Genomic DNA, 144,179 nt, shown 5'->3' with positions numbered 1-144,179 from the left:
TGAATGATGTCATTGGTTGGACCCCTCAGAAGCTTACTGTTTCTGAAGAGCTTTACTGGGATGTATATGTACACTAATGAATACGTAGCTGTGCATTTTTCATGTGTTCTCTGAAATAAGAATAACATCAATTGTCAGAATAATAGAATAGTAAATATAACACATGATGAATTAATATAATGCTATAGGATTAAGTTATTTCATGGGTCATACTTTCAACTCTCAGACATGTTAATGACCAATTACAGGGTATACCATAAAGTGTCTGCATGAGTGTGACAGCTAGTACTGTATGTCTTGCAACCTGTCCTCAGTAGTTAATATCACTGCATTTCCTGTAGATGTGTACGGCTAGAAGAGGGGTCCACACAGTAAACTTAAATAGAGGAAATCATTTATTAAAGATAACTTAAGCAAACTAGAAGGTGTAAAGTAAAAACAAAAACATGAACCAAGGCTACACCAAACATAATCAAAAAGAAAATATAACAAATAGTTTTGTTTATATTAGTAATGAAATAACAGAAAGAGATCTGGGAATCAGAGGCCAGGTGTGGCGTGAGAGTGTGTGAACTGCTTGAAATGCGTGAGACTGCTTTGAATGGAGACAATCCATTAACACATCTAGGCTCACCAAAATCAATAGCCCTCTTAGGTGAAGGCTAAATAGACTTATAACAGTTATTATAAAATGCTATTTGTAACTATTGCAGCAGCCTACTCATTTTAAAACATGCTTAGCAGTTATTATTGATGATATTGATAATAATTTAAAAATCTAGTTTATGGCATAAATAACCTAGCACATAATACAGCAAATGTCCATTACCCATTAGCAAATCTAAATCTTAGCTTTTCAATCAAAAGTCCCTTTCAGAAACAGTGGCAGGAGGCTTATGTATGGGGGCCCAGAATTTGGTGCTACACCCCTGGCTGTGGATAAAGAGACAAAGGGCCCCAGTTTGAGAGGGTGATCTGGGGGACACACTGCAGGGACTTGATCACCCCCGTAGGACCTTCCCCAGTCGAGTATGTCTAGTTGTAATGGCCGAAACATCCAATGAGATCTGGGGTTAACTACTGATGATGTCTACCCTGGATCACCCTCCAAAGGAGAGTTCCTACCTGAAAACTCCTCTGTGTCAGTTATACACCGTCAATTCAAAATGTATTCTCTATGTGTTATAAATATAAAATGTTATAAATGTTGTTTAAAACTTATTTTATGTTGCTGTTGTAACATAACATGTAGTCACACGATTGCTTTAAAGGGTATAACCTATGTAAAAGAACATAATACAGGGTTTTGAATGTTGTATACAATATGTTGTTACCACGCAGGATAAATAATTGAAACTTAGTTATGGTTTATTAATAGGCAAAGGCTTTTTGCAGCCGTCCTGGTGCAAATATCAATGTATGCTAATTGCACTCCAGTACAATTAATAATAATAATAATAATAAATCAAACTTATATAGCGCTTTATGCGGTGCTCAAAGACGCTTTACAATTTCCCTATTTCCCTATTTAAAGCTATGATACAAATGTTTATAAGTTATAAAAGGTTAAAAAACAAACAAACAAAAGAAGACAAAAACAAAGGTTAAAAACATGACGAGTCCAGTGGGAGCTAGGAGTTGAAGGCTAGTATGAAAAGGTGTGTTTTTAGTGCAGATTTGAAAGAGGAGAGGGTTGGGGAGATTTTGATGTGAGGGAGGAGTGAATTCCATAGGGTGGGGGCAGCAACAGAGAAGACCCGATCACCCCAGGTCCGGCACTTAGTCCGGGGGACTTGTAGCAGGTTGGCAGAGACGGACCTGAGGGATCGGGAGGGGGCATGGTGATGAAGGAGGTCAGCAAGGTAGGGGGGTGCTAAGTTGTTGAGGGCCTTGTAGGTGGTGAGGAGGATTTTAAAGTTGATTCTGTGTTTGATTGGAAGCCAGTGAAGTTCACGGAGGACAGGTGTGATGTGTTCTCTGGAGCGGGTACCGGTGAGGAGGCGTGCAGCAGAGTTCTGGACGTATTGGAGTTTATTGAGGACTTTGGTGGTGGTGCCGTAGAGAAGACTGTTGCAGTAATCGAGCCTTGATGTAATGAAAGCATGAATGAGTGTCTCAGCAGCGGTAGTAGACAGGTTGGGGCGGAGGCGGGCGATGTTTCGGAGGTGGAAAAGGCGGTTTTGGTGATATGGTTGACATGGGGGAGGAAGGAGAGAGTGGGATCCAGGATAACTCCAAGGTTACGGATTTTGGTGGAGGGGGTGATGGTGGAGCCGTCAATGTTGAGGGAGAAGTTCTGAGTGGAGTGGGTGAGGGAGTCAGGACCAATGATGAGGACTTCGGATTTGTTTGGAGTTGAGTTTGAGGAAGTTATTTTGCATCCAGGTCTTAATGGCAGTCAGACAGTTGGAGAGGGTTGAGAGGGTGGAGGCAGTGATGGTTTTGGAGGGGAGGTAAAGCTGTGTGTCATCGGCGTAGCAATGGAACTGGAGACCATGGTGACGGAGGATCTTACCAAGTGGAAGCATGTATAGAATGAAGAGGAGTGGACCAAGCACAGAGCCCTGGGGGACACCGTGGATGAGAGGAGCAGTGGCTGATTGGCAGTTGTTGATGGCAATAAATTGGTGTCTGTCAGAGAGATAGGATCTGAGCCAGGAGAGGACGGTGCCAGTGATGCCGAGGGTGGATTGAAGACGGGAGATGAGAATGGAGTGGTTGATCGTGTCAAAGGCAGCACTGAGGTCAAGGAGGATGAGGATGTTGAGGGAGCCAGTGTCAGAGGATAGCAGAAGGTCATTTGTCACTTTGAGGAGGGCAGTTTCTGTACTGTGTTTAGAGCGGAAACCAGATTGGAAGAGTTCGAAGAGGTCGTTTGAGTCTAGGTAGGTGATGAGTTGTTTGGCAACAACACGTTCGAGGATTTTTGATAGAAAAGGCAGATTGGAAATGGGGCGGTAGTTGTTAGGGGAATCAGGATCAAGGCCGGGTTTCTTTAGTACGGGGGTGACTGATGCAAGCTTTAGGGAGGAGGGGACATGGCCAGAGGAAAGAGAGGAGTTTACAGTGGTTGTGATGAGGGTGGTGAGAGCAGGGAGACAGGCCTTTAGAAGTGCGGTGGGAAGCGGGTCAAGGTTGCAGGTTGATGGTTTCATGGTTGAGACTGTGGAGGAGAGATCAGAGGAGGTGATGGTAGCAAAGGTGGAGAAGGATTTACCAGTGGTTAGGAGGGGCCCAGGTTCGGGACATGGAACGGGGTAGGTGGTCAACTGGCTGTGGATTGTGCTGATTTTGTCACTGAAGAAGGATAGGAAGTTATTGCATTTCTCAACTGAGAAGGAGTGTGAGATGGTGTCCATTGGTTTGAGGAGTGTGTTAATGGTGGTGAAGAGGGTCCTTGGATTGCTGCTGCCAGACTGGATGATTTCAGAGTAGTAGGAGGAGCGGGTAGAGTTCAGGGTGTCTTTGTAGAGCTGTAGATGTTGTTTATACATTTCCTGGTGAACAGTAAGACCCGTTTTTGAGGCAAGCCGTTCCAGTTGGCGTCGTTTGGATTTGAGATGGTGGAGTTCATCAGTGTACCATGGGGCAGAGTGGGTGAATGAGACCAGTTTAGACTGAACGGGTGCAAGCTGGTCAAGGCAGGATGAAAGTGATGAGTTGTAGCAGTTGACCAGGTTGTCGGGGGAGTTGTTGTGGGTGATGGTGAGTTTTGAGATGGACTCAGAAAGACATGTGGAGAGAGAGGATGGGTTGATGGACTTAAGGTTGCGGAAGGTGATAGTGCGTTTTTGCTTCTCGTGGGGGGAGGGAGTGTGAGTTTGGAAAGTGATGGCCAGATGATCGGAGATGTGAAGGTTGTTACTGGCCAGGTGACTGATGGTGACTCCAGTGGAACAGACCAGATCCAGGGTGTGGCCTTTGTGATGGGTTGGAAAATCAACGTGCTGGGTGATGTTGAAGAATGAGAGGATTTCCAGAAGTTCGGTTGCTGGTTTGCAGTCAGAGGAGTCAACATGAGTGTTGAAGTCGCCCAGGAGGAGAACAGATGGAGATATAGCACAGAGCTGGGTAAGGAATGCAGATAAATCAGAGGGAAAGGCAGGGTCGGGCTTGGGGGGACGGTAAATGACTGCAATGACCAGGGGCTTGGGACCAGATAGTTTAAAAGAAAGGGATTCGAATGATGAAGGGGTTGGGATGGATGTTGCACTGGTTTTGATGTCATGGCGATGAATGATGGCAATTCCACCTCCAGTTCGACCATCCAGACGAGGTTTGTCAATGTAGGAGTATCCAGGGGGTGTGGCTTGATTGAGTGAAAAATAGTCCATGGGTTTTTGCCAGGTTTCGGTCTGACAGAGAAAATCCAGTGCTGAGTCAGAAATAAATTCACTGAGGAGAAGTCCTTTTTTATTAAGTGAACGGGTGTTGAGAAGAGCAAATTTCAGATGAGATGGGTTTCTATTGGTGATGGGTTGAGGAGCTCTGGGTAGAGGAGTGAGGTAAACAGTGCGCACGTTGTGATTGTTATGGTGATGACGTTGTGTCTTTGGAGGGTGCCGATTGGCCCACAGAGAAGGAATTGAATTCCCTGAGCCGGAGTAAACAAACTTTCTCCGGCTGCCTCTATGGACATATCGTGGCCGACAAGGAAGTCCAAGTTCATTGATGCTGTTGGATGCAACGTGCCCGGGAGGAGTGGTTGGTGAAGAGTGTAGTTGGAGAAGTTCGGAGATGGGAGTTTTTGTTTCCCGGAGGGCAATGTTGACAGCAGGAGATCCAAGCAGGTAGGATGCCTACTTCACGGGTAGAGGGGGAGATTGTAGTCAGATCCAAGGTCCAGAAAGGTGTCGAACAGAAGGGGTTGAAAGTAGGAGGAAAGTAGACACAAGGAGAACTAGTAGAAGAGTTTAAAAGACTAATAAATTTAAGAAAATCGCGGGTGGAGAAGCGGCGAACAGAGCAGCGCCAGCGTCCTCTCCATAGGTTGCCAGGCAAGTGGATGCTATTTGTACCATGCTGTAGACAGCCGTGTGTGTGTGTGTGTGTGTGTGTGTGTGTGTGTGTGTGTGTGTGTGTGTGTTTGTGTGTGTGTGTGTGTCCCGTATCCCAGCGGAAAAATATACGTCGCCGTTCTCTTCTTGGAACTGCAGGAGTGGTTAAACAAGTTATAAACAAAATAAAAGATATGGACTACAAAATACTGTTTTTGAAAGAAACCCATCTTTTAGCTGAAGACTGTAAAGTTATCAAGAGGCGATGGCAGGGTAGTGTATACACAGCATCTTTTACACCTAGAGCAGGGGTGTCCAAACTTTTTTCACTGAGGGCCATATACGGCAAAATATACGAGGGGCTGGGCCACTTACTAGAGGTGAGGTATATAGCCTCACATCTATTGTATTAAAGTAAGAAAAATCCTTTAAAAGTTGGTCAAATTTGCTATATTGTTGAATATATTTACAGAAAAAAATCAGCCATCATCACAGCTTTCCATAAATGGATTTTTATTGATTTATTCAGAAAAAGGGTTGGTAGCTAATTCTCAGAACAGCAGCCTCAGATTTCTTCTTAGTCAGGATGGTGATCCCATTCACAGTACAGAGAAAGAACAATAAAGGGGAAAATGGGATGGGTACCAGGGTTTCCCACAGAAAACGTGTTAGTTAAGGTGGTGGGGAGCAGTGAGACGGAGGTTTTTGTTGACATTGTCAAAAATGTGATAATTCCACTTAGTTTATTACTGAGGTCGTACTAAGAGGTGGTGGTGTACTTGGGTGCATTATATTGAAAGGTGTTCCTAATATTTTGCCCTCCTCATGTATGTTGATGGAATGGACAAAATATTAAGAACACCATTCAATATAATGCATCCTAATACACCACAATCACTCAATAATGAACATAAAGCAGAATTTTCACCTTCTTGTTAAAAAATGTAGTATAAGCTTCATAAATGTAGAATTTATAGCAGAGCTGCTGTATTGGATTAAATTAGATTGCACAGGTTAGGCCAGTGAGTCTATCTTATATAGTTAACTTATTCTCTGAACTATATTTTATAGTAATTACAAGTTATATAGTATTATACAGTTAAGTAGTGATATTCAGCTTCAGTAGCATCACGTTTTTGTTGAATCTGCCTCACTCTCTTCAGGACTGCTGAATGAGAAAGCCTGAAACGTGTTGCTATAGTAACGTCACAGTTACCTGTCTGAGGATTAACGTTGTTAATGATGACATCACATGGCGCTGTTTGCATTAGTTTTTCTGAGCAGGTTCTGCCTCAGATGATGTAGATTTATGTTTTAACCAGCGGTCTGTGTTTGTTTCCTTAAACTTAATATCACTGTTAGCTTGTCTGTGTTATGCTAGCGGGAGGTACAGCGAGAGCTACAGGTGTGTTCAGGGTCGAAGTCAGACAGTCGGACATAGCGGTTCCGGCCAGTCGTCCTGCAGTAAACACCGCTGCAGACGTTGGTTGAACATTAATATACATCGCTGTAAATGTGTGCGGGAATATAAGTGTTGGATTTGCGGGAATCAATTAAATTGTGCGCAATACCTGCAATTCCGCGCTGAAATTCAGGCCCTGATCATATATATATATTTATTTTTGTTTTTTATTTTTTTAAGACGTTAGTTAAGGCGGCAGGCGTGTGTTGCTAAGGCGGCCGCCTTAACTGTAAAGTGCTGTGGGAAACCCTGGGTACATTTCAAGCTTGTGATTTAAGTTATTATGCTTAATAACACACGGATACTGTGTAATATATTTTTAACTCGCCTAAAACGGGAACGGCATTGCACTCAGTGGGAGCATTGATGCTGCGTTTTGGACTCAAGGATGGCTGGAAGGTCAGGAGTAAACTTGGTGGTTGAGATGAAAAGCAGTGCGGGCCATATTCTATTCTAATTATAAAATTTCTGTGGGCCAATTAAAAATGGACTGCGGGCCGCAGTTGGCCCGCGTGCCGTAGTTTGGACACCCCTGACCTAGAGCAAGAGGAGAAATGACTCTCATTCATAAAACTGTTCCATTTCAAGTTAAAAATATCATTAAAGATTTTTAAAAAAAAAGGAAGATATTTAATTGTCCAAGGGTCTTTGCTATCAGAAAATTAAAATTTGGTAAACCTGTATGGTCCCAACAAAGATGATTCTGACTTTTTTAAAGATCTTTTCCTCACTCTTGCAACATTTACAGGAAAGTATATAATAGGTGACTGCACACTGAACCCTAGTGTGGATAGATCCACCGGACTAGATCAATCACATAGCAAATGTAGAAAAGTTATTCAATGTTTCATTGAAGGATTAAAACTTGTGAATGTATGGAGGGAACTGAAACCTCACAATAAAGCTTTTTCTTACTACTCTAGCACATTTAAGTCATATTCTAGAATAAACTATTTTCTCATTTCTACAGACTTATGGCCCAAAATTTGTGACTGTTTCTATGATAATATTTTTATCTCTGACCATGCGCCATGTTGTTTAGTGTAGATGAATGATCATTTGGCAAAAGATCCGCCCTGGTGGCACTTTCAGCACAAATGGTTAAAAGATGAAGAATTTGTAAAACTACTGCAGTACCCGTGCAAAATCTGCTTTTGCGTGTGTTTTTACTATATTGTTGGTTTGATGTGTTTGAATTTTACAATTGCACAACAAAAGTTCAGTTAGATTTTTATTTGTGCATGGTAGAAAGCAAATACTGACACTGACAAAATGACATACAATAAAGATGGAAAATGGAACTACATGTGAAACCATAAAAGGTTGTAAAAACACTGATTAATCGACTTCCGGGAACATAGCGGAGAGTGTACATGCCTAGTTAACGAGCTCTCCCAAGGCAGTTTAAAAAAATCCACAAATAAATGTAACTCGACAGATGAAAGCAAGGCATGAGTGGAGTAAGGAAACGAAGAAGCTGGAAAAACATTGAAAAGCCAAACAAAGCTGAAAAACAACTGGTAATGGAAGAAATCTCCAAGTGCGATGCTAGCACTGCTATAGCTAGCGAACACGATGAAGGTGCAGCGGAGAAAAATGACTGTCAAGACCAGGCAGAGACGCTCCGAGCTGGACTCGCCACAATCAGTAAGGACATAAAAGAGCTTAAAAAAGAGTTACGACAAGAGCTAACTAAACTTAAAGTCGAACTGAAACAAGAGGTGAAGGCAGAAATAAGTAGCATCCAACAGGAAATTGACCGCAAGCTAAACGAGACCAGCAGCGAACTACAGGCACATAAGACTGACATCGCCAAAGCCCAGACACGCATAGCGGAGCTGGAAGAGTGGAAGGCAGACGCGAAGGATGTACTGGCGGAGATGTGGGAGCAGACGGACCGGTTGAGAGGGAGATCAAGGAGAAACAATATCCAAGTTTTCGGCATACCGGAGGACACGGAAGGGAGCTCCACTGCCAAATACCTGGAACAACTGCAACAACAGCAGCTGCCTGACGGGATTAATCTTTAGATTAAAAGAGCACACAGCCCTCGCCCCAAAACGGGGACCTGGTGCCGCTCCCAGGTCAATCGTGGTCAACTTTCTACAGTTTGAGATGAAAGAAAGCGTGGCAGAGGAAGATACAGGTGGGCGGAAAACAAGTTTTCTTCGACCATGATTACCCCACTGAAATATTCCAGAAACGAAAGACATATGTGGGCATCAAGAAAGTGTTAAAGGAAAAAGGAATAAAAAATCCGGATTCACTGGAACCATGGTGTGAGGACGTATGGAAGCGCCAGAGATGCCGCACGAGACATGGAGGAAAGAGGATACACCGTGGATATGCCAGGCAAGGACACGGAACCTGCGGCGGGCGCGAGGAGTGCTGGAGTGGCAGCAAGCGATGGGGCAAAGACGAGGCCGGGAGAAAACGCACCGAGCGAGACAAAAACTATAAGATTTTCAATGGAGATCTTAAAGAGGCTTTGCTGGGGAAAATAGAGGCAACACTGAAGACTTGAGTCAAAACAAGTATGGACAATGACAAACAACACGATTAGACAGAGGAAAAAAGATGATGAAAGGGCTAAAATGCAGCGAACATTATCTGCAGATTATTGAATGGGACTTTGTCCACAGCTTGGATTAAAATGACTGATTCAGAAAATTGGATCCACCGTGGGAATATCTGATTAGGCTTCTTTATTTATTTTTATTTAAAGCTATTAAGAACCAACTGGGAGAGGTCAGGTTATTTGAGTTGGACTTATCTAGACACTATAGAACACCGTGAGCCGGTTTCAGTTCTAGGTCTAGGATGGAGCCCTTTCTTAGAGATGAGGACTTCCCCTTCACCCACCAACAGGGCTTTGGGGAGGAAGGAACGACCACCCCCCCACTTTTTGAAGTTGTTTTTTCGGATTTCTACTATGTTACTAATTGTTCATGGGTGTGTAGTTCATAACTGTTTGGGAGTGCATTTTCTGAGAGTAGCAAAACATAATGTCGTCTAACAACGTCAAAATAATGTCGCTGAATGTAAATGGTCTGAACATACCAAAGAAAAAAGAGAGGGTTATGACAAAACTGAAGAAGGAAAAAGGATAAATAATATTTTTTACAAGAGACCCATTTAACACAGACAGAACACGATAAATTAAAAAGGTACGTCTACAGGAATCTCTATTACAGTTCATACAAAGGGGGATGCAGAAGAGGGGTTGTAACTTTAATATCAAACATGATTCAATTTGATTGTGAGAAGGAGCTCAAAGATAGGGAGGGAAGATACATTATAGTAAAGGGTAGATTAGAAAACAAACCAATAACATTGATAATTGAAGCCGCAAGCGGCGATGGCGGGCCCTCGCTCACCCATGCCACCGCGGGGCCTGAGGCATGGCGGGGCTGTGGCGTGAAGCAGAAAGTGAGAAAAAACCTGGAAGGAGGCCAAAAATGCAATGTTTCGTTCATCCAGTAGGGGGCAGTCACAGGTAGTTACACATATGGTCTGGTGTGGTCTGGTGTGTTCAGGGCGGCCACTCATCAGTCATGTGACATTTGGAGTGAATTGGACAAAGCATGAAGGAGTTATGAGAGGTTGATGGTTCATCCACCAGGGGGCAGTAGAGTGTAACAAAACACAAGCGGTTGCGTTCAGGGTGGGACAGTGATTACACATGTGAAGTTTTGTGGAAATCGCACAATGATGATGTAAAATATGGCACTTCCTGTTTCCACTAGGTGGCGACACGAGTGAGATCGCCTATGAGCGAATGGAGACGTTGAGGTCGGCACCCTGGACCTGTGTACCAATTTTCATGATGATACGAGTTCAATAAAGCCATCAAAAAGCCAAACGTATTTTCATGGTGAGGAATTGATGGTCGCCGCGTCGCCACACGGACGCCATTACTCGTAGCTTCACAGTGTTCATAATGTAGCTTCACCAACTGGTTCTGAATGAAGTTGATGGGGCAAAGTATGCAATTTTAATGAATCTTAGTTAACTTCCTGTTACCACCGGGGGGCGCTATGAGTTACGTGGGAAGTTAATATATCGGGACGTTCAGGGCGGAGCCATCATCATGTCCAGCAAGTTTGAAGCTGATTGGATGAAGTATGTGGGCGTGAGAGCCACTCGTATGTACATGGCGAGCACGCCAAAGTTAGTTGAGCCCTGGCAGACACGCCCTTTGACCTACGGATGCGCAGAGCACAACTTAAGCTCAGCTAGGTCTGGAGATGTTGCGTACCTAATTTGAACTTGATCGGGCGAACGCTGTCGGAGGAGTTAATTTTAGGCGGGAAAAATCAAAACCAAAATGGCCGACTTCCTGTTGGGTTGAGGTCATGAGGTCAAGAGGCTTTTTTGCATAATTATGTGGGTATAATACATATGTGTACCGAATTTTGTGAGCATAGGACAAAGTTAGCAAAATTCCCTATGGGCATTTTTGGACTTTGTAGGGGGCGCTATTCCGCCATTCTGCGTCGACCATGTGCGACCACCCAAAAATATCGAATTTCGGATGAGGCCGGACGTCCGTGCAAAAGTATAAGCACTTTCGCATTTGGGAAAGGGGCGAAATTGGGGCACGAAATGTCGGAAGAATAATAATAATAATAATAATAATAAACATTCCAATTTCAATATAGCATTTTTCCCCGGGGGTCTTCCATACCACATGATTACTTGATTACTTTGGGGTCACTTGCACTTTGGGGTCACTTGCACGTTGGGGCATGAACGAATTTCAATAGGGCTTTCGCCAGGCGACTTGCAGTCGCCGCTCGGGCCCTAAAAATAATTTCAAAACAAATTTTACTGGATCCTAAACTTTTTCTTTTGGCTTTATATCCAGAGAAACACAATTACAGTAAAAAGGAACAAGCTTTCATAGATCTCAGCTTACTTCACGCAGAAAAAAAACTATTGCACTGGTTTTGAAAAACATTCACAAACCAACTATAACACAGTGGACAAGACAGTTGGTAGCAGGCATGCCATTAGAGAAGATAACGTATACATTAAAGTCTAAACAGCATGTTTTTGTGAGTAAATGGAGACCCTTCATTAAGTATGTTAAAGATTTAGATTTAACAGAGCAGGTTGATGGAACAACTGGGATAAATGTAGATCCCAAATAAGGAAAGATCTTTTTATTTGTCTACTTTTTAGTTAACTTGAATACTTCTTATACTCTCTCAGCACTCTGAGACCTCAGCACTCTTGTTCTGAGGTCTTTTTGTTTCGTGTGCATAGGTAAATTGATACAAAATGGATATGTATAAGTATGCAATTGTTGTTTCTCTTTTCTCTATGTTCGTACAGCAACTAATTTTCTACATGATGGTGTACCAAAGTTTATCTAAAAAGCTGTATTTTTCATGTGAAAAGTTAAATAAAAATGATGCCAGCAGTTATAGGATTTTGAAAATCAAATTTGACACATGTGTAAGCACATGGCTTTGGTCTCAATATTTGACATTTTTTAAATACATTTTCAGTTTTAATGATTTCTTATGAATCATCGATGTTTTTCTAAGGTCATGCCATTTGACATGTAAACCACTGTAAAACCACTTCCTGTTATATGGCCTTCACAATTTTAACAAAATGGCATTTTCAAATGGTGGTTACACTACAAGACACTTGTGTCATGTGACTTGACATGATTCCCCAAATCAAATTTAATATTTGGAACAACTGTATTCCATTAACCTTTACATTACACATTCCATAGACATGTTTGCCATAATCCCCTAATATATTGTCTCAAAATGGATTAAAAGCTGAAATTTTATACTTAAATAATGTGTGCAAGGTATCAATGCGTTTATTTTCACTTTTTTACCCTTTTAAATTTGACTTAAGCACATGGAAACAAAACATGGAAAGTAGCATCACGTCATTGACCCATATATATATATATATATATATATATATATATATATATATATATATACATATATATATATATATATATATATATATACATACATATATATATATATATATATATATATATATATATATATATATATATATATATATATATATACATATATATATATATATACATATATATATATATATATATATACATATATATATATATATATATATATATATATATGTATATGTTTGGTGGCTCCAGATGAATTTTATTTATTGGGACAGGGAGCAAAAACAGCTCTTTTGATGCTTTCATACTCCAATCCTGGGACATCCGTCTTCTGTATTCTGACTGGTGGGAGAAATTTGAGTCTTCAATAATATTACGGTACAAGATGGACTACATATCTCAAAACAATATGTCCACCGTTTTAATACTGCAACAGTAGTGAAAAACACAACTTTTGATCATCTATCTATCTATCAATCCTCTTTTTGTAACATTTAGCTCAGGTGCTGCCATGGTACTGCATGCGCTTTGAGAGCTGCCCTGAGCTGTAAATAGAAAAGAAGGATGTGACTGGAAAGTTAAAGCTGCTCTTAATGTCCTCTAAGGAGCATAATCACTGCCCGATAAATCTCTCTGTATTTCACTGTATCCTGGAGTTGTTTATATGGTGGCAGGTTTGAAATACCTGGGCCAGATGAATGCACATATATGGGTGAAGCATACACACTAAAGACTTTGAGCTGGCTAACTTCCAGTTAACTCTCTGTTAACTTAAATGCAGATAACATAACTTAATAGTGGGGTTCTTCTAGCCTCAAATTCCAGATCAAATGGATCAAATACTAAAATCAGTCATTTTGTGGGGGTTGTGTGACATCATTTTCCCACCGTTTTAGGGTGAAGGTAGGAATGGTAGTGAAGAACTCAACTTTATTAATAGTAATTCAATACATTTGGAAAAGTATATGTACGAAATATAATTTTAGAAAATACAGATGAGTAGACTTTTTCCACATGGGGAGGAATGAGGCTATAGATGTTTTAACACATGGTAAAGAGACAGGGCCACTGCATTATCCACTGATCTATTTTTTTGTCAAATTGAATACAAGAAAAAGATTTATGATTGGAACATGTTCATTTGTCAGATGTGTAACATCATTTTGACTAAGCTAATACATCAGTTTATTAAACTGTAGGGGTTCAAAATCTTAAAGATCAAGACTTCATCCATCACTTTAATGCTGCACAGTCAGCATAAAAAAGTCTGTGTAAGTATGTGGATCATTTAGCATGCCATCACAGACATTTATGTCAAAATATCATGTCCTCCCAAAATGTCTCCACTATATTACTAAAAACATCTGTGGTACAAATTTGGCTGACTGAACAATATCAGTTACCCCAAGCACTGCGTTTCCACTGTGATGTGCATTGTGGCTATGAATGCAAGTTATGGTGCTTAATACTTAAGATACAGTTGAGATGTTTTGTCCATTGGTTTCCAAGCTAGGAGCCACTTCCATCCAAAGGGTATCCAGGTAAATACAAAGGTCTACTACACTACAATGTGTGTTAATCTTAAGTAGTAGGAGTTACGTTAATTTGGTGAGGTGTGGTCTCCCACACAAGATGTCACAATAACTGTAGGCAGCTAATAAGTACACAAACATGCAAAGAGGTAGGGGCATTTTATGGTTATGCGCTGCAGCACTGACATTATTCCTTGAGCTGATGTCTCAGCAACAGCATGCTGCATTCAGAGCTCACTTGTTATACACGCACACATATTTATACATATATACATCAAAGCCCGACCAATATGGGATTTTTGAAACCGATAACGATTTTAGAGTGGAAAAAGTAACTGATAACATATATGGTGGCCAGTATTAATAATTTTTGAACTGGAATGAAAATAGACCTTCTCTATGTGGATTGTTCCCTGATTTTGCACTGATATGAGACTGCTTTATTAAATAAATAACTAATGAAGTATATTTAACACTGTTAAGCATTTCTAGAAATGAACACTAACAAAATTTCAAATGATTGAACTCCAATCAGGAATGCTTTTTTTATTGTTTATCAATAAATGATGAATCAATATTTCACCATTTGTGTAGAACTATAACTGACAAACAGTAGAGTGAAGAGATGAAGAGCGGCAGTAACGTTATTCTGTTACACATGTTCAGGGGAAACTTTCAACATTTGAAAAACAGATGTTGAAATTTTAACTTCTGTAAATGTAACGACTGTAATTATTCAGTTGGAGAAAAACTGAACTGTGAGTCCTGAACAAACTCGTTTGGTGTGAATACATGTTCACACATTAGTTTCCACTTAGCTGACAAGGTATGAAAGTAGCTACATGGTTTGCTGGCTAGCTAATGGGGCTAACAGCTGATTAACTCTTGTCAGTGAGAGATGGGGCATTGCGCCTCACAACATAGCGTGAAATCAACAGTGAACAGACGGGGTCATTGTTTATTAACTTCTCAGCATGTATTTCCCAAACTCACTGGCAACTTACTGTGTGTGTGTATTGCTTTGAGTGTAACTTGGATTGTGAGGTACATAACTTATTGTAAAACATTTTTAAAATATTATTTTTTTATTTTTTTATTAGAGTGCCCTTTGAATCTCAAACGTAAAATACATTCTGGGTAAAGGTCCTTTTGACTAAGATTAGTCAAATAGTGATTGGGTTTGTTCATGCTTGTTCATTTCAGGGTCACTTTAATTTGTCATCCATCCTGCAGTTTTCTGATTGTATTTGTTTTTTATTGCACTTACATGTGTCCCTTTTGGCTCTTTTAATTGTTTTTTATCTGTATTGTAAGGCGACCTTGAGTGCCCTGAAAGGCGCCTTAAAAATAAAATGTATTATTATTATTATTATTATTATTTTGCCCTACAAAAAACATGGATTGTTGATATTCAACTGTTCCTTTTAAGCTCTGTTGTATATGACATAATTAGACCACAGTTGTAAGCTTCCATGGTATCTTATAACAGACCAGGGTGAATACCAGGGGTCTTATTTTCCTGAAAGAAATAATATGTTCTCTTTTCAAAATTAAGGTCAGGATTCAAGAAAGAGCTGCAACTCCAAGGTCTGTTACGAAGGGCAATATCTAGGTGCTTTAGCCTATAAAAGGTGGGAGTGTGATCTGATATGATAATATCATCAATACCACAGCACTTTATTTTGCACAATGAAATATTAGGAGTCAGAACAGTCTACACTCAAGTCTACACTGTTAGAAATGTTCCTGTAAAAAAACAGTAAACAACTGGCAGCAGGGTTGCCATTATGTTACTGTAAAATTAACATGTTTTTACTGTCGCCACAGTTGACAGTTTAGTACTGTTAATGAAAAATACAGCATGGACTGTTTTTAAAATTACTTTCACAATATTTTACAGTTAACCTACATGTTTAAAAATACATTGTCAGTCTTCACAAAATCTACAGTATAATCACAACAAAATGTGCTTTGTGAATCAAGAACAGAGCTAATTCACTGATTTTTCATCATGTAATTACTTAATTAATGTAAAAAATCCACAGCTTCTTATTGCACTTTACTTTTTATTTTCATAAACTGTACATGCAGGACAATTGCATGTTGAAACAAGTGCAAACAAAACCAAAAAATACAGAGCCTTCTCTCTCAAAACCTTTGGCTTTTTGCTGAAAATAGTGCAATACATGGCTCAGAAATATTGACATGCTATATCACCTTTTTTGACTTTTTTGACATAATATATTGAAAAATATAAACCAGATGACCAGAACATAACAGTTTAGTGGAGTACCCAAAGTTACAGACAGTTCAGCTACATCATACATTACAACAAAACTCTCAGACATGTGTGCCCCTCATATCCACTTTTCGTATGTGGACTATGAACATAAACATCCAAAGAAAAATAATCCTAAGCCCTGAACTAACCCCTCAGCCAGCCAAAACATCATAGTCTGGAACATTCAAACAGTGGTATGTGTAGGTTCAGAAACAGAATACAAATAACACGGAGAGAATGACAGAAATAATACAAGGTGTGAGTAAAAGAATGATTGAGAGAATAAAAAATAATATAGTGAGAGAATGGAAGATGGATTCAGACTTTCTACTCTATCAGAGTTAAAGGGATGACACAAGTTAGTTTTCGATAAATATATGTGAGTAATGGGATTGAGTAATCTCACCATTTTAAATGAAGTCCCACTGAAAGTCCATGAGTCTCCTCAGCAGAGTGGATACATGTGGATGGACTGGTGTAGTCTTTTTGCTGGTGACTTTGCCAGTTTTCTTTGATAAGACTTTGCCCCGTCCAGCCTTGGTGCCTCTCTGAGGGTTTATTCCAATGAAGCGCCTGAAAAATTATAGTATTTCTTCAGACACTGTGTAAAAATCAAGTTGTGTAACTCACTCAGATTAACAGAAATTATGGTACTCAAATGCTGTAACAAGTCTTAATGACTTCCATAGACTATTTAGCAACACTATTAAGGCATCATCATTATTATAACTTTTTATTTATATAGCGTTATTAATGAATTCACTGGCAAAATACTTGTGGTTAGTTAATTAGGGCCCGGCGAAAGCCCTATTGAAATTCGTTCATGCCCCAACGTGCAAGTGACCCCAAAGTGCAAGTGACCCCAAAGTAATCAAGTAATCAAGTAATCATGTGGTATGGAAGACCCCGGGGAAAAATGCTATATTGAAATTGTAATGTTTATTATTAGGGCCCGAGCGGCGACTTCAAGTCGCCTGGCAAAAGCCCTATTGAAATTCGTTCATGCCCCAACGTGCAAGTGACCCCAAAGTGCAAGTGACCCCAAAGTAATCAAGTAATCAAGTAATCATGTGGTATGGAAGACCCCCGGGGAAAAATGCTATATTGAAATTGTAATGTTTATTAGGGCCCGAGAGGCGACTGCAAGTCGCCTGGCGAAAGCCCTATTGAAATTCGTTCATGCCCCAACGTGGAAGTGACCCCAAAGTGCAAGTGACCCCAAAGTAATCAAGTAATCATGTGGTATGGAAGACCCCCAGGGAAAAATGCTATATTGAAATTGTAATGTTTATTAGGGCCCGATTTCTATATAACCCAACACCCAACCTACCCTTCCCGGAGACCTATACATCCGGGCCAAAAAAAAATAATATAATAATAAACAATAGATTATTAATAATAATAATAATAATAATAATAGTAAGATTAGAATAAAAAATAAATAAATAAATAGAAGAATAAATAAATTAAGAATATAAAATAAGTTAATACATTGAAAAAAAGAGAAGAAAAAAAAAAAAACATTCATTCAACATACATTGTTGTTTGCTGCCTGCGTCTCTGCATGTCAGGTTAGCCAGTTAGCCGGTCGGCCAATCTATGTGTGAGGGGTCATCTCTAAGGGGAGGGGGAGGGTCGATGTATCAGTAAGGTGTGAGTGTAGTCAGGGGTCAAGTCAAGTCAGGGGGACGTTTCAGTGGCAGGGAGTTTGTCGACATACTCAAGTAGAGGTTTCCAGTGTGAATAAAACTTCTCAGGACGGCCTCTAAGACTGAATTTGATTTTCTCCAGTTTCAGTAAAAATAATAAATCTTGTATCCAGGATTTAAAGGAAGGTGGCTGGGAGGATTTCCATAAGATATGAATCTTTCTGCGCGCAATCAAAGACGCAAAGGCTATAACATTATCCTGCAAGGATGTGGTTACAAGTTCATCAGGAGACACTCCAAAAATGGCTATCTGTGGCGATGGACTAACAGATATTCCAAGGACGTCAGAAATAGTTTTAAAGAACAATTTCCAATAGTTAGATAATTTGGAGCATGTCCAGAACATGTGTGTTAAATTGCAGGGCGTCTGAGAACATTTGTCACAAGCTTCAGGAGTCTTGTCTGGGTAAAGTTTGAAGAGTTTGTCTCTGCTATAGTGCAGCCTAAAGAGTACTTTAAATTGGATGACAGAGATTCTCGCACAACTAGAAGAGGAGTTCACAGCTTCCAACGCTTGTTTCCATAGAGCATCAGAGATACTTATCTGGAGTTCAGTTTCCCAGTCTGCCCTGCACTTATTTACAGATGTATCATTTATTGGTGATAAGAGATTATAGAGAAATGAGACATGGCCCTTAGGCAAAGATTTAGCCTGGAGTACTAAGTCTATACCGCTGCGGGGTGGGGCTTGGGGGAACTGAGGAGAATGAGTTTGTGCGAAGTCGCGGAGTTGGAAGAAGCGAAAAAAGTCTGTGCTACCTAGTCCGAAGGTTGAGCGTAGTTGGTTGAAACTGGCAAACAGTCCATCTATGTACAAGTCTCCCAGACATTTCAGGCTTTTGTTTTCCAGAGCTGCAAAGCGCGTGTCAAGCTTGGCTGGTACAAATAAATAATTATTACAAAGAGGTGTAGTTTGGGGGAGGGAGAGCCATCCAAACCGCTTCCTGATTTGAATCCAAATTTTTAATGTATGAGTTACAATGGGGTTGGATGTGAAATTTGCAGGAGAGATGGGGAGGGTGCTACATGCTAGAGCCTGGAGGGACGTGGAACAAGAGTTTGCTTCTAACTGGCACCAACTATATTGAGGTGCGGTGAACCAGAGCAAAATGTTTTGTGCGTTAGCTGCCCAATAATACCCTAGGAAGTTGGGCAATCCTAGACCACCCAGTGATCTGCCCCTCTGAAGTAAGGATTTATTCGCTCTGTCCCGTTTACCTGCCCAAATGAAAGTGGATATGATGCTGTTGATAAGATTGAAATATGATCGAGGGAGGTAGATTGGTAAGCATTGGAAGAGATAAAGGTACCTTGGTAAGATGTTCATTTTTACAGTTTGCACTCTACCCGCTAAAGACAGTGGTAAACGGTTCCATTTCTGAAGATCTTGTTTGACTGCTGCCGTCAGTGCTGAGAAGTTCCGTTCTTTCAGTGTGCGCATAGATCGTGTTACCATTATGCCTAGGTATTTTATGCCCACCACTGTGGTCTTGAATGGTATAAGGTGAGTTGGGATTTCAGTAGCCAATTGATTTATCGCGAAACACTCACTTTTGGAGATGTTCAATTTATACCCGGAGAATATGCTAAACGAGTCCAGAATTGAGAGAATCGGTGGAAGGCTAGACAGGGGATCGCTTACATACAGGAGTAGGTCATCAGCGTACAGCGAGACCCGATGTTCCTCTCCATGTCTCCTCATTCCTTTGAATCTTCCTTCTGATTTCAATGCTATGGACAACGACTCAATGGCAAGCGCGAACAACAGTGGAGAAAGGGGGCACCCTTGGCGTGTGCCACGGAAAAGGGGGAAAGGATCAGAGCGCTGTGCGTTCGTACATACTGACGCCTGCGGAGAGGAGTACAACAATTTAATCCAGGAAATAAAACAGGAGCTGAACCCAAATCGCCGCAAGGAAGAAAAGAGGTAAGGCCATTCCACCCTATCGAAGGCCTTCTCGGCGTCAAGAGATATAACCACTTCCGGATCTATAGGGGAGGATGGAGGATGGAGTATGGATGACGCCGAGAAGCCTTCTGACATTGGAAAAGGAGTGTCTCCCACCAATAAACCCTGTTTGATCCTCCGAGATGATTAAAGGGATAATGGGTCCCAAGCGACTAGCTAAAATTTTCGCAAGTATTTTCACGTCGACAGGTAGAAGGGAAATCGGCCTGTACGATGCACAGTTTAAAGGGTCCTTATCTTTTTTATGGATGAGGGAAATACAGGCTTGCAATAAAGTGGCTGGTAGAGAGCCATGGCTGTGTGAATAGTTTAACATCTCTAGAAGTAAAGGGGCCAACTGATTAGAGAATCGTTTATAAAACTCAACGGGGTACCCGTCAGGGCCCGGTGATTTGCCACTATTCATTGAGCTTATTGCTTCTTTTATCTCAGCAAGTGTTAAAGGAGCACCCACAGTAAAGATGGGGAGGTCTCTTTATTTTTGTTGGTGTCGCAAAAGACAGTGATGGAATCAGAAATATAATTACAAAACTTTTCTTCTCTAAGTAAGAGAGGGTCAAGACGCCAAAACCTAAAATGTTTGGGTTTTAGGTCAAAACGGAGATCTAGTACTACCGCTGAGTGGTCCGAAACTGTTATGGGTAGATATTGTACAGAGATAAGTGATGAGATAAGATTTGTATCCACCAGGAAGTAATCAATACGGGAAAAAGAACGATGGGCGTGCGAGAAAAAGGAATATTGACGGGTAGATGGGTACATGAATCTCCAGGGATCAATATAGCCAAATTGGTCCATGAGGGTGGACAAAGTTTGTGACATCTTTGAGGGCGGGATAATTCGGGAGCTCGATCTATCGAGAACTGGGTCAATGACACAATTCAAATCCCCGCCAAGAATCAAAGTATGGGAGTCCGGGTTGGGGATTAGAGATAATACTGAATTATAGAAACTATGATCATCCCAATTCGGGGCGTAGATTGATGCCAAGACCACAGGCTTCTGGCATAAAATACCAGAGACAATTGTATAACGTCCCTCTGGGTCTGTGATAATATTACAGGAGGTGAATTGAATGTTTTTTTTTATTAATATGGCAGTACCCCTTGTTTTACAATTAAATTGGGAGTGAAAAATGTGTCCTATCCATGGTCGGCTCAACTTTCCATGTTCAGACTTTAACAGGTGTGTCTCCTGAAGAAGTATCACATCGGCGTTCAGATTTTTGATATGAGTCATAATCTTTGTTCGTTTTAATGCAGCATTCAAGCCCCCCGTGTTCAAAGAGATGAACCTTACCATTTGCCCACCGGCGGTCCCTCCGTCTAATGAACCAGTCATGTTACAGCGAATGGAAGAAAAGGTGTCAGGCCGATTCTAAGACGCAGGCAGCAGAAAAGGAGTGAAATCACAACAAATGATATCAAAAACTTAACAAAACATAAAGCAATGCTACTTGTCCGTACAAAACCAACGAAAAAGTTCTCTTTACCAGCTCCAAATCCCCCACCCCATCTGTGAGGAGACCTGGATCCCTGGCCTTGTCCCTTCCCACCCCCTTCCCAATACCTAGAAATGTCATCGACATCTGAACTAGGTTTCTCATACTTCCCTTTCTGAAGCATCTTACCTCAAAGAGTCATCTCAGAACCCTTAATGTACCCTTCCAACATTACATGAAGAATATATAAAGAATAAGATATTCTGTATATGGAATATTACATAGTAAACTATGACCCAAGTAAAGTATTAATTATTTACCATTACTGTAATAGGTAAATTTTCAGAGCAGAACAAAACAAACCAAGTCCTATGCTTGGTTAAGCTCAGCACCAGTAAAAAAGATTTCAGTCACATGTTGTTATTTACAACGGTTACGATTAAATAACAGACATATACCATAGACCTGTTGTACCTTCGTGGTCGAGATTATACCTAATGGTGACCTTACGTCTTACCGGAGCTGCCATGGTGTTGTGTAACAGTATACTTAGCCTAGCCGGCTAAGCTAGTTGGGCCTCGGGCTCTGTTTGTAGCTTGAGGCGAACGCCGCGGCCTCATCTGGGGAGGAGAACCTCTTCTTTGTCCTGCCGTTGAGTGTTACCTGGAGGCGAGCCGGGAAGAGTAGCGAGGGCCTGAGGGAGAGGTTATACAGTTCTGCCATCACCGACCGGTATTTTGCGCGTTCTTCAGCCACCTCTGGAGCGTAATCCTCGAAGATCTGGACGGGGGCGCCTTGATATTGTAGATTCCCTCTTCTTTTGCGGGCCTCTCGTATGATTAAGTCCTTAATCTGGTAGCGGTGCAGGCGGATAATCACAGGCCGTGGCCTTGAACCTGGTTGTGGCTTGGCAGGTAGCGCCCTGTGCGCTCGGTCGAGTTCGGGAGGGGATTCTAGGATCTCCTCTCCGAATAGTTCAACAAGCAGCTTCGAGAAAAACATGGTGGGTGTTGGCCCCTTGATTGATTCTGGAAGGCCGATGATTCGGATATTATTCCGGCGGCTCCGGCTCTCGGGGTCCGACGTCTTCGCTAGTAGCTTGCTGTTGCTATCAGCTAAAGCGACCACCCTCGCCTCCAGGGCCAGAATACGCCGGTCATCTGACTCGGCACTAGTTTCCAGTGAAACGATACGCTGTCCATGATCTGACAAAGTGGTCTGCATTTTCTCCAGTCTTGACTCCAGGGCAGCGAAGGAGTTTTTAAGATCATCCGCCATGCTAGCTCTGTGTTTTTCCAGCAGACCTTGGATGCTAGCAAAGCACGAGCTCGTGTTAGCGCAGGGACTTGGAGGAGCATCATTGACGTTTTTCTTTGTCGGTTTCGTTGCTTTTGACATTATTCTTGGTTACACAATGTTAAACTGAGTTTATAAAATATAAAATCTTACTTGAGCTGTTGAGGGTATAAGACTACGCCGCTCTCACATGCTCACCAAACCGGAAGTCCAAATGCTTATACTTTTGCACGGACGTCCGGCCTCATCCGAAATTCGATATTTTTGGGTGGTCGCACATGGTCGAAGCAGATTGGCGGAATAGCGCCCCCTACAAAGTCCAAAAATGCCCATAGGGAATTTTGCTAACTTTATCCTATGCTCACAAAATTCGGTACACATATGTATTATACCCACATATGCAAAAAAGCCTCTTGACCTCATGACCTCAACCCAACAGGAAGTCGGCCATTTTGTTTTTGATTTTTCCCGCCTAAAATTAACTCCTCCCACAGCGTTCGCCCGATCAAGTTCAAATTAGGTACGCAACATCTCCATGTACATACGAGTGGCTCTCACGCCCACATACTTCATCCAATCAGCTTCAAACTTGCTGGACATGATGATGGCTCCGCCCTGAACGTCCCGATATATTAACTTCCCACGTAACTCATAGCGCCCCCCGGTGGTAACAGGAAGTGAACTTAAATTCATGAAAAATACATAGTTGACCCCATCAACTTCATTCCACTTCTTAAACATGCAGAACCAGTTGGTGAAGCTACATTATGAACACTGTGAAGCTACGAGTAATGGCGTCCCTGTGGGGGCGTGGCTACCATCAATTCCTCGCCATGAAAATACGTTTGGCTTTTTGATGGCTTTATTGAACACGTATCATCATGAAAATTGATACACAGGTCCAGGGTGGAGAACTCTTCCATCTGATAGGGGTGTCGCTCATGTCGCTCCCTAGTGGAAACAGGAAGTGCCATTTTTTGCATCAACATTGTCCGATTTCCACGAAACTTCACATGTGTGATGAGGGACTGACCCTGAACACACCTGCACGCATCCCATTACTGCCCCCTGGTGGATGAACCATCAACCTCTCATAACTCCTTGATGCTTTGTCCAATTCACTCCAAACTTCACATGACTGATGAGTGGCCGCCCTGAACACACCAGACCACACCAGACCATATGTGTAACTACCTGTGACTGCCCCCTACTGGATGAACGAAACATTGCATTTTTGGCCTCCTTCCAGGTTTTTTCTCACTTTCTGCTTCACGCCACAGCCCCGCCATGCCTCAGGCCCCGCGGTGGCATGGGTGAGCGAGGGCCCGCCATCGCCGCTTGCGGCTTTAATTATTATTAGGGCCTGAGCGGCGACTGCAAGTCGCCTGGCGAAAGCCCTATTGAAATTGTAATGTTTATGTTTATTATTATTATTATTATTATTATTATTATTATTATTCCGACATTTCGTGCCCCAATTTCGCCCCTTTCCCAAATGCGAAAATGCTTATACTTTTGCACGGACGTCCGGCCTCATCCGAAATTCGATATTTTTGGGTGGTCGCACATGGTCGACGCAGAATGGCGGAATAGCGCCCCCTACAAAGTCCAAAAATGCCCATAGGGAATTTTGCTAACTTTATCCTATGCTCACAAAATTCGGTACACATATGTATTATACCCACATATGCAAAAAAGCCTCTTGACCTCATGACCTCAACCCAACAGGAAGTCGGCCATTTTGTTTTTGATTTTTCCCGCCTAAAATGAACTCCTCCCACAGTGTTCGCCCGATCAAGTTCAAATTAGGTACGCAACATCTCCAGACCGAGCTGAGCTTAAGTTGTGCTCTGCGCATCCGTAGGTCAAATGGCGTGTCTGCCAGGGCTCAACTAACTTTGGCGTGCTCGCCATGTACATACGAGTGGCTCTCACGCCCACATACTTCATCCAATCAGCTTCAAACTTGCTGGACATGATGATGGCTCCGCCCTGAACGTCCCGATATATTAACTTCCCACGTAACTCATAGCGCCCCACGGTGGTAACAGGAAGTGAACTTAAATTCATGAAAAATACATAGTTGACCCCATCAACTTCATTCCACTTCTAAAACATGCAGAACCAGTTGGTGAAGCTACATTATGAACACTGTGAAGCTACGAGTAATGGCGTCCCTGTGGGGGCGTGGCTACCATCAATTCCTCGCCATGAAAATACGTTTGGCTTTTTGATGGCTTTATTGAACACGTATCATCATGAAAATTGATACACAGGTCCAGGGTGGAGACCTCTTCCATCTGATAGGGGTGTCGCTCATGTCGCCCTAGTGGAAACAGGAAGTGCCATTTTTTGCATCAACATTGTCCGATTTCCACGAAACTTCACATGTGTGATGAGGGACTGACCCTGAACACACCTGCATGCATCCCATTACTGCCCCCTGGTGGATGAACCATCAACCTCTCATAACTCCTTGATGCTTTGTCCAATTCACTCCAAACGTCACATGACTGATGAGTGGCCGCCCTGAACACACCAGACCACACCAGACCATATGTGTAACTACCTGTGACTGCCCCCTACTGGATGAACGAAACATTGCATTTTTGGCCTCCTTCCAGGTTTTTTCTCACTTTCTGCTTCACGCCACAGCCCCGCCATGCCTCAGGCCCCGCGGTGGCATGGGTGAGCGAGGGCCCGCCATCGCCGCTTGCGGCTTTAATTTAGATTGAGTTCCTTGTGTTGTCTGATTATTTGGCAATCATCTATGAAATTCTAGCTAGCTGCTGAATCCTTCTATCATGACGTGCACATATTCAATAGGCTAATGCAAACAAACTTTAAACATCACTGATATACTTTGCACCAATTTATAGATTAAATAAAGCTGCTACTCACCAAATATATAGCAAGATGGGGATGGATGAAGAAAATAACAGACCCAGCTTCACATGTGCTGTTCAGGTGAATTGCCCTTCCCAGAATTCAAAAAATACTGCATCATACTGTAATTTAGATAGTTTGGATGATTTATTAGCAGTAAAGTGCTGTATTTTAGGAATACATTATAGTTCTGTAAAAAAAACGGTAAATTGAAAGATTTATGTTTTTATTAACAGTAAAGTGCTGTATTTTAAAATAACAGGTTAATACTGTTGGAACCCTGCTGTAAATTTACAGCAATCATTTACAGTGTATTGTACTGAATGTTTTTTGCACAGTTGAGTAGAATATAAATTCCTTGTCTTGCCGCGTGTTACAGCCAAGTAACACACGACAACTAAACAGAGACATAAGATATAAACAAGAAATAATAAATATTGCTTTGCTAACTTTTAAGTCAGAACTATGTACAAAAACCAACAGGCGGAGGCAACAGGTAAACACGTGTTTCAGACTTTGGCCGATTACACCCAGTAGTAGCATATATATAATACACTTCTCTGTTCAGACAACCGTGTGTTTATCTACCCACAGGGTCATACACCAAAGGTAGATTATCTGGAATCGGAAGAGATCCATCATCTGAAGAAGCAGAACAGCATCTTGCGGGGCGTGGTTTCCCAGATGAGGAAAGAAATGGAGGGTGTCTGTCATCTCCTGCCCCATGCCCAAGCCAAGTCACAGGCCTCCTCTCCTCAGCCAGTCCAGCATCCTGTCACCATCTCAAATACAGCTGATACAGAAATTGCCCCTGGACGAGCCCAGTCCACTGAAATTTCCTCCAAATCTAACCCAGCAGGTGGGCAGAGTACTCTTACAGAAGCGTGGTTGATTCTGTCATCTAACAGATTACAGTGAAAAAAACATACTGTGGAAAGGTACACTGACCTTTTAAATGTTTAGCTCCAGACTACACTCAGGCTCTGGAGCAGGAGGTGTCTCTTCTAAAGACTCGATGCAGGCTCCTCGAGGGGCAGCTAGAAGGTGCTACTGGACTGTCCAGCCTGGCTCAAGCAGAAGACAAACCTGCAGAGGATCTGGCACCCATAATTCAAGACAGCACACACCCACAGAACCATGGGCTTAAGCATGGTATATATATGTTCATGTACAGCTATCATGTTCATGGTTATGTCAAAAAAGTAATGTGCACACAATATATATTTTTAAAACATTGATACAATTTTTGAAAGTTTCTTGTACTCAAAATATAAATGGGAGCAAAGTGAATATGACTGCTGTGTGATAAAACCAAATATAGCTGAAACACAGAAAAGCTTGTTCCATGAGTATAGTTTTAAAATAACCAAAATTCAATCTCAGGGGCAATTAGTTGTACTGAAAAGCTATATGGACTTTTACTAAGATAGGTTGACACTGACTAAGGCCAGTTTTATCAAGTAACACTGACCAAACATTGTCGCACCAAGTGGAGACATACCTGTTCAATCAGCAAACACAGTATTATCAAGTATTGATGAAAGACTGGTGTGTTCACACTAATGGTGAAGAACATTTTTTGCATGGTCGAGAATACACACAAAGTCAATGTAAATGATGCAAATCATGCAACACAAATGTGTGGCATTTGTGGAATGCTGAGGAAGGGCAGCTGCCTGAAAAATCTGTAAAATGCACAAATAAACAATAGGGTTGTGAATGTTTGGGAATCTCATGTTTTGATTCCGCGTTTTGGTGTCTGATTTGATTTGATTCTCACTTGTTAATGTGGTTAAAGCACCTGTATTGCTCTATAATGAATGTGGATTATTCCAATAGTGCCTGTTATCCACAGCTGTTTATACTGTATGAACGTGTATCCTTCAGTTCGTTAAATCCCGGCAGCAGCACTGATATGTTGATAAATGTGCAGCCTCTGAGATGGTGTACCAGAGTGCAGTGCCATTACACACAGCAGTTTACTGTGTGAACCTTCATTAAATCAGCTGATGACACCAGGCTGCAACAGTATAACCACACACACTCATCAGTTCGCTTATAACTCCATATTCTGCTTTTTATGAATGACAACTCATCATAACCTTGTTTCCTCTGCAGAGAAGCTCCTTCTTACTACTTGACAAATGTGCCATTATAATAGAAATAGATAATAGAGGAGATGATTAATGATTAATTAAGAGATTAATTACAACTCCTTTGTACCATGCATCTGGTGCAGCAACCATTTTTTCCACTGTTAAACTAGCAAAAGTTAATTTGGACATGCCCTAAATGCACTTGCCCCATGCACTTCAGACCATGCATTCAACATTAATATAGGGCCCTAAATGCCCCTTAAATCCTGCAGTCTTCATCTGAAGGTTATTTGTATTACTTGTATTTTAACAAAGACCGCTTGTTTTTAACTTTGTCTTCGTTCATCTTTTTTCTGTTGTTCTGGATCCTCAGGTTGTCTGTGTCTGGAGAAACATGCCAACATCACTGCTTTGAAGAGGCAGGAGTTCAGAGTGGCACATATGGAGTCTGCTCCCACCAACATCATGGAACAGGTACTGGAGCAAAGCAGTTAACTTATGCAAACCAGTGGTGTGTAGTTTAAGGTACTGGTCTTTTTAGTGACAACATGCAAATGTCAAAAGTAGGCTAAGATAATTCCCCTTTACTGTATCTCAGTACTGTATAATGTCATGTGAGAGATAATAGGAATGTGGGTATGTGTATTGTGTAAGCTGCAGTGACCCAGTTTCTTTTCTTCCTTCCAGAACATGCTGGTGCAGCAGCTCCAAGACACAAACCTTTATCTGTGGCAGCAGCAGCAGCTGGCCTCAGGTCTGATGTCTGGTGGTTTGTTAAAAAAATGTCAGGGTACAAGAAGCTATCCTCCTCTCCTGCACACTAGGTTGAAGCAGGCAGCGTCCCATATTGCCCGCTTGAGCAGGGAGAAGCAACAGCTCATAGAAATGGGTAACTGCCTCCGTGCCCAGATCACCACTGCTGGACTACAGGGTACAATGACAAACACACTGACCACTGCACGCATACACTACATTAAAGAGCAGGTAATATAATTGATACCATGTGTTACTGGTTGCTAATAAAAGTCACAGTATCAGTAGGTACAGTAAGTTATATATATATATATATGTGTGTATATATATATATATATATATATATATATATATATATATATATATGTGTGTATATATATATATATATATATATGTGTGTATATATATATATATATATATATATATATATATATATATATATATATATATATATATATATATATATATATATATATATGTGTATGTATGTATATATAACATGACACCACTGAGGTCAGGGGCAGTTCTAGGATCAGACCTTTAGGGGGGCTCAGCTCCAAATGAGAATTTTACATAAAATACCCAAGTGTTCAAACCCCCTGCTAAATTACTCATTTCACTGGATAACGTAAATTACAACAAGAAATGTATAAGTGGTCTACTATAGTAGTATGAGTGGTCTACTATATTGTATAATATTATTGGTTCAGAGTAAAAAATCACAGATTTCTACAGAGAGGACCTAAGATAGTTAATTAACCCTGAGGGAAAGACAATATTAATGACAGAACTATTCAAAGTACATTAAAGCTGTTCAAATAAAAAACATTTGAAGCTGTAGCATAAGTGTGTGTCCCATCTCTGACAAAATAATTAAAGTTGAATAAAATAATTTTTAGAGAAAAAAAATAGGCCTACTATTATTATTTATTTATTTTTAAGGGGTGCTGAGATCAAATTTAGGGGTTCTTGAGCACCCATAAAAAGGGTCTAAAATCACCACTGACTGAGGTCCTGAACTACCATGAATATGCAGATTTAACTGAAATGTGAGCCACATGCATACAAGAATAACAACAGTAATGCAACTTCAACAACCTTGGCCCAAGTTTTAATATAGAAGAGACCTCACTGTAGGATTGTTTACTTAAGTGCCGGTCCCCATGACAATGATCATGATGATAGATCAGCTTGACTGGGGAGAGGACAGTCTCTTTGTCTGCTTGGTTTAATGAGTATTTCAAATATATATGAAAATTCCTTCACACATAATAATCACAGTTTAAAATGGGCTGTGGGTATTATGTACTCATAACTGCCTGAGCCCGCGTACTTGAGTAAAATAAAGTACACAAATAAATTTGATGCCTAGCTGTAGGTAGCTGTAGTTTGATCATTTGCTCTTCTTTTAAAGGCAATTCTTTGACTACATTATTTACAGTCAGGGTTGGGAGGGTTACTCTGATACAGTTACTAGTTAAAAAATGTAGTCAGTAACGTAATCCAAGTACCACAATAAAGTAATGTAACTTGATTACTTTCCGTTACTTTAGGATTACTGCATTACTAAATATGCAATAATAAAGACAGAGGGCATATTCGGTGCAAATTGGCCACTTTTTATGCAAATAAGACCATCAAATTGACAAAGAGCAGCGCAAATTGCCACAAGCAGTTAGGGTGGAGATATTAGTGTGTTTTGATGTTAACTGTACTCTCTCTCTTGAATGATATCGAATTTATATTTATATATAATTTATATAAAATGGAAATCTTCAGTCAGACTCTGGGCTACTTAAAATAATTTCAGCTACTAAAAAATAAAAATATCCTAGCTCTGATTGTTCATTCATAAGTTCTGCTTTATTAGAAACAATCCCACCTATACACCTGATAGAAGAAAGTTATGCAATTCCTGTGACCAAAAGCACAGAGAGAAGAGGACTTTAACCAGTCTTTAACCACTGTATATTCAACATAGGCCCAGAGTGGGCATGTGTTTAATAGGTACATGAGAACAAAACGAAAAAACATGCAGTAAAGTAAATATAGTAAATATTTTATATGGAGAAAAGGGACCTTTAAGGTGATTAAATATCCATTCATACTTCATTTCATCCAGGACAGTCAATTTTCCTGTAAAAAAAGATGTGAATGTTTAGCATTCCCATCCCAGCACCATACATGAAAATAAATATATATGTATACATTACAGATAAATAAATGTATAAATATTACCTGTCAATACAATAGTTTTAAGGCAGTAGGAACCACATCACTGTTCTTATTGTGCCACTAGATCATTTATTGGCACGGGGCACTCCCAGGATAAGTAGTAGTACTACATGCTCTGTGCATGTCCACGACTGCATCAAGCTAGACCAGGGCCCTGTTCCATAAAGCAGGATTACCAAATAAGCCAGGCTTCATTTTCAAGCAGATTCAGTTCCATAAAGCAAGATCAGCATTGTTCAAGCTCAGTTACCACTGCAACTTATGCTGGCAAACTAACATGGTCCATACCAGGCTAATTGTCAGGCTTAGCCTGAGTTGCTGCTTAGCCTGAAAGAGAAGAGATGATTTAATACTATATTATATGGCCTCATTAATCACTCTCATTTAAAAAGAAAATCAGTTCACATGAAGTCAACTTAATAATAATCATCTATCTATCTATCTATACACATACACATACTTATACATACTGTATATATAGTCGACTTAATAATAAATATGCATTCATACATGTATATAGTCAAGTACATAGTCAGCTTAACATGTGTGTATGTAGGCTATGCAAAAATATTTGGACAAGAGATGTAATATTTAAATCCATATGCTGTTTTCCTGTTAGGAAGCGCTGTTTTAAAGTTATTGGTTATTGATTTGTACATTTAAAATAATGTCTAAAAAGTCAACTAAGACGTGTTTAGTGGATGTAGTAGGCGTTTCCCTTTTTCATGTAATTGATTATGGTCCAGTCTATAACAACCTCAACCTCTGCACTGTTTCCCTGTTCGTCAAGGCATGTCCCTTAATTGAGCTTGTACACGAAGGAGCTGCCATAGTACACAGTGCACTGCAACAAGAGCACACTTTCAGAGACAGATCAGACGCATTCAATCGATCAGCAATTTCCTGCCAGCCTTTCGCTTGGATTTTATTTAATTGTTTTTTGTGATCATATGTTTAAATTCTTTATATGTCTCCAGCAGAAGTATGTGCTGGAGATTCCTGCTTCTGTGTGGCTCTTTTGTGGTGGATTTTGTCATTGTGAATCCGTTTGATCTGTGTTCGACGTGGTGGGCTGCTCATGAATGGCGTGCACATGCAATTAGTCTGAATACTCTAGCCTGTCTTGAATTAGTTTGATTGCGAGAATGTGGATCGGCCTTTATGGAACCGCTTTAGCCTGATCGCATTTGTTAGGCTCATTCAAGTCAGGTGTTCGACAATAAGCGCCGCTTTTCTGAGCATGCTTTATGGAACAGACCCCTGATATGTGCCTTTCTAAAGGATTATTTGTATTATCACATATTTTGTGCTTCTAAACAGGAGCCAAAAATCCTTACTATATAACCACTTTTGTGTTTAACAGAGCCAATGGAGCCAGAGAGAGACTCCACAGAGAAACAAGGAGACCAACATGACCAGCTGTCTGCTCTGGAACAGCTGCAGTACCAGCTCACCACACAGGTACCTACTCTAAATCAGTTTTCCAAGTCTCTTCAAATCAACACACTAACACAACTTCACTCCAGACCGAAATGTTCCTTCTAATATCTGACTTGCGGATCAGGGCATCAGTGTTTTGAAAAGTAACATGGGGCGCAACCGAATGCTGAACATTCGGCTGTTTGTGTCCTACTGAGAATTCCAATGGACTGCTGAGCTTCATCCTGCCAGCTGGTCTACATGACGGACCCCTGTCTGAGCTGCACGGGACCACCATTCCTGCCATCATCCTTTACTGCACCCCAACAAATGTATTGTCCATGATATATATTACATTCCACAGGGGTTCCAAAGTCTTTTTAATCAAAAATAATCTTTTACCTCTTTACGAGCAGCATCTCTTAGACATCACCTTATTGTTCAGTATAGTTTTTGTGTATCTTCCTTATTTGAATCTATATCATATAATCTTATATCCAAAGTTGGTTCAGTCATCGGTCTCTGATCATGCCCTGTGGTCACATTAGTCAATCCCTCCAGGAAATTGGGATTTTGTGATCAATTATTTACTCAAATTCAAGAAATCTCTGCAATAGTTGTGAGATCTTGCGATGTTGGTAAATGACCAAAACTGTGATTTGGATCAATTGTCCCAATTATCATTAAAAAATCTTACATTTAATTTACAGAGGCCTTACATATTTTTCCTGCCTGCCTTAAACAGTGAATTCAAGCACATAAGACTAGATGTTTCAAACTTTTTGGTGTAGCATTACCAGGTTTGTTGGCAACTCAAATGTATATACAGTACAGTGCATCCGGAAAGTATTCACATTTTGTTATGTTACAGCCTTATTCAAAAATGGATTAAATTCCTTTTTTTCTCATAAATCCCCACAGCATGATGCTGCCACCACCATGCTTCACCGTAGGGATGGTATTAGTCAGGTGATGAGAGGTGCCTGGTTTCCTCCAGGCGTGACACTTGGCATTCAGGACATAGTTCAATCTTGGTTTCATCAAACCAGAGAATCTTGTTTCTCATGGTCTGAGAGTTCTTTAGGGGCCTTCTGGCAAACCCCAATCCGGCTGTCATGTGCCTTTTACTGAGTAGAGCAGGGGTGTCCAAACTACGGCCCGCAGTTAAGGCGGCCGCCTTAGCAACACACGCCTGCCGCCTTAACTAACGTCTTAAAAAAATAAAAAACAAAAATAAATATATATATATGATCAGGGACTGAATTTCAGCGCGGAATTGCAGGTATTGCGCACAATTTAATTGATTCCCGCAAATCCAACACTTATATTCCCGCACACATTTACAGCGATGTATATTAATGTTCAACCAACGTCTGCAGCGGTGTTTACTGCAGGACGACTGGCCGGAACCGCTATGTCTGACTTCGACCCTGAACACACCTGTAGCTCTCGCTGTACCTCCCGCTAGCATAACACAGACAGGCTAACAGTGATATTAGGTTTAAGGAAACAAACACAGACAAGCTAACAGTGATATTAAGTTTAAGGAAACAAACACAGACCGCTGGTTAAAACATAAATCTACATCATCTGAGGCAGAACCTGCTCAGAAAAACTAATGAAAACAGCGCCATGTGATGTCATCATTAACAACGTTAATCCTCAGACAGGTAACTGTGACGTTACTATAGCAACACGTTTCAGGCTTTCTCATTCAGCAGTCCTGAAGAGAGAGAGTGAGGCAGATTCAACAAAAACGTGATGCTACTGAAGCTGAATATCACTACTTAACTGTATAATACTATATAACTTGTAATTACTATAAAATATAGTTCAGAGAATAAGTTAACTATATAAGATAGACTCACTGGCCTAACCTGTGCAATCTAATTTAATCCAATACAGCAGCTCTGCTATAAATTCTACATTTATGAAGTTTATACTACATTTTTTAACAAGAAGGTGAAAATTCTGCTTTATGTTCATTATTGAGTGATTGTGGTGTATTAGGATGCATTATATTGAATGGTGTTCTTAATATTTTGTCCATTCCATCAACATACATGAGGAGGGCAAAATATTAGGAACACCTTTCAATATAATGCACCCAAGTACACCACCACCTCTTAGTACGACCTCAGTAATAAACTAAGTGGAATTATCACATTTTTGACAATGTCAACAAAAACCTCCGTCTCACTGCTCCCCACCACCTTAACTAACACGTTTTCTGTGGGAAACCCTGGTACCCATCCCATTTTCCCCTTTATTGTTCTTTCTCTGTACTGTGAATGGGATCACCATCCTGACTAAGAAGAAATCTGAGGCTGCTGTTCTGAGAATTAGCTACCAACCCTTTTTCTGAATAAATCAATAAAAATCCATTTATGGAAAGCTGTGATGATGGCTGATTTTTTTCTGTAAATATATTCAACAATATAGCAAATTTGACCAACTTTTAAAGGATTTTTCTTACTTTAATACAATAGATGTGAGGCTATATACCTCACCTCTAGTAAGTGGCCCAGCCCCTCGTATATTTTGCCGTATATGGCCCTCAGTGAAAAAAGTTTGGACACCCCTGGAGTAGAGGCTTCCGTCTGGCCACTCTACCATAAAGGCCTGATTGGTGGAGTGCTGCAGAGATGGTTGTCCTTCTGGAAGGTTCTCCCATCTCCACAGAGGAACAATGGAGCTCTGTCAGAGTGACCATCGGGTTCTTGGTCACCTCCGTGACCCCGATTGCTCAGTTTGGCTGGGCGGCCAGCTCTAGGAAGAGTCCTGGTGGTTCCAAACTTCTTCCATTTATGAATGATGGAGACCACTGTGCTCTTCGGGACCTTCAATGCTGCCAAATTTTTTTTGTACCCTTTCCCAGTTCTATGCCTCGATACAATCCTGTCTCGGAGGTCTACAGACAATTCCTTTGACTTCATTGCTTGGTTTCTGCTCTGACATGCATTGTGAACCTTATATAGACAGGTGTGTGCCTTTCCCTAATCATGTCCAATCAATTGAATTTACTCCAGGTGGACTCCAGTCAAGTTGTAGAACAATATCTCAAGGATGATCAGTGGAAACAGGATGCACCTGAGCTCAATTTTGAGTGTCATAGCAAAGGGTGTGAATACTTATATACTGCCCTCGCAAGGAGAAGTCCAATTCCACTGCTAGACAGCTAACAGATTATTGTAGTCCTCCAATAACCACAAGGCGTAACTTTTCTTGGTTGGTTTATTAAGGAGCCACAATTATTTCTATCTGTAAAACTGTAAAAACACAAAATACAAACATAAATCAATATTTAAGCAATACTATCACACTATTACACAACACAGTGTACATAACATTAAACATGCTGCATCACAGTGAGCTAGCTACTACTACTACAGCTATGCTAGCAATCAATTAAGCCCTTACTTGAACAAAATATAGACATTCAAGAATCTCTTCTCGTTACGAGCAGAAATTCCAAAACCTCTCGAGCTAACTGTCTCTCCGTGACCTAGCTTAACTGCCCATAGACCCGAGCGAAAAATTGCACTTTGTTCGCGGCCAGTTATCCGAGAGTTATCGCTAACTGCGAGAAGTAGCAATACTTTTAGCAGCTAGCCAAACCGAGTGGCAACGCGCAACTTCACGGTAACAATCATACCAAGTAGCAATACTTATCCAAGCTAGCGCTAACCTCACCTGGCTGACGCCCAACAGAGTCGCAACACTCCCGCTGTATAACCTGCCTGGAACACTGGTTGTAACACTTCCAGTCGGTCTCCGCTATTCCCTAACCACACCAGGTTAACGTTAGCAATCATACAGCATAGCTTCACATCTGAAAAATCCCTGCTAATGACCATGGCTGACGCTAATGCCCCCACTACAGAGTAGAAAACACAGGCCCTTAAAGTGCTCCGTCGCCGGCTGGCTCGCCAGACAAACCTCTCCGGCTGCGACCCAATTTTGACCTCCACCGTGGTGGCTCCGGAGCCAATGGATCTTGCTAAAGCGATGGCTCCCGTAGCCAAAGCTGGACTGAGCTGGGGCAGCCAGTATTTTCCCAATGTGAGACACGAAACGAATGCTATGAAAGAGAACTTTAGGTTACTTGCGTAACCCCGGTTCTCTGATTAGCATGAGTGAGTGTCTCACCAGACCACCCTCCTTGCTCATCCGAGAAGAGGTGGGAATTTTTGACTGACGAGCAGCGTAGTGTCAGGCCCCTTTATAGGGGGAGGGTCTCCACCCTCCCTGACACTGACATGCTTAGTTCCAGCCAATCCTGGCTGGCAGAATGCAATAGGAGCTCCTGATGAGGTCACGCCTCGGGCGTTCCCAATATGAGACACTCACTCATGCTACCCAGAGAACCGGGGTTACGCAAGTAACCCGAAGTTTTTTATTTTTAATACATTTGCAAAAAATTCTAAAAAACCTTTTTGGCTTTGTCATTATGGGGATAGCTATACTTAATGATCTTGAACTGTTTTTTGGGACAGTTTCATGAGCTGCCACATGAAAAAGCAGAGTTAGCATTTTTTCCACACTGATACCTAGTGTGACTTGCATTTTTCATTGTTGCTTTTCTAATTTTTTCTGTGCCTGTAAAAAGTTTTACATTAATTCATAGGAAAGTTAATAATGAAGTTCTTAATTTGTGAAGCATATAATGCAATAGTCTGTGGAACTGGGGTAAAAGCATGAACCCATATATTATACCCACCAGGGGAAGCTCATCTTTGGTGAAAAGAAGTGGCTGGTGACATCACAATATGGAATAGGAGGACACATAAATTGCATAAATAAAAAAGATAGCCACAAGGAACACTGTCTGATAAATAATGATCCTGTTGTTGTGTACTTATCTGTGCTACCACCAGAGGGCACATTGGGTCCACTCATTTATTTGTGCCTTCAGGAGCTGCTGTACACTTTGAGGCAGAGGGCTTGCATAGTTGCTGAAGAACTCCTCCCTTCAACCAACAGCCAACGTTTTCTTACACAAGGGGCTAATAATCATTGGTCTCAGGGGCACAAAACCACAGACAGGCCCGAAGTAACAGTAGAGTCTTAAAGACTGAATTCACTGAAAAGTAATAAGAGTCCAGCTGCCTCATATTGCATACAATGAACAGGAGGCGGAATTTGATGCAAAACTGCATCATTATTAGGTATTTATATTTTTAATACATTCTTAGTACATTGCAAAGTAAACTAAATGTAGAAAAAGTATAGAAAATCTGTATGAGTCTTGAAACACAAGTAAAACATCTTAGAATAAACTTACTTTTCCCTCAGTACTTTCCTGCTTTCTTCTTCTTCAGAGCTCCAAGAACAAAGAGAACACTTCTCCAATCAGCCAGTCACAGAGCTCGTTGGACATGAGACCAGAGCCCCACTCACCTCTGTCCAGGTCTCAGTTGCCATCAGAGGAATCACTACAGCCATTAAAGGAGTTGTGGGAAATACTTGACCATGAGCTGTGTTCATCTATTTACTCAGAAGGTAACCACACTAGAATAACTTAAGGTTACTTATCCTGTAACCCCTGTCATAAGATGTCTTACCATAGGAAACACTTTCTCAGCATTATTCACAGTAGCCTCTATATCAGAGGTAGGCAACCTTTTTGACATAGAGTGCCAGTTTTAATTTTCTTGTTAATGAGTGTGCCATAATCAACAATACGTTAAAACCTTAAGTTAAATTATGATACAAAATACAAACACATCCATATACTGTAGGCCACATGGAAGAACATTTTAAATATATTTTTCCATTATTTACAACAAGGGTTTAGGAATTATGTATGGATCCCATTTTCAAAACACTGCTTTCAGTAACTCATTTAAAACATATTGCATTGGGAGGAAATGTCAAAACGGAGACCACAGTGCATCAGTGCATCAAACAAAACATTTATTATATCAGAATGCTGCTATCCACATGAAACATCAACATTTTACATTTTGGAAGCTGACTTATGTATTTATTTATTTGAATATCCTCTCTCACAACGGACTGATGCGCTGTAAACTGGAGCAGGATGACACCCAGAGGAGATTTATTTAGACAGGTCCTTATTATTACAAAGATGCTGGAACTTTGTTCTCTATTATAATTTTTAAAAAAACAACAAAGTTAGTAGATCTTAGTAAGCGGATCTGTGCTCACAACGTGTGTCACTGCTGCAGCGGTGCACTTTTACACACCACGCTTCAACATGTGCTGCGGGTCAGTTTGGTCTGTAAATACTGAAACATCACAGCAACTAGTGTCTGAAATACATCTGTTCAACACACTGAATCACCACCTGCCTGTGAACCCTTTCTGCTTTTCTTTTTCTTTCTCTGTTCATCATACAGCAGTAACAGCTCATCAGTAATTAATTGCAGACAGCTGGAGCGCGCAGCTTGTGCTTGACACAGCTGTTTACAGGACGCTATAGTTCAAGTGCAGATGCTCACATCGTTACAGTCATTGTTACAGACATCCCAACTCTACTGCATATTGATAGCGGCTCCCTGACGCCCGCAAATAAGATCCAATCTCCCAGAATCTGTAGTGAGCGAGCAAGAGCGCGCACTAGAGAGTGACTGCACGTGTGTGTGTGTGTGTTTGTGTGACTATAAAAAAAAAAAAAACTAAACTAAGAGGACCGACACCAAGGGCCCCGGTTCAGACAGGTAGCGGTGTTGCCATCAGCTACCTATCTGAACCGGGGCCCTCTGTGGGAGATGTGTGTAGGACAGCGGCCCGCAGAGAAATCTGGGTGGGAGGGCGCGCTGTCAGTTAAACTAAAGAAGACAGGCCACGCATAGAGCGGGTGCCATGGTTAACAAGTGATTTTAAATGCTGCCGATAGGGTTCTGCTTTTGCCATTGTGCCAATGACTATGCTGTGGCGTGCCAACCGCGTCACGCGCATAGGCGCCGAAACCGTGGGTGCTCCGGGGCCCGGGCACCCACAGGAATTCATGAGCACCCACGGGATCGATCTGACATTTTTTTTTAATCAAACACGTACTTCGGACGAGACTAGCGGTTTCTCTGTTAAAACACTGTAGCTCCTACCGTTATTCCTACTTACACTTATTATAGACGTCCGATTGGGATATATAGCGCTCTATTTAAAATATGTTTGCATAACGGTGCGCAGAGAAGTGTAGTCATTTACTTAATAAAGGAGCACAATCCATACAAACAAGCATTATATTTGTAATGTTGTGTTTTGAGATGAATTCTGAGGATCATTTTACGTATATTTAATTTATGTCCATCAAAGAAATGTTTAAATATTTATAATATTAGTAATAATGCTAAGCTGTAGTGAATGATGGGATGAGACAGCCTAGAAAATGTGAGACTTCTTCCTGCTGCCTTCGTTTCTATGACAACAAGCGCTTACAACTGTTCTGGACAACAAAATCTAGATGCCAAATTGCCAATACACATGTTTTCTATTGACTTTTTATTAAAATTGTTTTGTGCATGAGGTTTGGCAACATTGCATATGAACAGACAAGAACCCGATAGAAGGAATGGTGAAGCAGCATCAAAGACGAAGAACATAGTTTGTAACGATCAACGATCGGCAGGGAGAGAAATTATGCTTGAATATTGCTCGATTTAAATTTAAATAGGTTATTTTATTGTAAAATATTGATGCGATCTGCACAGGGAAAATAAATAGGACTATATGAAACGTTATTATGCAATCTATGGGTCGCGAAACCCCGGTTGGGAACCGCGAGCACCCACGGGCAAAAACAAAAGTCGGCGCCTATGGTCACGCGTGCCTAAGGTTGCCGACCCCTGCTCTATATCATTATTCCAACTGGTATTGGCTAGCACTTTGCAAAGATTAAAGGTGAAGCCCAGCTACAATAGACCAGAGAATGGGCCCATAATGACTTAAAACCCCTTGACCAGATTTACTTCTGATCATGGGTATAGTTAGGAGACCAGTGTCTAATGATTTAAGGGTTCTGGAGAGTTTGTACACGGTGAACAGGTTACAGATGTATTTAGGTGCTAGACCATTAAGTGATTTGTAAACAGTGACCTGTATTTTGAAACCAATTTAGTATTTTATTGGAAGCCACTGAAGTTATCTAAGTACCGGTGTAATATGTTCAGTTTGTCCAGTGAGTACTCTGGCTGCAGCAAATTGGATCAGCTGGAGCCAACCCAAAGTCTTTTTGGGAAGTCTGACAAAAAGGGTTGTGGCTCAGAAAGTAGGGCGGTCCACATGTTGATGTGTCTTTGGGCAAGATACTTACAAAATACTCCCGATGGCTGCACGAACGGTTTATGATTGTGTATGTGAATGTTACCTTTCTCCTGATGAGTAGGTTGGTATCCTGCCTAACCTAGTCACTAGGTCTCAGAGAAAGCAAGATCAGTTTGGAGTTGACCGCTCTCTCTGTGTGTCCCTGATGCAGTCTACAATATGTAGGGCTGAGGATTTCATGGTAAGTCAAATACACAGATGTGGACGGTGAGAAACTCCATTCGACTACAACCAAAGATCAGAATTTAAGCATATTACTAACCAGAGGAAAAGGGACTAAGCAAGTTTCCCTCAGTAGTGGCAAGCAAAGAGGGACAAGCCCAGTGCAGAATCCCCATCCTATGAGTTGACACAGAAATGTGTTGTACAAGACTCTGTTAAGGAGTGTGTAACAACACACCTCCTAAATCAAATGGATGATGCCAGAGCATCTATCATACCCAGCCATTGCTGACAACAGGAACCACAAGAGCTATGCCACAATGGGTAGGAGGGCCGCTGTGGTGAGCATGGGAACCTAGGGTGCATGTCTGAGCGGAGCCGGTGTGGGTGCAGATCTTGGTGGTAGTGGCAAATATGATTTGGCAGCTGTGAGTCAGTAGGTAGAACAGGTTGTCCACTAATCAGAAGATTGTCAGTTCAATCTTTTATCAACAGGGAAAATAAATAAAAAATCAAATAAAATCAGTCAATAAAAACAAGAATATTGCACGTGGAGAAGAAGAGTCAATTTCAGTTATTGTATTGCACGGAAGGAGTAATGCTTTACTTGTGTTATTTGAGTCCGTTCAGGGTGCGTATTGCTGTAGAAAAAAAGCTGTGATTGAATCTGGTAGAAAAATAAGTAAAATATGATATTTTATGTGACTTTTGGTGTGTTTGCTCACCAAACGCCAGACTGCTACTAGAGCGGACATGATTGGATTAAAATTAAGGTTACAGTGTTCATTTGCATGAACTAAATCTTGCATTCTATGACGAGACACTAATTTCTCCTCAATAGGATGCCAGGGAATTTGGATTAGACCCACACCAGGAATGTAAGGGTCGAAGAATAAAAGCCCAAAAGTAGAACTTTCGATTTGGCAGATTCTGGCCATCTGCACATGTTTCTCTTCTGTGAAGCAGAAATTAATACATGGGCATTTACCTTTCTAAATAAATCTAGAGGGTAAGAGTGCAGCTTATCCCAGTACCCCACTGGTGGTGACAGGTGAATCATAGAGCTATAAATATTTACATGAGGAAGAACTTTGATTTGAATTATTGAGAATTGGGATCTGCAGTCCAATTCAGTGGTTCTCAAAATACAATTGAAATTATTTTTAGTGATTTGAATAACTGAATGATATTTCTGGATGCCTAAATAAAAACAAATGTTTTACTATTGGGATTTCTGAAATCCATTCAGAGTTACACATAGCTTCATTAAGGAGTAGTAAAGCATTTTTAGACCTGTTAATTTTATATCCAGATAAACTGCCAAGGTTTATACTCTGAGAGATGAATAGCCTGTGCCAGGGGTTCTAAAGATAAATAAACAAAAAGGGTGACAGAACATAACCCTGTCGACTACCCCTACTGACCTGGAACTGCAATGAGGGTTTGCCAGTTAGAACCATAGCTGTGGGGTTTGAGTAGACAACTTGAATAATTGAAATAATCTGTTACCCGAAGCCCATGTGTTAGGACCACCCATAAATATTGCCACTCCAAACAATCAAATGCTTTCTCAGCATCAAAAGACAGAACAGTAGCTGGAGTGGCTATGCCCCAAAGATATTAAATAATCGACGGATGTTATCAGCAGCCAGATGCATTCTGATAAATCCTGTCTGATCATGGTGCACTAGAGAAGTCATGAGTCTCCAAATGATGAGCAAGTACCTTTGCGTACAACTTAACATCTGAGTTGAACAGCAAGTAATGAAATGACAGAGGGTTGTTTTTTTTAACCTTTATTTATTCAGGAAATTCACTGAGAGCATTGCTTTTCTTTTCCATGAATGCCCTGATCACATTCACCCCTGTAAGCGGCCCAGTACAACCACAGTCTGATCTGTTGGCTACTAAGCAGCTCCACTGGAGTAGGTGGGGTTAAGGGCCTTGCTCGAGGGCACCTCAGTGGTGGTAATGAGGGAGGGGCAAGTGTCATCAACCAACCTGCTCATCAGAGGAGAGAAACTAACCATTCATACACCGTTGGTGCAGCAACGGGAGCAATTTGCGGTTAAGTGTCTTGCCCAAGGACACATCGAGATGTGGACTGGAGGAACCGGGAATCGAACCGCCAATCTTACAATTGGTGGATGACTGCTCTACCTCCTGAGTCACAGCCGCCCACAACTTCTCTAACCTTTAGGCCACAACTGCCCCAATCTCTAGAGAAGGAGCCCTTAAGAATAGAAAATGAGATCATATCCAAAAGTAATTGTCTTGATTGAGGCTAGAATGCTAGAATAAATTTAAGAGGAATTCCGTCAAAACTGGGAGATTTTCTAGTGTTCATACTCTGTTGTGCCTGTAGCAGCCTATAGTCACGGCCAATAACGTAATAAATGTGACTGTTTTTCAATGTAATAAGCCGATGACGTAATAACTTGCCAATAATGTAATAAAAGTCCTAACAAATAACGTAATAACTTTTTGGTTATTACGTTATTGGCCTGTTCAAAATGAATCCTTTACAAGTGTAATAACTGGAGCTGATAACGTTATAATATACTAATATCACTTAATTTAATTAAGTTAAAGTTTTATTAATTAAAGTTTTATTTATTGCATATAAAGTTTCATACTCCCATGGCACTTACTATTGCGTCTTTCAAGTATTTGCTTAAAGACCTGACCAGATACATACAAAAACTCACTCTCTCTCTCTCTCTCTCTCTCTCTCTGTCTCTCTCTCTCTCTCTCTCTCTCTCTCTCTCTCTCTCTCTCTCTCTCTCTCTCTCTCTCTCTCTCTCTCTCTCTCTCTCTCTCTCTCTCTCTCTCTCTCTCTCTCTCTTGTTTAACTTGATGGCAATGGATTGACAAGTTAGCCAATCGTGACTCATATTGGACTTTCTTCAGTTGTCTAAATATCCTTACTTCCTAGCACACATGTTAAGATCAGTGAATCAGTGAAATTATTGCACATACAATCGTATATATATATGCAAGAGGAAATACAAATATTTGAGAGTGTAATTAAAGTTAACTGACTATAGCTAACTGTATTGTAATTATTATCATTATAAACAATGACAGTTTGATAATATTTGGGGGGATCAACCTTTTTTGAAGGAGCATGTGTGTACATGGAGGTGGGGTTCAACCCAGTGTAACACACTTGAATGAAACACTCAGTGCGCTTTAGACTTGTATGTTGACTTTACTGTGTTATCTGAAAATATACACAGACATATAGCAGCACATTGTGAGTAACACGTTTCTGTAGTCGTTTCATCAGTACTGCACAACAATGTACTGGTTTACCCCGACAGATGGTAACCACAAACCATGAATTCCCTCTTGTGGTAAAACTCAGTTATTACTTCCACAATGTACAATGCCTATATAATTTAATTGCAGCCACAATAACTACTTGTAAATAAATAAAACTTATTTTAAAGCCACTATTCTCACACCAGCTATGTTAAATAATGATTTCTAGTGCATTTTGTGGAAACTAATGGACATGTGACAAACCTTCAACGCATTAAAAGTATCTCACTGCCACTGCATTGTGGGGCTGTCACTGGCTAGCACTGAGTTTTCAAAAAATATCCCTCCAAACTGGTTAGTTTAGGGTTTATATTATTTATTAAATTTACAATGACATTTATCATGGAAAAAAGTGTGGTCGTTTTATTTGAGAAAACATCATCCTCAGAGTAGATAGATTTCATATAGCAGATACAACATGAGTTGACATGATTACATGAGTAATTGTCTGTGTTTGCAAACATATGTCTTTAGTAACTTGAATAATTCTAACCATCAAGTTAAACAAACAAATAGTCTTAATTCCCAGGGAGGGAGAGAGAGAGAGATAGAGATAGAGTATGTATTTTCACATAATGTACATAACTTATTACGTTATTGGCAAAAAGTTATTACATTATTGGTTCAGGAATTGTATTACGCTATTGGCAAGTTATTATGTTATCGGAGCAAACCTTTTATTTTAATGTTTTCTATTTAAAAGAGACAATGGAGTCTAGAGTCATCTGCAGTGAGCCTGCAGCACTACCAACAAGATGATCAATTTGGGAAGGACTAAAATCAGAATAAGAGTCCTCTTTTATATTGAGACATGGCATTGAATTCAGTTCTGACTTACACAGACTGCTAACTTCCTTTAGCTACAGCACTATCAGACAGACATCTAGTGAAGACATTTTTATCTGTTGGCATATAGTCCAATAATAAGAATTCAAAAGTAATGGTCTGACGATAAAATAGAAAATAGAATTTCATGGAAAAACTATTAAATGTTCAATTTCGATGTCATATGCCAGAACAATGTCACATGTGTGGTTAAGACAATGAGTGGGTTTATTTAAACTCTGAGACAAACCAACTGAGTTTAATAATTAAATGAATGCAGCGCTAAGGCCATCATTATCAATATCAATAGGAATATTAATGTCACTGACTATAATTAAAACTAAATCAGTGCTAAAGACTAAGTTTGATGAAAATTCAGAAAACAGACATCACCTCGACAGCCAGCAGTTGAATGATGACATGTTGCAATATGGCCCTTATAATGCTCATTAAAAATAATCAACCAAAACATTTCTCCTTTCAGAAGATACAAACATACCTGTTGGTAATGTGGCTGGTGGTGATGGTCAGATATACATGCAATGTGTACACCTCCTTTCCCCTACATCTTGCCCACTACAAAATAGGAATACAATCAACACATTCAAGCAATCGCCATGTGCATTACTTCTCAAAACAATACTACATAAGGCACAGCAGCTAATACAGCTAACAGACTTAGTGCGCTACTGCAGCTTCATTCAACAAAAACAGGAATAACAATAAAATGGCAACTCACTCATAGTCACAAAACGTGACAAGACAACTCACATAACTTAATATACGCTTTGATTTAAGTGAAGACAGTTTCATAGCTTAATATTTTAGAAAATCACTGGGCTGTTTTCAGTACATACCCCATCGGAGATCATCAGCAGTAAAGGGGACGAGCTGATGTTTTCTGGTCACCATATTTACCACCACTGGCCACAGGAGAGCGCACAATTACATAAATCCTACCCTATTACACAAATAATAGGAGCCTAGCATAAGAGTTAAATAAAAAAATGAACCTGTTTACTAAGAAAATAATGAAAATGAAAAACAAGATAGCTTGCTTGCAAAATATACTGGATGAATACGGAAATTCATTTTTACAAACTTTAACAATCTATAAAAGCCCTGTTACTTGTAAATTTCCCCACCGTGAGACTAATAAAGGAATATATTATCTTGCATATGTACACACCGACTCAATATTAGTTTTAGTGATATCTGACTGCCATAATCAGGAGTCATTCTTGCCCACATGAATAACGGTTTTACCATAATGACAGTTGTCCTTAGCCTGCAGTATTACAGTAGATTTGATTTTATGTTGCCTGCTCTGGACCGAGGAATACATTTGACTTTGGCTGGTGTCACTAACTCCATGTTTCTCGCTATGTAGCTGCCAATTGGACAGAGCAAGAGAAAGGAGATCAACAGGGAGAGGGAAGCCACTGCCAAATCGCAAAGCTAAGTTAGCTGTTAAGCTAAGTGGCTAGAGTAAATAGAGAAGTCTAAGAACAAGAAGTCACTAAAAGAAGGCTTCTTGCCAATAGTCAAGAGCTGACTCAGTATCTGGGATTGCAGCAGCATCATGAAAATCATGTTTAAAATGACCATTCAAGAAGGCCTGATCATCACAATGTTTGAAATTTTGTCTAATCACCATACGCTTACTTATTTTTGGTTCTAACACAAGTTATTGGACAATGAAACTGAGACCAATCTCAAATAATCCAAAATGAACTTTTTTAGTTTACCACAGACCTCTTTTAAATAATCATAGGTAGAAGGCAACCAGTTTCAGTTAAAATTACCTACTATAATCAACTCAGAATTTCGATATGGTGCTATAAGAATAGCTATGTATTCAATTGCTGAGGAGGAGGCAGAAGGACGTCTGTAAACACTGACCACAATAACTGAATTATTTTACACACACCCAAAAACCCAAAAACATTTTTCTTCTGTGACTGCAACACTACAGGTAAAACAAGCTCCTGTATAAATAGCCAAACCTGTTTCTCTTGAATTTCTGTACATTCTAAAAAGGTTGTAGTCATACAAAGCTTCCTCAGAATCACTAACAGTGCATCTTAACCAAGTTTCTGATAATACTACGATGTCAGGATTAATTTGTGTTGGATTTTCAGCTAATCCAATCTGTCATCCTGAGTAATGCTCCTAATATTTAATTAATAAAACCTAAACCTTCCTATTTTAAAATCTATAGGAAATATATCAAACAGTTTGAACCTTTTTAATCTGCTCTCAGGTCTTGTCACTCCTCTGAAAATGCTCTTACCAGAACAATGAACAATGTTCTACATGCTATGGATTGGATTCTGTGGTTCTACTACTGGAGCTCAGTGAAACCTTGACACCATTGATCACTATATACTCTTAGACATACTGAAACTTCACTGTCTCTAGCATTGTCCTCTCTTGGAGTCTTACTTATCTGAAATAATACATTGTGTCTTCTATTATAATTCTACATCAACATTTTGCTGGCTCCTATTTTCACTCAGACCTTTAACAGATCACAAAAGCTGTGTGAAGTCCACTCCTGTTTCAAACACTCAACTACTACCCCAGTCCCCAAGAAATCCTCCAACACAGTACTGAATGACTACAGGCCTGTTGCCCTTACATCTGTAGTCATGAAGTCCTTTGAGAGACTGGTGTTGACCTACATAAAAGACATCACAGGCCACATGCTGGACGGCCAGCAATTTTCCTGCCAGGGAGCAGGTCAGTGGATGATGCAGTCAACATGGGACTGCACTAGTCCTTCAACACCTCGACTCCCCAGGAACGTACACTAGGATCCTGTTCCTGGACTTCAGCTTGGCATTCAACACTATCCCAAAAGTCCTCATCTCACAAGTCACTGTGCCTGTCTCCACCTGACAGTGGATCACAAACCTTCCAGCAGACAGGAGGCAGCAGGTGAGCCAGGGAAAAATCATACCAACACCATGACAGTCAGCACTGGTGCCCCTCAGGGAGGTATGCTCTTCCCACTGCTCTTCTCCCTTTACACTCACTACTGCACCTCAGGAGACTTATCTGTGCAGGTCTGTGCAATATCTCTTTTCTGTCTGTCCATCTTTGAAGAGGGATCTGTCCACTGTTGTAATTCTTGAGGTTTCTTCCATTATTAACTATTAAAGTTTTTTTTAAAGGGGAGTTCTTCTTTATTAGAATCAAGGGTCTACAGATAAATGATGTTGTATGCTGGACAAATTGTTAAAGTCCCCTGAGGCAAAGTTGTAATATTGTAATATTTGTGATATTGGGCTATGTAAATAAAAATTGACCTTACTTGACTTGAAATCTACAGAATATCACCTCATCAAAAAATACACAATCTCTTCACCCAACATGAACAGAGTTGCAGTAACTGGATCATTGAAGGACAGATGGACTAAGGGATGTTACCCAATGTGTGGCATTGTTGGTGAAATTTCAGAGGTTATCATCTCTGTTAGCTATTCAGGGAACAGTTGCTCAACCAGACTGGCTGCCAGATCAGACTGAATGACCAGACAAACCTGGTACACTCAAGTTGGTTACAGATATTTCACAGCTGTATGAGTAAAGATTACATAAAGTCCATCGTCTTTCATTGTGAACAAGGAGATACTGTGTGTTCAGTCTTTGTCTGCATCTTTATGTGCATTAAAATATACATAAGGATAGTAAACCACAGGTTACTGTAGGTGTAGAAATTAATGAAAAAACACATTATGTTGTTGCTGGGCAGAGGACAACACTGAACCCATGTGTGTGAGTTGGGAAAATGTAGCTGCTTTTGAATGAAAGCATCTGGAGGATGGAGGATAAGTATATGTAATGATAAGTTGGTTGATTGAAAGATACCAACAAATGAAAATGGCATAGTAATGCATCTTTCTTGTCTCCACCTAAAGGTGAAGGTGAACGGAGCAGTAGACTAGTGGATGATCCATGTGGTGCTGAAGTACAGATGGCAGTGTACAGTATCAGTGCTCCCATTCACAGCCATCTCCAAGCTGAGATCCAGCAGTGGAGAAATCTCTCTAAAACACCATCAGTTTCTACCAAGACCAGCAGACCTGGAGCCCCCAGCAGAATGAGCAAGATCAGAAACTACAATGTTAAAGACTGACACACAGAGGATAATCTGTCAATATGCTATCAAAGGGCGTCAAACAGCCTGTAAAAAAAAGTCTGACAAAATAACTCTTACAATGCCATAGTGATGTCATTATTATCTCAGATATCAAGTTGCACTGTGGGAGTAGGACCCATACTAAAAGTCAGGATAGTTCATCCTCTGCTGCTTTGATTTGGACCATATATTTTTAATCTGGGTTGCCCAATTTATGGAAGCAGGATATTGTTTGAAAGCTAATATCTGTAGAATTTCTATAGGATTATAACTTAATTCAAATTATCCTGATGGCATGACACAACGGTAAAACCACCAATAACAGAAATGCTCTCCAAATCTAGAAATGTTTTGGATACAAAATCACAAAAATCTTAATTACACTTTAGTATGAAGTGTTTAACTATCGTAATAATGTGTTTTTATGTTCAACTCCTTTCCTTCCAACATCTGAGATCCCCCAGTAGTTAATCAGTGACAACCACAATAAAAAAAATGCACCTTAAAGCTTTTTGTGATTTTATTTTTTGTGAGTGATTGTGTGATTTATTCCTCAATGATATTTTTAATGTATTTTTAAGGCTGTTCTGTATCTGCTATTGTATAATTTACTTACCTTTCATATTTTCTTTTTCTCAAAATAAAAACAACCTGTTCCAAAATGTGTCAAATTGTCTGGTTTCATTGAATGAACTAAACTGCAACACATGCAAATCTGATGACTCATCAGGGGGAAAAAGCTAATGTCCGTCCAAAAACGAATGCGGTTCATATATCCCAAATGAACCTTTGCTGTCATCTATTAAAACAAAATACCCCCTAATTATTTAAAAGAAAAAACAATTTAAATTAACAATGTTAAACAACATGGACTATGAAATTAATGTCCATAAAGCTGTTAAAGTTGTTAAACTAATATTTATATTGGCATTCATGTGATGTGATTGTCAAGCCAGCCTATGAATTAGGAAATGCAACTTCATTTCAACTAGAGAAACTCATCTGTCTGTGTCACTGTTTATCACAGCGTCACTGTGTATTTCTAAAGCCTGTTATCACTGTGCTGCCACAGTAGGTCAGTAGGGAAAAAAATGTCCTCAGAACATCATGCTGCCTGAAATACTGAACTCCAGTAAACCCTGAAAGTCAGACCAGCTTTTCTGGCTTCGTCATCACTTGGGCCCCGCCCTTTAATCACGCTATCTCCTAAAAAACCCTCCCTTATATTGTGATTGGATGAAGCCTCACACCCCCGCTACGGCTTTGGCCGACTGACATGTCACTCAGTGTGTGCGTGTGTGTGTGTGTGTGTGTGTGTGTGTGTGTGTGTGTGTGTGTGTGTGTGTGTGTGTGTGTGTGTGTGTGTGTGTGTGTGTGTGTGTGTGTGTGTGTGTTTGTGTGCGTCTGTGAGAAAGAGAGAGAGAGAGAGAGAGAGAGAGAGAGAGTGAGTGCAACGTTAGTGTAGACGTTAGTGTGTACATGCCCGTTCGATGTAAAGTTATGCAATTCTAAATGCTAGTATGCAAATTTACAGGTCTGAACGTGAACATGCTACATGTTTAAAGGCTGCTGTTTGAGGGCAAGAAGAAAGGCAATGTTTAATAGTTTATTTAGGCTGTATCTGTGTTGTTGCCTACATTGGTCAAAGTATAATTGCTGATGGATGTGGGAAAGCACACTATTAACATTTAGATTATAATACACTTTGTAATTATACTGGATGGTCCAGAAAAATGTTTTATTTATTCAAATAAGATATTTGAAATAGGGCAGGACACAAGCTAAATCCTATTTGTGCAAATGTTTTACTGTTTATTTAAACCGAACTCTTACCTCAACTTGTAGGGATAGCAACTTTGGTCTGTTGCTTCGTTGGTCCACCACATTGGTTCAAACTGAAATGTCTCAAGAAATATTGGTGGATTGCCATGAAATGTTCTACTGACATTGATGGTGCCATCGTAATGAATGATGGTGACTTTCATGATTCTCTAACTTTTCCTTTTGCACCACCAACAGGTCAACGTTTTTTAAACATCGACATATCATTGTCAGCATAAGACCATGTTTATGTGAGCATTTCGTAATCTTAAATCACGTATTGTGCAGCTGTTTGCATGGTTGTTGACATACTTAGATTTGCCGACATCTGTGCCCACACAGTTGAAGCACTGCTATAACGGACAGTCAGGGATCGACAAGTACTACCCCCCATCAGCTGCTACCAAAAATTTGAGAAATAATTTTGCTGTTTCCTGCACAGTATTTAGAAAGTTTCGGCTTGAGTAGCCTAATGTTCAGGTACAGTTCTCCATATACCACTTGTGTCACCCAGGAAAGCATGTAACATCAGGCGTTTTCTAATAGAAGCCTCTTTAAGTTTAGAGTACAATAAAAATGACAACAGGCCATCAGCATTTTACACCAAACATTCACTCATGCAGACTCAACACTGTAGCCTAACGCAGCCTTCATGAAAAAGATGAATCGAATTTTAATACGTAATATGGAGAGCTGCCCAATTTCTTAAGTTGCTGTTTTAGATCCAGTGCAACCATGTTATAAAGATATCATTTACCTAGTGTCAAATGTGGCATTCAGGAAATGCGTTTATTCGCATTTTATTTTTAAGGCATATTACTCTGAATATTTTATAGGCTGACTACAGTCTGGCGAGAGTGACGGTGCCGGTCCGGCCTAGCCCAGAATTCGTTTGAACTCTAGTAACCCCGTTTCAACATTTTCTGTTTTTTTCTCTCTGTGACTACAGGGGCGTTTAACGAATTACTTCATCACTGGCTGGATCCGAGAGCTCTGCCTCTTTTCTCATTGGACTATGCGGCCAAGCCAAGCCGTCAGCCCATGTGGCGTGGCCAGGAAGAATGTGAGACATTTAAATTCATCAGAGGAAAAAGATTCAAAGAAGAACGGATTCTAACGTTGTATCGACAGGGAACTGACAGAGACAGCAATTCCTCCGTATTCTTATAACGGAAATAACGAAGAGAATACATGCCAAACAGGTGTTAACATCTCATCAAAGTGGTTACAATTCGTGATTTTTGGGGAGCAAACCGGTGCAGACAAAACAGGTAAGATCGCTGACAGCTATTAGCTGTGGTTTTCGGATAACTTCGTCACTGCCATTATGCGTGACTTCTCTTGTATCGAGACAAAACAATAGCAGACTAAGCTAATTATAAGGATGTACAAATTTGGCTTCATAATATGACATTACTTTTAACAGATAAGGTCAAACAGCTGAAATTATCGCAGAAATGGGACCGTGTCTCTCCTTATTTATTTAAATCAGTTCCTGTATGTGTTTCTCTATCATTCTGATTGTCTCATCTTTCTCACTCAGTTGTTTATCACTGACGTTCAGTTGTTGGCCATATCACATTTCCTAATCTCTTTCCTCGGTTAGTTGGATGCTTGCCTCCTTCCAGTCTTTGCAGACTCTCTGCTCTGCTTTATTTCTTCCTCTTGCCCAGCCAGCATCATGTTTTGCTAAATGAGCTAATAACGCTTCTTTTTTCCTTCCTTGTCAATGAACACTGACACATACACACGCACACACACACACACGCACACACACACACACACACACACACACACACACACACATACACACATAATTTTTACTGGTAGCTGCAGTTTTAAAAGTCCAGTGTGTAATATTTAGGAATGCACCAATCTGATTTTTCAGTCCCAATACTGATACAAGGACTTAATGAACCATATCCCTCACTGTGTGCTAGAGGCTGGGTTCATTCATTTGTGCATAAGGCAACGTCACACTTTACTTTTCTCTTATAACATTGCTTTCCTAAATTTTTAAAACTAAATCTAACAAAAAAGTATATTCAAAATATAATAATATAATCATGAATTCATGAATGAGTTATTCAAGTCATTCATTTGCATGCATGCATTTGAGGCATGGGGTGTGTTCAGCAAAGACAGCAAATACAACTGAATTATGATGCTAACATTTAGCTGCAATGATTCAACAACATCAGTCTTGGATGCGGTGCAACATGGTGGACTCCATTGAAGGGAATCTGTTCCCTATATAGATATAAAGGGCTCCTTCCAAGGTAATAAAAATACCACACTTATTATTTTCAGGTGATTATACACGAAAGAAAATATACTTATGAATGTTATATTCCATTTCTGCCATATCCACTAGATGCCATCACATTTTCCAAGTTGGACCTTTTAAGGCTGACATCCTTACCAGAACTATACCAAATTTTTAAAATTGAAATGAACTGTCAAGCTCCATATTCCCTAAATGATAATGATTCAAACATAATGCAAGACCATTTACTTAATACTGCAGCTCTTGATATTGAGATTCATTAAACTGCACAGAGTGACAAGCAGAGGTTACTAAAAATAAACAATGGATGTCTTGCATCTTTTTACATGCAGTGGCAATGCAGAAATAGATGGAGCAAAGGACAGTCCAGCAGATGGCTGAAATGCAATACTTATGGATGCCAACCACCATACAAACTTAACAGAATAAAGATGGGGCAGGGCTGGATGTATATTATTTACAGGAACATGGTGGACGAAGAGTTGTTTAATGTCAATGTTCTTGTAATGTATTTAATATTCAAGGAGTGTGCAAGATAAATTACCAAAGCATTAGCCAGGCAACGAGAAGGGTCTATGCATTCTTGCAGACCTACACAACATGTCCACTTTACTACACAATCCCCCAGCCCCCATGGATATTGTTACCGTAACCCGCTGACCCCTAACTCTAACCATCTTACTGCTCATGCCTATACCTAACCAAGTAAGTCTGTCATGTAGATGAGGTGGGAAATTGTTGGTGCACATTTTCCTGAGTACTGATCCCTGCTTTCATTCACACAGCATGCAGGAAATTTTCCTCAACATTTCAGGGATTGACTGCATGTGTGAAAGGGGCTTATGAGGCCTAAATGAAATAAAAACTAATTGAATTGTACTGGTAACCAATTAAACATCAAAACATAATAATTAAAATAAGTATTTTGGATTAACACATTCTTGGTAAGTATGGTAATTTGCTTAAATCTTTTTATTCAAATCACAACAGTCAATCACATAGAAGCAACTATTGTGAATCAGTCAATTTTAACTTGTAGATGAGACATTCCTCTCATGTCAGGTGGAGGATATAAAACGTGTTTTGCAACGAGTTTTGTGCCTTTAGGGAGACTTGAGTGTGTGTGAAAGAGAAACTGGTTTGGCATGAATTCTGCAATTTAGGTTTTTTTGTTTGTCTTTTTCAAGGAGGAACATTATATTATATTTTTTGGCTTTTGTCTGTATTGTGTTCTGTCCATCAGATTGTGACAAGTCATATCTTGTTGTGGCATGTTGTTGTACAACTTTGTAAGTTAAATAGTCTAATATCCAGAATGTGGGCTGGTGGGAATTTGGTAAGAGATAACCATAGAAGATAATACAGATGCTTATCTTTGTTGAATATAATTTGTAGTAAACATTACAGGATGAAGCAGAGGTGGGAAAACACACCAGTTTATCGAATAGTGAGTAATTGTATAGGTATGTGTGTTGACCAGCCCAATTTGTAGCTTGCAGTCATGTGCAAGGGATTAATATGTGATCTGGGTCACGTAAGGCTAGATATTGTCCTGAAGGTGCATCATCAGGTCTAATCCCAGGCCCGTGCATCCTCGAGCCCAAATCCCTTCAGCTACTGATCCACAGAAAAGGCCAGGACAGCTGGATGTGCTTAGTAGTCAAATAACAAGAATGTTGATGTTCATACATCATGTTTCAAAATATTTATTTGCTAAAGTAACACATGCATTTGGTGTGTATTGTCTGCATGCATGTTTTGCAGACTGTTGTGGATTTGAAGGTAACATCATGGAGACCCATGCAGCTACCTGGACACAAAGCCTAATTTGATAAATAATTAAGTTTACATTTCTAATTTTTCTTTCACCCCTCTGTATTATGCATTATTTATGCTTGTGGTATAAAATTGTGGGCCTTAGCACAGTGTAAACAAACTATTCTTAAGAGTTCCTAGCACTGTTTGAATATGTAATTCAGAGAGAGAGAACTAACAAAAAGTGAGGCTTCATCTAACACTTCCACTGTAGCTTCAGTAGTTCACTACTGGGAACTGCCCCAAACACTTGCACCAGCTCATTCATAGTTGAGATTAATATTAGGCTTCTGTTTCCCCTGTACTGTTTTGTATCTATTTAAATTATCATGGTATCATAGGATTTTGAAGAAATGTTTGATATAAAAAAGACAATATATGAGGGGAATATCAACAATAGGAGGTTCCAATTTATACATGTGTTTCCCAGACAATGTGGGTTCAAGCAGTGTGCTGAACATCTCTGAAGTGTGTAAAGTGTGCTATGAGGGAAGGAAGATGATGGAAGGACGACTGCTTTGACAATGTGACATGCTTGCTCTGTCCCAAGCTGCTAGCTCATTGGTTGACGGAAGCGTCTGGTTTTGTTGACACAAAAGGGCTTGGCCTAGAAACAAGGAACAAAGACCAAGACAGACACACAACAGCATGAATTTGTGCACTCATGTACATAGACTACATTGTCTGCTGTAATTGCTCTTTCACACATACATATCCAAACCTGGCAGTCAATGCCATCAAAATTACATCCTGAAAATATGTTTAATGTAAATTCATAAATTTGAGAATTACTGCCAGGGGGACCTTTTTTAAAACAAATAAAAAAGTCAAAGCATTACAATAGATATAATAGATCAGTGAGTGTTACACTGTTGAAATGTGAGTGTTGTGCATGCATTTACTGAGCTAGCTATCCTAAATATCTGACTGGGAAAAATACTGATTAGGATCCAGAGGCCGTCTCAGTTATTAAACACCTCGATAGTCTCCATCTGATGAGCAGGTTAGCATCCTGTGTGGTAGCCCCTGTCACATATATATATATATATGTGTGTGTTTGTGTGTGTGTGTGTGTGTGTGTGTGTGTGTATATATGTTTTGCACTTTTTAATCATGTATCTTAGGTGGTCAGTTCATCTACTTATGTATTTATACCTTGTAAAGCACTTTGTGATTATATTATTGTGACAACGCCGTCAGCTTGATGAGGTTGCCCGGTTCAAAAGTACTGTAGTTTAGCAAACTTTGCTAACATTCTACACATTCAGAACATTCTGTTCCCATTACAGTTAGTGCGTGTGCGTGTGCGTGCGTGTGTGTGTGCGCGTGCTTGTGCGTGTGCGTGTGCGTGTGCGCGTGCGTGTGCGCGTGGGAGCCCTCAAGGCACAGTGTACATCGTTACTACAGAAAGGCATACCTGGTTGAATATAGAACATGATTGCATCAGCTAAAAAAGTATTGATCACATTCATCAGTGTGTATAAAAATGTCTACCCTTCTTATTGTTATTTTTTTCTGTTCACAGTAATTCAGCATGGATGAGATAGTCATAGCAGGGATATCAGGCCGTTTGCCTGAGTCCAACAACCTGGATGAATTCTGGGAAAACCTCATCAATGGAGTGGACATGGTGATGGAGGACGACCGGCGGTGGAAACCAGGTGAGTCGTCTTATAAAGCTGAATTTGATTGATTGTTCAGAGTCAGAAATGCATTACTGAGCTGCTTGGAATAGAGAATGTTTGGTTTGTTTCATCCACCAATTGGCTTATTCTTTAAAGCTTTATTTATTCGTGTCAAAATTTAGTTCCTCTGATCTTCATTATTTATTGTGAATGATGATGCATCCTTAAGCATTCACACTTTTCTTCTTCCAATATTTTTATTTCTTTATTATTATTCTGCTGTACATTTTTTCAAGCCTTCTACTCCTCTATACTTTAAGCTACAGTAACCGTTCTATCAAAATGTTGAGCTCTTTAAGGACATTTATGCTTGTAGTCAGCTTTTTTCTACCTTTCATACTTTTTAAAATACTACTGTTTTTACTACAAAATAGCCTGGGCTATTCGAAGTGTTTTCAGTTTCATACATTTTTTTTAGGGTCTGAAGTGTATTTCACATTTTAGCTGCCAAAGCTCTGCTGCCTTATACCCTCTCTAAAGCCCAATTTCCACCGGGTCCGTCAGCAGCGCTGAATGGCTGCGCTGCGGTCACTGGAGCTGATCGCTGCCACTCTAATCAACGAGAGTGTTTCCACCAGGAGCACTGCTGCACATCAGGAGGCTATCTGCGCCACAGTGCTATCAATACGCAGCATTTCTATTTTTGACGGAGCCGTTTCTATATCGCGTCAAGCTCAACAGAGCAGATTGCACCAGACAGGAAGTGAGACACAGAACCGGCATAATAAAACTTCCGTCTTTCAAAATAAAACAACCCGTGCAGCCTCCCGATTGTATTTCAGCAACAAACACGAATAAAACGGACAGATAAAGACACCATCTAGCTACGTAGCCTACTGACACATGGTATAAGCACAAAAATCGAATAAAAATGCCAAATCAAGGGCACGCAGTTGGTTGAGTGGTTAAGAGCGCATGCCATATACGCAGCAGACCCCGGTTCGAGTCCCGGCTGGCGGACCTTTCTGAATGTCACACCCCCCTCTCTCTCCTGTAATTTCCTGTCTCTCTACTGTCGAATAAAGGCGTCTATGCCAAAAAAAACCTTTAAAAAAAATGGGGGGGGGGGGGGGGGTTGACATCATATACTATAAGCAAGATATGATAATCACTTAATGAACACATAACACCTCCACACGGGTACCCTCATCTCCAACTTCTTCTGCCGGCTTGCCCTGCGTTGTCATCCCAGGTGTTAGCAGGTCTGTGCTGACAGCAGTCCGGCAGCAGGTGTAACATCAGCAGTTGAGCTTCAGAGTCAACTGACTTGGATTTTCTTTTTAACATCACTGTATGCTGATTACCACTTAACAGCGAAATTAATAATGTCGATCCGCAGGCTGAGTGTATATTATATTGTCAGTATTTTAGAGACCCCTGAGTAATGGGTGTGAACTACACGGGATGTAGGCAATGAGCAAATATTATGGATTCAGAAGTGCAATTTAATGAACAGGACATATCCCGTTCATTAACCTCTTCATCTCATCATTTTACTGTGTCTACTGCTTTGTTTTTTTTTTACCATCCCTCCCTGCAATATTATCTTTTGCTAAACTGAAAGCACATCGAACTCACCACTGACAATGTAGATAATATAGATATTCTTCATGCATGTAATAAAATTTTGAAAATGACAATGATTTGCTCTTTTCCAGGTCTTTATGGTCTTCCAAAGAGGAATGGTAAACTGAAGGACATAAGCCACTTTGATGCAGCTTTCTTTGGAGTCCATCCCAAACAGGCCAACACCATGGACCCCCAGCTGCGTCTCATGCTGGAGATCGCCTATGAGGCCATCCTCGATGGAGGTGATGAAAAGCCTCAGAAATTCAAAGCTTCAGAGCAATGGAGATACAGTTCAAAATGAATACGATAACGTTTACCGGGGAAAATGTGTGAATGAATTGTTTATTTATATTTTTTATGTCACCATTTTTAACTGTTGTCAAGTTTAAAGGCTGCCTAATGAAACAATGAGTGGTTTACAATTTAATGTTCTTCTGATGCAGGACTGAACCCGGCCACACTGCGTGGCAGTAAGACAGGTGTCTTCATTGGGGTGAGTGGCTCAGAAGCTGGTGAGGCGTTCAGCAGGGATCCTGAGGAGCTGCTAGGCTACAGCATGACTGGCTGCCAGCGGGCCATGTTGGCCAACCGACTCTCCTACTTCTTTGACTTCAACGGTAAGTGCACAGAGCCAGCTCCAGCATACAATAAAAGCCATCTTAAATTACCAGCTGGCTCAGACAGATCCATTCTGTGACTGATCCTAACTGGGTTCTTGCTTTGTACTTAAATAATGATGTGATGAATGCAGCACTGCCTTGTTAACGCCTAAGCACTGTCAAATAAGTGCTGGTCGATACACTTGCCATTTCTCCTGGCTTTTGCACTCGTTGGTAAAAGCATGCTCTCTCGTAATTTGTGGGTTTTTTTTGGTATGAAGTATGCATCAAATTTGGCCAGCACAGTTTCATAGTCATTATCACTCTCCTCGCCGTCAACAGTGAACAATTTGAAAATATTTCGGCTTCATAGCCGATGGAATATATGAGGGTGCTAACCTGAACTTCGCTGTCTTCATTGTTTAATTTAGCAGCCGACCTTGGAAAGTTAAATGGAAAGTATGAGTACCTTAAGCTGCAGGTGTTTCACGGTGCTCAGCTGAAAAGTAAATATTAGGGGTGTCACGATTCTCCAAATCCTCGATTCGATTCGATTTCGATTTTAAGGTCACTATTCGATTCGATTCTCAATCCCTTTTTTTGGGGGTCCTTTTAGCACAGATACCTATGCCATTTTTAGACTAATCATTAGTGATATAATCTCCATCAATTGTTTGCAATGAACCACACTAAGGCCTTACTGTCAAAATGAAATAATTTATTAGCAATATAATGTAACAATAACTTGTTTCAGTAGTCAATTGGAAACTTACTGTAAACAAAAGAATCATGTAGTGACCCTTTAGTAACTGCAGTGTTCACTCTTCATATTAGATGATATTCAAGTTCACAATAAAACAAAACTAAATTAAAACAGCCTAATGTCCATAAACATCCCTGAACAATGACGTGTTAACTGACCTAACAGTGTCCTAACTGTATCCTAACAGTGGCATCTCTGGTGCTACAAATACTCCTAAAGAGCTAGTCATTGCTTTAGTGCACACATCCCAACTACGTCCAACTCCCATAAGTTTCGGGAGTGTCCCGCATATTGATAGCGGCTCCCTGACACCCGCAAATTGTATACAATCTCCCGGAATCTGCAGCGAGTGAGCAAGAGCGCGTGCCAGAGAGTGTACGTGCGCGTGTATTTGTGTGACTATCAATGCAGCACATGTGAGAGCAAAGCGTTAGACCAATCGCACCCCCCCACCGGACCGAACTTCTGAAAAATGTTTGTATAGGCTATGACACACAGACTAAATTGTATAATAGTGTACAAAATGCATGAAAAGGTTAGGCTTTACATGCATAATCACATTGTGAAGTATGATCTAGTAGCTAATGAAAACAGTCAGATTTTTGTTTTAACATATAAGTAGAAATTTCTATATCTTGGTAATGATAGAGGGAAATGTGAATATTCATTACATCAGAAAAATTGAATAGTTTATGCAAGTATTGTCTGAACAAAATATATTTTCACCAATTCTGTGACCGTCAGAAATGGTGACCTGTGTTGCTGGCTCTCTGTTGAAGAAGTTGTTTATAAACCTAAAGTTCACCTTAACCTCAGTGGAGACCTCACGTCCCTCCCTAACCTAATAGACAGTTGAAAAGGTTGATTGTCGATACATATACTTTATAGATATAGTGATTGTTTACTTTGCAGCTTGGCTGTTTAGTGGTAACCAACATGAATGCAGCCTCTCATAAAAAATGAAGATCAACAATAATTGTACTTCCAGCATTATCCAACTACCAAAAAAATCTTTTCAGGTGTCATCCTCTCACATTTATCTGCATAAAAGGCATTTTGGTGTAAAACAGGCAACTGCTAGTAAGGCGCTACTACCGCCAGACGTGAGTCTGAGCGTGAGTGTGTGTGTCCACAGCGCATTTATTTGTGGTAGCAACATGATCCCGGACCCTCATTCATAAATCAAAGTTTTTATTAGGAGAGTTATTATTTAACTCTGGAACAAAAAGGATCTTAACCCTGTGACCTAGACGAACATAATGCGTGAATTCATGTCGCGGAAGGATAATTACATGGTTGGAAGGCTGTATGGGTGAGTAGCTAACAAACTGTAGCATTAGCTACTGTGTGGATTGTGTTTTCTTACCTGACTTCTCTGGAGTTTCGCCACTTTGTGTAAATGTCATGCAGCATATAGCGGCATCATGAATATTTTCCAACAGTGATTTGCTCTTGTTAGGCATGTTGAAAATGTTTGTGACTGTAACAAAATGTCACCTCTCCCTTTGTTGTGGTCTTCTCCTCCAGTCGTTCACACCCCTACATACGGCGTCTCTATGCCTATACATCACAGGCTGAAAAATAGTCCCAGGTGACAGTAGCTCTGGAGTCCCAAATAAAAAGTAGAACTGCAGACTATTTAACATTGAAATACAAATTGAAGTTGACATGAAATGAAATGCGAAAAAAATGCCATATGCAATGGCTGGCTCCCTGAACCATGGAGGGGGTTGGCGAAAGGTGGTCGGGTGGACGGACGGATGGACCCATCCCGCTCTCCAGTTATATAAGTAGGATGACTGTACCATCATCACACAGCCAAGTCTGGCCCGTAATCTGTAAATCTTTACCCTAATAGCAGGAATGACAGACACATTGTCCCATTTACAGCTCTTTATTGTACTAAAGTGGCTTGTCAAACATACGCTCACATACAAGTTATAAACTACATACAGGCTTTTCAAACACATACTGTACCTACATCACTGCAACAGGCTCTTGCATGCTACTATAATGTTCTTGAACTTATTTCCTCCCATAAAATCAGAATAATGTGAATGTTTCCACGACATGAATGCTGTCCCATCCTTCTCGCCAAGCTGCTGTAAACATGCGTAGTGATATAACCGGAGCACGTAGCCAGGTGCCTGCCTGCCAAAAAAGTAGAAACGGTGCAAATTTGTGGCGGAATTTCTTTTCTCGTGGCAAAAGTTACAGGACTGGTTGGTTAAAAAATAACAGATTACCTTTATGAAAATGTAAATTGAGGCCCTAACGCGTTAGATTACTCTACCATAAAAAAGGTAATCCAAGTACTGTTAGATACCCCCAAATCTGGTTTCAAACATTCCTGGGTGTCTTTCACTGTAGATGTCTCTAACCCCAAATCCATGATCTCTCCTCTCCTTTCCTCTCCTCTCCTCCTTTAGGTCCCAGCACTGCTATCGACACAGCCTGTTCTTCCAGTTTGCTGGCTTTAGAAAACGCCTTCCACGCCATTCGCCAGGGCCATTGTGATGCTGCTCTTGTTGGAGGAGTCAACCTCCTGCTCAAGCCAAACACCTCAGTGCAGTTCATGAAACTGGGCATGCTCAGTCCTGAGGGTACCTGCAAGTCATTTGACTCCTCAGGTAAAAGAAAGTTGCAGGGTGTTCCCATGGCTCTGGGGTTAATCTCTCCCTCTTGTTCTCTGTAAGGCTCTCTATTTTTAGTATCTAGTAAATACCCAAAAAATAATTTAAATATATTTATAAAAGCTCTTCTCTCATACTGTTTAGTTTTCAGGATTGTGTTTTCAACTGTTGGGCTCAGAATAGGTGTAAGGATTTTTGCAGTTCAATATAATTACGGTAAAATTATAAATGTTGAATGACTTTGAATACCAGGTCCTGCAGTAGTTGGAGTCCTGGACCTTGCATAGAATCAGTCAAAAGTATGGACTCTCCCATTCACTTGAAAGAAAAAGTTTCCACATGTTTGACCAGGACTGTATAAATTAGCAGACGAACTCGGAAATTATTCTTTAAAAAAAAAAAAAGCTTTACTTTCTGTTTTAAATATTGTACAGTACTTGTATAGTCATACATGGTAAATGGTAAATGGACTGTACTTATATACAATTTCTAGTCGTTATCACTACTCAAAGCGCTTTTGCACTACATGTCACATTCACCCATTCACTCACATTCATACAATGATGACAGGAGCTACCACACAGTGTGCCAACCTGCACATCAGCAGGAAACTTACCAATCATACACATTCATACACCGTTGGCACAGCAACGGGAGCAATTTGGGGTTAAGTATCTTGCCCAACAACACATCAACATGTGGACTGGAGGAGCCGGGAATCGAACCGCCAGGAATCAAACCGCCAAACTTCTAATTGGTGGAGGACCACTCTACTTCCTGAGCCACAGCCGCCCCAGTTTTATCAAATCTGTAACATACATTAATATTTTGTTTTGTTTTTTTGTATTCTCATCTGTGCCTCTATAATATTAAACCTTATTTCTTTATCATCACTATTTTGCTTAGAATCTCACAATCATGTTAACCTAATTTTGTATTACTTATTATTTACACTTTACACACACTGTGTACTGTGCTTACTAATATATAGTCTATATTTCTATCATTCTGTGATACAGGAAATGGATACTGTCGTTCTGAGGCAGCAGTGGCAGTGCTGCTAATGAAGCGGTCAGTGGCTAAAAGGGTCTATGCCACAGTGTTGAATGCTGGCAACAACACGGATGGATACAAAGAGCAGGGTGAGGAGGGACACTAATAGCCTATAAGCTCTAAACACATGCCGTGACACAAGCAGTCCAGTAGAAAGATTTTTATTGAACTTAAAGAAATAGTCAAGTAAGATGGAAATCAATAGTTAAAATGTGAGAAATATCTGGTCCTTGCAGTTTACATGTTTTATAAACTAGATTTTAAATGGTTAAAATGGTTTTCCTATTCATTCTGCTGTCATCAGTTTATTGTTTGGTCTATAAAATGTCAGGAAATGGTGACAAATTGTAATCACAACTTCCTAAAGCCCCAAGGTGTTTGCTTGTTTCATCAGACCAGCAGTTCTAAATCTCAAGGTACAGTTTATAATCAAATAAGACCAAGAGCAGGTTGTTACAATTGGGAAGCTGTAACTGTAACTGTTTTCATACAGCCAATAATATTGCTTTATTTTAAACTGTATAAGTAGCAACACCATTGCTCTATCACATAGCCAAGACAAAAACCAGAGACTTTGAAAAGCAAACCAGAAAGTTTTCTAACTAATCTAGAAGACTTACAATCTAACTTACATTGAACTCATCGTTTGCTGGACCTAAGCTTGTTGAAAGAGCGACCAAACAAATATTCGCTGTGGAAATATGCACTGATTACATAATTTTGCAGGTAAGATCTAAAAAAGTTGTCATATATATAATAATTCAACAGTGTCTGTTTCCTGTTTACGTATTTAGGTGTGTTTGCAGTGTGTGTGTTTGTTTTTTGTATATTTAGTTTTGAATCTGAGCTGCTGGAGGGGGTGTATAAGGTATATGGATGACATTTGCTTTTTGAAAAACTTTCAAATTACATTTTTTGAAAGGTGAAATTATCACCCAAATGTTCTGTCATAAACATCCATCACATTTTACAAATAGATTTGTTCTTGTTCTAATGAAGGACTATAACCAGCATTTCAGGCGCACTCACTTTCAGCTTTAACTGAAGTGGTTTTGAATATAGATAAATGGTTGGTTTATTTACAACCTATTTTAATCCTATTTAATGTAAATATTTTAAGTGATGAACCGAATATGAAACATTTTGTAGTAAACTATAGTTTTTTATTTCAGGTGTAACGTTTCCTTCTGGTGAGATGCAGCAGAGGCTGGTTCATTCTCTCTACCAGGAGGTGAACATCACTCCTGAGCAGGTTGAGTATGTTGAAGCCCACGGCACCGGAACAAAGGTGGGTGCACACATCAGCCTGGTTTTTTAATCACATTGTAAATGTATTTTTACTGCAAGTGTCTGCATCAGAAGACACCAAGTTCACACAGAAAAGAAAAAAAACATGCAGCACATTTCAAATCTAAAAAGAATGATAATGTCAACTTTATACACACATCTAATGTCATGCATCAGGAGTTTCTTACTTCGCTTGCATCTCTGCTCTCTACATGCAGGTCGGTGACCCACAGGAGGTGAATGGTATTGTCGGTGTGTTCTGTCAGGCAAAGCGAGAACCTCTGCTTATTGGCTCCACCAAGTCTAATATGGGCCATCCTGAACCGGCCTCTGGTCTGGCTGCTGTTGCAAAGGTAAGAGGGGCAGAACTGTTACTGGCTGCTCTGAGGATAACATCTTTCTTTCTTTATGCATCATACATATGTAGTTGCATATTAATCACATTTGAGTCTTTACGTAAAGCTCAGATTCTCTATACAGTTCATTTCACTGGTTTGCCTGAAACAATGTTTGATGCTTTTAAAGAGATGTACATCCTGTATGTATGGGTTTTCTTGCACATGTAGAAAGAAAGTATTAGTACAGCTCGGGAGGGTGTTGCTTTTTCATCAAATTAAATATTAGATTAGCCCCAACAATTTTGTGCCAGCATGTGCAGCTGCTGTGCCACTAATGCAAAAATGCCCATTATTAGACACTTGTATCATTCCTGCAGCTGTTTGATGGCCACAGGTAATAAACAGATTATTCAATGACATGTGATGCTCACAGGCTAACATTCACTAAGGTATGTTTTTAATTACGGAGATATAACATTGAAAGCATGAATAAAAGAGAGCACAAATTACTAATTCAAGTTCAAGTTTGACTCCTCCCAGGCTCCATGCTGTATGATCCTAGTTTTAAAAAAATACATTTATCCGATAAAATGTCTTTTAAGTCCAGCTATTTTGAGGGCTCTACATATATCAGGGTCTGGTTAGTTACAACCCTGCATGCAAGTGGCTAATGCAAACAGAGCCTAATCAAATGAATTGAAACTAAAACAATCAAGTCATACTCCAATGAAATAAACTGAAGTAAGATTAAATTAAATAAATCATATAGATACTGTGCATATATGCAAAGCAAACTATTATAAGTCAGCAACATGATATTGAGGGGAGTGACTTTAACAATAATGTAATGGAAACTGTGTATATGTGTAGATACTATCACTAAAATGCTGCAGTCCAAAAGAAGTGTCCAGAACTTTATTCCAGTTTTTGCTGAACATGGGCTGTGGTATGTAGAAAGATTTGAAGGTAGAATTGTGCCATATATTTAACACATATTTTTGAGATGACACTGATCAAGTTTATATACTTTGAACAAGCTGCTAACAGCTGAGATAACCGTCTGGCTTTTCACATGTCCAAAAACGTTGCAGCAGATTTGCAAACAGCCATTATTTTGATAAACTGACCACTTATTGGGAATCTACAAGTGCAAATAATAGTCTGTTCTTCTTTGGATATATGGCACGATTTACCTTCATAGAAAAACACAACAAAAACAATAAATGACTATCACAAGTTAAAGGAATAGTAAAACAGTAAGTTTCTGGTATTTCCTAATCAGGCTGAAGTGGTGAAGTAAGTAGTATTAGCTGGCGCATGCTGCCATCTGTTGGCTAAAGTTGATGCTGGGTAAATGGGAGAAAAATAGTAAATGCTGATTTTTTTTTTTTTCAAATATTTTATAGTCACAATTTAGTGCAAAGGTAACATTGAACAAGTAATACCTTAGGTACAAAAAATAAGTATTGAATATTTACAACCTAAATTGGTCCAGTACTTTAAAGAAAATTTTAGCAACTACTACTACCATACATAGACTGAGAAATGCACTGCATCTTGTGCTTTCTTGTGTTCTGCTACTTGCTTAAAATGTAACTTTGCGTTCTTACATTTAGATAAGTGAGCTTTACATTCATATTCGGGGCAGCTGTGGCTAAGGAGGTAGAGTTGGCGGTTCAATTCCCGGCTCCTCCAGACCGCATGTTGATGTGTCCTTGGGCATGACAATCCCAATGGTTGTGCCACCAGTGTATGAATGTGTGTGAATGGTTAGCTTTCATCTAATGAGGAGGTGCCCTGTGTGGTAGCCCCCATCATCAGTGGGTGAATGTGTCTGAATGGGTGAATGTGGCATGTAGTGTTAAAGTGTTTTGAGTGGTCAAAAATACTAGAAATATACATATAAGTAAGTACAGCCCATTTACCATTTGCCATTTGTTCTGATGGCTTTTCCTTATGACATGACAGGATGACATTTATGTAAAGAGACAAGAGCTTGTGTAATATTTGACATGAGAAGAATCTCTCTAGCAAAAAAAAACATTCACAGTATTTCATAGGTTATTCAACTGTATTTCGTCATAAGAAATGATATTAATGTAAGAAATGTATTATAGCTATCTTTATCAGGTGAACAGGACTTCATTTAATTTCTCCATGTGCTGCAGCTTTAACTGAACTAGAGTTTACAACTGCCTTTTTGAAAGGCAGGGCATCTTTGAAGTCAAATGAACTATTGTTTCTTATTTATCTGGCATGCAGGTGTTGCTTTCTCTGGAGCGAGGAGTCTGGGCTCCCAACCTGCACTTCAACAGTCCTAACCCTGACATTCCCGCCCTCACTGATGGTCGGGTTCAAGTTGTTGACAGGCCTATTCCCGTCCGAGGCGGTATCATAGGTATCAACTCTTTTGGATTTGGAGGTTCCAATGTGCATGTGATCCTCCGTCCAGCTGAGAGGAATGGTCAAAAACCAATTGACATGACTGCGATGCCTAGGGTGCTTCCCAGGGTGCTTCAGGCCTGTGGCCGAACAGAGGCTGCAGTGAACACCATGCTCCAAAAAGGGATGGAACTCAGTGCAGATGACAACTTCCTGTCTTTGCTGAATGAGGTCTCAGGATCTCCCACTGCTAGCATGCCCTACCGAGGCTACACTCTGATTGGTTCTCAGAGTGACATTATGGAGGTGCAGCAGGTGCAGGCCACTCGTAGGCCGCTTTGGTACATCTGCTCAGGTGAGTCTGTGAATGAGCAGATGTTGTCCAGCAGCCATCAAACAAATAATTGCCATTAATTGCCTATTATATTATCTACAGAACAAGTTGTTTGCAGTTTTAATACAGTTTACTGTTGTTTGTGAATTATTCAGGGTAAAGAGATGATTTTTGTAGCACTGAGCAATCCAACATTTGTTTTCCAATATTTGTCAACATTAGAATGTTTGGCATGCCAAATTTGAAAGGTATTCAGTCTAATACTAATTACTGATTATTAATTTGGTGCTTAAAAAAAAAGAAAATGGCTATTAAAAACTTTACATTGGTTGAACACTACATCACCACTTTGGGGCTGAACTGTTGAGAAATTTCCATATCTTTTTACCTATTACGATTTGCAGTGACTGTATATTATCTTAACAGGTATGGGAACACAGTGGGCAGGTATGGGCCGCAGCCTCATGCAGCTACCAGAGTTCAGAGAATCCATTCTGCGGTCGGATACAGCCCTGATGGACACTGGCCTGGTTGTGTCTCACCTACTCATGGAGGCAGACGACGCTACTTTTGAAGACACTGTTCATGCCTTTGTTGGTCTCGCTGCCATACAGGTACAGTGTAGATGTCATATTAGATGCAGTATATGCTGGGGGCAAATTTGCTCAACTGTAACGTGTAGTCGAATATGAAAATTATGAGATAATCTCAATAAACTATCAATAAAATAATAATAATAATAATACAATTCCTCTTATGAAAAGTCTTCTCTGACACAAGCTAGGGGAGGATTTTATATTACTGTATCATACTTATAAACATAAGTGCTCACTAACAACAGATAAAGATCAAATTAAACAACAGAAGTATGTGTGTAGCTGTAATGTGACTGGAGAAATTAGGCTAATGTAAATAATAATAGGAAATTATTAAATCTTAAAATGAATATTAACCAGAATGAATCTTCTGATGATCATTCCTAGATAGAGACCAAATCAGATATATTATAACAGCATAGCCAATGGGCAATTCACATGTCTAGAAGCAGAAGGTCTTTTAGGGCTTTGTTGCATACAATCGCACCAGTATGATGATTCTTGTAGTCCCTGCAAAATAAACGATTACTATATATTCACTAGTAGAACAATTTAAGACTTGCATGCAAAAAAGGGGAAATCACAACCAAGTTAAATTTAATAAAGCTGTATTTAGTCAAACCAGGCAATTACACACATAAGCCTTTAACAGTTGTAAATGAAAATAAATAATGGCATGATATTGATCTATATACTGTGGCCCAAATCTAAAATACCCTTAAGAATGCAGCATGATGTTCATTTAGCAAATTAAGGTCCCATTTAGAGTAAAATAGACTAAATACAGCATGTGCTTTAGGTTGTGTCTTGTTCAACACTTGGTTGTACTAAAAGACCCTCTAAGTAATTGGATATTCATTTCTTCCACTAAGTTTTATTTTTAATGGTTTTAAGCCTATTTTTGGCTAGCATTATCACAGCTGACCATAGACTGTAAATGCAGTGAGCTAACCAAGCTAGCAGTTAGTGTTAGGGTTAGCTCCATCATCCATATAAATATGGTCACTTTTGGCTCCAAAAATGCATGATGGCAACAGTCAAAATGCCATACACCGTGCTTCAAAACAGGAGTCCACACACTATGGTGTTATTTTTGTGCCACATTAGTGAGCATGCAGTGAGACTTATCTGAGTGTGCATAGGGTATTTTGAACAGAAAGTATTAATCTGAGCAAGCAAAAATGTGTCCTATTCATGCTCAACTCTGTCTGCACACTTGCTCAGTCTCTGCTCTGTGCATGACAGACACCCACATGCTCACTCACAGCGTCTCTGCTCACTCAACATCTCTTGTGCGCTCAACTCTGTCTACACGCTCGCTTGAATTGGCATAGTGTATGTAAATGAACCAAAAACCAGCAAATCACAGACTGTGAGGGGAGGAAGCAGCCTGATTGGCTGTTTTGTATACAATCAGGCGGCTTCCTCAAGAGGCAAGTGAGGAACTTGAGCGCAAACAAGAACATAAACCCTTATATTTAGTAGCTGAAGAACATTCAACATTTAGTTTAGTGTATTATAGTGCTGTTTGTATTATTCTTTGTCATTGTCTTCAAAGTTCTCTTTGTTGGAGCTATTTGTTGTTCTTATTAGATTTAATAATTAAAATGTTAATTATTTTTGATTGTTTGTTTTTGATGAATATGGTTGAATTAGTTTGATTATAATAATATAATTTTGGTTAATTTGAGAATTGGTTAATGCTTTTTTTAAAGGTACTGGGCAGCTGGGGCACAGAGGTGAATCTATTTCTATAGGTAGGCAGGGATAGGACCAGCAGGCACTAGGAAGGATTTATGTTTTTTTACCAGCGCAGAGCGGTGGCAGACGATATTGTCCTTGTCTGTTTACTTGCAGGACATGGTAAAATAGACCATTTAAATATCCAGACTTCACTGCACCTGCAGAATTAAGTTGTAAGTAAGCAAAGGTTGTTTTTTGTCCATATACAATGAATGTAAAGGTCAGATGAGTATTAAATATGAATATAATATTAGCAGTGTTTAGCAGATCATGCAAAGAGAAATCTCCCTGAGCATTTTGTTGAGTGTAAAGCAGCAGACCCATATGTATCAAAAACATTAAGAACCATTTAGAAAATCAAAGAGACAGTGTCAAGAATTTCAAATTGATCTCTGTGAAAGTACTTGAGGTCTTTAGTCCTGTCTCAAAGCGCATTTTATCCCCTTGTGGCCCAATGCCCTTGCAGACTTGACGTGATGGTGATGAAAATGTCACAGTACGTACGGCTGAAGTACCAAAGGGCTCTCCCCGAAGGTAGAAATTTGGATTCAGCCCCCTACTTGCACTCTTGAAAAGTTGAATGTGCCTTCACGCATTGCCAGGTGGTAGGAAAGTGTGTCCAACATCTGAAATGTACTAACACTACACTTGACCCCCACTTGATGTTCACTTCTCCTAACACACAATTCACTACGGTATATTGTGCAACACTAGTTCAGTAGTTGGCGGTAGCGTGCTTATTGGCTTGTATCAGGACGGGCTATAATCAATTGACAAGATTAGAAATTTAATTTAGCATGAATATTATTATTCATATCCAAAAACAAAACCTACACAGATGGTTATCATGTAATATTAACAATGAATCTGTTCTTCTTGATGGGACTGACGGGACTAATATTGTTACATATCTGACAGTGTCAAGATAAATACTATCAACCATTCAAAATAATATTGTATTATGCCTCTTTTATGTACAATTAACCGAAGTGCCTCTTGATAACTTGATTTAATTTCTTTTTATTTCTCCTCTCAGCTCCTGAATGTGTTTTTATGGTCATCTGATTGTAACTATAATACTGTTTGGTTGAGCCAACTCAACTTTTCAACAAATCAATAGCAGCTTGATAGTACAGTATGTGTATTTGTGTGAGTGAAGGGCAGTCCTATTAATCAAGACATCCAGTCACTGTAACAGTAACCTCAAATACGTCACACAAGTCAGCCACTTGACTACTTTCAAATATCATAAGGGGAGGTGTTGGGATGGACCCAAGCTATGATAAAGTGGCCCAGACAAAATGATGGCCGTTTTTAAGTTAGTTTTTTTTGTTTTTATTTTAATGAATAAAATAGATTTGTAATCTCAATTAGATTTTTGTAGTTACATTAAAAAAAACAATACACAAAATCAACCTAAAAGAAAAGTCATAATTAAACACAAATGTGATTATAAAACCATCAATAATGCATTTTAAAGAATATAGTCTAGAAACAACCTAAATGGCACATTAAAACAATCCAGTCAACCCAACCCTGTTCAAAATCCATAAAAAACAAAAACAAGTATTCTAACATACCCCAAAACAGTGGCAACTAGAAGAGAGAAGCAATGATTTGAATTCACAGAGCAAGACCAAATTTAGCATTTTTTTTTTAACAATATATTTATTAGTTTTTACATAGAAATACAAAGTACATAGACATACATATTCGAACAATATACAAACAAACACAAGGTACATTCAATAAGAGCACTTGAGTCCATGAGAGTTCTTACAGGTGTTATAAAGTAGTTTTGCAGCACATGATTGTGGTCCTGTACAGGGAATAATTATGCTGTGCCTGTTTCACACAGTAAGTCAGATAAATCTTTGTTCTTAATATACTGGATGTAGCACCCCCATATTTCCTGAAATATTTCTTGTTTATCTTTTAGAGTATATGTCATTTTTCCAGTGGTAAACATAAAGACAACCATTGAAGCATTGCGTAATACTTGGTTTGCCAATCCTTTTCCACGTTAGAGCTATCACTCTCTTTGCTTGTAGTATTCACATATTTCTGAAGATTTTTTCAAAGCGATTTATGTCATGTCTTATAGGATATAAGCCCAGTAGGAAAATGTGGGTTCCAACACTAGTCTAATTGATAAAATCGCCTGTATTATTACTCTAACCTCTTCCCAAAATTCCTTTTATTTTGGGACATGACCATATACAGTGGAACAATGTGCCCTTATATTCTCCACATCTATTACAGAGGTCAGGAATCTGAGTTTTTCTGGTGTAATGTACACTCTCATTAGCCAATTAAATTGCAGCATTTTTAGACGTGCGTTACCCGTCTGGCTAATTTACATGCTTTACTCCATTGTTCCATTGTCAATTCCTCCTGTAAGTCAGATCTCCATGCATTAAGCTTAGCAGCAGAGGAATCAGGAGAAGATGTCACCAGCAATTTATACAATTCAGATATCATACCTCTACCAGAGGGGTTTTTAGTTAGGATTTTCTCTAATGTGGACAACGGGGGAATTCGTGTAAAATCATTTTGATAAGACCTGATAAAACTCCTAAGCTGCAAGTATTTGAAAAAATGTTTTCGGGGATTTTAAATTTTAAGATTAGTTGTTCAAAACTTAAAAGTCTTCCATCCCCCCCGAAGGCATCTTTCACCAGTCCCAACCCCAAGTCTGCCCATATTTTAAAACCACCGTCCACTCTACCTGGAGCAAAATAATTGTTGCCCAAAACTGGGCTAAAAATGGAGGGGGGAAATTCTTCTTTCAAATATCTTTGGGTGACATGCAAGATATAATTCATGTTTTTAACTATAGGGTTAAGCGTAATCTTTTTGAGTTTATTATATTTATCAGAGTAGATATACGTGGGAAGTGGAAGCTTGAGAGAGAGTGACTCAATACTTCTCCATGCGGGGGGCTTTTCTGCAGTATAATAGAACATTATAGTTCTTAATTGGGCTGCCCAATAATACCAAACCATATTAGGGCATTGCAGCCCTCCTGCGTCAAAGGGCAGGTATAAAAGGTATAAGCAAAGTCTGGGACGCTTGTTATTCTATAAAAATTGGTTAAATCTTTTTTTTATTTTAAAGAAAAAGTCTGATGGAGGTGGCAAGGGGATATTCTGAAACAAATACAGAACCTTAGGGAGAACGTTCATTTTTTGTATATAATTTTGCATTTATAATTATAGTTGTAGAAGACTCCAGTGGAAAGACTATATGTTTCAGATAGTTCAGTGCTGACTTTGGGAACTATATATTAAAAAACGAGTCCTGGGAGCAGAATTGAACACAAATTATGGAAATTAAACCACGTGTGTTCTGTGGCTCATCTTGTTACAGATAGCTCAAATTGACCTGTTCACTAAGATGGGTCTGCAGCCTGATGGCATCGTAGGACACTCAGTGGGAGAGCTGGCTTGTGGCTACGCTGATGGCTCCCTCAGTCATAGTGAGGCGATCCTGGCTGCCTACTGGAGGGGGCGCTGCATCAAGGAGGCCAACCTTCCACTTGGAGGCATGGCTGCAGTTGGTAAGCATGAACATATATTAAAATTTCTCAATAAGCACACTGTCTAGGGAGAAATAATTAATTTGTAAAATGTAGTTATTTAGAATAAAAAACTGTCACAGTCCAATAGGGCTGTGATGGTATTGATTTTTTCATACAGCAGTGAAAAAGCAACCATATGATCTGGCGGTTTAACGATCTCCCCCAACAATGAAAGGGAACGGTTAACCATGCTAGATGGATAGCAGATTTGGGTATAAAAAGTAGAGGCCAACCAATATGGGATTTTTGAAACCAGTACCAGTTAAGAGTGGAAAAATTCACAGATAACCATGGTGGCCATAATTAATTTTTGCACTGGAATGAAAATAGACATTCTCTATGTGGATTGTTAACAGCTTTTGCACTGATTTGAGGCTGCTTTATTAAACAAGTGACTAATGAAGTATATTAACATTGTTTAGAGTTTCCAGAAATGAACACTAACAAAATAGAGAATAGAAATAAAATAGCAAAATAAACATCAGTACTGTCATTATTTCAGTTGATTGAGCTCCAATCAGAAATTCTTGTTCATCAATAAATGTCATTACCAATATTTCACTGTTCATGTATAATTATAACTCACAAACAGCAGAGTGAAGAATGGCAGTAATGTTACACGTTTAGAGGAAACTTTCAACACTGGAAAAACAGACGTTGAAATTTTAATTTTTGTAAATGTAACGACTGTAATTATTCAGTTGGAGACAAACTGAACTGTGAGTCCTGAACAAAATCGTTTGGTGTGAATAAGTCGTTTATTTACTTTCTAGCATTGCGTCTCATCAGCTTGGTCACAACATAGCCTGAAATCAACAGTGAACAGACTCAGTCCATCACTGTGCTGAGCTAGAGAAAGCTGTTCTGATGCTAACCTTTGAGTCTGCTACATTACTGACTGTACTGACAAACTACAGCTGCTGACATGTGAAAAGCATCAGTGACGTGTTGTCAGGGATTAGGTAATGTGGTAGTCACAGCCCTAGAGTCAAGTATGTGGGAGGAGAAAGGTCATTGACATTTTTATTAGTTTGATGATCTGGCTAACATTCTCAACCAGGCTGTAGTTTTACTATTGATGGGGCTCATTATTTTCGGTTTTCATAAAACAATTAAAGAGTCTATGTAAATTTTGATAGTTTGAAACTATATTGTGTTTTATTTATTTTCTTATTTTATTTATTTCTTGCTACTGTTTATTTCTATATGATAGGATATGCACACCTCAATATACAGATGTACAAAATAATGACAACTTTGATTTTACTGTTTGTCTTGTAAGTGTTTTTAGTTTTTCTTTTTTACTGTTTATTTTTGGCACGTCTCTTACTTTCTGTGCTTGTTGTCTGTGTTCCAGGGTTAACCTGGAAGGAGTGTATGGCTCAGTGTCCTCAGGGCGTAGTCCCAGCCTGCCACAACGCTGAGGACACAGTCACCATCTCTGGCCCTCAGGTCAATCATTCTATCAGACTTCTTGTTCTGTAGCCCTAGTAACGGACTGAATTTTAGACACTGAAAACTCAAATCTTGCTTTAGCAAAAATGTGTATAATTCTTTTTCTTCACATGGTGTTTATTTCATAACTATTTGCTGAATACTATACTACAATAGATTAATGAAATTAAATAAATGACTCTGATAGGGACAACAGGAAGGTTTGGGGCTAGAACAGTGACAGTTAAATATTTGCTCAAAAATAAAATATAGCATTGAAAACAAACAAAACCTGAAATTAAAAAGGAAACATTGGCATTGAAACACTTGTATTGGCTCTAAAAAAAAAGTGCCAGGGTGACGGTTATTAACAGATGTGGTGTGTGTTTCATCAGGAGGCAATCAGTAAGTTTGTGACTGAGCTGAAAGAGCAGGGAGTCTTTGCAAAAGAGGTGCGTAGCGCTGGCGTCGCTTTCCACTCCTACTACATGGCTTCCATCGCTCCAACCCTCTTGGCTGCTCTAAAAAAGGTATGCAGCTATGCAATGTTTCAACAGTATGCAACCTGCTGTTATAATGAATATATGGAACCTCTATTGCTGTAGCTCCTTTTTGTCCTTCTTTAATGTTCTACCAGGTTACTGGGCATGTCAGATTATTAGAATCATACTGTGTGTATGTATGTATATATGTGTGTGTGTGTGTGTGTATATATACAGTATATAAAAATATACGTATATGTATATATATATACATATATATATACACACTTTGCCCCATGCAGAACAGTAAAGTTCCATGCTATTTGGCATATTTAAATATTAAAAAATCATATTTAACATAATCTTGTGTGTAGGTGATCAAAGAGCCAAGGCAGCGTTCATCCCGCTGGGTGAGCACCAGCATCCCTCAGTCTGAGTGGGACTCTCCTCTCGCTCTCTATAGCTCGGCTGACTACCATGTCAACAACCTGGTGAGCCCAGTGCTGTTCCAGGAGGCTCTCAGCCAGGTGCCTGACAATGCTGTGGTGGTAGAGATAGCGCCTCATGCTCTACTGCAGGTACACCCAACATCCTCCATTTGCAACTTAATATGTGTGTTTATAGGTGGTGCCATGAAAGACAATTTCTGTCAAGAGGTGCCATGGTTTAAAAACATTTTGGCAGCGACTGTTAAACTACAGATTATCCATATATATTTTTTACCTCCTGTCTTCATCCTGCACACACAGGCCATCCTGAAGCGTAGCCTGAAGCAGACGTGTTCCATCCTACCCCTGATGAAGAGAGGCCACACCAACAACCTTGAGTTCTTTCTCTCAAACATTGGCAAAATCTATATGAATGGGTAAAAATGCATTCACAAACTTTTGGTGTGTTTGAATGCTTTGGGGGGAGCTTATAATCTTTGAAGTCGATACTGAATATTTGAATTATTTCTTATGCACCTTCTTAGCATCAACTTGGATGGTAACAGCCTCTATTCAGTGGTGAAGTTCCCTGTACCGGTTGGTACCCCTCTGATTTCCCCTCTGGTACAGTGGGACCATGCCCAGACCTGGGATGTCCCCAAGGTGGAGGATTTTTCTGGCTCTGTAGGATCCAATTCTGCTACCATTTATAACATTGGTATGAAAGGCTCATCTGGATTCAAATTAAGTTCTGCATGGGCGCTTCTGTTATATTTAGAATGTTTAACAGTGGTTCTTCATTTCATTGACCACTTTGTGTACTTGTGTCCAACTCTTCTTTAAACAACAAAAGACATAAATCCAGAGTCTACGGACTACTACCTGATTGGACACTGCATTGATGGGCGTGTCCTCTATCCGGCCACGGGTTATCTGGTGCTAGCCTGGCGTACCTTGGTGAGAAGTCTGGGGGTTGTCATGGAAACCACTCCTGTAACCTTTGAGGACGTCACCATCCACAGGGCCACCATCCTGCCAAAGACTGGTGAGAGCAGCGGGGATGTGAGGACTTGGGGTGGGGGGTTGGAGATAATTTAGGGTGTTTCCCAACTTTCCTAGGGCACCAGGAACCTTCTGAGAAATTAAGGAACTACACCCCAGGACCAACTTTAGTTAATTTATGATCCAGGTATCAGGTGCTAAAAAGTTCCTGCTCCAGGAGTAGTGTGTTTCCAACGGTTCAAGAACTTTAGTGGCAACGTTTGCAGGGCTGACTGTCTCTGATTTGGTAAACACTGTGGCTGCTTCAAAATGTGCACCGGTTTAAGAAAAACAAGAAGGCACTTGTTGTAGGGCTGGATTTTATTTATATTTTTTTCCCAGCCTGAGGTTGATTTATTTGATTTTTTGTTAACATATTTTTTGGATGGTGGTGAAAGAATAAACCACTTGCAAGGCTTTCAACATTTTGCATAAAACACAGGCTGTCCGATAAGATGATTCAACAAGATACAGCATAAGGATCCAGTTTGATAAGTTTCAGTTTCAGCACAGACAGAGTAGAAAAGTCTGTTCACCAGCGGATCTGCTGTGTATGTTTCCTTGCAAGACATCTGGCCAGTATCTGTAGATTGCTTCTACCTAGGATTAGCTAGACAAGCTGAACAAGGTAGAATTGGAAAACTGTTATGATTCTTCAACAACAAACACAAATTGAGAGCACGAATCATTGTCATTTTCAGCCTGTCCCTTATGCAAATGGCTGCGCATGTGGTATAATAATTCATGTTACAATTAGTGTAGCTGGCGAATGTAGTTTCTATGTTAATTTCTGACTAATAGTAATAATAACAACCTATTGTGCGTATTGTAAAGACAAATAACTATCATGGACTGTAGAGAATGTAGTTTAGTTTGTAGAGTGCTGAGTTTTCAGTCTCAGTGTCTGTCTCTGTATTTCTCCTTTTCATTAATTCATTCATCTTTCTCAAACATCATTCAGGCATAAGTAAATACAAAGAATAACAGGCTGACTGTGTAGTTTTTTTCCTTATCTGAAAATTGCTGTTCAAATTCTGCTCTCATTTTTAAAATCTGTCGAGGGTTTGTCTTAATGGTTCTTCAGATGAGGTGAAAATGTGAACAGGAAATCACGGAAGGGATATTTCTATTTAAGTTTCATTACGTTTCTGAACATAGTTCCTTTGGTTTCATAGTTTTTATCTTTTTTCTTTGCTTTTCTGTTCCTTTCAGGCTCTGTCCAGTTGGGGGTGCATCTCATGCCTGCCACCAATAAGTTTGAGGTTTCAGAGAATGGAAACCTGGCTGTCAGTGGTAGGTCATTTTTGTTCATACAGTGATACTTAAACAGTTACAATCAAGTTTATTTGTCCCATGTAATCGTATGAGGTACAATCACAGTGAAATGTAATCCCATCAGTTCCTTCATTTTGTGTTTTAAAAAGCGTACAGTTTACCTTGGGGCCCAGACGTTACTAGCACATGGCAGTTTTCGGCTGCGACCTCATTTAGCAGCCTCATTTGACAGCAGTCTTAGGCAATGATCATGTGCAAATGTGGTCTTGTATGATCCTAGTGAGCTGAGGAGCCTTTTAGTAGTGATCTGGTTTATCTGGTACCTCCTTCCCGACCACAGCTGGAAGAAAAGTATCTTATCTTGGTGGTTGGGATTCTTAATGATTCTCCTAGCCTTATTCTTACAGCACATTTGTGTAAATACCCTTTAGGCAGGGAAGAGCACCACCTATTGTATGTTCAGCTGAATTAACCAGTCTTTGCAGGGCCTTGCAGTGCTGTTCAGTGCAGTTTCTGTACCACACAGTGGTGTGTCCCATCAGGACACTGTTGATAGTGCAGGAGTAGAAATTCCTCACTATTTGAGGGTATAGCCAGAAGTGTCTGAGGTGAAACAGTCTCTGCCTTTCCTTTCTCACCACTGAGTCAATATGCAGCACCCTACACCCTGTGGACACCAAAGCACTTGAAGCTGTCCACCCTCTCCTGCGAGGACTTGTTGATAAAAAGGGGGTTTAGCTCCATCCCTACTTCTTTCACAAATCTACTATGAGCTCCTTAATCTGGCTGATGTTCAGGAGTAGGTTGATGTCCTGATACCATCGGGTCAGGTCCTCCCCTATACTGACCCTGATGAAGGCCACAAGCTGAAATGAATTTGTATAACAATAAAGTTGTTCAATATTGTTCTATATATGTATTTATACTACAGGTGTTGCTGTAGTTCTGACCTCTTCAGGTCATCTATTTCCTTCAGTTCGACTTAAACATTGTTATCTGTGATCAGGCCCTACACAGTTGAAAGTGTAGAGGGACAGCACGGAGCTCACTACACAGCCCTGGGATGCTCCAGTATTAAGGTTGAGGGTAGAAGAGGAGTATCCACCTATCCTCACCCATGGGGGTCTGCCCATCAGTAAGTCATAGGTCCACATGCCAAGTATGGTGTTTAATTCCAAGTCCATGAGCTTTGTGATGAGCCTTACAGTCATTTCACATCAGCCCAGGTGTGCCATCGCTGCAGATGTGGTTCAGGAGGTAGAGCGGTTGTCCACCATTTGGAGGATCGGCAGATCAATTCCGGACTCCTCCAGTCCACATATCGATGCGTCCTTGGGCAAGACACTTAACCCCAAATTGCTCAAGATGGCTGTGCCAACAGGGAATGATTGTGTGTGAATGGTTGGTCTCCATCTGATGAGCAGGTTGGCACCCTGCGTGGCAGCCCCTGTCACCAGCATTTGAATGTGTGTGAAAGGGTGAATGTGACATGTATTGTAAAAGCACTTTTAATGGTTGAAAAGACTAGAAAAGAGCTATATAAGTACAGTCCGTTTACTATTTACCATTACCTAATGGCACTGTTCTCATCTAAGTTCAGACAACATGGTTCTCCTCATCAGTGCCCACCAGCTCATCCTCGCTCTCCTCCGGTAGAATATCTAACTCTGCCCTGACTTGCATCTTCTATGTATGAAGGAAGCATTTTTAAACTGGCTAGCTGACTACATACTATCTGGAGTATATGTCACAGTGCATTGACCACTTATCTTCTAAAAAGAAAAACATTTTAGGCCCTATGATTACTAATGTATACAAAAGTAGACCAACATATAATATGGGTGGGTATTGCAGTTCTGTCTGGTAAAACCATGATTTCCAGTTGTGTCATTTATAGGGAAGATAATACATTACAGTTACAAAATGTCTGAAATTACAAACTATACAGGAAAATGTTATTTTCTTTCCTTTTTTAATGTAATCAAAAGTTGTAAACTTAGTCTCAGAGTAGCCTTGTCCTATATGAGTCAGTTACACTCTAATAGGTTGAATGCACACAAATCACTTCTATATTCGCATATAGTTTCCATATGGAAACAAATTAATTTTACCATTTTACAAAAAACAGTTTGTACATGTTAATATATCATTAACATGTACAAACTGAAATCAATCTGATAAATAGGACTTAAACCAGCTTAATGCAGTTCCTTTAATGCTAATGAAATGTTCCTGTGATAGGATGTTATGGTCAGTGATATCAAAAGCAGCACTAAAATCTAACAGGACAAGTACAGAGAGAAGTCCATTGTCTGATGCAATTAAGAGGACATTTGTAATAACTGTCTCTCACCAGTGCTGTCGTTGTGCTATGATGGGCTCTAAATGTAGACTGAAAATCCTCAAACTATTGTTATGTAGAAAGTCAAATAACTGATAGGCAAATTGTCCCGACCTGTAGTCTGGAAATAAGGATGCAATGCAGCAGTAACGTTTTGGATAACAAGCAGAAATGGATATAGAAAAGAGTCTTATTCAACAAATTCAGCTCAAAAGCCCTGCTAGATGTTCTCTCCACAAGACCAAAGTTATTTACATTACAGAGTACATAGAGTCTCAAATACCAGTCACTGGCCAAGCAGCTGATACAGAGAGACCTCCTCCTGCTCAACAAAGGTGTGTGTGTGTTTCATAATAAACATATTTGCATAAAGCAAGCACATGTGTCCAATCCCATGTTAATACGAGTATTAAAAACTTGAAAAATATCCCTTTTAAAGTTCATTTAGAAAAAAAAAATCAAAATGTGCGATACATTTTTCAAATATTCATATACATATACATATACTACATATCCGTTGGAAAATGATGGGGGCACTGAGGTCCAGTTTATTATCTAACAACTGTTCAATGGCTGACACAGTGTTTCCTCTGATGTTGAGGTGGATGCAGAAATGGGAAGAGATGGTATTGCTTTTTTATGTGATCAGGATCCTAGCTGGGGTTTATCCCCTCCACCTTTTCCTTGATGTTCAATCTGATGTTTACATTTGAAAATCTTGACCAGCCATGTAGCTTTGTCGGTAAGAGAATTTAAAAAGCGGTGAATTGACCATTCCCCTATCCTGATGAATGATTATAGCCATATGTTATCATATTAAACTATTATTCACGAAAAGTACAACTAATATTGTAAAAAATAAACATAAATGAGCATACATTTTGACAACTAATTAAATTAAAGGCAACTAGATAGGTCCACTCGTTTGGATATGTTTTCACAGCTTCATAGCTCTGCGTTAAGAAAATCTACTATAAAAGGTTCTCATAATATTTTGGTCAATGTCCTATAGCATGATCTATAACAGCAATAGGATTGTCTGTTGCAGGAAGATCTGATCAGGATTTAGACACTATCTTCAACCTTAAACACCTCTGTTTTCAACCAGCAGAGGTTGCTTGACTGAAATAGACACATGACTGCTCTGCTTGTTAATTTCTGCTCCCTTAAATGCATAAATGATTAAATATTATTTTATGGTCTTACAGATCAGTTTCTCACAATGCTGTGTTGGTTGTTTAATAGAGGGTAATGAGGCAGTTTTAGTGTAATTCCAGGAGCAAATATGTGACATCTATTTATCATCATATAATATAATAATGTTTGCATGGAAATAGGGCTGTCAAATGATTCATTTTTCTTTAATTGTGATTAAGGGGGTGTGGGGGTGTGACATAGGAGGGAGGAGGGGTTGTTGCTGTTCAAGTTTTTTCAAAGTGCTGTGTGAAATGCAAGAAAGGTAAGAGTCGCTTTAACGTGTTAACGCCGACAGCCCTATGTGGAACTCCAGTAACTGGGTTGTTCAGACATAAACTGTCCTAAACAAACTTAGCAATGAACAGCGGTTAAAAGAATGATATGACAGTGAGTCAGTTCACAACAGTGTCCCATAAAAGAATAGCTCCTTTGTAGGTCCACTTTTCAGTGAATATGTGAAAGTGCAGTCTTCGTAAAAATCTCTGCCTTCTATTCCTCTTGTCATTTTTAGGTAAGATAAGCCTTCTGGAGGATGCAGCTCTCGATTCATTTCATGGTCAGATTCGTCAGCAAGCTGCCAACAATGATGGTGAACCAAAAATGAAACTAACAGCGCATGATGTTTACAAGGAGCTGCGTCTGCGTGGCTATGATTATGGGAAGACCTTCCAAGGCATCTTGGAGTCTAACAATGAAGGTAAAAGTAATGATACAGAGAGACCTCCTCCTGCTCAACAAAGTGTGTGTGTGTGTGTGTGTGTGTGTGTGTGTGTGTGTGTGTGTGTGTGTGTGTGTGTGTGTGTGTGTGTGTGTGTGTGTGTGTGTGTGTGTGTGTGTGTGTGTGTGTGTGTGTGTGTGTGTGTGTGTGTGTGTGTGTGTGTGTGTGTGTGTGTGTGTGTGTGTGTGTGTGTGTGTGTGTGTGTGTGTGTGTGTGTGTGTGTGTGTGGTTAATTTAGTGTAATACAAACATGAAAGCTCCTATATCTATATCATCTCATGTCTCTGGTCTGTACTGTTCTCGTGGACTTGTGAAACATCATTAGTCACAGCTTAAGTACCATTCCAATTCAAAGTTTGCATGTAAGTTCAAATGTATTTGTCAATCAACCATTAATTCACACATATAGTTGAATGTTGTACAAACATGTTTTTGATGGTAAAGCACTTTTGTATTCGGGGGATGGTTGGGCAAATTGAAGTCATACATCTATGTCGTGTACACTTCTCCTTTGTGTAGAAACACTTATACAATACACCAATACAATATATTTACAAAAATGTAAAATTAAAAAATTAAAAATCACTGATACCATGTGTCAGTGATAAGAACACAGTAATTCAAAAGACATCACCTTTTTGAAAATCTTCATGTTTTTATTGAACAGCACTGCATGTGTAGAAAGTCCTTATATGTGAAGATATGACCACATTTGATTAAAAATCAACAAATACAAATAAAGACAGGCAGTCCGGTCTATGTTAGATATAGTAAAGACCACAGGACTTAATGACTCCTCCATATCCCTCACCCTGACCTTTGTGGTAATGATATCCTTTGAGTGCCTTGTGCTGTCCCACATCCAGTCTATCACAGACCCACTCCTGGACCAATTGCTGTTCAGCTACAGAGCCAACAGTTATGTAGATGATGCAGTCAGTGGCCCTCCACTTCATTCTCCAGCACCCACACTTTTCAGCTTTGCCTTCAACACAATCATCACAGTTTTCTTGTAGGACAAGCTCTTCAGATGAATGTACTTGATCCCATCTGCATGTGGATTATAGACTTACTGTCTAACAGGAAGCAGCATGTTAAGCTAAGACCAGAAGGCAGAGTTGCAATCCAACACACTTCTCTGCACTTCCATCAGAACAGTTACCGAACCCAAAACCCCATAGAAACTGTGTCTGCCCCCCAACCACTTAAATGAATTAAATTAAAAGTTCCCACCACTGCAATAGTCGAAAAATAGGGGAGATAAATGTGGATTCTTAAACTTTAAATCTCTGTCATCTAAAACTAGATTTGTAAGCAGTCTTATATCAGATTATCATGTTGATTTTGACTTGAAACCTGGCTGTGTCATGAATAATATGTCGAATCCACTCCCTTCAGTCATATTAATACCCACTTTCCTCTACACACCTGCTGAAAAGATGGAGTTGTAGCCCTTTTTGCCTCAATTCTAATCCACCGTAGACCTAAATTCAGTTATAACTCATCCAGAATCCTAGTCTTTCATACCCAACCTGGGAATCTTTACAATTCTGGTTGTTATTGTCTACCATCCCCCTTTTTTTATCAAAAAAAATGTAATCAAATTTAAGGAAGTCATTCTATCAGCATTTAATTAACTGCTATGTCTCAATACAGTAGATTACTCTTATGCTAACTTTAATCCCTCCCAAATTGATCATTTTGTTGAAAGTGCTACAGGCTGCAAACAACACCTGACTCCATCGCCTCTTTAAAAAAGAAGATGATGAAACAGAAGAGACTGGCTCCATGATACTCCCAAATGACTCCCAAATTTGCAAATAAAAGCAACATTGTGAAAACTTGAAAGGATATGACATTCCACCATGCTGGAAGAATCTTGCTTAGTCTGGTGAGAAAGTCTTAAAGCATACAGAAATAATACCAGACACTATTACTCATTATTAATATGAATTAATTAATTAATAATTCTTTAATGATACAATTCTAACTATTAGAGACAAAATTCATCACCTCCTGCCCTCAATAGGCACAGATTTATCTCCAAACACAGGAACCTTAGAAACAGCTGTGAATTCTGATATATATTTTGAATTTCTTTCTCCAGTCGACCTTCCTAAACCACTTAAATGAGTTCTTCATCTAAACCATCAACCTGTTTCTTAGACCCTATTCTAACTACACTGCTTAAGGAAGTTACCCTTTGTTGGCACTTTACTAGATATGATCAATCTGTCTTAATTAACAGGCTATGCACCTCTTCTTAAAAAGCCTATTCTTCTGATCTGTATTTGATCAATACAACACTTCAAACAGTCATCATTCCAGATGCCTTTAAAACAACTGCTGTTAAACCCTTACTAAATAAAACCAACCTTGACTGAAACTGCACTGAGATACTTTAGCTCATTCAAAACTGAAACTCGGCTATTAAGCAGAACCAAGAGGAGAGAACACATTAGTCCAGTTTTAGCTGCTCTGAACTGGCTTCCTGTAACTCTCAGAATTTTATTTTATTTTTTAACTTAGATTTTTATTAGTTTTAACAACAAAGGGACATCACAAAAACAAAAAGGAACAAACAAATAAAACCAAGAACATTACCATTAGGGGAGTCTCATTCTTTGCATTTTCAGTTCCTCATTTCCTGAGTCATCATGTCCATTTTTCATCTGTGTTTTTAAATTGTGTCCCTTTGTCCCATTTTTGCGCTCCCTGCTCCTCCTGCAGTCTCATGCAAAATGTCATCCTCTCCATCAGGTAGATTTCTTCCACTATTTCCAACCATCGGTCGTTAGGGGGGTCTGGTTTACACCACCTTCTGGTTATAGCCTTTTTACTAGCTATCAGTAAACTTTATATTTATTTTTATATCCTAGTATCTTTTGCAGAGTATTATGCACCATTTCCCAAAACATTGTTGACAACTTATAACATTTCCAAAAGACATGAGCATGGTCCGCATCTAATTCACCACATTCTCGCCAGCACATATGATTAGTATTTGAATATTTATTCTTAATCTTAGGTGTGATAAAGTAGTGTATTAAGTTCTTCCAGGAGAACTCCCTCCATGTCCTAGAATTGGTGGATGCTTTGATGCATCTTCCACATATTTTGCCATTCTATGTCTATGAGATCTATACCAAATTCTGCTTCCCATTTCTATTTCTCCATATAAGTCTGATTGGGTTTTCTTTGTAATACTTGATTATGATTTGAGTCACACCACTCGCTTCTATGGAAGGATCTCTTTTAATTTCTTTCTTATAATAATACCTGTAAATATCTGTACGAGTCATGTTTCCCCAGGTTGTACTTGTCTTTCATATTTTGAAAACTCTCCAGCTCCTTTCTCTTCTAAGGTACACCATGCTGTATTTCCCTTAGCTATCCATAATTTGAATCCCTTATCAAGTTGACTCGGTTTAAAACTGTTATCAAATGCTACCCATTTGAATTGATTTATATCCTCTATTTTGTGTTGTCTGGTTACGCGGAACCACAGCTCTAGAGTGAATGAGGTAATCGGGTCCATACCTTTCTGTATGTTTTTGTAAATTTCTCTATCTCCAATTATACTCTGGATAGGGTAACCATCTAAATGTTTTCCATATCTTTCCACTTTGCCACATAATACAATAGAATATAATAGAATAGAATAGAACTGTCTGAGCTAACAGTTCGATAAAAAGAGTGAATAGTGTCGGTGACAGGCAACATCCTTGTCTAATTGATCTTTGAAGCTTTATCCTATCAGTCAGGCTACAATTGATTTTGATTCTGGCATTGGGTTGATGGTAGAGTGTTTTAATACATCCCACTGATTTGTTATTGAGTCCAAATCGTTCTAATACTTTATATACAAATTTCCAATTCACATTTGACGATTTCTCATAAATCCCGTCTGATCTTCTTTATATATTATGACTTTTTATATTATGTCTGTTACAAATTTGTTCAATCTGTTGGAGATAATTGAAGTGCATATCTTATAATCCACATTCAATAATGAAATTGGCCTATAGCTCCCAAATTGTTCTTTATCTTTTCCAGGTTTTGTCAATACTGTAATTATTGCTTCATCCCATGAGGGTGGTATTTTGTTTTTCTTAAGGGTCCAGTTAAATGATGTCAAAGGTAGTGGTGCTAGCTCCTCCCTGAACACCTTATACCACTCAGCAGGGTAACCATCACTACCTGGGCTCTTTTTATTTGTCTGCTTTTTAATTGCTTCTGTCACCTCCTCCATTGTAATTTCAGCCGTTAACTTTTCATTTTGTGTTGTGCCAATTGAAGGTAAATTCAAAGAATTGGTTTTAAGATCTTCCTCCTTACATACAAAGCCCTTAATGGGCTAGGACCAAGCTATATGGCTTACTCCCTAAATATTTGCCTTCAAAAACAATGCCATCATCTGCTGCAGACTGGAGGTTCCCAGTAATAGCTGAAAGAAAACCCTCTATGCCCCAAAACTATGGAACACACTACTTATAGATATCAGGGAAGCCAGCTTGCTAAATATTTTTTTAGAAGAAAGATAAAGATTTACCTCTTCATTTTAGATCATCTTCACACTGATGCACTACTGAATTTCTTTTAAAATGTTGTATTTGATTTGATTTTATATATTGTATTTAATCTTGGTTTTAGCTAATTTCATTTTACTATTTACTATTTATACTATTTTACTATTATTACTATTTTTATTATTCTTGATCAAGGTGTTTCAGCCTTTCCTCAGGCTGCCCCAACTAATCTCCAATCTTCCATTTTCAGTAGTGTCTTGAAAGTCCACTGCTTTGGCTACTAGTCGTTCCTGTTTACCCTATGCAACTATCACCTGGGTTACTTGTGAAAATCTGAGGTTTAAGAAACCTCTTTAGCATAATTTCAATCATCATGTGATTTGCTGTTACCAGGTGACAGCGGGAAGTTGCAGTGGACAGGAAATTGGGTGACCTTTCTCGACACCATGCTGCAGATGATTGTGGTTGGGCTGTCGGGTCGTAGTCTGCGTTTGCCAACCAGGATCCGCTCTCTATGTGTTGATCCCGCTGTTCACATGGAGATGGTCTGCCAGTACACTGATGGAAAGCAAGGTGTGTGTTATCCTTTTTATATCATTATATCCTTTATATATTATGCTGGGTCTTACTGGAAACATGTTAACCTTCTAAAAAAGTGCATTCTCATGCCGCAGCATGCAATACGGTACATACATAGGATACACAAAACAAGGGTCCAGTTTGGTTCCAAAGACATTCGCATAGGGTTCCTTCCTCCCATGTGGACACGTAAAACATGAATTTTAGTCCTAAATTCAACATCAAACTTTTCTTTCTCACTCCTGTAGCCGTTGATGTCCATGTTAACCGTTGCCTTGACAAAATTGCTGCTGGTGGAGTACAGATCTGTGGTCTGCACGCTACTGTGGCACCCCGTCGGCAGCAGCAGCACAGCCCCCCTACCCTGGAGGAGTTTGTGTTTGTTCCATATTTGGAAACAGAGTGCCTGAATGCCAGCGGGAAACTTGCAGAGCAGCTAAGACTCTGCAAAGGTACAACAGCTAAACTCTCTTTACAAAGTAATAACCAGTATTTTATGAAAATAAAGCATTTGCTTAAAATCCAGTCAACAAATATAAACTCCAACCCCATTCAGGCTTAATCCACAGACTCCAAAGAAAACTGTCCCTTCACGGTGTCCAGCTCTCCATCCCTGGGCTGCAGGGGGTGCCAGATGGCCCACTGCCTAGTCCCGAGCCCTCTGAACCCAGCCTGGTGCGGCTGCTGGCACTCCTCTGTGGCCTGGAGCTGAATGGGAACCTCTGTTCTGAGCTGGAGCAGACTGTGGAGAAGGAGAGAGTGTGCCTGCTGCAGGACAGCCTGCTGCAGGGCCTGCTAGACGATGCAGCCCTCAGACACTGCCTTGACACCGCCATGGAAAACAGTATGCCTGGCAAGATCAAAGTCCTGGAAGTAAGACAATAAAGAAATTGCTAAAAATGAGAAAATTTGATCCAGATGCGGAATGGTTGAGTTATGCTTTTATTCTCAGAATGTGTACAGTTTCTCATTTTCTTCACTTCTATAACTCCTGCCAGGCTCTTTCAAATGATGGCCAGCTTTTCTCTCGCGTGGTAAAACTCCTCAACATCCAGCCCATGCTGCGTGTGGACTACATTGCCACGGCAACCAGCCTGGATTCTCTGACCCCCCACCAGGCCTCTCTGGAGGAGCTGGCTGTTACTTCAGCTCAATGGGATCCCTTGATGGGCCCTGCTTCCGGAGGCATGATTGGAGGGGCAGACCTGGTGCTGTGTAACCACACTTGGGGCCCTTTAAGGACGGATGCTGGAGTTCTGGTGGCAAATCTGGCTTCTGGAGCCAGACAAGGGGGATTTATTCTTCTCCACACCCTCCTGAAGGGAGAGACTCTTGGAGAAACAATTGCCTTCCTCTCCAGCACCTCTCAGAGCAGCAGCAAGCGAGGTCTGCTCACACAGGTGAGCAGAGGCAGTGTTCAATTTACTTACAGCTTATTGCATTTTTCACTGTTGTAAACCCCAGATTCCTTAAAACTTCCGGAAGCTCAAAGAAATCATTTATTACTTTTAGCCAAGTAATATGCTCTTCGAACATTGCATTGACTATGTGACTAGGTGATGTTTTGCTGATATTATCTCCCTCTTCTCCTCAGGCTGAGTGGGAGAAGGTGTTCTCTGATGCCTCTCTCAGCCTTGTGGCTATCAGGAAGTCTTTTTATGGCTCAGCTCTCTTTTTATGTCGCTGTCAGTCTCGGGTCCAACAGCCCATTTTCCTTCCTGTGGACAGCACTGACTACAAGTGGGTTGAAACACTCAAGGTGGGTTCTGTAGCCTTCTGTGTTTTTGTATTTTGAAGTGTCCATCAATGTTGTGAAATACCATTTTTCAAATCAAAGTGACAGGCAAAAGGAATTGGATAATTTTTGCATTGCAACATATACATTGATGCCATCAAAGTATGTCAGTATACAGTTTCTTTGTGACTACAGTCATCATTTTCAAATGTGACATTAGTCAAAACTGTATGCTACTGTGTGGATCTTTGCTACAGGCAATGCTTGCTGAGTCATCAGACTGTCCAGTGTGGTTGACCGCCTCTCAGGCCAACTGTGGCATTGTAGGAATGGTCAACTGTCTACGACAGGAGCCAGGTGGCAACCGAATACGGTAGGACCACTACACATACTCTTGTACAAGTATTTGTAACATAACATTTAAAATTTACACTCAAAACGGCTAATATTGTGCCATAAAGTTCTTAAAACTTGAAATGTGAATCTATTTATTTATATTGATCATAGTGTATATATTCTTTATCCTTTTTTTAACTTTGTAATTTTCTTTAGGAATGTACAGTAAAATATGCAGTGGCTGATATATTATTGACCAAGAGTAAAAAAATAAAATAAAAAGGTCTTTAGGTAAACGTTAATCAGTTCAACAGTATGAAAAGTTATTCTAATCGTTTTTGTAACCTACATTCTACCGAAAGTCAGGGTTGGCGACATCTTGAAAAAAATGTTTCTTTTCCCCAAATCTTTTTATGTATGCAAATTATATAATATCTAAGGTATACATTTCTAGTAATTGTACAGTTAATTCTCATATTGTACTTTCAGAAATGTTTGGAATACTTTCCCAAAATTTGTCACTAACGAAACACACATTTTTATTTTTATTCGTGACTGCTGTTATTTTATTGAAAATGATGAATAGTAACTAATAACTGTTGCAGATATACAGCCTCTAAGTATAAGCAGACAAACATCTGATGGTAAATATCTCAAAAGAACATGTAATTATACTCAGATTTCCAATTACAACTCACTGATGAGCTATTGGATAGTTTGGGTCTTGAGGAGGGTGTAAGTGAGGAGAGGTATACCCACACATTGAATGTTCTACATTAGAAAAAAAGTAGACCATTTCAGAATCCCTTTCAGGTTTATTTTTGGTAGATTGTCCAAATAATAGACAGATTGATAGATAGATTATTTTAGTCATTTTCAGTATAAAAGACAAGCATGATATTTACAGTGTTTGATTCACAGCTCATCTTCTGGAAACATAATGTGGCCGATGTTAAACTTTTCTGATAGTCTGATCCTCTAGTGTGTGCTCAGAAACACTGGCGTTCATACACAGTCCTGGCTCTGTAAAAAAAGGAGCCTGGATAATAAACTGTCCCAGGAGCACAGAATGGAGGGGTGATGATTGGCTGTTGAGCTCAAATCAACAACCTTCCACTAGAATTGCAGACTGCACCTTTAAGTTATATTTTAGCTGGTATTCAAACTGTCATTTTACAGAATTTTAAATACATCGCATTTAGACTAAAATACTTTTGATTTGCATAACTGTACTAACATTTTTATTTCCCACAAATAAAGCATCAAGTGTTCCCTTTTGTCACTACCAAAATAACCATGTCACAACCCAAAATTTCACCATATGTTTCGGTTGTGACTGTTTTGGTTTTGACAATTTTAGATTATTTTGAGTCTATCTCAAAGATGCTAGACAGCACATGGTTAATTAGAACAGTTCTGAACAGTGGTACTATCATGAAAACTATACTTTCTAAAATAATTTATTTATTTACATTTATTTCAAAATGATGGAACCTATCTGCTCAACATGCAGACATGAGAAAGAGGGGGACTGACATACCTCCTGATAGAAAATGTAGGTTTGTGGTTAAAATCAGTCTCAGCCCACAGACTAAAACGTTAGTAAAAATCTTTTTTCCAGAAAAACCCCCCTAAAAATTGGGGAAAATATTTTTTACACAAAATGTCCTGAATTAGTAAGTAATAAAGTAAAATATATGTATTTGTTTGGACCTTACTTTACTTAAAAATATCATACAGATCTTAACGGGAAAAATTGGCAAAAATGATTTCAGTATCATTTTCACTCAACTAAGGGTTAGGGTTGGGGACAGCCACCTCGCAACAGAAATTACCCTAAAAACCTTTGTAAACATCTAAGATTTATATACTTAAATGCTTTTTAAATGTTTTGGTTTTTTTGTTGGGGGATTGCAGTTTGCACTAATTCGGTAGAATGGCCCATACAGGTTTTTCAACAAGGAAATAAGGTCTGCTGTTAATTATTCCACATTTTAAACAACAATACAAACATTAAAATAAATAAATGTAATCTTTATTGTAGGGGTGGGAAGGCTCAATACATCGATAATTTGAAAAATTAACGTGTCAGTCTCAGTTTTTTTGTTGTAATACATTCCATGATAATATACTTTATGTATTGTTATTTTTATCATATGTATATCTGCCACAATATACAGATAATTATTGGTTATTGTTATCAACCCTAAAATTTCAAAATGGTGCATCTTTTTTTTCTTCTACTTTTCCCAATAAACATAATGAGCAGATTGGTCAATTATTAGCTCTGCAGTCACATCCTGCGGTTTGCAGGTTTGAACAATAAACATTAGTGTATAATGGAGTGACAAACATCACATAATTCTTACCACCATTCATTTAGTGAGCTAGTTGTATTTAGGTATTGTCTCACCGCAGATGTTTATTCATGTAAAGTGTGCATTATGTGTCGTTTCTTATGTCTTTTTTCTGGTTTGTCCTTCCTTGTCCCTAGCTGTGCGTTTGTTTCAAATCTAAATGAGTCCTCAGCATCACCAAGCCTGCTGCCAGACCACAAGTCCATGAAGTCGGTGCTGGAGGGGGATCTTGTTATGAATGTGTTCAGAGATGGACACTGGGGCATCTTCAGACACCAGCTCATCACTCTTGGTACCAAAATATCAATACACTTATTCAGATTCCAGTTAGACGGATGTGGTTGTGATACTTTGTCCACCACAACCACTAACATTTTACAGTGTTGTTAATGTGACTCAACAAACTTTTTTTTCTGAGTTGGAAGCCAAGACATGAAAAAAGCTGAAAATAATTCAGTCAAGGGGTTGCAACATGTTTCACCTGTCAAACTATAACAAACAACAGATCAGGATGTCATGCCTGCCAACCCTTTTATTATGTTTGAAATAAAAATATCGATTGGAAGCAGGAGTGTTAGTAGCAGGCTAGCAGCTGCAGCAGGCAGCACACTTTTCTCAATTGTAAGGCTACATGGTCTATCATTGTTTCAACAGTACTGGTCAATTATGTGTAGCCTAATGCAGTGCAAAAAAAAAAAAGAGTTGCACTTGTCAGGACATTGACAACTAAAATGGGCTGCTTGGGTTTAATGCGGTTTTAAAAAAAATTCTTGACAGAGATGCATCAATATACATTGCCTGGCCAAAAAAGAAGTTGCCACCAAAAAAAAGGTCACACACTCTGATATTTTGTTGGACCGCCTTTAGCTTTGATTACGGCACGCATTCGCTGTGGCATTGTTTCGATAAACTTCTGCAATGTCACAAGATTTATTTCTGTCCAGTGTTGCATTAATTTTTCATGATCTTGTATTGTTGATGGGAGAGTTGGACCACTGCGCAAAGTCTTCTCCAGCATATCCCAAAGATTCTCAATGAGGTTAAGGTCTGGACTCTGTGGTGGCCAATCCATGTGTGAAAATGATGTCTCATGTTCCTTGAACCACTCTTTCACAATTTGAGCCCGATGAATCCTGGCATTGTCATCTTGGAATATGCCCGTGCCATCAGGGAAGAAAAAACATAGGCCTGAGTTCTACTGTTGTTTTTCGATGATTTGATTTCACCAAACGTTAAAGTTTGGTGAAACGTTTAGTGAAATCAAATCGTAGAAAAACAACAGTAGAACTCAGGGCTATGTTTAATAAGGGCATGCACGGGCATATTCCAAGATGACAATGCCAGGATTCATCAAATCAAAACATCAAATTGTGAAAGAGCATGAGACATCATTTTCATACATGGATTGGCCACCACAGAGTCCATGCCTTAACCCCATTGAGAATCTTAGGGATGTGCTGGAGAAGACTTTACACAGTGGTCCGACTCTCCCATCAATAATACAAGATCTTGCAGAATCTTATCGAAACAATGCCACAGCGAATGCGTGCCGTAATCAAAGCTAAAGGCGGTCCAACGAAATATTAGAGTGTGTGACCTTTTTTTTTGGCGGCCACTTTTTTTTGGTCAGGCAATGTACTTTGTATTTTGCCTGCTGTGATATATTTTCCCTTAAATGCATGTTAAAATAACACTATGTTATGTAATTATGTAATGTTTTCCACTGAAAATTTTGTGAAGATTTTGGAAATTATGTGTGTTGGCAACTATGTTACTTAAACCATAATTAACCAAGAGAAAACTTTCATTAACAATAAATAATAAGTCAGTACAAAAGCAATAAAAAGAAGAGCAGTAAAAAATATAGCAGAGTAATAGTAACATTATTTACAAGAGTAATACTGGTGTTGAGTGATAATATATCTGAGTTTGTTATGAGTTGTTATTGCACAGATTTAAAATCTGACAAATGAAATGTATCCAGATTATTTAATATTTATAACTTTTCTTTTCAGAATTTATGATGTGCTCATGACTCACACTTTTGTTTTGCGGTCGACAGATCTAAATGAAGAGTTGACAGAACAGGCCTACGTCAATGTGTTGACTCGAGGTGACCTATCTTCTCTGCGCTGGATAGCCTCCCCACTCCGCCACTTTGTTGCCAGCAACCCCAATGTGCAGCTGTGTCGCGTCTATTACAGTTCGCTCAACTTCAGAGATATAATGCTAGCCACTGGCAAACTCCCACCAGATGCTATTCCAGGTAGAGACTGTGTAGAAGACACACAAAAAGGAATCTTGCACCTCATTTGTATAACAAAAATAACCCACAATATACAGTGGTATACTATTGGTACAGCTGATTACACAAAACAAAAACAGATAACAGCAGTCAAAGTGTACACCAAGTACCCACTGGAAATCTAACTTACCCTGTTCATTGTACATGATGTAGGTGACCTAGCTCTACAGCAGTGCATGTTGGGTATGGAGTTTTCTGGTCGTGACCCTGTCGGTCGGCGTGTGATGGGGCTATTGCCCGCTAAAGGCCTGGCAACATGTGTGGATGCTGACAAACGGTTCCTCTGGGATGTGCCCTCCAGCTGGTCAGTCTCTTATTTTTTAATTGTGTGTGTGTGTGTGTGTGTGTGTGTGTGTGTGTGTGTGTGTGTGTGTGTGTGTGTGTGTGTGTGTGTGTGTGTGTGTGTGTGTGTGTGTGTGTGTGTGTGTGTGTGTGTGTGTGTGTGTGTGTGTGTGTGTGTGTGTGTGTGTGTGTGTGTTAAATACGCTATCAGAGTGGCGAACCCAGACTACCCCATGGCAAGACATTTTAGCGAGTGCCATAATAAAAATGATTCTCTGTTAAGGATACAGGGCATTGAGCATGTTGGACCTGTGGCGAGGGGTGGTAATAGGCTACAGAAATTAAATCAAAAGGACTCTTTTTGGATACATTGCCTAAATGCAATGGAGTTTCCAGGTGTAAATGAAGATATTGATTTTACTTGCTTCTTAAAAATGTCTTGGATGGGAATGATGTGTCTTTATATGTTACTTTTATTTATTTCCTTTTGTCACGGGATCTGTTGATTGGGGAGGGCACTGTGGTGTGATATGCACCTTCAGAGTCATGTGATTCGGTCATATAACCTGATGATATTATATAGGTAAGGAAGGTAATGGGTAATTAGGTATTTGGGTAATAGGTAATTTACAACTGGCCTCAGTTGTAAATAATTAGCCCTGATGAAGACCTCTGCTTAGGTCGAAACATGTTGGCTTTTTAATATGTAGTAGCCAGTAACAATAAAGGCCTTAAAATGTATCCGTTCTTTCGATTTCACCGTTTTTTGGAGTGCATTGATATACTGATCCCCCTTATCCAAGAGCACCCGATTACTATGGATATACCACTACAACTAGAGCTACCAGCCATCTTTTCTTTAAACATTTACAGTATAACGGCACTGATGTCAGAGAAAAGTGGTAAGGGTAGATGGTAGGCCTACAAATGTGGGGATGTTGCCACTGGAAACTGGGGTCAGCAGAAACAGTTAGTGAAAGATCATGGTAATTGAACCAGTCACTGCTGACTTCTTTCTGTAGTAAACCAAGATCTTTCTCTAACCTTAACCAAGTTCTGCCAGTGCCTACAATTAAAAGAAAAAAAGTGTAATAATTCTGTGGTGTATAGCAGGATCAGATATTTTGCTGGATAAAACAGGATATATGTTGTCACTTAACTTAATTTTTTTCATACATTCAGTAATGAGTCTAATCAATTTTATTCATATAGTACCAAATTCAACAGATGTTATCTCAGAGACATATTTAACATAATTGGAAAAGGAGGCTGTGTTTCAACAACGGGATTCTAAGTGGAGTGCCAAGATACCAGGATCCATTGAGAATCTTCCAAAAAATGTGAACATTTCCTAGTCAAAGAGGACAAAATACTAACACTTCACTTACATACACATACAATAGGAGACTACTTATAATTATTATACTCAAGTATAGTACATAAACAACCTCAAGATTGTGTTTAAGTACAGTACTTGAGTAAATATAATTAGCTACCATCAACCACATATGCCACCAAGAACTGACCAAAACTGGAATGATCCTGCTTATGTTTGAAATACTTTTCTTCTTCTCCTTCTTTTTTTTTTTTTAAAAGCACTTTACTGGTATTGTTGGTAACTGATCATATTCTATTGTTTGTGACAAGCTGAATCAGTCCACTAAGTAGACTTCTTAGAGAGCTTTTAGCCAATTCTTGTGGGTTTTATCAGTGTACGGAGCTGATTCAGCTGTCACAGAAAAACTCATATTTCAACTTTATTTTAATCTCGGTCAATAATAACCCTTGAACCTTAATTCTAATAATACTTGCAACTGATGCATGTGTGTGTGTGTGCATGTGTGTGCAGGACACTGGAGCAGGCAGCCTCTGTGCCGGTGGTCTACGCTACAGCCTACTACTCTCTGGTGGTGCGTGGCAGGCTCCGCTGTGGAGAGAGTATTCTTATCCACTCAGGGTCCGGTGGGGTTGGCCAGGCTGCCATTGCCATAGCCCTCAGCAAGAAATGCAAAGTCTTCACTACAGTTGGTAAGTATTTAATACTGACATATACACTGTCTATAATAAAAAAATATAATAATAAAATGTTTTGTTTTTTTTAATTCTCTGTGGGGGGTTTTTTTATTTTACACTACAAGCCCATTTCCAAATCCACCTTTTTTGCGTTTTTTTGTTGCAATTATTGTCTTGTAGTAAAAAGAAATGTTAGAGATAGTACTGTCTCGTAAAAGAGAGTGAGATAGTAAGTCATAACTACCAAACACAACATTTTTGTACGAAATTTTAGTTGCACTGGCAACCTGACACAGCCACCACCCAAAGCTTAGCTAATGTTATTCTCCCTTGTAAGTCGCTTTGGATAAAAGCGTCTGCTAAATGACTAAATGTAAATGTAAATGAAAAGCATTCGCCATCACAGGTGTGTCACAGACTGAAAGGCGAAAGCTAGTCAGATCGTACTATAAACTGACAAAAGATGGTGCAACTGGTTTCATGTGTTAATATCCTGTAATGTTAATTGTAAAGCACTTATTAAAAAAAAAAAAAGACTTATGTGTGAAATTGCGTGAAATATTAGAGGTTCACTTAGGTCTTGAATGTGAATATGTGATCCAGTTTTGGTTGAAATTAGTCATTGCATTGAAAAGTCAAAGCTTTCTATTCCTCTAAGCCCGCCCACTCTCCTTTGGTAGCAAGTTGTTGGAAAATGGTAGAGATGATTGAAGAAAAAATGTGACTTGTATTCAAGGTGTCATGTTTAGTGAAGACTGGATAGAATATGGAAAATAGAAAAATCATTTTACAAAAAATGTAAAATGGCGTGGGTGGTCCCAATTGGAAAAAAGTTTTGTACAGATCCAAGGACGTTTTCTTTAAGGCCTAAGGGTTAATGAATTATTAGCCAAAAACCAAAATGTGCACAAAATCATCTTTATACTTAGGGTATCCACACAAAAAGAAAAGCAAACCTGTACCTTAAGTGCAAGCATACCTAATTTGAGACAGTAACTCATAAAAACTGTTTAAATTAAATTGAGTTGAATTTTTACCCTAATCTCTTTGTGTGTTATCACTAGGCTCAGCAGAGAAGCGGACCTACCTGCAGGAGAGGTTCCCTCAGCTCTCAGTCGAGTCCTTCGCTAACTCCAGAGACACTTCTTTTGAACAGCACATCCTGCACCACACAAAGGGCAAAGGTCAGACACCCACTTAATGCAGTAACAAGTTGCTTTTGTCATACTGGGCTTCACACAATTTCAAGATATTCTCTCTATTAGATTTCTAAGATAAGGGCCACATTCAGAAAAACACTATAAAGTTAATCCAGGAAAATGCACTACTCTCAGTGTAGTGTGGTATAATTTTTAGTGAGCCAAAATTAAGGTACTTCGGAAATTTACACTTATTAGAAACCATTGAAATAGCAGGTATGGCTTCCGCTTTATTTGAACCAAATTTCCTATAAATGTGGCCCCTGTGGCTCAATGTGTCATGCTCACTTTGCCCTCACTATATTTGTTACAAAGATTCCGAAGATTCTCCAAAAAGATGTTTATCACACAATACAGTTATAATCATTGAAAAATGCTGAGTATGATATCTTTCCAACAATATTTTGATATGACTCACTTCAAAAGTATGTTTCTGAGTCTGAGCACAAGCAAATGCAGAAACAAGGCCTGCCTACTGCCTGTAGCATGATGGCTAACTGCAAAGGGAACTACATCCAGGTTAGCTTGCCAGTTAACCAAACCACTTACAAATTCATCCACACACCTGCTTGTTAACATTTATGGGTTGACCATGGTAAGACTGTGAGGAAATTGAAAACCCATTTGCAAAAACAGATTACTCCGACAATCGTGAGCCACTTTGACCAGCTGACCATATTTATTTGAATACACAAAATGGAACTGAAGCTCTAGGAAAGTCAATATACAGTAGCCCCTTGATTCCACCGGACGCAGATGTACCATGTTCCGGCTGCGCCACAGCCTCCGGCCCTGATCCCTGCCACTCTAGTCAATGATTGTGATCCCACCAGGTGCGCAGCAGCAAATTTCAGATGCATCCCGGAAGTAGCTCTCCACTCCACTGCGCTATAAACTCATGCCAGGTCTATTTTTGACAGAAGCGTCTTCAAGTTGCATCAAGCTTCACAGAGCAGATCGCACCAGACAGGAAGTCAGACACAGAATTGGCACAAATCTCCCAGTCAATTTTCAAAATAGAACAGCCCATGCAGACTCCACATCATATTTCAGCAACAGATCCGAGACCATTTAACTATGTAGTCTACTGGCCCACAGCAGAAGCACAAAAATCATAAAATGACCATATCAAGTAATTTTGAGCATGTTAATAAAATCTGTCCGTTTAGTTGTGCTGCAACTACAGTAATTACAGTAGCCTAAAGGCACTTGTTCAGATTTGATTGAGCTGCCATAATTACTGTATTAACAGTAGAACTTAATTTAAGAGGCGGATTGCTTGCCCAAAGTACGCTATGCTCTGCTTCTGAAATGCTCACGATGAGTTAGTACGCTGTGCAGAGTTACCTAAGAGAAACTGGTGGTGTTCCTGTGTCCTGTGGGGGTCTTTACTGCCAGAAAATTTTGAAGTGTCTATGGATGCAGTTAACCATAATGCAACAAGCAACTAGTTTCTGTTTTTACTTTCATTTAGACTCAGAAGCAAATCATGTTTATGTTTATTTGAAGTTTCAGCTGTTTGCCCCGATTATTGTCATTTTGTGTGATAAATGTAAAAATGGGTACAGATGTACGTGGTTGGAGTAATCTGAACAATTAGAATAGCCCTTACATGTAAAATAGTTATTGAAACGTTTTCATTAGCTCTTTAGTCTGACCTAAAATCAAATCTGACGATTGTATGATGTGATAACTGTGCGCAGGGCACTTTGAAAGTCTGATGCAAGTTTAGTAATGAAATTTGGACACAAGTGGTCAGCATGAGAGGCATTTGAGACAGGTGTGAACGGCAATTTGTCTCAGCTATTCAAGACAAGCATCAGATCACCGAGACGCATGTTAATAAACAGGGACAAATAACTAGAATGGCCACATTTATGGGAAATACATCAAGCCAATAAACCGGAAATTTTCTTTAAGATCGATATTTACAATGTACAAATTGAGACCTTTGCATGCAAGACAATTATGTTGTGTTTTTGAATATTTTAAGAAACAGTTAGGCTTGTTGAACTTGTTGAATCAACCATTCTATTACACTTTCAAATTACCTCTGCACAAATACAGTTTTTGTGACATCATATTTTGTGTTTGTGTATGTTTGTGTATGTGGGTTTCAGGTGTAGATGTCGTGCTGAACTCCCTGGCTGAGGAGAAGCTGCAGGCTAGTATTCGCTGCCTAGCCAGACATGGACGGTTCCTGGAGATAGGCAAATACGACTTGTCCAACAACTCCCCACTGGGTCAGTAGGAAGCCAAATAGCAAGTTAGGCTTGTTAGCAAGTTAAGTTTGAAGTTTTTATTTTGCACAATAATAAGACAAAAAGAAAAAGATAAAGAAATAACAACAAAAGAAAGGTGCAAGGTAGCTGCAAGAAACCCAAAAGGGCTTATACAGGGCCTCTACCTATATTAAAATTCACAAGTTAAATTAAAAACAAGTAATTATGAAATAGAAAATTATAGTAATATTAAAAATAAAAATTTAAAACAAAAGTGTAGAAATGTGTGTGTGTGTGCATGCGTGCTTATGCACACGCGCCTGTGTATGAGTGTGTGTACTACTTAGTGACCCGAGCAATCAGAGCAGCCCCTAAACTGCTCTTATATGTGTTAAAAGATGAGAACTGTATGGAACTATTAAATTGATCATTCCAGAGTATTGACAGTGACAAACTCTTTCAAGCTTGACAGATTTGGAGGGCTGCCCATTGACTCTTATTCTATTTATAAAGATATATTATATGGATTTTGTTGACTTCTCATTAAATCCAAATTGCTTTAGTGCTCATCCAACTACAGTTGCAATCAGAAATATTCAACCCCCTCACCTCAAAAGACATTTTAGTGATGTGTATGAAGGATAATGACAATGAGCGACCAGAAAACCTCATTAAACAACAAAAAATATGTATTGATACATTGGAGTTATTTTGACAACACAAGTTGACTTAACTTTGAAGTTCAAATGAAAAATGTAACTATAAACAAATCTGCATGTGCAGTATTATTCAACCCCCCAGCTTCAGTACTTTGTGGAGCATCCTTTAGCTTTTATAACTTCTAACAAATGTTTTCAGTAAGTGCTGACTAAGCCTCTAGCTCAGTGATGTTTGATGGCTTCCGTGCTGCAACTTCCTTCTTTAAAATCCCACCAAAGATTTTCAATCGGATTTAAATCTGGTGACTGAGAAGGCCACTCCATGATGTTCCAGGATCTATTTCTCAACATAGCTCTGGTTGACTTGGAGGTGTGCTTGGGATCATTGTCTTGCTGGAAAGTCCAATGATCACCAAGGTTTAATTTGTCAACAGAAGGCATCACGTTCCTCTTTAAAATGGCCTAGTATTTCTGGGAATCCATGATGCCAGGTACAGTACATGGTCAAGATTGCCAGTTCCTGCCGCAGAAAACAGCCATCATCAATGACCCCACCTCTATGCTTGACCGTGGGGATGGTGGTATTGTGGTCATAAGCCTGGCCTTTCGCACGCCAGACGTACCGCTGGTCCATATGTCCAAACAGTTCCAGTTTGGTTTCATCGGTCCATAGAACTGTCTCCCAAAATTCTGTAGTCTTATCCAAATTCCTCCTGGCATATTCTAGTCGACTTTTGATGTTCCCTGTGGTCAAGAGAGGAGTGAGTCTTGGAATCCGGCCATGAAGTCCTTGTTTATTCAGTGCACATCTTATAGTTGCCACTGAAGCACATGTACCAGCCTTCATCAGGTCATCCTGTAGTTGTTTTGCAGTAACATGGGGGGTTTTTTCTTAGTTGTCAAGACTAAGTTGCTATGGGCCCTTGATGAAATTTTGGGCTTTCTTCCACGGCCAGGCAGGTTTGCAGCTGTTCCAGATGTTTTGAACTTCCTTATGATGTTCCCAACGGTGTCTCTCGGAATGTTAAATGTTTTAGAAATCTTCTTATACCGAAGACCCTTCAGGTGTGATGAAATAATCTCCTCTCTCAGCTTCTATGGAAGCTCCTTTGTCTTTCCCATGATTGCAACTCACCTTGAATATCTTCATGGGTGGGGTTTATATACGCATCACAGCTGAAGCAAATGAAGGATCATTATAGAGTTCCCAAAGGCTTCATTATGTTTCAACTCCACTTTAGGCCATAAAAACTGGCAGATGGCTTTAAAAACAACAATATTATATAGGGGTTGAATAATTGTGAAGGCTATCTTAACAAAATATACTGTTACACACAAATACTACATCATTCATTTTCTGTGTTGATTTGATGTATCACTCAACTCATAAAGAAGTCATCCAAAGCAGAATCTTGCTCTTTGAAAAAACTTTAATGGATAAATCCTTAAAATCTTTGGGGGGTTGAATATTTCTAATTGCAACTGTAAATCAAATTACTTTCCTACATATAGTCCATCACATACAGTATTCACTAGGTATTATCCTGTGTTTGTCTCTCTCGCACAAATCCTGTTGGGTCTAATAGTTCTGAAGCTCAATACTTCTGGATCTTATCGTGTCTTAAGATCTTATGCTTTGTTTGCTGTCAGTCAGGAGATGGCAAGAAGAGGTTATTTAACTGATATCATGATTCCAGGGTTGACAGTTTTGGTTGCATGTTTTCTTCTACCTGTATCATTTGTTGGAGCACATCTTTAAATTCAAGGTTGCATTCCCCTTATTTGGCAACACATTGCGCCATTTGCTGAACTCTCTTGTGGTAGTTTTTAAATTCATCCCTAACATCTTCAAGTGCCTGGTTAATCTTGTTTCTAAATTCAATCAACTCTGTCTCTTTGTCCTCTCAGAAAAGAAGTTGTCCCATTCTTTATAGATGGATTAATGTTAATCTGCAGCTTTTCTGAGTTCTCCTTCCAAATTCTTGACAGTATAAGCAATTGAATCCAAGTGTCCATCGGATTCTCTATAAGAAGAAGTCAGTCAAGAAAAATCAGTTCCAAAAGACTTGTGTGTGCTTGAATTTCTGCCATGTTCATTGTGCTCGGCATAATCTTGTTTTTTTTTAAACAAAAACGTTCATACTGTGACACATTTTATGTTGCAAATGACTGCAGGCTGTCCAATGCTGGGTTCAGGGTCAGTGTCAGTGTCATTCTCTTGTTGTGATCTCTCCAGGCATGGCTCTGTTCCTGAAGAATGTGGCATTCCATGGCATCCTGCTGGATGCTCTCTTTGAAGAGGGCAACCAGGAGTGGGAGGAAGTGTCACTGCTGCTGAAGGAGGGCATTGAAGAAAGCGTAGTTCAGCCTCTAAGGACCACAATGTTTGAGAGGGACCAAGTGGAGGAGGCATTCAGATACATGGCTCAGGGCAAACACATTGGCAAAGTCGTCCTGCGGGTCAGTTTCACATGATTATATAACTATGACAGGAAAATACACTAATGCAGTTTGTAGCCTCTTACTGATATGTTTCTTCACGCAGGTCTGTTATGAAGAGAAAGGTGCCACAGTCCAGCCTGCATCCCCTTTGTCTCTTTCAGCTATCTGTCGCACTTTCTGCCTAGCCTCCCACTCCTATATCATCACTGGTGGACTGGGGGGCTTCGGTCTAGAGCTTGCTCAGTGGCTGACAGAAAGAGGAGCCCGCAAGCTGGTGCTGACTTCCAGATCAGGCATCAGGAATGGTAGGTACAATGGCACAAGGCCGCTGCAAAGTTGTTGTTTGTTACATTCAGATTCATTGAGACAGGTTAAGTGATGTTAAGTATAATATAAAACTGACTACAGTCATAAAATCTCAGAAATATAAAAATATGTAGACTGTAGACAGCCAAGTACTACCACTGTGACCTACAAGCCTCCAGTTTCACAGCAGTTAACAGGGTGCAACAGCTCATAACACTGCAGTCCTGTTTGTTGCTAGCTGGGTGTGGGTATTTTACCAATATTACAACTAGTCTCCCTCATTATATCTGGAAACACAATTGACTTGCGATACCATATATTAGGATGTTTTTCTGACATTAGACATTATGCAAAAAAAATTGTATACTATGTTAAGCTCACTGTAAATTCACTAAACCTTAACAAATATGTCCCTGTAGGAATATTATGTAGGGCCCCATTATAGTAAGTGAACTAGGGTTCCAGATGTATTGCTTTTTTATGAGTTGCTACTTTCTAAGTAGGACTGTTGAATAGTTCAGTTTAACATATCTCTGCTTTTCATGACAAAGTATGAAGAGTACATTTAGGTTCATTTTAACTTTGTATGCACACAGAATTGGAACTGGTTAAAAAAGCCATGTAAGATAAAACTTTATATACTTCAGAGTTGAAGTTGGACAGAAAAGACATTACATCCGTTCTATCGTCTCTTAATCTGCCAGTGTTGTCAGAGGACCAGCTTGAACATCTTGTATCACCTATTACTATTGAGGAGATAAGAGACGTTATTAAACACCTTCCTTCAAGTAAAGCGCAAGGTTTAGATGGCTTCACAGAGTTTTATAAAGCTTATACTGAAGAACTAACATCATTACTCCTAGACACCTATAATGAAGCTCTCGAGAAGGGAGAACTCCCTCCCTCATTATCTGAGGCCATTATCACCCTTATCTTGAAGGAAGGAAAATACTCTTTAGACTGTAAAAAATCATTAAAATGATTTGTGCTCCGAAATTCAACTACTTGCTACAGGCCCTCCCAGTCCGAATTCCTTGGACTATTTCAAACAATTTGATCAACATTGTAATAAGTTTTTATGGAATAACAAACGCCCCAGGATGAACTTGCGAAAGCTGCAGAGGCCAGTGGACAGAGGAGGAATAGGTGTGCCCAACTTGCGGTTTTACAATTATGCGTTCAACATCAGGCATATGGCACAGTGGTCTTTTCCCCCGGAGAGAGCCCCCCCGTGGTTCCACCTCGAAAGCGCTGTGTCCTTACCTCTTACACCCATAGCATACATCAGAGCTAATTTCAGTCACATCCCATTTTGTCCCACATTCAGTGGGTCTGGAAGAGAGTAGCTAAGATCTTTAAATTTGATCCGTATCTGCACCAGTCTGCCGGGATCTGGCAAAATCCCAAGCTCTGTATAAATAAATCTCCCTTCCTCTGGAAGTTCTGGTTGCAAAAAGGGATTAGGGTGCTCGGAGAGCTGTACCATGATGGGACATTAAAATCTTTTTAGGCACTTAGACAGGAATTTGACCTACCACGTAATCAACAATGGAAGTATTTTCAGTTAAGACACCTCCTGGTGCAGGTCTTCAGCTCCCCTTCGTTAGTCCCACCGAGCAGTGACATGTTAGAGAAGGTCCTAACAATTTTTGGGCGCGGCCATGAAGCCTTTGCTTACTACGCTATGATCCTTACGGCCTCGGACTCTAATATATTGTCCCTTAAAATGACATGGGAAACTGACCTACATGTGTCATTCACAGATGCAGAATGGGGTAGAATTCTTAGAAATGGGAAAAAAATGTCCAATTCAAAATACTGAATAGATTCTATTGGACACCATCCAGGCTGCACGAGGTTGGTTTGGTTGACAACTCAGAATGCTGGAGGTGTCAGGGCAAAAATGGTACTCTAGTGCACATGCTCTGGAGTTGCTAAAAAAAAATTCAGGCATTTTGGTCTTCCCTACATGCAATCGTAGAGAAAATGATCGACCGGAATATCCCGTTCACCCCTAGTCTGTTTATTTTGGGTGACCACTCTGCATTAAGTGATCTGACCCCTCCACTTTCTAACTGGACCCAGATTGTCCTCATGTTAGGCCGGAAACTTCTGGTCAAAGAATGGAAAGCTTCCTCTGCACCAGCACTATCTTTGTGGCACACCTCTCTTGGTCAGCTGGCTGCCCTAGAACAATTGTCCTATAGATTGCTTGATAAAGTGGAGGAGTACAACTTGAAATGGGGGAAGTATCATTCGTACACTGTGGACATGTAATGGCGTTCCAGCTCATAATCATAGCATATCCTTCAGAAAAAGTGAAGCAAGTACACATACATCAAAATATAATGAAAGGAAGACATAGCGCGACCATAGACAAAAACGAAACTAAAAATACATTTTATAAAATAAAATAAAGAAGACAGTGCTTGAGTTTATAACCTTGCCTGTATTTAGGTACAGTGTTCTATCAAAATGTATCCTCAGTCATGTATTCTAGTTAAATGCTACTATGTGTACATCTTCTGAAAAACCAATAAACTGTTAATCAAACATGTAAGAAACTAAGCCCTAGTTTCACATCTTTCAATGCAGAAAATACATTTATTTTAATGACAGAAAAACTATGATTTCTTTGTGTGGATGCTAATTGATCTTAAGTTGTTTTAAAGAATAGGTTAACACATAGGTTTAGGTAGCTCTGAAAATGTGGGTGGGACAATGTAAGGGGTGGGGGTTGACGGTTGCTCACATAAAACAGGAATACGACATCAGACAAAGTTCTGATGATGGACTCAAACAACAATCTTGCGACTATGAGGCATGCGCACTAACCACTCGCCTACGAGGGTGCCCCGTCTCACAGCTTTTTATAGCACTTAGCTAACCGATAATGGCTAACTAACGTATAGAGACTTTGTAACAACAACGAAAAAGGCTATGAGCGAACAAAATACGAACATCCAGTTAAATGCCACTGGGTTTTTTTCAGTAAATTAACAATTTCCTGAACATGTTCTGACAGAGTATGACTCAACTTAACCCAGCTAGCCGACATCTGAGCATCAATAACAACCAAGCGCCAGCCGCACTTGTGTGTGTGTATATGTGTGCACACTATGTGAGAGTCTGTAAGGTAGCAGAGAAAACATGGAATGGGGTTTCATTGATTTGGGCATTCTGTCAATAACCAAGTGGAATGGATTAGATAATGAAATATTAACACAGTGCTGAGTGGATAAATGAAAAATGTCTTCCCTTTGATGATCACTTGACTATTGTTTTAAGACAGGCTTGAAAAATTGTGAACATATCTTTTAAAGTCTTACTAAACTTATGATATTATGGGGTGAGATATTAGTTTTAATAAGTTCCAGGTTCTCAGTCTTGTTATCATAAGCTTAGCACATACTGCTGCTGGTCTGGTGGTCAGTACATGCCATTGTGCCAGACCATGTTGAAACTACAGAGGCAATGGTGTCTTTCCCCTGCAGCAAAGACCTTAATCTTTAGGGCATAATACATAGAATATTCACGGATCACTTTGCTGTTTTTAATAATCAAAGCTTCTACTATGGCTGTGGGTTTTACTCTGTAACTGTCTCTAGGTTACCAGACAAAGCGAGTGCGTGAATGGCAGAGTCAGGATGTGGAGGTGCTGGTGTCGACCAGTGATGTCAGCACACTGGAGGGAACAGAGCGACTCATCACTGAAGCCTGCAGGCTTGGTCCAGTGGGCGGTGTCTTCCACCTTGCCATGGTAACTATTACATTTTGTGCAAACATTAATTGCAATACCTTTGGTCCTCTGACTTTTCAGACTCTGACTCTGACATTTAAGTGCAATCATCAGGTCAACTACTTTTATTTATTTGTTTTTTGTTTTGTTTTGCTTTTTTTGATTGCAAAATAAGTAATTAACATGGAAACACATATGACATTGGATAGTGCAAGCAGGAGAAGCAATAGAATCAACCCAAACAAAACAGAAAAAAAAAATAACAGAAATAAAAATCAACATTTCTGCTTATTAGGTAGTCTGTGTGTGCATTTTTGTTACCTTGTAGGGAACGTTTCTGGACTCTCAGCCCCCCTACATCTGTATGAATACTTCTTTATTCAGTTAACAATCTCACAATCCCAAAAGAGCACAGTTGATATCCCTTCACTGGCTTCCAGTTGCTGCCTGCATCCAATTGGAAACCCTAGCGAGAAATCCTATCTCGCCTACAGCTACCCCCGCCTATCTGAACGTTCTCATTCAGGTCTATGTTCGCTCACTATGCTCTGCCAATGAAAGTCACCTTTCATTGGTATCACCATCACAACAGGGCCCTCAGTCCCTAGGCAGACTCTTTTGTAGTTCCCAAGTGATGAAACAAGTTACCAAATTCCATACAATTTGAAGAATCCCTATCAATCTTTAAGAAAAGATTAAAGACCACCTCTTTCACAAACAACTTGGCATTTGATGGAGAAAAAAAAAGTATCTGTATGCCCTGCCTGTTGATACCTACATTACTCACAAAAAGTTAGGGATATCAGGCTTTCGGGTGAAATTTATGGAAAATGTAAAAAGTTAACGCTACAGTATCATGAAAGTAGGGCATTTAAGTAGAAGCATGCAATGGTGATTTCCTCATCTCTAACTATTTATTGGAACAAAAGCCAACAACAGTGGTGGGTATACCACAACAACAAATGTCAATGTCTCAATTACTTGTCATGTGCCCTTGAGCATCAATTACAGCTTGACAACGACGTCTCAGGCTGTCCAAAAGTCGACTTATTGTCTGCTGAGACATGGCACCCCTCTCTTCTTGAAGGGTCATTGAGATTCTGGGGTACAGAGTTACGAGCCTCAACACGGCGACTCCGCTGATCCCATAGGTTTTTCTATGGGATTCAGGTCTGGAGAAAGTGCAGGCCACTCCATTTGAGGTACCCCAGTCTCCAACAGCCGTTCCCTAATGATGTGACCTCGATGAGCTGGAGCATTGTCGTCCATGAAGATGAAATTAGGCCTGTGTTCATGCAGGGGCACAATGACTGGATTAATTAATGATGTTATTCAGGTAGTATGGGTATGTCACTGTACCATACACAAAGTGTACAGCAGTTCTGTATTGACTAGACACACCTGCCCTCACTGTAACACCACCACGACCAAAGTCTTGTCTGGTGACAACAGTGGCTGATGCAAAGCGCTCTCCTTGACGTCTCCAACATCGTTGCCGGCCATCATTTCTGCTCAATGTGAATCGACTTTCATCAGAGAACAGCACTGAGGCCAACTGGTCCCTCATCCAGCGTAAATGGTCTGACGTGACACTTGGGTGCTTCTCACCTCCCTTAAATGTGCCTGGAGTTGAGTGGCATTCATTATCCGGTTCCGCAGGGCACTGTTCACAATGAAGCGGTCATCAGTGTGGGATGTGGTCAATGGACGTCCACTTCTATGCCTTTCTGTGACTCTTCCAGTCTCTCTGTATCTCTGTTGCAACCTGCTGATGACACTCTGTGACACTCTAAGCTCAGTGGCCTCTTCCGTCTGAGAACATCCTGTTTGAAGCCTCGCAATGGCGAGGTACTGTTGATCAATTGTTAGGTGTCGTCTTGGTTTCATGATGTCAAAATGTGAACAGCATGATGAGGAGGACTGTTTAAATACCAATTCTAATTGAACCAGGAAATGTATTGGTCGATTCATGGATCAAACACCTGTTTTGAATTTTGCCGTTAAGCTCCTTGTTAGAGAACAGCAAGTTGTGCAGAAAGTACTGAAACATTGAACTGTTGGACATGTGCATTCAAAAGTTTAGAGAAGGTCACATTAAGTTCACCTGTAAAGGTTAGGTTCATCCTGAAATTTCAACCGAAAGCCGATTATCCCTGACTTTTTGTGAGTAGTGTATGTCCTCTTGGACTAAAACTTGGCTTTATGGCACTTAGTTGTGTTGTTCTGTCTTGAGTAGATTCTTGCTTGTATTGTTACTTTGGATAAAAGTGTCTGCTAAATGAAACTGTACTAAATTACAGTCATGGCCAAAAATATTGGTACCCATGCACTTCTGTCAGATAATACACCACTTCTCCCAGAAAATTGTTGCAATTACAAATGTTTTGGTATTCATGTATTTATTATTTCTTTTGTTTGCATTGGAACAACACAAAAAAAACAGAAAAAAGTCAAACCTGATACAATTCCACACAGAACTAAAAAAAAATGTTTCTCTTCCTTCCACGTCCAGGGAGGTTAGCTACAGTGCCATGGGCTGTAAACTTCTTGATGAAATTGCACACAGTTGACACAGGAACATTAAGACCTCTGGAGATGGACTTGTAACCTTGAGATTGTCCATGTTTTTCCACAATTTTGGCTCTCAAATACACAGACAAACTCTTTGCTCTTCTTTCTTTTCCTCTATGCTCAGTGTGGTACACACAGACACACAATACAAAGTTTGAGTCAACTTTTCTCCATTTTAACTGGCTGCAAGTGTGATTGCTATATTGCCCACAAGCTGTTACTTGCCACAGGTGAGTTTAAATACAAATTACAGGAGCATCACATGCTTGAAATGCAATTATTTCTTAAAATTTTGACAGAAGCCAATCATTTTGTCCAATTTTCTGTTTTTGTTTTTTGTGTAGTTCCAATGCAAACAAAAGAAATAAACATGTGCATACTAAAACATTTGTAATTGAAACAATTTTCTGGGAGAAGTGTTGCATTTTCTGACATAAATGCAGGTGCGCAGGTGGTTGAGTGGTTAAGAGCGCATGCCATATACGCAGCAGACCCCGGTTCGCACCCCCCTCTCTCTCCCATGGTTTCCTGTTTCTCTACTGCTAATAAAAGTGTCTATGCCGGAAAAGAATCATAAAAAAGAAAAAAAAGAAATGCAGGGGTGCCGATATTTTTGGCCATGACTAGATAGGCAGATGTAACCTCTCCAAACTTAGAAAAAAGCCTCTTGGAGCCATACATGGGGCCCTATTTTAACGATCTATAGCGCATGGCATGAAGCGCATGGCGCAAGTGCCTTTGGGGCATGTCCAAATCCACTTCTGCTATTTTAATGGCGGAAAAATGGTCACTGCGCCAGGCGCATGGTCTAAAAGGGTTGGACTTAAGTCCCCTCATTAATCATAGGCATGTTTTGGGCGTACCACGCAGTAAACCAATCATCTGTCATCTCCCATTCCCTTTAATATCCATGCGCGCTGTCACCTTGGCGTGTCACCACACCGTGTGTGCGTAACAGACACAGTGTCTGCGTGCTGCGCACCCGCCTATCTACGAGCATGTTGGACTCTTGATGATGCCCTTTAATTACAGTGACATATGCGCCTGTGACTTTAGACCTGGTTTTTTTGGTTAGTAGCGCAATCGCTTTCCTCTGCCTCAAAATAGCAATGCGCCACCAAGTGACCTGACCACACCTAATTTTGAGACCAACATGCCCATAGGCGCACACACTGGTGCAAGTGCATTTGCTATTTAGACAACGTGGGCGCAGGGCAAGAAAATGACAACTGCGCTGGGGGAAACTAACAAAGACACATGCGCCACGCTCGCCATCCTCTGTGCGCCGACCGCAAGATGGGGCCCATGGAGTCATTTGAATGTACTGTGCCTTTTTTTGCACCAACTTGCATCAGAAGGGGTGTATTTTGTTGTCTGATATAGGGCTTAGGGTGTGGCAAGGGGACTTGATAGCATCCCGTAAAGATTTCACAGGAGACCTTGTGGTATGTTTCACATAGATGAACAAAATTTGGAAGGCAGATGTAACATCTCCAGACTTTAAAAAAGCCTCCTGGAGCTATAAGCCTAACAGAGAATCAGCCATTTAGAATTTACTGTGCAATTTTTGCAGTTTTTGACATTTACAGTCATTGTACTTTAACTCCTTGTAGAGAATTAACCACAGCAATTTCAAATTTGGACGGTGACATCTAAAAACCTTTGTAATGCATAATTTGTTTTAATGAAATGCCCTTGACATAGTGTGCCATTAAATTTGTATGTTTCGCTTTGAAACAGGAAGTTTTTGTATCTCAACTGGACTTTGTCAAATCTGCCCAAAATTTCACATGCTAGATTGAGTCCAGGCCTGAACACATCTACACATCAATATTGAGTTATAGTCAAATCTCCAACCACTGACAACAGGAAATCAGCCTTATATGACAAACATTATCGATTTACGTTATATCTACATGATTTTATGTTAAACCGCAACATGACATATAATGAGTGGGTATTCTCTAGTTCCACATAGTGAATATAGGAAGTGATAGTTATATCCTACATGTAATGTCAGTTGCCCAATGGAAAATGTATTGTTGCGTTAATATTTCAATTATTTAATATAATATATAGTATTTACAGTATATAAGTGAAGCCTAAATGGCACATACTGTATTTCATCTGTGCCATGCACTGCACACAGGAAATAATATTTTGCCAATTCATGCAGTGTCTGATAAACAGTCCCTCCCTGAAATTGCAATCTTGTGGTCACAAGAATTAATGCAGTCCGCAAAATTTGCAGGGGTTCACAACTTTGCAAAATTACTGCGATAATCCCGCGATAATGTCCAAATCTAGAGCAGTAATAAATACATTGAACTTAAAAGTAGGCAGATACAGTCGGTACGCACTGTGGCAGGCCCAAAAACTCTTAAGTTAAAAGAAAGTTTAGTATATGACAGGTAGAGCATATAACGGCTCTCCACTAAGACTGTGTGACATAACATGTATAGAGCTGACAGTGTGACGCTGGTCACAAAACATGTTCAATACTGAATGAGTGAGAGAGAAATAGGACTTCAGACTCAGAATTGGCCTTGTTTTGCATCTGGCTTTTTTTTGTAAGTGAAGCAGTTTTCAGGTTTTTCGCAAAATTTCAGCACACAGATTGGTTCTTAATGAAAAGTGCAGGGAGCACAAACGCCTCAAATTGTCTGTCTTCAATGTGCACACACACAGCTTAGTCTCTTTTACTATAATATAACAATGTCAAAATAGAGCTATTAATGTGACTCAGGCAGGTCTGAAACATGTCAGATTAATGTCTGAATCTAAAAATAATGTTATTCAGATGTAGCAAGAATTTTTTATTGCAACAATCACAATAAAACTGAAATCTTGGAAGGACTGGATAAACCTTAAAATTCAGAGCAATGTCAACCAACCTCAAGCAGCTATGTCACTTTAACCCATGCAGCATGCAAGAGCCCATTTATAGCTGTTTGCCATTTTAATGCTATACTATTTCTGCCTGCAGTTTGCTGTTCACATTCTTGATTTTTTTTTTAAATTACATTTACAAAGTTATTTATCATGTTATGTTTTTTTGTTTGTTTGTTTGTGTACCACTAATTTGACCTCATAGTTGTTTACTGGGATTGTTTTCAAGGTTGCACTGCTGTTGTATCTGTACTCACACACTGACCTCTCTGTTGTTACTGGTACAGAGCTGCTTCTCCATTTACAGTCACAGCAATTCCATGTTAATCTTTTTCAGGTGTTGAAAGATGGCATGTTGGAGAATCTGACTCCTCAGCTATTCCTTGACGTTAACAAACCTAAATATGATGGCACCATAAATCTGGACAAGTAAGACACATCAGAAGTCATCCTTCTGTTTAGATTAGGGAACTTTAATTAAGGTATGCTATTTGCTGCTCTCTGGATCTTGATGCATTCACTTTATTACTTTTCCAGAATAACAAGAAAAATGTGTCCGGACCTCAGCTACTTTGTAGCTTTCTCCTCAGTCAGCTGTGGCCGTGGCAATGCCGGCCAAAGTAACTATGGTTTTGCCAACTCAGCCATGGAGCGTGTGTGTGAGAAGCGCCGCTATGATGGTCTACCTGGACTGGCAGTCCAGTGGGGCGCCATTGGCGATGTGGGCGTGGTGTTGGAGACCATGGGTGGCAATGACACAGTGATTGGTGGCACCCTACCACAGCGCATTGCTTCTTGCCTGGAGGTACTCGACTTCTTCCTGTGCCAAAAGCAGCCAGTGATGTCCAGTTTTGTGCTAGCAGAGAGGATGCTGATGAAGAGTGAGGCAGGAAGCAAGAGAGACTTGGTGGATGCTGTAGCTCATATTCTGGGTAAGAGCTGAGCCATGCGAAACCACTCCTACAAATAAAGAAGTTATGAATGTCATCTGTTATCTATTGTGAATGTTGACAAGTCTGAAATAGAAAATGTAAAGCCTAGGGGGAGTTGTATGTTTCATGGAAAAGTGATGGCGAGTTGCAACAACATTATTTTTTTGCCATTAACCAACTGCAAGTGCTGCAAGTACAGTCAGCAAACAGCACCAGTATAATATCATGTGTGTAAAACTTGGCTTGCTCACAAAAAATCTGTAGATGGTGGATGTAATGTCCACTTCAAAATGTTGAGCTCTCAATATGTTCTTGACGTTGTTATAGATGTAAGTAAGTGGTTTAATTTTTAGCCCAGCAGGTATCGGGTTAAAGATCTTTGTACCATTGCATTTCTAATAGTACAAATGATATATACAATATATATTATATTTCTGGGCTCCATAGTAAACCAATTAATTGTATCAAAAACAAACCGCATGATACAGTCTTAAGAAGAACTATGCAATTTGATGCTTGTACTGCAGCTGACCTGACTAAAATATATAAATTCTTTTAATACTTTATTTTAAAATTGCAGACTCAAACAAAGCAGCTTGAGCTGCTTATTATGACCTTCATTGTAAAAAAAAAAAAAAATTTCATAAATGGCCACATTTTCTGAACACTGCCTGATTATAGTTCTAGATAATTTATTCAGTTTACATCATGGTCTGTCATACCAAAGACAGTTTGGACCTAAATTTGGTCCGGCTGTTATAATAGAACTTTCACTTTGCCCTTAATCCTCAGGTGTGCGGGATGTGAACAGCCTGAATGCCAATGCCTCACTGGCCGATCTGGGCCTCGACTCCTTGATGGGTGTGGAGGTTCGCCAGACTTTGGAGCGTGACTATGACATCATCATGACCATGAGGGAGATCCGGCAGCTTACCATCAACAAGCTGCGAGACCTTGCCAATGGCAATCCAGGGGGATCAAATGGTATTATTACGACTTGCTCAAAATCCACAAAAAATTATCGACTTAACATGTTTAAATGTTATAGCTATTGAGAAATTTGATTTATATTACAGTGAACTTAAATCAGCTCTTTAAAACCTTCATATGCAGTCAAAACAGAAATATTGTTTTGTCATTGCTACCTTCAACTACTCAGAATCTCATCATGCCACAGTTAAGAGGGATGTCGTCCGCGCATTGTTGGAGTCTAATCTGACCCAGCTGCTAGTCAACCCCAATGGCCCCACAGTGACACCACTCAACAAGGTGCAGAGCCAAGAGAGGCCACTGTTCCTGGTTCATCCCATTGAGGGCTCCATCGCTGCCTTTAAGACACTTGCCTCCAAGCTTAGTGTGCCTTGCTACGGCTTGCAGTGCACTAAAGGTATTCTGGGTTCACAAATGTACATGCCAGCACACACACAGCCAAAAGTAAAGCCAAAAGTACAGTCAGTATTTCATCAATTGATAGCAAACTAAGCTACCCTTTGCCTTCAGAGCAGCTTCTTCCCTGGATTACTGATGTGAAGTCCTAAGTATTGTAATAGTGTTGTTCTGACTACCAAGTCACACACTTGCTTTGACAAAAAACAGCCAAGGCTTTAATTATCAGAATTGTTGTTTTGTTTGTTAATCAGACCTACAGTTCCATGATTTTTACGTTGATAATGGATCCCTACAATCAAGCTCATATTAGTTTATCCCCTCTCCCTCAGCTGCTCCTCTGGATAGCATCCAGTCCCTGGCCGCCTACTATGTGGATTGTATCAGACAGGTTCAGCCAGATGGGCTGTATCGAATTGCTGGCTACTCCTTTGGTGCTTGTGTGGCATTTGAAATGTGCTCTCAGCTGCAGACCCAGAACCGACCTGTGGAGTACCTGTTTCTGTTTGATGGATCACACTCCTATGTGGCAGCATATACACAGGTTAGAGAAAAGAGTTAATACACTCACACATGCACACTATAGTTAATTATTCCACCAACTGTGTACATTACATGCCACATTAGTGAATCCACTATCTATAGTGTGTCTAACACTATAGTTTATTGGATGCAGTTACCCTTTAAACAGCCTAACAGGAGTTGTATCATGAATAAATTGTATATGAGAAATATGAGTTAATGTTTAAATACAATTTAAAGAAATGAAATATAAAGGTTAAAAGCAAATGTTGGTTGGATGTCAAGTTAACTTAGTGTTTGGTTTCCAGAGCTACAGGGCCAAGCTGACACCAGGCAAAGAATCTGAGGCTGAAACTGAAGCCCTATGTGCCTTCATCCAGCAGTTCACTGGCATCGAATACAACAAGGTAATCCACAGTCACAGCTGGGCTTGGTTAGGAGCTTTGGTTACAAGCTAATTTTGACCCGAAAAAGTAGTTTTTATATAATGGGTATTGTTGGAAAAGTTTCTTGCATTAATGTCATATGCCAACAAAAGTATATGTGATTATGTGTCCAATTCATGTGTAGTTACCCTACAGGTGACTTCAGTCAGGCCATATAGGGGTGTGATATTCAATACTGTATGTGTTGTGTCTTGTTCCTCTTCTTCAAGGAAGATAAGTTATAACAGCAGCGTTGTGTTTAAGTGTACAATAGCACATATCTATGATGGCAATAAAAAGATAATGATATTTGACTTTGACAGCTATGTATTGCTTTATCAAGTAAATTCCTTCAGTGGTCCTCATCCAAATCTCTTTTCTGATTGCTCCTCTGTAACCTCTGTAGCTTCTGGAGACTCTTCTCCCTCTGTCGGATCTGGAGGCCCGTGTCAATGTGGCAGTGGACCTTATTACCTCCAGCCATAAGAACATCAGCCGAGAATCGCTGCACTTTGCAGCAACCACCTTTTACTACAAGCTGAAGGCCGCTGATGGCTATGTCCCTGCAACAAAATACCATGGAAATGTAACGCTTCTGCGTGCCAAAACCAGCAGCGAATACGGACAAAATCTGGGAGCTGACTACAAACTCAGTGAGGTAAAATATATACTTGCACACATAAGTTTCAAGGTTTTTCCAAAAGTGAAGCATTTCTATGGAAATGGTGGTTTGACTTTTTTCAAGTTCCAATCGCAAATTAATCGCACATTTTTCATTTGTTCTAAATGTACTTAAAGGCATATTTTTCAAATTTTTAATACTCTTACCAACATGGCAGTGGACACATATGCTTGCTTTAATGCAAATGTATGTTTATTATTATTGAAAAATCCAGAACAATGAAATACTGCATGCTCAAAAAAAAAAAAACAAGACAAACCACCTGCTGGCCAAGCATACAGCTGATACAGAGAACCCTCCTCCGGCCAGCCAAAGGCAGATCACACAAGATGGTTTGTAACAGAGATGCATGAACAACTCTACAAGCAACAAACTTTCAGCAGCGATAGCTAAATTGATGACTACAGCATGCAGGCTGGTTAACATTCTGGAGGACGAGCCAATGTGCCTTTGGCAAGCGGTAGGAGGGCTCTCTGTATCAGCTGTATACTTGGCCAGCAGGTGGTATTTGAGACTTGACGTACTCCGGTGGTAACTCAGTTCACATTGACAATAAAAACAAATAACTTTGGTCTTCTGGATAGAACATCTGGCAGGGCTTTGAAGCAGAATTTGCCGTTCATAAGCCGTTCTTTATCCATTTCTGCTTGTTATCCAAAACATTGCACACTGCTGTATTGCTTCCTTATTTCCGAACTACAGGCCAGGACAAGGGTCAATGTGCGCGTGTTAATCGTGCCTTGTTAGATATTCCTCTTTCTAAATTGAAGTAACATGATAAACCAAGTTCACTGACCCTTGATGAGTATTTGTTTTTCAGTGTCCATTTCTTCAACAAACAATAGTGGAGAAAGAACATGGTCAGGCAGTGTATCAGATTTTTATGAAAAATAATGGTTACATCCATTGATGCAACCCAGTGTTCAGTTGGTGTAAGCAGTATTTTTTTCATAAAAATCTGATTATGTACAGGAAAATAAATATAATCCACTTTTGCAACACGGAAGCGGAAAGGTTTCTGTTAGGGGCATTTAGATGCCTTCGGACACTGCAATAAGTAGATATACATTACACACACACACTTACACACACACACACACACACACACACTCTCTCTCTCAACTTGGACAAAACGCATTTAACAGAAAGACGAAAAGTGACTTAATCAGAGCTGTCAACTCAAGGTTTCCGTTCGGGGCATTTAGATGCCTTCAGACCCGGGCATTCAATCGTACCGTGCCCAAGAACGTTTGCCCCCTAAAGTCCTGATTATTTGGCTAGTGTGAATGCAAGTGTACGTGCTTGAGTACGGTACCCTTCCCTGGCACGGTCCGCGTGGAAGAGGTGTTTGAGCACGGTACACTTGGTCACTAGGGATTCATATTTTTCCCGAAAATAAGACATTTTAAATCCTGGGAAAAGAAGCCAATTTTCCCAAGAATCCCGAGAAATCAACGATTTTTAAAAGGCAACACTAGCTGAGCCCTGGTCATTTCACAAGCAACACTAAATGCAACGTGGAGACAGTATGCATATATGGGTTCCCAGTCCGACCATTTTTCGTGTATTATTTTATCATTATTAAGGCAAAAGAACTCAATTTATGTCCATCGACATTATAATGAATAAGCTTAATATTAGTTTGCATCCAGCGTGCTGCGTGGACTTCATTACATCTGCTGCACCGCTGCTACCACAATTATGAAATGCTAAGTTTATTATCTGTGACTGTGACCTTCATAAAAGTAATATTTTACAAATCTGCATTATATAAACTAACGAAATTCGTTAAAGTAAGTCATTTGGCGAGTTCCTGGCATCCTGCAAGTGTGAATGATCACTCGAAGTGATCGAACTTTCTTACTTTTACTGGAGTAAAGAGTTGAATCAGTACGTCTGCTTTTACTAGAGTAGAGAACGCGCAACATATGTGTCCTAGGCAACTGTGATTGAGTACACTTGGGTCTGAGGTAATGTGAGTGTGGGCCAGTGGGGGACAGGGGAGGGGGGACATCCGTGCTTCAGCACGGTACGGAACAACTGGCCCTATTGTGAGTGCACCCTTAGACTGAGCAACTGAAGTTGCCAACACGTTGATGAGTCAAACAGGAGAGGAACTTATTTCCAGTGAAACCTGTAGATATGTTTGTAGGTCATTCTCTTGTAATTTGTGTTTGATCTAGACTTTGACAGCAATGTCAGTGAAATAATTGACTGAAAAACTGAGGCACCTTTTCATTATCAGGTATCATGAATCTTTTCTCATGAGTTTTCTCCACTATGTGGCACACTAAGACCACAAATGAATCTGGATGACTGCTTGACTTCATTATATACTGCAATCCTCTGAAACTGTAACTTGTTAGAACAAACTAGTCATCAAGATGACACAGAAATAGGTATAGAAGTAAACATGGTCAAAAAGAATTCAGTGCTTCAATTTGTGCCAGCTGCACACACACACACACACACACACACACACACACAGTCGTTGCCATGGTAGTTAACGACTGGAGAATATCACAACAAACATATTTTGAAAAGCCTGAAAAATCGCAGAAAATCACACATTTATATTGTGCACTTCCTGTTGGATTTAGGTCAGGGGTGTCTGCGTGTGATTTGTAGGTCTTGATAAGACAAACAATTGAGTTTTGGTTTGATCTTTCTACGACATTCCTATCAGGCGTAGTGGCCATTTTAGTGTTTCTAGGTGGCGCTAGAGAGTATGATGTTGTTTGTTTTTCCATGTTATCGAATTTTTCGCCAGACCTGATGTGCGTTCCAAATTTGGTGAGTTTTTGAGCAGGTTTAAGGGGTCAAATTGAGGCTCAGAGAGGCGGTAGAATAATAAAAAACAATACAATAACAATTGGGTCCTTGCCTCCAGGTAAGGGCAGGGAGTCCTTACCCTCTTGCCTTTCGGCTCGGTCGCTAAAAACACATATACAATATTTCCTCTGAGAGCATGTTCACAGACGCACAGATTAAGTTATCATTGGATGAGTAAAGCCAAAACAGGACTCCATTGTCTGGTGAATATAGATTCTTGGAGCCTTAAGAAATATGTGATTCGCTCCATCAAATAAAGGTCCCACACTTTCTGAATCCATATGTTGTATGTAGGAGGATCTGATTTCAGCCATCTGATGGTTATGCATTTTAATGCTGCTGTCAGTAATATATTTAAAATGTATTACTGCCAAGTTCACAGGTATTGCCCCCAGTAATGCCACTGTGGGATCTTGTGGAATCTTCCTGTTGGAAGAACTCCTTGAGGGCATCACATACATCTTTTCAGAAAACACTTAATTTAGGACATGACCAAAATATATGGGTGTGATTAGCAGTTTGTGCTCCACAGTTCCTCCAGCATAGACTGGGATGAGATGGGCCCATCTTGGCTACTATTTCTGGTGTTCTGAAGAATCTGGTGATAATTTTCCATTTGAACTCCCTCCATGTGTTTGAGTTTGTAGCTAGGTGTGCTTCAGTACACATCTTCCTCCAGGTATCCTCTGATATGACTTTGTTCATTTCTGCCTCCCATCTCTGCTTTATCTGCAGGGAATTATGTCTGTCCATGGATAAAAATATATGATATAATAAATTCACTAATTATTTTCTTGTTTCCCTTTCCCATTTGTATTTTTATCAAGAACTTTTCAATGGGGGTGGAGTTTCCTTACAACACACAATGAATGGGAAAAACGTGTGAAACACAACTAACTGTAAATATCTAAAATGATCTGTCATGGGGAGATCAAAATCATTTTTCAACTGTGTAAATGTTTTTAGATTGCCTCCATTGAATAATTGATGCAAATGAACTAGTCTATGATCTGACCATTCTCTAAAGCCGATATCTGATTTGTTAGGTATAAAGGTCTTCATAAGCCCAATATTTGCTAGTGGTGAAATTACTTTAGGTAGTCCAAAAGCTGCCTGTATTTTATTCCAGATTTTAAAAGTAGTTTTGGTCCAATCGGTGAGTTCTTTTATAGGTGTATCTAAAAAAGGTATATTTTTACTTTTTTCAATATTAAGCCAGCGAGTGCTTATGTCATTTTGAATCCATGCTATCAGAGGCTTCATTTGCGCAGCCCAGAAATAGTATTTTAAGGTTGGAAGTTTAAGGCCTACATCTATCTTAGATAACTGTAACGTTTTTAATCTGATTCTAGGGCGCTTTTTGCCATATGAATTTTGAAAACATTTTATCCAAATTATCTAAAGTTGATTTAGGAATTCCTACAGGCAACATCTGGAAAAGAGCAAGCACAGCATTAAGCCCCGAGCTCAATTAAAATGATCCTGTCAAATTGATTAAAACAGGTAATTTTCAGTTTTTCTGTTTAAATACAATGTCCCACAGTATTTCCAGTATGGCATTATTGTGCACATAGATGCATTTCCATATACTGGACACACCCTCTTCTATCACTATATAATTGATAAGCAAACCAATTACAGATAAACCCACATATTAATGTATCATATGTGATCTGCACTGAATTTGAACTTTTACCTACGGAGTTTTTTAGGTAATTTGACTTTCAAGTTTTCTGGGTATTTACTGCTTTTATCCAGTCTAAGGTTTGTTTTCTCATCATTACTATGTTGCTCTTTCTTGGAATGAAAACTTGATTGAACCAACTTGAACCATTGGCTTGACCCAACCAACACACATACATACATATTTAATTGCTTAAGCCTGGTCTGACTGCTGTCTCTTTCTTCAGGTATGTGATGGCAAGGTGTCAATCCACATCATTGAGGGCGACCACCACACTTTCTTGGAAGGAGAGGGGGTGGAGTCCATCAGCAGCATCATCCACAGCTCACTGGCTGAGCCAAGAGTCACGGCGAGGGAAGGCTAGACATTCCTAATCCAACCACAACTTCCACCTTCATACTAAATCCACATTATTCCTAGAATGGGTCTCTTTCTCGAGTTAGTTATGGATATGTAGGTTTAGCTTTGTTTTATAGAGTGAGAATCATATAGTAAGTCTTTCAACACTGCATGTTTACATTTTGTGCCATTCTGCTCTAATATTCCAAATGCTCTTTCCTTCTCATCATATCTGTTCAAATCTCATTGGACAAGCAAATGACCACTTTCCCCAAACTATCAGAGCTCTTATTTGGTATTTTCCTATTGGCTAAATAAAATGTGCTGTTGGTATAGTATGATTGTTCTCCATTATGCCACTGTCATGTTTATGCTACTGAACCCTGCCTGGCTGCTCAAGGCCAATTCATTGTACACAAATGTTTGTTTAAATGTATGAAGGACGTCTCATGTCTTCTACATGTAATGCTTCCACATGTGTATGTCCTTTCTGGTGAAAATACTGTTTGTATTGTTATTCTTGTCAACTGATCCAAACCAAAACTCACTCAAATTAAGGAACGTTTCTGAAAATTAATATTATTCTTGTTTTTAATGCGCGGAAATGCAGCTGCACACACAGTGTGTCATAAAAAATGTGTTTTCAGAATGTAATATGATGAAGAGTAATTGATTTATTCCTGGTAGCTGTAATATTGACTGCCAATGCCGTGTACTGAACAAGCACACTGAATGACATACATTGTAACTCAGTGAATGTGCACATCAGTTGTATGCTTGTAATGTACTGCAGCTTCAATGCAAACATGTTAAAGCAACTCTAAGTTGAGAAAAAGAAAAGAACAGAAAATGAGAAGAAAAAAGCGTAGTGCTCAGCCTGTTTCATTACAGAAATTCTGTGCCCGTTCAGCATCTAGGACAATGATGGCTTTCTGAACTAACGATGCAGCAGAGAGGCTGCTCTCCACTGCTGGAGACCTGATGTTAATAACAGAGATGAGCACCCTTCCTCTTGTTCATTTTGTTATTCTTGTACAAACAGGATATATGATGCTTTCAAATTAATTAATTACTTTTAAATTAATAATTTAATTGACTAATTAATGCAGTTAACTTTTGGTTGCAGACCTTCTATTTTATCTACCAGTTATGTTTAATAGATTCATGAACATGCAAGGTTGTGATAAAGTTGTGTTGACACTGAAACCCTCTGTATGCCCACTTGTTTTCTTCACAGAAAATTGACAGGTTGATCCTACAGTACATAAAACAAAATGTGTTGAAATGAAGATGTTGCATTTGCTAGACAGATCACTTTTTTTACAGGCTGCCTCTAGACTTAAAGAACTGTTCATGAAATAGGATCATACCAAGGAAATTTAGATATCTGATTAGGTGGAAAGATCAATCCAGGCCAACTTTTCCCCGCTGAAAACTTCTGATGGCAACGTGGTGTTGTGTTTATAGTTTAGTCTGCTCAGTGACTAGTGACTTTTGTGTAAACACAAGGTTTTGAGGGCATTTGTCAGGTTATTTTGATATATGAAGTGTTGTATTGAATTGGTCTGTTATGTAAATGTCTCACTAAAAGTTGCATTGTTTCCTAAATCAACTAACTAATCTGATCAGCAGACCCCTCAGGAGATCTTTGATGAAAGGCTGGCTCTGACACATAACCTCACCAGGTTTCATGACCCTCCTGAAAGCAATCCAGTCCCCTAATGCAACAGCCAGCCTGACCTCTGAGACCTCTTATCTGGTCTATGAAGGGTCAGGTGACTGGAGGCAAGTTATGGTAATTAATTGCAGTGAAAAGGCAGAGGCATGATGGTATATGTTTCTGTCTTATATTGTATTATTTCTGGTATACATTGTTTCAACTAATAAAGGCCTCTCCAAATTATTTTATGAGTTTTTTTTTCTCAAAATCCAACAAGAAAATAGCAATAAACATATGTATGAATGTCTTGATTAATGTCTGGGAAATCTACAGGGCATGCCCTATGTATAATGTAAAAGACAGCTTAATAAGAGTGCAGAATATATGGGCCATTATACTGAATTGGTGTAGGGTTGGAAAGTCAGTGTTGGAAAAAGTTTCTTTTTCCCAAATCTTTATATACTAGAACAATGCGCCCGTTTGGCGCTGCAGACACACGCTCATAGATTGTGTCCTTGTAATTTAGAAAGTATGAGTACCTGTAACTTGAGGTGGCTCGAATTACTTTTTCAGTCTCTTTCGCTGGCGATTGTTCTCACGGCACTCAGCTATAGAGTAAATATTTCAAATGCATTTTTTATGCAGTTGCATAAATGATAATCTGAGTGTAGTTACATCAGATAGTTGTTTGAAATTAGATCCACATAACAAAGGCCATGTTAGGCCATGCGTGAATAAGATTGTGTATGTAAAGCAGAAAGTATGAGTATCTGTAACCAGAGGTGGCTCCAATGACCTCTTTTGTCTGTTTCACTGGCGTTTGTTCTCACGTCGCTCAGCTGAAAAGTAAATATTAAAGTGCGTATTTTATGCAAATTATAATCCATGAGTGTAATTGAGTCAGATAGTTGTTGGAAATAACATCCACATAACCATCTTCTAAAGATCTTCTAAATCCACCATCACTACAGTACTGTTCTTTCATAGTCCAATATGTGACCTACTATGTAGAAGTTTGGAGGAACACATAGAAAAACAAACACAGATCCAACATCTTTATCCTGTAAAAAAAAAGAGAAGCCATAAGAATTATAAGTCAAACCTCTTACAGAGAACGAACAAACCAACTCTTCACCAGATTAAAAACACTAAAGTTTAAGGATCTGGTTTTATTTCAAAACTCTTCAAATCGTGTAGAGTTCAAAACCAAATAATATCCAAGGGTTGTTTTACATGATTTGGTACAGTGTGTCTTTTTGACTTGTTTATTTCTTTTTATTCTCTTGTGTTTTGAATGTGTTTTGGCTTTGATTTGATCATTGAATGATTAATATTTTGTTGGTTATTTTAAACATTACTGTTATTTATATTTTGGTATGTGTCCTTGTCTATATATTCTGCTTTGTATAATTGTGAAGGATACATGAATAAACAAAATAAGAACCTCTGGTCTCCGGCGCTTCAGCAAGCGTCCCTGAATGCCTCCTACAGAGCGGCCGGGCAGCGACACTCAGTGGCTGATTGGAGCAACTACAGCTGGTTCCTATCCTGAGTTTCACTGTCTTCAGCTCACTCCTGATTTTTATGAGCTTTTAAACTGTCCACAGCTAGATGAGCTGTTAATGTGTGTTATTATTGTTGTCTTTTAACATGTGAGAAGTTGTGTAACGCGTTAAAATATATATTGTTGAGTTTTTATTTGACGCCACAGACTGTTGAAATAAAGCAGCTCTGTACACGAACTGCTGAACACCAAGCTCATCCAAAGGCACACTGAATCACTCATTCTGTCTGGAAATCCAGGAGAAAAAAAACAGATAGTGCAGAATTCACCGCATTGAACTGTTTCCGTTGATAAAACGGCTGTTTTAGCAGCTCTGTTAAGACAATGGCTTACAAATAGGTTTTTATGGCTTAAAACGTCTTTTCTCACCAAGCTCATCCAAATGCACACTGAATCACTTATTCTGTCTGGAAATCTAGGGAAAAGCCAGATAATGCAGAATTCACTGCAATAAACTGTTTCTGTTGATAAAACGGCGTTTCCAGCAGTTCTGTTAAGAGAATGGCTTACAAATAGGTTTTTATGGCTTAAAACGTCTTTTCTCACCAAGCTCATCCAAATGCACACTGAATCACTCATTCTGTCTGGAAATCCAGGATAAAGCCAGATAGTGCAGAATTCACCACATTGAACTGTTTCTGTTGATAAAATGGCTGTTTTAGCAGCTCTGTTAAGACAATGGCTTACAAATAGGTTTTTATGGCTTAAAACGTCTTTTCTCACCAAGCTCATCCAAATGCACACTGAATCACTTATTCTGTCTGGAAATCCAGGAAAAAGCCAGATAATGCAGAATTCACCACATTGAACTGTTTCTGTTGATAAAACAGGGTTTCCAGCAGTTCTGTTAAGACAATGGCTTACAAATAGGTTTTTATGGCTTAAAACGTATTTTCTCACCAAGCCCATCCAAATGCACACTGAATCACTTATTCTGTCTGGAAATCTAGGGAAAAGCCAGATAATGCAGAATTCACTGCAATAAACTGTTTCTGTTGATAAAACGGCGTTTCCAGCAGTTCTGTTAAGACAATGGCTTACAAATAGGTTTTTATGGCTTAAAACGTCTTTTCTCACCAAGCTCATCCAAATGCACACTGAATCACTTATTCTGTCTGGAAATCCAGTAAAAAGCCAGATAATGCAGAATTCACCACATTGAACTGTTTCTGTTGATAAAAAAGGGTTTCCAGCAGTTCTGTTAAGACAATGGCTTACAAATAGGTTTTTATGGCTTAAAACGTCTTTTCTCACCAAGCTCATCCAAATGCACACTGAATCACTCATTCTGTCTGGAAATCCAGGAAAAAGCCAGATAGTGCAGAATTCACCACATTGAACTGTTTCTGTTGATAAAATGGCTGTTTTAGCAGCTCTGTTAAGACAATGGCTTACAAATAGGTTTTTATGGCTTAAAATGTCTTTTCTCACCAAGATCATCCAAATGCACACTGAATCACTTATTCTATCTGGAAATCCACAAAAAACCCAGATAATGCAGGATTTACCACATTGAACTGTTTCTGTTGATACAACAACGTTTCCTGCAGTTCTGTTAAGAGAATGGCTTACAAATAGGTTTTTATGGCTTAAAACGTCTTTTCTCAGCAAGCTCATCCAAAGGCACATTGAATCACTTATTCTGTCCGGAAATCCAGGAAAAAAACAGATAATGCAGAATTCACCAAATTGAACTGTTTCTGTTGATAAAACGGCTGTTTTAGCAGCTCTGTTAAGAGAATGGCTTACAAATATGTTTTTATGGCTTAAAACGTCTTTTCTCACCAAGATCATCCAAATGCACTTATTCTGTCTTGAAATCCACAGAAACCCAGATAGTGCAGAATTCACCACATTGAACTGTTTCTGTTCATAAAACAGCATGTCTAGCAGTTATGTTAAGTGAATGGTTTACAAATAGATTTTTATTGCTTAAATCGCCCGCCCTAAATGGGGAAGGGCGGGCGACTGTCCCAAACCTTTCTAAAAGGGGCCAGGGGGGCGGACTGAGTGAGAAAGGAGCAAAATCAAGCACAGTTGGGGCGTTGTGTGAAAATTGTGAAGGATTTTCCAAACCGGGTAAAAATTGAAAAAAAAAGACAGTGCCGGTAGTGTCGAAAAAGTCAAAAATGGGGATTTTCCAAAACCTTGCTAAAAGGGGCAAGGGGGGCGGGCTGAGTGAAAAAGGAGCAAAATCAAGCACACTTGGGGCGTTTTGTGAAAAATGTGAAGGATTTTCCAAATCGGGCAAAAATTTAAAAAAAAACGACAGGGCCGTTAGTGTCGAAAAAGTCAAAAATGGGGATTTTCCCAAACCTTGCTAAAAGGGGCCAGACAGGCAGGCTGAGTGAGAAAGGAGCAAAATCAAGCACAGTTGGGGCGTTTTGTGAAAATTGTGAAGGATTTTCCAAAGTGGGCAAAATTTGAAAAAAACGACAAGGCCATTAGTGTCGAAAACGTCAAAAATGGGGATTTTCCCAAACCTTGTTAGAAGGGGCCAGGGGGGCGGACTGAGTCAGAAAGGAGAAAAATTTGAAAAAAAAAATTGAAAAAAACGACAGGGCCGTTAGTGTCGAAAAAGTCAAAAATGCGGATTTTCCCAAACCTTCCTAAAAGGGGCCGGGGGGGCGGACTGAGTCAGAAAGGAGCAAAATCAAGCACAGTTGGGGCGTTGTGTGAAAATTGTGAAGGATTTTCCAAAGTGGGCAAAAATTGAAAAAAACGGCAGGGCTGGTAGTGTCGAAAAAGTCAAAAATGGGGATTTTCCCAAAATTTGCTAAAAGGGGCCAGGGGGGTGGGCTGAGTGAAAAACAAGCAAAATCAAGCACAGTTGGGGCGTTTTGTGAAAATTTTGAAGGATTTTCCAAAGTGGGCAAAAATTGAAAAAAATGACAGGGCCGGTAGTGTCGAAAAAGTAAAAAAAGGGCATTTTCCCAAACCTTGTTAAAACGGGCCAGAGGGGCGGGCTGAGTGAAAAAGGAGCAAAATCAAGCACAGTTGGGGCGTTTTGTGAAAATTGTGAAGGATTTTCAAAAGTGGGCAAAAATTTTAAAAAGTGAAAAAGTCAAAAATGGGGATTTTCCCAAACCTTGCTAAAAGGGGCCAGAGGTGGGGGCTGAGTGAAAAAGGAGCAAAATCAAGCACAGTTGGGGCGTTGTGTGAAAATTGTGAAGGATTTTCCAAAGTGGGCAAAAATTGAAAAAAACGACAGGGCCGGTAGTGTCGCAAAAGTCAAAAATGTGTAATTTGTGAAAATTTTGAAGGATTTTCCAAAGTGAGCAAAAATTGAAAAAAACGGCAGGGCCGGTAGTGTCGAAAAAGTAAAAAATGGAGATTTTCCAGAACCTTGCTAAAAGGCTGAGTGAGAAAGGAGCAAAATCAAGCACAGTTGGGGCGTTTTGTGAAAATTGTAAAGGATTTTCCAAAACAGGCAAAAATTGAAAAAAACGACAGGGCCAGTAGTGTCGAAAAAGTCAAAAATGGGGATTTTCCCAAACTTTGCTCAAAGGGGCCAGAGGGGGGTGCTGAGTGAGAAAGGGGCAAAATCAAGCACAGTTGGGGCGTTTTGTGAAAATTGTGAAGGATTTTCCAAAGTGGGCAAAACTTTTAAAAAGCGACAGGGCCAGTAGTGTCGAAAAAGTCAAAAATGGGGATTGTCCCAAAACTTGCTAGAAGGGGCCAAGGGGGCGGGCTGAGTGAAAAAGGAGTAAATTCAAGCACAGTTGGGGCGTATTGTGAAAATTGTGAAGGATTTTCCAAAGTGGGCAAAAATTTTAAAAAGCGAAAAAGTCAAAAATGGGGATTTTCCCAAACCTTGCAAAAAGGTGTCAGGGGGGCGGGATGAGTGAGAAAGGAGCAAAATCAAGCACAGTTGGGGCGTTATGTTAAAATTGTGAAGGATTTTCCAAAGTGGGCAAAAATTGTAAAAAAACGACAGGGCCGGTAGTGTCGAAATAGTCAAGAATGCGGATTTTCCCAAACTTTCCTAAAAGTGGCCGGGGGGGCGGACTGAGTCAGAAAGGAGCAAAATCAAGCACAGTTGGGGCGTTGTGTGAAAATTCTGAAGGATTTTCCAAAGTGGACAAAAATTGAAAAAAACGGCAGGGCTGGTAGTGTCGAAAAAGTCAAAAATGGGGATTTTCCCAAAATTTGCTAAAAGGGGCCAGGGGGGCGGGCTGAGTGAAAAACGAGCAAAATCAAGCACAGTTGGGGCGTTTTGTGAAAATTGTGAAGGATTTTCCAAAGTGGGCAAAACTTTTAAAAAGCGACAGGGCCGGTAGTGTCGAAAAAGTCAAAAATGCGGATTTTCCCAAACTTGCTAGAAGGGGCCAGGGGGGCGGGCTGAGTGAAAAAGGAGCAAAATCAAGCACAGTTGGGGCATTTTGTGAAAATTGTGAAGGATTTTCCAAAGTGGGCAAAAATTTTAAATAGCGAAAAAGTCAAAAATGGGGATTTTCCCAAACCTTGCAAAAAGGTGTCAGGGGGGCGGGCTGAGTGAGAAAGGAGCAAAATCAAGCACAGTTGGGGCGTTATGATAAAATTGTGAAGGATTTTCCAAAGTGGGCAAAAATTGAAAAAAACCACAGGGCCGGTAGTATCGAAAAAGTCAAAAATGGGGATTTTCCCAAACCTTGCTAAAAGAGGCCAGAGGGGGGGGCTGAGTGAAAAAGGAGTAAAATCAAGCACAGTTGGGGCGCTGTGTGAAAATTGTGAAGGATTTTCCAAAGTGGGCAAAAATTGAAAAAAACAACAGGGCCGGTAGTGTCGAAAAAGTAAAAAATGGGGATTTTCCCAATCCTTGCTAAAAGGGGCCAGGGGGGCGGACTGAGTCAGAAATGAGCAAAATCAAGCACAGTTGGGGCGTTTTGAGAAAATTGTGAAGGATTTTCCAAACCGGGCAAAATTTGAAAAAAACGACAGGTCCGGTAGTGTCGAAAAAGTCAAAAATGGGGATTTTCCCAAACCTTGCTAAAAGGGGCCAGGGGGCGGGCTGAGTGAAAAACGAGCAAAATCAAGCACAGTTGGGGCGTTGTGTGAAAATTGTGAAGGATTTTCCAAAGTGGGCAAAAATTGAAAAAAAACGACAGGGCCGGTAGTGTCGAAAAAGTCAAAAATGGGGATTTTCACAAACTTCGCTTAAAGAGGCCGGAGGGACGGGCTGAGTGAGAAAGGAGGGCAAAGTGGGCAAAAATTTCAAAAAGCGACAGGGCCAGTATTGTAGAAAAAGTCAAAAATGGGGATTTTCCCAAAACTTGCTAGAAGGGGCCAGGGGGGCGTGCTGAGTGAAAAAGGAGCAAAATCAAGCATAGTTGGGGCGTTTTGTGAAAATTGTGTAGGATTTTCCAATGTGGGCAAAATTTTTTAAAAATGCCAGGCCCGGTAGTGTCGAAAAAGTAAAAAAAGTGGGGATTTTCCCAAACCTTGCTAAAAGGGGCCGGAGGGACGGGCTGAGTGAGAAAGGAGCAAAATCAAGCACAGTTGGGGCGTTTTGTGAAAATTGTGAAGGATTTTCCAAAGTGGGCAAAAATTTTAAAAAGCGAAAAAGTCAAAAATGGGGATTTTCCCAAACCTTGGTAAAAGGGGCCAGAGGTGGGGGCTGAGTGAAAAAGGAGAAAAATCAAGCACAGTTGGGGCGTTGTGTGAAAATTGTGAAGGATTTTCCAAAGTGGGCAAAAATTTCGAAAAGCGACAGGGCCAGTATTGTCGAAAAAGTCAAAAATTGGGATTTTCCCAAAACATGCTAGAAGGGGCCAGGGGGGCGTGCTGAGTGAAAAAGGAGCAAAATCAAGCACAGTTGGGGTGTTGTGTGAAAATTGTGAAGGATTTTCCAAAGTGGGCAAAAATTTTAAAAAACGACAGAGCCAGTAGTGTCAAAAAAGTCAAAAATGGGGATTTTCCCAAACCTTGCTAAAAGGGGCCAGGGGCGGGCTGAGTGAAAAAGGAGCAAAATCAAGCACAGTTGGGGCGTTTTGTGAAAATTGTGAAGGATTTTCCAAAGTGGGCAAAAACAGAAAAAAACGACCGGGATTGTCGAAAAAGTTAAAAATTGGGATTTTCCCAAAACTTGCTAAAAGGGGCCAGGGGGACGGGCTGAGTGAGAAAGGAGAAAAATCAAGTTCAGTTGGGGCATCTTGTGAAAATTGTGAAGGATTTTCCAAAGTGGGCAAAAATTGAAAAAAAAGACAGGGCCGGTAGTGTCGAAAAAGTCCAAAAATGGGGATTTTCCCGAACCTTGCTAAAAGGGGCCAGGGGGACGGGCTGAATGAAAAACGAGCAAAATCAAGCACAGTTGGGGCGTTTTGTGAAAATTGTGAAGGATTTTCCAATGTGTGCAAAAATTTTAAAAAATGCCAGGCCCGGTAGTGTCGAAAAAGTCAAAAAATGGGATTTTCCCAAAACTTGCTAAAAGGGGCCGAGGGCTGAGTGAAATACGAGCAAAATCAAGCACAGTTGGGGCGTTTTCAGAAAATTGTGATGGATTTTCCAAAGTGGGCAAAAACAAAAAAAAAATCGACAGGGCCGGTAGTGTCGAAAAAGTCAAAAATGGGGATTTTCCCAAATCTTTGCTAAAAGGGGCCAGGGGGGCGGGCCGAGTGAGAAACGAGCAAAATCAAGCACAGTTGGGGCGTTGTGTGAAAATTGTGAAGGATTTTCCAAAGTGGGCAAAAATTGAAAAAAAAGACAGGGCCGGTAGTGTCGAAAAAGTCAAAAATACGGATTTTCCCAAACCTTGCTAAAAGGGGCCAGGGGGGCGGACTGAGTCAGAAAGGAGCAAAATCAAGCACAGTTGGGGCGTTTTGGGAAAATTGTGAAGGATTTTCCAAACCGGGCAAAATTTGACAAAAACGACAGGGCCGGTAGTGTCGAAAACGTCAAAAATGGGGATTTTCCCAAATCCTTGCTCAAAGGGGCCAGGGGGGCGGGCTGAGTGAGAAACGAGCAAAATCAAGCACAGTTGGGGCGTTGTGTGAATATTGTGAAGGATTTTCCAAAGTGGGCAAAAATTGAAAAAAACGACAGGGCCGGTACTGTCGAAAAAGTCAAAAATGCGGATTTTCCCAAACCTTGCTAAAAGGGGCCAGGGGGGCGGACTGAGTCAGAAATGAGCAAAATCAAGCACAGTTGGGGCGTTTTTTAGAAAATTGTGAAGGATTTTCCAAACCGGGCAAAATTTGAAAAAAACGACAGTGCCGGTAGTGTCGAAAAAGTCAAAAATTGGGATTTTCCCAAACCTTGCTAAAAGGGGCCAGGGGGGCGGACTGAGTCAGAAAGGAGCACAATCAAGCACAGTTGGGGCGTTTTGGGAAAATTGTGAAGGATTTTCCAAACCGGGCAAAATTTGAAAACAACGACAAGGCCGGTAGTGTCGAAAAAGTCAAAAATGGGGATTTTCCCAAATCCTTGCTAAAAGGGGCCAGGGGGGCGGACTGAGTCAGAAAGGAGCAAAATCAAGCACAGTTGGGGCGTTTTGGGAAAATTGTGAAGGATTTTCCAAAGTGGGCAAAAATTTTTAAAAACGACAGGGCCGGTAGTGTCGAAAAAGTCAAAAACGGGGATTTTCCCAAACCTTGCTAAAAGGGGCCAGGGGGGCGGACTGAGTCAGAAAGGAGCAAAATCAAGCACAGTTGGGGCGTTTTGGGAAAATCGTGAAGGATTTTCCAACGTGGGCAAAAAGTGAAAAAAACGACAGGGCCGGTAGTGTTGAAAAAGTCAAAAATGCGGATTTTCCCAAACCTTGCTAAAAGGGGCCAGGGGGCGGGCTGAGTGAAAAAGGAGCAAAATCAAGCACAGTTGAAGCGTTTTGTGAAAATTGTGAAGGATTTTCCAACGTGGGCAAAAATTGAAAAAAACGATAGGGCCGGTAGTGTCGAAAAAGTCAAAAATGGGGATTTTCACAAACTTTGCTTAAAGAGGCCAGAGGGGGGGGCTGAGTGAAAAAGGGGCAAAATCAAGCACAGTTGGGGCGTTGTGTGAATATTGTGAAGGATTTTCCAAAGTGGGCAAAATTTGAAAAAAAAGACAGGGCCGGTAGTGTCGAAAAAGTCAAAAATGGGGATTTTCCCAAACCTTGCTAAAAGGGGCCAGGGGGGCGGACTGAGTCAGAAAGGAGCAAAATCAAGCACAGTTGGGGCGTTTTGGGAAAATTGTGAAGGATTTTCCAAACCGGCAAAATTTGAAAAAAACGACAGGGCCGGTAGTGTCGAAAAAGTCAAAAATGGGGATTTTCCCAAATCCTTGCTAAAAGGGGCCAGGGGGGCGGGCTGAGTGAGAAAGGAGCAAAATCAAGCACAGTTGGGGCGTTGTGTGAAAATTGTGAAGGATTTTCCAAAGTGGGCAAAATTTGAAAAAAACCACAGGTCCGGTAGTGTCGAAAAAGTCAAAAATGGGGATTTTCACAAACTTTGCTTAAAGAGGCCAGAGGGGGGGGGCTGAGTCAGAAATGAGCAAAATCAAGCACAGTTGGGGCGTTTTGAGAAAATTGTGAAGGATTTTCCAAACCGGGCAAAATTTGAAAAAAACCACAGGTCCGGTAGTGTCGAAAAAGTCAAAAATGGGTATTTTCACAAACTTTGCTTAAAGAGGCCAGAGGGGGGGGCTGATTGAAAAAGGAGCAAAATCAAGCACAGTTGGGGCGTTTTGTGAAAATTGTGAAGGATTTTCCAAACCGGGCAAAATTTGAAAAAAAGACGGGGCCGGTAGTGTCGAAAAAGTCAAAAATGGGGATTTTCCCAAACCTTGCTAAAAGGGGCCAGGGGGGCGGGCTGAGTCAGAAATTAGCAAAATCAAGCACAGTTGGGGCGTTTTGTGAAAATTGTGAAGGATTTTCCAAAGTGGACAAAATTTGAAAAAAACGACGGGTCCGGTAATGTCGAAAAAGTCAAAAATGGGGATTTTCCCAAACCTTGCTAAAAGGGGCCAGGGGGGCGGACTGAGTCAGAAATGAGAAAAAACAAGCACAGTTGGGGCGTTTTGTGAAAATTGTGAAGGATTTTCCAAACCGGGAAAACTTTGAAAAAAAAGACAGGGCCGGTAGTGTCGAAAAAGTCAAAAATGCGGATTTTCCCAAACCTTGCTAAAAGGGGCCAGGGGGGCGGACTGAGTCAGAAATGAGCAAAATCAAGCACAGTTGGGGCGTTTTGAGAAAATTGTGAAGGATTTTCCAAACCGGGCAAAATTTTTAAAAAAACGACAGGGCCGGTAGTGTCGAAAAAGTCAAAAATGGGGATTTTCCCAAATCTTTGCTAAAAGGGGCCAGGGGGGCGGGCCGAGTGAGAAACGAGCAAAATCAAGCACAGTTGGGGCGTTGTGTGAAAATTGTGAAGGATTTTCCAAAGTGGGCAAAAATTGAAAAAAACGACAGGGCCGGTAGTGTCGAAAAAGTCAAAAATGCGGATTTTCCCAAAACTTGCTAAAAGGGGCCAGGGGGGCGGACTGAGTCAGAAAGGAGCAAAATCAAGCACAGTTGGGGCGTTTTGGGAAAATTGTGAAGGATTTTCCAAAGTGGGCAAAAATTGAAATAAAAGACAGGGCCGGTAGTGTCGAAAAAATCAAAAATGGGAATTTTCACAAACTTTGCTTAAAGAGGCCAGAGGGGGGGGCTGATTGAAAAAGGAGCAAAATCAAGCACAGTTGGGGCGTTGTGTGAAAATTGTGAAGGATTTTCCAAACCGGGCAAAATTTAAAAAAAAAAGACGGGGCCGATAGTGTCGAAAAAGTCAAAAATGGGGATTTTCCCAAACCTTGCTAAAAGGGGCCAGGGGGGCGGGCTGAGTCAGAAATGAGCAAAATCAAGCACAGTTGGGGCGTTTTGTGAAAATTGTGAAGGATTTTCCAACGTGGGCAAAAATTGAAAAAAACGACAGGGCCAGTAGTGTCGAAAAAGTCAAAAATGGGGATTTTCCCAAATCTTTGCTAAAAGGGGCCAGGGGGGCGGGCCGAGTGAGAAACGAGCAAAATCAAGCACAGTTGGGGCGTTGTGTGAAAATTGTGAAGGATTTTCCAAAGTGGGCAAAAATTGAAAAAAACGACAGGGCCGGTAGTGTCGAAAAAGTCAAAAATGCGGATTTTCCCAAAACTTGCTAAAAGGGGCCAGGGGGGCGGACTGAGTCAGAAAGGAGCAAAATCAAGCACAGTTGGGGCGTTTTGGGAAAATTGTGAAGGATTTTCCAAAGTGGGCAAAAATTGAAAAAAAAGACAGGGCCGGTAGTGTCGAAAAAATCAAAAATGGGAATTTTCACAAACTTTGCTTAAAGAGGCCAGAGGGGGGGGCTGATTGAAAAAGGAGCAAAATCAAGCACAGTTGGGGCGTTTTGTGAAAATTGTGAAGGATTTTCCAAACCGGGCAAAATTTGAAAAAAAAGACGGGGCCGGTAGTGTCGAAAAAGTCAAAAATGGGGATTTTCCCAAACCTTGCTAAAAGGGGCCAGGGGGGCGGGCTGAGTCAGAAATGAGCAAAATCAAGCACAGTTGGGGCGTTTTGTGAAAATTGTGAAGGATTTTCCAACGTGGGCAAAAATTGAAAAAAACGACAGGGCCAGTAGTGTCGAAAAAGTCAAAAATGGGGATTTTCCCATTCCTTGCTAAAAGGTGCCAGGGGGGCGGGCTGAGTGAGAAACGAGCAAAATCAAGCACAGTTGGGGCGTTTTGGGAAAATTGTGAAGGATTTTCCAACGTGGGCAAAAATTGAAAAAAAAGACAGGGCCGGTAGTGTCGAAAAAGTCAAAAATGGGGATTTTCCCAAACCTTGCTAAAAGGGGCCAAGGGGGCGGGCTGAGTAAAAAACGAGCAAAATCAAGCACAGTTGGGGCGTTTTGTGAAAATTGTGAAGGATTTTCCAAACCGGGCAAAATTTGAAAAAAACGACAGGGCTGGTAGTGTCGAAAAAGTCAAAAATGGGGATTTTCCCAAATCCTTGCTAAAAGGGGCCAGGGGGGCGGGCTGAGTGAGAAATGAGCAAAATCAAGCACAGTTGGGGCGTTGTGTGAAAATTGTGAAGGATTTTCCAAAGTGGGCAAAAATTGAAAAAAACGACAGGGCCGGTAGTGTCGAAAAAGTCAAAAATGGGGATTTTCCCAAATCCTTGCTAAAAGGGGCCAGGGGGGCGGGCTGAGTGAGAAAGGAGCAAAATCAAGCACAGTTGGGGCGTTGTGTGAAAATTTTGAAGGATTTTCCAAAGTGGGCAAAAATTGAAAAAAACCACAGGGCCGGTAGTGTCGAAAAAGTCAAAAATGCGGATTTTCCCAAACCTTGCTAAAAGGGGCCAGGGGGACGGACTGAGTCAGAAAGGAGCAAAATCAAGCACAGTTGGGGCGTTTTGGGAAAATTGTGAAGGATTTTCCAAACCGGGCAAAATTTGAAAAAAACGACAGGGCCGGTAGTGTCGAAAAAGTCAAAAATGGGGATTTTCCCAAACCTTGCTAAAAGGGGCCAGGGGGGCGGACTGAGTCAGAAAGGAGCAAAATCAAGCACAGTTGGGGCGTTTTGGGAAAATTGTGAAGGATTTTCCAACGTGGGCAAAAATTGAAAAAAACGACAGGGCCGGTAGTGTCGAAAAAGTCAAAAATGCGGATTTTCCCAAACCTTGCTAAAAGGGGCCAGGGGGGCGGACTGATTCAGAAATGAGCAAAATCAAGCACAGTTGGGGCGTTTTGTGAAAGTTGTGAAGGATTTTCCAAACCGGGCAAAATTTGAAAAAAACGACAGGTCCGGTAGTGTCGAAAAAGTAAAAAATGGGGATTTTCCCAAACCTTGCTAAAAGGGGCCAGGGGGGCGGACTGAGTCAGAAAGGAGCAAAATCAAGCACAGTTGGGGCGTTTTGGGAAAATTGTGAAGGATTTTCAAAACCGGGAAAAATTTGAAAAAAAAGACAGGGTCGGTAGTGTCGAAAAAGTCAAAAATGCGGATTTTCCCAAAACTTGCTAAAAGGGGCCAGGGGGGCGGACTGAGTCAGAAATGAGCAAAATCAATCACAGTTGGGGCGTTTTGGGAAAATTGTGAAGGATTTTCAAAACCGGGCAAAATTTGAAAAAAACGACAGGTCCGGTAGTGTCGAAATAGTCAAAAATGGGGATTTTCCCAAACCTTGCTAAAAGGGGCCAGGGGGGCGGACTGAGTGAGAAAGGAGCAAAATCAAGCACAGTTGGGGCGTTTTGGGAAAATTGTGAAGGATTTTCCAAACCGGGCAAAATTTCAAAAAAAAGACAAGGCCGGTAGTTTCGAAAAAGTCAAAAATGGGGATTTTCCCAAACCTTGCTAAAAGGGGCCAAGGGGGCGGGCTGAGTAAAAAACGAGCAAAATCAAGCACAGTTGGGGCGTTTTGTGAAAATTGTGAAGGATTTTCCAAACCGGGCAAAAATTGAAAAAAACGACAGGGCCGGTAGTGTCGAAAAAGTCAAAAATGGGGATTTTCCCAAACCTTGCTAAAAGGGGCCAGGGGGGCGGGCTGAGTCAGAAAGGAGCAAAATCAAGCACAGTTGGGGCGTTGTGTGAAAATTGTCAAGGATTTTCCAAAGTAGGCAAAAATTGAAAAAAACGACAGGGCCGGTAGTGTCGAAAAAGTCAAAAATGGGGATTTTCCAAAACCTTGCTAAAAGGGGCCAGGGGGGCGGACTAAGTAAGAAAGGAGCAAAATCAAGCACAGTTGGGGCGTTTTGGGAAAATTGTGAAGGATTTTCCAAACCGGGCAAAATTTGAAAAAAAAGACGGGGCCGGTATTGTCGAAAAAGTCAAAAATGGGGATTTTCCCAAACCTTGCTAAAAGGGGCCAGGGGGGCGGACTGAGTCAGAAAGGAGCAAAATCAAGCACAGTTGGGGCGTTTTGGGAAAATTGTGAAGGATTTTCCAACATGGGCAAAAATTGAAAAAAACGACAGGGCCGGTAGTGTCGAAAAAGTCAAAAATGCGGATTTTCCAAAACCTTGCTAAAAGGGGCCAGGGGGGCGGACTGAGTCAGAAAGGAGCAAAATCAAGCACAGTTGGGGCGTTTTGGGAAAATTGTGAAGGATTTTCCAACGTGGGCAAAAATTGAAAAAAACAACAGGGCCGGTAGTGTCGAAAAAGTCAAAAATGCGGATTTTCCAAAACCTTGCTAAAAGGGGCCAGGGGGGCGGACTGAGTCAGAAAGGAGCAAAATCAAGCACAGTTGGGGCGTTTTGGGAAAATTGTGAAGGATTTTCCAACGTGGGCAAAAATTGAAAAAAACAACAGGGCCGGTAGTGTCGAAAAAGTCAAAAATGGGGATTTTCACAAACTTTGCTTAAAGAGGCCAGAGGGGGGGGCTGAGTGAAAAAGGGGCAAAATCAAGCACAGTTGGGGCGTTGTGTGAATATTGTGAAGGATTTTCCAAACCGGGTAAAATTGGAAAAAAAGACAGGGCCGGTAGTGTCGAAAAAGTCAAAAATGGGGATTTTCCCAAATCCTTGCTAAAAGGGGCCAGGGGGGCGGGCTGAGTGAGAAAGGAGCAAAATCAAGCACAGTTGGGGCGTTGTGTGAAAATTGTGAAGGATTTTCCAAACCGGGCAAAATTTGAAAAAAACGACAGGGCCGGTAGTGTCGAAAAAGTCAAAAATGGGGATTTTCCCAAACTTTGCTTAAAGAGGCCAGATGGGGGGGCTGGGTGAAAAAGGAGCAAAATCAAGCACAGTTGGGGCGTTTTGTGAAAATTGTGAAGGATTTTCCAAAGTGGGCAAAATTTGAAAAGAACGACAGGTCCGGTATTGTCGAAAAAGTCAAAAATTGGGATTTTCCCAAATTTTTGCTAAAAGGGGCCAGGGGGCGGGCTGATTGAAAAACGAGCCAAATCAAGCACAGTTGGGGCGTTTTGTGAAAATTGTGAATGATTTTCCAAACCGGGCAAAATTTGAAAAAAAGACAGGGCCGGTAGTGTCGAAAAAGTCAAAAATGGGGATTTTCCCAAACCTTGCTAAAAGGTGCCAGGGGGCGGACTGAGTCAGAAAGGAGCAAAATCAAGCACAGTTGGGGCGTTTTGGGAAAATTGTGAAGGATTTTCCAACGTGGGCAAAAATTGAAAAAAACGACAGGGCCGGTAGTGTCGAAAAAGTCAAAAATGCGGATTTTCCCAAACCTTGCTAAAAGGGGCCAGGGGGGCGGGCTGAGTCAGAAATGAGCAAAATCAAGCACAGTTGGGGCGTTTTGAGAAAATTGTGAAGGATTTTCCAAACCGGGCATAAATTGAAAAAAAAGACAGGGCCGGTAGTGTCGAAAAAGTCAAAAATGGGGATTTTCCCAAATCCTTGCTAAAAGGGGCCAGGGGGGCGGGCTGAGTGAGAAAGGAGCAAAATCAAGCACAGTTGGGGCGTTGTGTGAAAATTGTGAAGGATTTTCCAAACCGGGCAAAATTTGAAAAAAACGACAGGGCCGGTAGTGTCGAAAAAGTCAAAAATGGGGATTTTCACAAAATTTGCTTAAAGATGCCAGAGGGGGGGGGGGCTGCGTGAAAAACGAGCAAATTCAAGCACAGTTGGGGCGTTTTGTGAAAATTGTGAATGATTTTCCAAACCGGGCAAAATTTGAAAAAAAGACAGGGCCGGTAGTGTCGAAAAAGTCAAAAATGGGGATTTTCCCAAACCTTGCTAAAAGGTGCCAGGGGGCGGACTGAGTCAGAAAGGAGCAAAATCAAGCACAGTTGGGGCGTTTTGGGAAAATTGTGAAGGATTTTCCAAACCGGGTAAAATTTGAAAAAAAAGACAGGGCCGGTAGTGTCGAAAAAGTCAAAAATGGGGATTTTCTCAAACCTTGCTAAAAGGGGCCAGGGGGGCGGACTGAGTCAGAAAGGAGCAAAATCAAGCACAGTTGGGGCGTTGTGTGAAAATTGTGAAGGATTTTCCAAAGTGGGCAAAAATTGAAAAAAACGACAGGGCCGGTAGTGTCGAAAAAGTCAAAAATGCGGATTTTCCCAAACCTTGCTAAAAGGGGCCAGGGGGGCGGACTGAGTCAGAAATGAGCAAAATCAAGCACAGTTGGGGCGTTTTGAGAAAATTGTGAAGGATTTTCCAAACCGGGCAAAATTTGAAAAAAACGACAGGTCCGGTAGTGTCGAAAAAGTCAAAAATGGGGATTTTCCAAAACCTTGCTAAAAGGGGCCAGGGGGGCGGACTAAGTAAGAAAGGAGCAAAATCAAGCACAGTTGGGGCGTTTTGGGAAAATTGTGAAGGATTTTCCAAACCGGGCAAAATTTGAAAAAAACGACAGGGCCGGTAGTGTCGAAAAAGTCAAAAATGGGGATTTTCCCAAATCCTTGCTAAAAGGGGCCAGGGGGGCGGGCTGAGTGAGAAAGGAGCAAAATCAAGCACAGTTGGGGCGTTGTGTGAAAATTGTGAAGGATTTTCCAAACCGGGCAAAATTTGAAAAAAACGACAGGGCCGGTAGTGTCGAAAAAGTCAAAAATGGGGATTTTCCCAAACTTTGCTTAAAGAGGCCAGATGGGGGGGCTGGGTGAAAAAGGAGCAAAATCAAGCACAGTTGGGGCGTTTTGTGAAAATTGTGAAGGATTTTCCAAAGTGGGCAAAATTTGAAAAAAACGACAGGTCCGGTATTGTCGAAAAAGTCAAAAATTGGGATTTTCCCAAATTTTTGCTAAAAGGGGCCAGGGGGCGGGCTGATTGAAAAACGAGCCAAATCAAGCACAGTTGGGGCGTTTTGTGAAAATTGTGAATGATTTTCCAAACCGGGCAAAATTTGAAAAAAAGACAGGGCCGGTAGTGTCGAAAAAGTCAAAAATGGGGATTTTCCCAAACCTTGCTAAAAGGTGCCAGGGGGCGGACTGAGTCAGAAAGGAGCAAAATCAAGCACAGTTGGGGCGTTTTGGGAAAATTGTGAAGGATTTTCCAACGTGGGCAAAAATTGAAAAAAACGACAGGGCCGGTAGTGTCGAAAAAGTCAAAAATGCGGATTTTCCCAAACCTTGCTAAAAGGGGCCAGGGGGGCGGGCTGAGTCAGAAATGAGCAAAATCAAGCACAGTTGGGGCGTTTTGAGAAAATTGTGAAGGATTTTCCAAACCGGGCATAAATTGAAAAAAAAGACAGGGCCGGTAGTGTCGAAAAAGTCAAAAATGGGGATTTTCCCAAATCCTTGCTAAAAGGGGCCAGGGGGGCGGGCTGAGTGAGAAAGGAGCAAAATCAAGCACAGTTGGGGCGTTGTGTGAAAATTGTGAAGGATTTTCCAAACCGGGCAAAATTTGAAAAAAACGACAGGGCCGGTAGTGTCGAAAAAGTCAAAAATGGGGATTTTCACAAAATTTGCTTAAAGATGCCAGAGGGGGGGGGGGCTGCGTGAAAAACGAGCAAATTCAAGCACAGTTGGGGCGTTTTGTGAAAATTGTGAATGATTTTCCAAACCGGGCAAAATTTGAAAAAAAGACAGGGCCGGTAGTGTCGAAAAAGTCAAAAATGGGGATTTTCCCAAACCTTGCTAAAAGGTGCCAGGGGGCGGACTGAGTCAGAAAGGAGCAAAATCAAGCACAGTTGGGGCGTTTTGGGAAAATTGTGAAGGATTTTCCAAACCGGGTAAAATTTGAAAAAAAAGACAGGGCCGGTAGTGTCGAAAAAGTCAAAAATGGGGATTTTCTCAAACCTTGCTAAAAGGGGCCAGGGGGGCGGACTGAGTCAGAAAGGAGCAAAATCAAGCACAGTTGGGGCGTTGTGTGAAAATTGTGAAGGATTTTCCAAAGTGGGCAAAAATTGAAAAAAACGACAGGGCCGGTAGTGTCGAAAAAGTCAAAAATGCGGATTTTCCCAAACCTTGCTAAAAGGGGCCAGGGGGGCGGACTGAGTCAGAAATGAGCAAAATCAAGCACAGTTGGGGCGTTTTGAGAAAATTGTGAAGGATTTTCCAAACCGGGCAAAATTTGAAAAAAACGACAGGTCCGGTAGTGTCGAAAAAGTCAAAAATGGGGATTTTCCAAAACCTTGCTAAAAGGGGCCAGGGGGGCGGACTAAGTAAGAAAGGAGCAAAATCAAGCACAGTTGGGGCGTTTTGGGAAAATTGTGAAGGATTTTCCAAACCGGGCAAAATTTGAAAAAAACGACAGGGCCGGTAGTGTCGAAAAAGTCAAAAATGCGGATTTTCCCAAATCTTTGCTAAAAGGGGCCAGGGGGCGGGCTTATTGAAAAACGAGCAAAATCAAGCACAGTTGGGGCGTTTTGTGAAAATTGTGAAGGATTTTCCAAACCGGGTAAAATTTGAAAAAAAGACAGGGCCGGTAGTGTCGAAAAAGTCAAAAATGGGGATTTTCCCAAACCTTGCTAAAAGGGGCCAGGGGGGCGGACTGAGTCAGAAAGGAGCAAAATCAAGCACAGTTGGGGCGTTTTGGGAAAATTGTGAAGGATTTTCCAAACCGGGCAAAATTTGAAAAAAACGACAGGGCCGGTAGTGTCGAAAAAGTCAAAAATGGGGATTTTCCCAAACTTTGCTTAAAGAGGCCAGATGGGGGGGCTGGGTGAAAAAGGAGCAAAATCAAGCACAGTTGGGGCGTTTTGTGAAAATTGTGAAGGATTTTCCAAAGTGGGCAAAAATTGAAAAAAACGACAGGGCCGGTAGTGTCGAAAAAGTCAAAAATGGGGATTTTCACAAACCTTGCTAAAAGGTGCCAGGGGGTGGACTGAGTCAGAAAGGAGCAAAATCAAGCACAGTTGGGGCATTTTGAGAAAATTGTGAAGGATTTTCCAAAGTGGGCAAAATTTGAAAAAAACGACAGGTCCGGTAGTGTCGAAAAAGTCAAAAATTGGGATTTTCCCAAATTTTTGCTAAAAGGGGCCAGGGGGCGGGCTGATTGAAAAACGAGCAAAATCAAGCACAGTTGGGGCGTTTTGGGAAAATTGTGAAGGATTTTCCAAAGTGGGCAAAAATTGAAAAAAACGACAGGGCCGGTAGTGTCGAAAAAGTCAAAAATGCGGATTTTCCCAAACCTTGCTAAAAGGGGCCAGGGGGGCGGACTGAGTCAGAAATGAGCAAAATCAAGCACAGTTGGGGCGTTTTGAGAAAATTGTGAAGGATTTTCCAAACCGGGCATAAATTGAAAAAAAAGACAGGGCCGGTAGTGTCGAAAAAGTCAAAAATGGGGATTTTCCCAAATCCTTGCTAAAAGGGGCCAGGGGGGCGGGCTGAGTGAGAAAGGAGCAAAATCAAGCACAGTTGGGGCGTTGTGTGAAAATTGTGAAGGATTTTCCAAACCGGGCAAAATTTGAAAAAAACGACAGGGCCGGTAGTGTCGAAAAAGTCAAAAATGCGGATTTTCCCAAACCTTGCTAAAAGGGGCCAGGGGGCGGGCTTATTGAAAAACGAGCAAAATCAAGCACAGTTGGGGAGTTTTGTGAAAATTGTGAAGGATTTTCCAAACCGGGTAAAATTTGAAAAAAAGACAGGGCCGGTAGTGTCGAAAAAGTCAAAAATGGGGATTTTCCCAAACCTTGCTAAAAGGGGCCAGGGGGGCGGACTGAGTCAGAAAGGAGCAAAATCAAGCACAGTTGGGGCGTTTTGGGAAAATTGTGAAGGATTTTCCAAACCGGGCAAAATTTGAAAAAAACGACAGGGCCGGTAGTGTCGAAAAAGTCAAAAATGGGGATTTTCCCAAACTTTGCTTAAAGAGGCCAGATGGGGGGGCTGGGTGAAAAAGGAGCAAAATCAAGCACAGTTGGGGCGTTTTGTGAAAATTGTGAAGGATTTTCCAAAGTGGGCAAAAATTGAAAAAAACGACAGGGCCGGTAGTGTCGAAAAAGTCAAAAATGGGGATTTTCACAAACCTTGCTAAGAGGTGCCAGGGGGTGGACTGAGTCAGAAAGGAGCAAAATCAAGCACAGTTGGGGCGTTTTGAGAAAATTGTGAAGGATTTTCCAAAGTGGGCAAAATTTGAAAAAAACGACAGGTCCGGTAGTGTCGAAAAAGTCAAAAATTGGGATTTTCCCGAATTTTTGCTAAAAGGGGCCAGGGGGCGGGCTGATTGAAAAACGAGCAAAATCAAGCACAGTTGGGGCGTTTTGTGAAAATTGTGAAGGATTTTCCAAAATGGGCAAAATTTGAAGAAAAGACAGGGCCGGTAGTGTCGAAAAAGTCAAAAATGGGTATTTTCCCAAACCTTGCTAAAAGGTGCCAGGGGGCGGACTGAGTCAGAAAGGAGCAAAATCAAGCACAGTTGGGGCGTTGTGTGAAAATTGTGAAGGATTTTCCAAACCGGGCAAAATTTGAAAAAAACGACAGGGCCGGTAGTGTCGAAAAAGTCAAAAATGGGGATTTTCACAAACCTTGCTAAAAGGGGCCAGGGGGGCGGACTGAGTCAGAAATGAGCAAAATCAAGCACAGTTGGGGCGTTTTGAGAAAATTGTGAAGGATTTTCCAAACCGGGCATAAATTGAAAAAAAAGACAGGGCCGGTAGTGTCGAAAAAGTCAAAAATGGGGATTTTCCCAAATCCTTGCTAAAAGGGGCCAGGGGGGCGGGCTGAGTGAGAAAGGAGCAAAATCAAGCACAGTTGGGGCGTTGTGTGAAAATTGTGAAAGATTTTCCAAACCGGGCAAAATTTGAAAAAAACGACAGGGCCGGTAGTGTCGAAAAAGTCAAAAATGGGGATTTTCACAAAATTTTTCTTAAAGATGCCAGAGGGGGGGGGGGGTTGCGTGAAAAACGAGCAAATTCAAGCACAGTTGGGGCGTTTTGTGAAAATTGTGAATGATTTTCCAAACCGGGAAAATTTGAAAAAAAGACAGGGCCGGTAGTGTCGAAAAAGTCAAAAATGGGGATTTTCCCAAACCTTGCTAAAAGGTGCCAGGGGGCGGACTGAGTCAGAAAGGAGCAAAATCAAGCACAGTTGGGGCGTTTTGGGAAAATTGTGAAGGATTTTCCAAAC

At 40.2% G+C, this 144,179-nt stretch overlaps 1 protein-coding gene across 1 annotated transcript; it reads left to right on the top strand.

Moving 5' to 3' along the window:
- Nucleotides 1-51,597: 51,597 nt before the first annotated feature.
- On the top strand, nt 51,598-123,000 carry fasn (fatty acid synthase). The gene is made up of 42 exons (XM_062442078.1): nt 51,598-51,823; nt 56,180-56,315; nt 57,998-58,150; nt 58,352-58,525; nt 61,700-61,900; nt 62,923-63,045; nt 64,129-64,244; nt 64,462-64,596; nt 66,844-67,318; nt 67,724-67,911; nt 73,006-73,195; nt 74,574-74,668; nt 75,046-75,180; nt 75,507-75,710; nt 75,882-75,997; nt 76,106-76,278; nt 76,414-76,605; nt 77,814-77,894; nt 81,926-82,111; nt 87,055-87,234; nt 87,489-87,692; nt 87,797-88,113; nt 88,239-88,640; nt 88,835-88,999; nt 89,233-89,348; nt 91,806-91,960; nt 93,731-93,934; nt 94,127-94,277; nt 96,105-96,283; nt 97,333-97,452; nt 99,588-99,710; nt 102,585-102,808; nt 102,894-103,095; nt 106,705-106,856; nt 112,633-112,724; nt 112,833-113,227; nt 114,020-114,211; nt 114,387-114,614; nt 114,946-115,157; nt 115,444-115,542; nt 115,967-116,218; nt 120,985-123,000. Exons 2-42 carry the CDS (start codon nt 56,189-56,191, stop codon nt 121,120-121,122), a joined length of 7,566 nt encoding a protein of 2,521 aa, XP_062298062.1. The 5' UTR covers nt 51,598-51,823; nt 56,180-56,188; the 3' UTR covers nt 121,123-123,000.
- The last annotated feature ends 21,179 nt before the right edge of the window (nt 123,001-144,179 follow it).

This window comes from Scomber scombrus, chromosome 21 (genome assembly GCF_963691925.1).
Source record: "Scomber scombrus chromosome 21, fScoSco1.1, whole genome shotgun sequence".
Lineage (NCBI taxonomy): Eukaryota > Metazoa > Chordata > Actinopteri > Scombriformes > Scombridae > Scomber > Scomber scombrus.
Note: the sequence above shows the minus strand (reverse complement) of the source record. Positions and strands in the feature narration are given on the sequence as shown.

Bases quoted from the DNA above. Each gene is read 5' to 3' on its own strand.
- fasn (XM_062442078.1), top strand. From the start codon at position 56,189: ATGGATGAGATAGTCATAGCAGGGATATCAGGCCGTTTGCCTGAGTCC. The intron at 67,319-67,723 runs GTGAGTCTGTGA...TTATCTTAACAG, and splicing joins GCTTTGGTACATCTGCTCAG to GTATGGGAACACAGTGGGCA. The intron at 113,228-114,019 runs GTAAGAGCTGAG...CTTAATCCTCAG, and splicing joins TGCTGTAGCTCATATTCTGG to GTGTGCGGGATGTGAACAGC.